The sequence below is a fragment of the Amblyomma mixtum genome, chromosome 8, assembly GCF_055824585.1.
Source record: "Amblyomma mixtum isolate Tamu chromosome 8, ASM5582458v1, whole genome shotgun sequence".
NCBI classification, from domain to species: Eukaryota; Metazoa; Arthropoda; class Arachnida; order Ixodida; family Ixodidae; genus Amblyomma; species Amblyomma mixtum.
This window is the reverse complement of record NC_143019.1, coordinates 127,311,179-127,455,357: the sequence shown is the minus strand read 5'-3', so window position 1 is coordinate 127,455,357 and position 144,179 is coordinate 127,311,179. Positions and strand designations below refer to the sequence as shown.

Below are 144,179 nucleotides of genomic sequence, written 5' to 3'. Positions count from 1 at the left end.
CGTTGGCTCTAGCAACCTGAGGTTTTCCCCTCCCTTGTTCATTTTGTGATCGCCAAGGACCATCTACCGCACCCTCTCTCTACCATGAAACGAGAAAGGGCAGTCAAAAATAGGGGAAACGGTAGCTTTGATATTACTGCCTTGTAATAGCTGTCCCTTAAGAAAAAGCTGCGAGGCACGGCTTGCAAATAAAAGAAGTGTAACGTCCAGCCCCGAGGAAAATTGAATGGTACTGCAAGGCTGCGCTGCGTACACACATGTGAACGTTTTCGGAAAAAATGAGCAAATACATACTTGCATACATGCGCACACCCGCTATCATGAGCTCCGTGTGCGACTCTATCGAACATATTTTTTATATGGCTAGAGCGCGCGTTGGGGGAGAGATTTATTCAGGAACTGTGTAATCCACACACTTAGAATAGGGATTGTGTGTGTCTGTTTATATATGCCTGGATAGTGGCTAATGACAGTAATTTTTGTTTTGTGGTTGCGGTGCACATGCCTAATATACACTGATGAATGAAACGCCAACAAGACAAAGAAAATGTGATCAGATACGAGAAGACCGCAGGTAATGAAGGCTTAGGACTGCAGCAGTTTATTTTCACTTTGATGGTGGGGTGGCCACTCTCTGCGAACAATATTGAAATATGCCGGAATCATCAGGGTACATTCCTTTCTTTATGAGCTCGAATGTCGGTTCTCCAGCTAATTTCACGTTCAAGGTGCGTGCCTATGGTTCGACGGGTCAGTCTATGATTTTCTCATCTGAATCATGCATCTCCAAAACAAAAATGGGAGGCCTGGCTTGTTCCGGCTGATAGGTGGAGCGTTTAATGTGTCATTACTTCCTTTGCGGCAAATCTGAACGCAGTCAGAAGTGAACACAGTGCTTCATTTAACTGTGTCCGCCCCTATTGGAATGTTGTATACATTTCAGTAACCCTCAAGAGAAAAGTATACAACAGCTGCATCTTACCCGTACTCTCTTATGGGGCAGAAACGTGGAGGCCAACGAAAAGGGTTCAGCTTAAGTTAAGGACAACGAAGCGAGCTACAGAAAAACAAATCATAGGTGTAACATTAAGAAACCAGAAATGGTCGCGAAAGCCATCTGATCGTCATTGTTAACATGCGATTAATATATTTACAGGCTACTGGTGGCAGCATTAGGCACATTATGTCAGACAGTGGCTAGTTACATAGAACCGTCGGCTCAGCTTCTATGCTCAGCAAGTTATCTCTATAGCAACATCTAGAGAGCGGAGCGCTGTCAGCGAGCCGGCGGGCGGCACGTCCTTGCGAGAAGCGCGTCACTACTGTGAGTACAATGCATTCTTGCTTCTAGGTTGCAGAGAAGCTTATCTATTGACCAATTTCATGTAGGGAATTTCTTATACGTCGAACTATTTCACTTTTCATTTCTAGTTCAATATTTCTGGGTTTGACAATACTTGCCTCTTAAATTTTTTCGGCTCCATCAGGCTTGAATACATCTTTTAGGCACGCAGTAATAACAGGGGCGAGATTCATCACCCTCGGTGACACCCTTCCTGATTATCATTTTAAAAAATTTTCCTGTACATATCTACTGATACAGAGAGCGATAAAAACTTTATTGCGGTGCAGGTATCCGGGCAGTCTAATTGAAATCAAGAAGAAGAAATTGGCAGGGGCAGGGCATGTAATGCGAAGGCGAGATAACTGGTAGTCATTAAGGGTAACGCACTAGATTCCAGGGGAAGGCAAGCGTAGGAGGGGCAGCAGAAAGTCCTATTGACGGATAAGATTAGGAAATTTACGGGGACAAGGTAGCCTCACCTAGCACAAGACCGGAATAGTTGGAGAGACATAGGAGACACTTTTGCCCTGCGGCGGGCGCAGTAACGTTCATGATCATGACGAGATTTTTTGGGGGAGCTTTACAAATATTACCTTCACGTGCGTAATGCGCAATGCTTGCCTTTTTTCTTGTTGAATCACACGCTTTTCCATTCTGACCTTAGGAAACTAATACTAACATCGTCAAGAAATCGTAACAAGCAAGAAACACGGCATGAAGAACTTCCGTGCATCATTCCGACACTTAACTTCCGAATAGTGTCTACGAAAAATTCTACCAAGTGTTTACGCTTCGCTAAGTGACACGGTAAACTCAGTGAAAGCTGTCGCTGCGATGCCGCCTGTACTGCTAAGGGGGAACACCTACACTAAGTCAAAAAACCCACGCACTTTGTTGGAGCCTAGACGACCACTGCAAATCGGAACGGGCGCATGGTGCCATGCCTGAACGCGGGTCACGCAGACGGCGCTGGTCATGTCGTGACCCATGATCTCAGCATGGCTACTTGATCGTCGATATTCATTCACACGGTCTCATGTTGACGGCGTATGCTGCGAGTCCTCTTTGAAAGGCTCTATATAAGAGCATCTCGGGCAAGAATTTACCATACTGTAGTCTTGAGCAGGATTCGAACAGAGCTTTCTTTACCCGATACCTAAGACAACTCGACGACATCAGCAGCCTCTCGCGCTACGTGTTCTAACTGGTGGCCTCACCCTCTGCGCATTGTAAATCTTCGTCTTCAATTTCATCCATTCGTTCTGCGACGCGAACTTTTGCCAAGGACGCTGAATTGCGGATAAACCCTATAGCAAGTCAAAATGCGAAAAGGAGTGCAAGAGGCTGAGCGCGCTGTGAAGGCCGAGTCACAACCCCTCCGACAAAACAGTGGTTTCGTTGGGTTGGCGATCCTGCCTCACCGCGTCAAAAAATGGCAAACGTGTCGCTGTCGCCCGCCATCTTGTGTTGGCTCTATGTGCACCACTTGTTCAGAAACTATCTGTCACACCAGAAAAACCACTTCCGTCGCGTTTCCCGGAACTTCTCTGCTCTAGCTCGCGCGCTCTCCTCTGAGCGCAATTACTTCGCGTGCACAGCCGCGGAAACTGGAGGCACCTTGTGCTGCCGTAGCTGCTGGCGGTTTCGCAGAATATCGTACGAACTATCACCGTGCGCGGCTGCTGAGGAGTAAGTAAGTAGCCTTTCTGCTATATTGCGCCTTCGATTCCGGCTCGGACGACGAGCCGCCACCGCAGAGGAACCGCGCTGAGTGATGAACTGGCTGCGAAGGGCGCCTGAGCAAGGCGTTTTCGAAGACTTGTAGCGAGAGAATTAAGCACTGGCTACACGTGTCTACTTTATGTACCCTGTGTCTACTTTTGGGCATTTTGTATTTTGCGCTGCTGTTCCAGAATACCTTATCAACTCTGCCGGTCACTACAAATCACGCCAAAATCTCGGCACATTCATCCAGTTTGTTCCACCCTGTCAGGGTACTAAGAATGTATAATTAAACTCATCTTTCTTACAATGAATTGGGAACCCCGTAAAGTTAGGTTACCCTGATTGTTATCTCAAAGAAAAAAATGCAGCACTTCTTTCTTGTTCATCTCAAGTTCAAAAAGAAAAGTACACGTAACTTGCGCTGACCTATATAAAATACAGTCCCAACAAGCGATCTCTCGAAACAAAGACTCCTTCACATCACGCCATTGATATTTTAGGTCTGTCATATTCCATAGAAAACGCCTCTCTTCAATCATCGCGATCAGGTCACTTTCGAGGCGGCACGAGAACGAGGGCGGCATGTTAGCGCGAGCAACTGGCACACTCGTATGCCGCCTCCTGCACGGGTGGTTCTCGCGCACAACCCCGTGAAGAAACTGCTGGAGCCAGCGGCCGAGGCAGTCCCTGACACAAGGCATTCCTTTTGACTCTCTTCCAAGCTGCGTTCGTCAGAAGTGTACGCTTGCTCACAAGAATGAGACGGGCATCGTATCAAAGCTTACTCCTACACAGCGGCCTCATCCGCCAGCTAAGGGTGGCCACTGCAGCCTTCCCGTCTCTATGCGCCCGCCTGCAAGAGGCCGTACCGCGACAGACAGCATTGCGACGCAAGGAAACGCTCTTTTTTTTGCACTTTGGAAACCACTTCTCCAAGCACGAAAGGCACAAAAGTGGTGGATCACCACAAAGTGCTTGCTTCGGTTGGTGCGGTGTCTTCAGAAAATTCGCCCGGCCGGCGAACAGGGCCAACGGGGTCCACGAACGCTGTTTGTTTATTGTTCTGGTTTCCGAAAGCTGTCACACCGAGGCAACACCCCAGCAACGTGTCTCGTTTCCCTGCCGTTCTTGCATTGCGACAAGAAGTTGCGGGACGAGTTAAGCCTGTTTCACATGCAAGCGAAAATGCTAGTGAATCCTGTAGCCGCAGCGGAAAAACCTGTTTTGAGTCGTCGCTGCGACGAGCGGCGAGGTTTCAACAAGTTGGAAATTTTCGCTGCGAAATTTTCGCTGCGGCGCGCCGCTCAATCGCTCAGTCGCTTGCATGTGAACCGGCCTTTAGGCGACTCGTAGACGGCTCGCTTGCGAACCGGTTTGGTTGATGTCATTGATGTGATTCCGCAGTGTGACACGGGCTTGAAGGAGTAAAGAAAATGAGTCGGCTGCCTGAGGCGGCTCGTAAATTGCAGCAAAAATGTCAAAGGAAGCTGAGAACGCTGTCCGGTTAATAAGAGATGTGGAGTCTCCTTCATGCGCGAAAGCAGCCAAGGTGACCATGCGCGCTGCTTAGCTTACAGAAGAGGACGCAGCTGATGTTCAGCAGCCCAGGGACCTGGATAATACAGGCGGGCAAATTCCGACACCTATAAGCCGTTCTATAGATGCGACTCTCTTCCTGAAAATGCGTTTCATACTTCCACCTGTTTCCAACGAGGATATAAGCTAAAATATCCGGGTTTTTTTCTAGTCCATGAAAGCTGTGTAGAGGAGAAAACGAATGTTCACAAAAATCCCAATAGCTGGATTAAATTTTGTAATAAGCAGGTAATTGCTTCTCGATATTAACCCAAGTGCAGCCATTTGGCTGCAATAGAAAGCAATACAGCTTTCACAGAAATTTCCTACATTACAAAAAATTCGTACGTGAGAGCATGTGAGCGCGCATTCGTACGTGAGCGCATGTCGCGATGCTACAAGTGGTCTTCCAGAAAGGTTTTCACGTTGTACTTCACAATATTACTATTTCCATGGTACTTGACGGAAGCCAACTGTCACTGATACCAAGAAGCACAGGAGATATCTTTTTTTTAGTTTGTAGTTTTCATCAATGGGAGGTTAATAAAACCAGATGAAAAAACAACCACGTGCTGCCTGTGGGATCTGAACCCGGAGGTCGAACGCGAAATTCGAAGGCCCTGGATTCGAATCCCACGGCTCCATCATGTATGTCATAACAAGCACCTCTTTCCATTCGCTTTTCTATTTCCCTGGGAGATCATTTTAACGGTTAAACAATTATTAAAGATGGGTTGCAAATGGCTTGCAGACGTTGCACAGCACGTCTTGTTGTGAACAGAAAGATTGGAAACAGGATCCAGGTCGAACGGACTTTGCTCCAAGGGTGCCTTCTTTCCCCGTTGGTGTTTTCTATCTACACTGAATAACTGTGCTTAAAGGTGCACTGGAGAGGAATCTGAACTCGTCTTTTTGCCGCGGGAACTCAATCTACACGTTCTGAGCATTCTTAGAAACCTCGATTTATTGACCTGCGTGGCCGATTTCCCTAATTAAATCGAATTAATGTCCGGCTCTCGCCTTTTTTTTTAATTCTCCCTCGTACGGTGGGTGGAGTCGACCAACGCGCGGAGTGCCTTTGAGCCAGTCCCGTGGCGGCTTGCCGCTCTGCCATCGGCGGAGTAATACGTAGTAATCAGCAGAAGCAAATAGGCCGCGCGTATTTTTATTTCTGCGGGCTTATTTTGCGGCTATATTATCTGCGAATGAAACTATTTATCCACGGAAACCTAAAAAACAACATAAAGCGAAAGCAAAGCCTCCACGGAGCTGGGTGAAAGGCACTCCACGCGTTGGTCGACTCCGCCCAGCGTAAGAGGGAGAATTCAAAAATAGAGGCGGGAGCCGGACGCTAATTCGATTTAATTAGAGAAATCGGCCACACAGGGCAATAAGTCGAAGTTCCTAAGAATGCTCGGAACGTGTAGATCGAGTTCCCGCGGCAAAGAGGCGAGTTGAGATTCCTCTTCAGTGCACCTTTAAGTACCCTTCAAACTAAGCGATTTGTGGGTATCAAGTGCATAGGAAATATGTTCGTGTCCTGGCATACACTGATGATGTCACTCTTTTCTTTCCCCACTAGTTATGAGAACATCTTGGAAATCGTACAAGATGTGTAATGAATTTGGGGGAGTGCTTGGAACTTTGGCACATTGAATGGCATCGGGCTGAGTATTTTCATCAATACCTCGTGGACCACAACCGCACCCAGGTACTTAGGTGTCCGTCTAGAATATTATACTGACTAGTACAACGCTGAGGCCTACTATTCGCTTATTAAAAAAACCATATCTCGCACTGTACTTTGGTGTTGCCGTCATCAATTGTGACCCGCTTCCAAACGCGATGTGCATAAATACACCCGTGGCTGTGGTGCTGTGTTCGGTATTTCGTCGCCTCCAACCCCTTTAACCCGCTTCGAAACGCAATACGCAAAAAAGGTGCAATCCAGCTCCAGCAGACGTGCATGGAACGGAACAGAGGTGGATTTGAACCGCCATAGCAGGGTCGTATCAACGAAGGAACGCTCAATCTACATATGGCATGTTGTAATATTCTGTTGCATTAGTTACATTGATTGTCCCTCAAATTTTTTTTCAGCAAAACTTAGCCGGCTTCAAGTGGAAGCTTTCCAGCGTGTGCATGTGCAGCAGTACAAGCTGCACTGCAGCTCGCGTCTATCGCGTTGTCTGCGGTTTCCGGGCGCACTCTGGCTGTAGTGGTCGGGCGTTCCGCTTCTTTTGCTGAGCCTGACCAGCAGTCTCCGACAGTAAAATCTTCCAGCTCACCCTTAATAACCTCTTGAAGCTGAAGGCTCTCTCGAGGAGAACTTTGACAACCACGAGGTGCGCATCCATTCGAAATACGTTTTTCCCGACTTAGTTTCGCTATCCCAACTCATGGGGATGATTTCGCGCTGCCTTTCTCTCTTCTCTGATCGCTGAGAATTCATTTATCGGCGCGTGCGATATCGCTTCGTCAACCACGTCTGTGGAATCTTTTCTGCAGTGCACTTCGAAAATTAAAGAGTTGCAGCGTCAGGGCCAATGCGCAAGCCTCCCAGTAGGCTCACAAAGGCAGTTTCGCAATGCCAAAGCGATGTCGACAGTTTCGTCAGTAAAACCTTGTTTCTTGCACGTACCCATATTTTTTGAAAGCGCTATCTTGAGAACAGAGACAGAACGGAAATGAGGATGCGAAACAAGTTGAACGAAGAGTTCCTTCGACAACTTTGACGTACATCTATCATTTCAGGACTGCGCAGATCACTGCGAAGCATTCTTTCACTCTCAGTGAATAGTTAAGGTCTGTTGGCATCAGCGCAAGGCTTGCACATGTCAGCGGTCGCAGTTATTTGCCCTGCATGTGTAGAAGCACTGGGAACGCTCCAATATCGCAGGCATTTCTCGGGATCAGAAATGACCTAGGTCCGGCAGTTCACTGTCGCCGGGTCGGCGATGGCCTCACGAGACGTGTCTGCTATTCCTTTACCCATTCCACGGGGCTACTTTTCTAAATATCTTTGTGATTGTGGATTGAGGCGTACGCAGATGGGAATGAACTGCCGGATTTCTAAGAAGCAGCTCTCGGCATTCACGTCCTTCGGCGCAGGAAATTCCAGGATTGTGCGAACTTTTGCCTTGTGCGGGTGCACTTGATCTTGGCAAGTGGAATAGCCGAGAAAGTTGACTTCTGCGTGTTTCTGAGAGGAGCGCCGACGCGACATGTGTCTTGGGTACGGACCTCCGGAGAATTGGACAACTTTAGGGACAGCCCATGCTGCGATCGCTTAGCGCTGAGCGGAAACCGCCATGCAAAACTGAGCGAGCTGAGGCAGCGCTGCTCCGTCGCCTAGTAAATACATAAAAGACCTAGCGGCCCCCTAAATTAACAGCCACGACGTTATAGCTACATCATTTGCAGTTATTTTTCGAACATCCCGTGAGCTTCATACAATCAAAGTCAACCAGTTTAAAATCTTAAAGATGTTTTTAAAGATGTTTTTTGTCTCCAGGTGGTGCTTTCCACACATGGCATGAAAGTCATCAGTCATAAATCATCTTTGAATTTAAAAGCTAGCTTTTAAGTGCATTTACCAGCATTCTTAGGAAGGAACGAGCTCAGGCTCTGAAGACATCCGGTATCCAACATCTTTTCAGACGTTTTTTTTGTAAGTCGAAGAAATTAAGCGGCGATTAGCATCATCAGCACCATCACTATTAAGGGCCGAACATCCTCGGAAATTATGGGCAAGCGAAATTTTGGAGCTGAAACTGTTCTCTAAAGAAATATTTTCATATATTGTAAGGTTTCGCTACAATAGTCAATATATCCGCACGTCTCCCCTCTCAAAGAAAGAATTTTCTTGGCATTAACGCTTTTGCTACCGCCAAAATCGTTTAATATTGGTCTTTTATGACACTATTAACTACTTGATGTGATCGATGGACAAACTATAAAAAATATATTTTGCTGCACATAGGAAGAATGGATACATAGGTTTATTATTTTTATAGCAGCACCTTACAGTGTTCTACAGTTCACAATCAGAAAAAATTGACTGTGGTTTAGCTCTGGTTAACCCTAGTTGAATTTCGAAAGCTATTGAGCGCGTTGTCTCTTCCTCGCTTCGTTCTTTCGTTGTTGTCTCTATGTATATCAGCGGCGACGGCAGCGACGTGGACGGCGGCGCCATCTGTCGGAGCGCGGCTGCGGTGTTGTAAGGCAACGACGGCCCAAGGTCGTTCGTGGGCCACGGCATACGGCTGAAGTCGGCCACGCGACGAGCCGAGCTGGCTGGCGTAGTGATGCTGTCGCAACAAAACATTACGAACAGGTGTTCTAAGGGTTTCCATACCAGCCTAAAGGCCGGGATACATGCGACGTTTTTTTCGACGACATTCGCGCGGCAGAAAACGTCGCGGTGGCGCGACGCCCGGCTGGAGATACATGGAGCGTTGAAGCGGCGGCGCGCCGCCGCGTATTCCTTGTCGCGGAAGCAAATGTGATCAACAAGTGGCAAACACTACAGAGCAAGGAGGTCTGTGAGAATAGCGACGCTGACCATTCTGTTAAAATCAGGAAAGTTTCACTTCGACACCACAGTACAAATTTTAGCACGCGCGCTTAAGTTTCTGTAAAGATTTGCGTGCTCGAATGCATGCCGTCGCGTACCTTTGGACGCCCGCTCGACACATTCGCTTCAGGGAGGTAGCGCAGGCATTCCGATCCAAGATTCGGTTGTGTTCTCCAAAAAAAGCGACATTTCAAGTCTGATGAAGCGTTTATTTTCACGACAATAACATTTCCGTGCCAAAAGCACCGCGTAACTCGACGGCCATGGCGGCTATGTTGGTGGCAGAAGGCAGAGGACCGGAAGAGCGGGCTTTCTGCGCTGCTATTGGCTCGCTGCAGCCGCCGCTTCCGGTCTCACCGGACGCCGCGCGTCAAAACCTAGCCCGTCCTGATCGGGGGCGGCGGGCGTTTTTCTCGACGCCGGGCGTCAAATCTACGCCGTCGGGCGAAAATGGACGACTCGCCGCGGTAAAAACGCTCCATGTATTCCTGCCTTAACACTTAACTTTCACTTGTTTTAAATCTATTGAACAAGTGAAAAATGCAGGATCAAAATAATTTGTCGGCTCACAGAGAAGAGCATTACGGCGCAATCAATTCTGAGGTACAATCCACGCTTTCGGCCAAACGCTAGGCAAACCAAACACAAAACCTCGTATTCCCGGCATTCCCGCGGTGCACGAATTGCTCTTCGAAACTCGCATAGACGTCGGCGCCAGCTTTTCCTCTAGGCCATCACCGTCAGCCGGAATACGCCCACTGCAGGAGAAATGCCTCTCCCATATCCCTTCAATTAACCCTGCCCTCTGTCAGCTGCGGCCACCTTATCTCTGCAAACTCCTTAATATAATCTCCCCACCTAACTTTGTGCCGCGCCCTACTACGCATGCTTTCTCTTGGAATCCATTTCGTTACCCTTAAAGACCAGCGGTTATTCTGCCTTCGCATTATACAAGCCCTGTCCAAGCCCATTTCTTCTTCTCGATTTCGACTGGGATGTCATTAACCAACGTTTGTTCCCTGGCCTGTTGTTATGATCGGAGTCACTGTTGTTATGATCGGAGGCCCGGCCAGCGGTGACAGACGGGCCAGGCAGCCATCGGGCTACCGGGCTACGACAAGAAACGCCGGCCGGGGGGGGGGGGGGGGGGGGAGGGGTGCTATTGGCGACGGCGTCGGCGTGAACAAAGGCGTCTAATGCCCTTCTCCGGTGATTCTGAATGCGGCGCTTGTGCCCAACTGCGCTCTCCTGTGGACTAGCGGAGGAGACAGCGAGCGGCGGCCACAGCGGCGCCAACCCACCGCCCGCTTGTACCTGAGCGGCCAGACAAAGCGGGTGTGGTCACGGCTGATTCATCCTTCCCTCCTGTGGAGTCCACCGGTGCGAGCCGTCAGATCTCGTGTTACCCCCGGAGGGGTTCGCCGCATAGCAGCCAACGGCCCTTTGCCCGTTGGCTGCCAAACCACGGTCAACGGCCGGCCCGCGACCCAACGGTCAACCCGCCAACGGTCGGCCCGCGAGAAACCACGCAGTCCGCGACTGCAAGGCGCCGGGATACCTCCTTGCCTGTGCGTGTTTCTGTGGTCTGTGCGCGGTCACGTGGCGAGGGCGGAGCTTATGTAGAGGCTCAAGGCCCATTGGGCACTTCACCAGCTACCGGATTCCCAGGCTAGGTACCTAGGGAATATTAAGTGTACTTAAGCCGCAATCTGTCATGCGTACAGAGCTTCTTTCCTGATATTTAGTCTCTCTGGTTATATTGTAAACAATGTAAGTAAACCTTCAAGTTTGCTAAATCTCCTGAAGGCTTCCCTTCGTAGTCTGCCCTCTTCATCCTCATGCAGTGAAGCCCACGGTCCCCATTCCCGATACATAACTGTCAACTCGGGACACCAAACGTTGCTATTTCAATAGATCTTCTTTAATAACTAACACTGTCCGCGTTAATCTCGGTTACCTATTAATTGCCTGTTTGGAAGAATTTCCAGGCAGTCTATTACCAAAATGGTTGTTGAATCCTTCAGAAATTTACATCCAACTGCGCTCGAATTCAATGTGACCCTACCTCAACCCTGTCGAAACTCACCTGCTTCCCTCATCGAAGTTCGTTGTTCAGATTAATCCACAGAATTTTCTGCTTCCTTTTTTCGATTACACTCCAAGTCCTTAATAACATATCCTTCATTTTTAATTCGAATAAAGCTGTGGGAATCAGTAACATCAGCGTTGGGGACCACCAGCATAATCACTGAAGTGCCGTCAGTACTCCTTTACATGTTGAATAATTTTGACTAAAGTTTTATTCCAAATAAAATAAAAGATGCTATGATTCCATCACTACATAAATTTGGTTCGCTGTACCAAATTATAATTTTAGTCTCTTTGAGTAGACCAGGGACCACTTCCAGAAAACAGAGAGCAGCAAGACAGAAGTTGCAGAAAAGAGAAGAAACGAATACCTGGCAGAACGTCTGAATTTTATGTTATAGATAGAAGTATCTGTTCTCGGGATCGTCTTTATTTTCGACAGCCACGCGAAGGAGCAATGGTAAAAAACAGCAACCACATATCTAAGAACACTATAAATGATCGAATGTGTGATTACCTTCCAAGCAGCATGAACATTGTATTGTATAATACACGTGAAGAACGAAGTATTTTGCATACAAAGATTAAATGGCTATTCAACGACATGTCGCTGTCGAACAATGCCTAAATATTCGACATTCTCGGAAAACAAAACAGGAACGCAGCAACAACTAGAGCCACGCGAATATCTAAATAACGGCTCCTTAAAAGAGGTTTTTGTGTGGATTATGAAAAGCTACAAATTTAAGAAAATGCTTAGGAAACTGTATGGTCAGCTTTCTCAGCACGGTTTGTTTAGAAATTGGCGACATAGTTTGTCAATAATTTTTTAATTTGAGATAAAAATTTTACTGAAGTAACAACCAACAAGTAACCACCCTCCTCCCAACGATAACCAGCATGGCGACGTCACCAGAGCGTGCAAGCTACTTAAGGACTGCACCACCGCCCGCGACGCTTAATGGGCTCGGCAGCACTGCAACGATGCCAACGTACACTCACCTACGTCGCCTCTTTGTCGTGCAGGTAAGGTATGATCAATCGCTATTTGCACGGCGTACGCGTTATGCGGCCTTGCTAGTGCTGCCGAGCCCACAGTGTTGTGTCGTAATTACCTTTGAATGTCTTGGCGTCATACGTGAACTGCTGATCTTGTCGGGTGAAGTTGAAGTAAACCCAGGTCCTAACACCCGCGGCGCTGCTCCGCAAGATAACTCTGACATAATGGAGGCTTTGCAAGAACTGCGATCTGGCCAAGCATCTTTGTTGTCAGAAATGAAAACAATTCGTTGCACGTTAACTGAAAACGGCAAAGCGCTGGGGGAAATAAAAACCAGACTAGCAAAGATTGAAGATGATTGCGCAACATTTGCCGCAATAAAAACCGATATCAGCGATGTTCGGGAACTTGCGGAGCACAATGACGGTGAAATATCGAACATTATGTCTAAGCTGGTGGATTACGAAGACAGGGCGCGCCGCTCGAATTTATTATTTTTTGGATTAAAAGACACTAACCCTGAAACATGGGCTGAATCTGAAAACTTCATCACGAAGGTTTGCAAAGAAAAACTAGATATAACAATCAGCCCCACAGACATTGAAAGATGTCACAGACTAGGAAAATTTGATGCCAACAAAAACAGACTTTGTTAACTTTGCTCATTACAAAACAAAAGAGAAAATGCTTTCCTCTGCTAGCAAACTAAAGAACAGTTCCTACAGTATTTCGGAAGATTACTCGAAAACTACCCTCTCTGCCAGGAAACAGCTACTTGCATTTGGTAAATCACAAAGTGAAAAATACAAACTCCGCTACAATAAGTTAATAATCGGCAGCACTACCTACATTTATGACTATATTTCAAACGAAGTTGTTCCCCGCACCCCATAGCTACTACGCAATCCTCCCGAAAAGCCTAAGCTCCGCGCTTTGTCCATTCTTTACACTAATATTCGCAGCCTTGTACCGAAGTTAGATTCCCTCGAAAGTCTTATACGCACTACGGAGATCAACATAATTGTACTAACCGAAACATGGCTAAATTCAACAGTAGCGGACTCCGAAGTAACTTCCATGTTTCCTGATTTCAATATCTTTAGACGCGACAGAATTAATAGGCGAGGAGGAGGTGTACTAATAGGTGTTCATCATTCTTATCCTTGTTCCGAGATTAAACTTGATTCCCCTCTCGAACTCCTTTTCATTAAGTGTCATGCCTCGTTCCCTCCTGTTATCATTGGTGTTTGCTATCGACCCCCTGATCTAACTGATTCCTTTGTTGCTCACTTACACGAAGCACTCCGCGTGATAACTACGTCCTATCAGCACATACCCATTCTTTTTTATGGTGACTTCAATTTTCCTGACCGCCGCGGTGGCTCAGCGGTTATGGTGCTCGGCTGCTGACCCAAAAGACGCGGGTTCGATCCCGGCCGCGGCGGCTAAAATTTCTTTGGAGGAGAAATTCTAGAGGCCCGTGTACTGTGCGATGTCAGTGCACGTTAAAGAACCCCAGGTGGTCGAAATTTCCGGAGCCCTTCACTACGGCGTCTCTCATAGCCTCAGTCGCTTTGGGACGTTAAACCCCATAAACCAAACCAAACCAATTTTCCTGACATTACCTGGTCCGATCTTCCTACCATTACATCAAAAAATAACATTGTAAGTGACTTTGTTAACACGTGCCTAACCTTTGGCTTGTCTCAAGTCGTGTCTGAACCTACTAGGCAAACTGATCATTCCTCCAACATTCTCGATCTCATTCTCACTTCCCACCCTGATAAAGTTTCTATTCCACTTCATTTACCCGGACTTAGTGACCACTCCATTATACTAAGCAGATTTTCATTCCAAGTCCCAAGCTTGAAGAAAATCAAAAAAACACTTACATTATACGACAAAGCTAACTACGCTCTCATGAACACAGAACTAGCCGATTATGGGGCGTGGTTCGCCCATGACTTTTCAAGCCGGTCAGTAGAAACTAACTGGTCCCTTTTCATACACAAAATGCATCAACTAATAGATAAGCACATCCCTACTATCACGATCACATAAAAATCATCGTCACCGTGGTTTAACAACGATCTGAAGCGCCTTAATAACAAGAAGAAACGGCTTTTCCGTCCAGCCAGACGTGTGAACACTGACTGCTCATGGAAAAAGTACCATTGTGCTGAAAAAACATTCCAATCTCTGGTAAACCGAACTAAACGTTCCTTTTTTTCATCAGCATTACCTTCTATGCTTCGCACTAATCCTAAGAAGTTTCGGAAATCCATTAATCCTTCACGCAACACACCTATTACTTTACATGATGAGGACCTTAATCTCATTCCGGAATATGATGTCTGTCGCGTTCTAAATTCTTTTTTCTGTTCAGTTTTTACTAACGAACCGGACGGCGAATTACCTCACTTCCCTGTCTTCGATCATCGAGCTATGCCAGACATTTTGTTCGATAGCAATGGTACTAGGAAACTAATTGAATCATTGAAAGTGTCATCGTCATCTGGCATTGATGGCTTGAACTCTAAAGTGCTAAAAAATACTAAAAACGTGGTTAGTGTCATTTTGTGCCATCTTTTTCAACAGTCATTATCATCGGGCGTGCTTCCGCAAGACTGGAAAATCGGTAAAATCGTTCCAGTCCCCAAGAAAGGTTCATCGTTTTCATGTAAAAACTACCGCCTTATTTCTCTTACGAGCATCTGTTCAAAACTAATGGAACATGTTATTTATTCTCAAATCGTTAAATTTTTAGTTTCGGTCAAGTTTTTTCATCCTAACCAACACGGCTTCTTAAAAGGACTTTCCTGTGACACCCAACTAGCCCTTTTTGTTAATGATCTTAGCTCTCATCTTGACTTAAACATTCCCGTTGACATGCTCTTCCTTGACTTTGAAAAAGCTTTTGGTAAGGTACCCCACAACAGATTACTACTAAAACTTTCACGTTTTAACCTTAGCCCCTTGGTATTAAAATGGCTACAAATTTCTTGACCAACAGAGAGCAATTTGTCTACGCTAACAAATCATCGTCACCTCTTTCCCCCGTTACTTCAGGTGTACCACAAGGCACAGTGCTTGGACCCTTGCTTTTTCTAATCTACATTAACGATCTTTCCTCTAACGTCAACTCGAACATCCAATTATTTGCCGACGATTGTGTAATCTACCGCCCTATTACCAGCAGAATTGACTCTGACACCCTCCAAACTGATCTAACCCAAATCGAAAACTTGGTGCAAGCATTGGCTAATGTCCCTTAATATTACTAAAACATGCATGATTTCTTTTCATCGCAGGCAATCCCATATTCCCTCAAAATATGTTCTTTTCGGTTCTGAAGTATCATCTGTTCTTTCCTGTAAGTATCTTGGCATCACCTTAACTCATATCCTAACATGGTCTTCGCATATCACGAACATCGCTAACGACGCTAACCGCACCCTTGGCTTCCTACGCCGAAATCTTCGTTTTACTAGCCCTTCTATCAAATTATTAGCCTATAAAACATTCGTCTGACCTACACTAGAATTCGCATCAGCAGTATGGGATCCTCATCAATCTAACCTTTCTATAATCCTTGAAAAAGTTCAAAACCGCGCTATCCGTTTTATTTATTGTGACTACTCTTAATATACTAGCGTGTCCTCTTTAAAATCCAGAGCATCCTTGCCTAACCTTGAAACTAGAAGAAAAATATCCCTACTATGCCTATTCCACAAGTTCTACCATTCACCTTTAGGATCATCTATCATATCAACAGCTCATCGTCCTTCTAGCCGCAACAGCCACATCAAGACCGTATACCCACCCGCTGCAAGAACAACATCTCATTTCCGTTCTTTTTTTTTTGCCATATCATCTCGGGACTGGAACGATCTGCAGCCAGAAGCCGTGCTCATCGTCAACTGCATCGACTTCAAGAAAAAGATTGAGGCCATCCTTACGCAATCAGTAATCTTTATGTATCCTGATCTTTATGTACTCTGTAATCTTTATATAATCTGCATGTAATCCGCCCATCCCTCATGTAATGCCCCACAACCGGGGCCTTTGAGGTAATAAATAAATAAATAAATAAATAAATAAATAAATAAATAAATAAATAAATAAATAAATAAATAAATAAATAAACTGATATTTACAGGGTGAGTTATTGTTTTTAGGTCAGCACGAAAGGTGCCTATGGTCTTGCATTATCTCGCATGCCTCGCGGCAGTGCAGGCTGCTTTTGCGAATGCTATTTTAACCGTGTCCGTACAGGCTACAGCTGGCGAATACGCAGTCTCCACGCTACTAGAGCACAAGAGATGAAACGCAAACAGAAAATCGCACCGTTGTTGCTGGTATTTGTACATTTGTGTGCAGCAAAGTGGCGAGTGTATGCAATTTTAACTTTTGCTTATTTTACGTAAGAATTATTTCAAGTTGTTTCACCAAGTGCATAGAAAGCGGTAGGTGATTCCAGTTTTCACTTTGCACTCTGTTTACAAAAGTTTAAAGGGACTTTGTTGATGAATTTATTTTTGTTTTTATCGGCAGACTGAAGTAAATGTACAACAGTCAATGACCAAGTCGAAGTGAAAAAATGAAGGTTCTTGGTGTTGTCTGTCGAATTACAAGCGGTAACTGCAACCGCGTCACCATCAGCGCACCAGGAAAACTCCACAGAAAAATAAAAGAGCACCGACGCGATGCCCAATACCACAAAGTGGCTTCCAATGCGACTGCTGAACACATGCACGAAAAACTGCATAATATTGACTTGGAGAACGCTGCAGTTTTACCCAAAAAGCGGAACATGGCGATAGGCCTTTTGCTTCAGTCGTCATTCAGGAAAACGACGCCTGATACCATGAATCGGAAGGAACGGACAATGACACCCATCTACGAGGAATTGTTACGTCATATTGTGCGCATTTAAGGTCCGACAGCTAGTCAAAGCCAAATTAAAAAATGACGTTTCGGGTTTTTTTTTTACTTTGACTTGGTCAGTGACTGTCATACATTTAGTTCAACTAATTCCCTCCCAGAAAACCTTTCGTCGAACCCTTAGGTATATCGCCACATTAGTACATTCTAGCCACTACGAATCTCCTTTCACTCAAAACAGAGCTCTTATAGGCCAGGAAATGAACACAGGTGTCGCAATCACCGAACGATTGAGAGGCAACTTCGGTGCGTCGACACCTTTCACAACCCAGATTCTAGAGGCTATGGGTCCTTTGTGGTGTAGCGGTCAGGAATTTGAACCAATGGCGAAAGAATATTTGACCCAATTTTTTGCCTAATAAATGCGTAGCGCTGTGACCCATCTTTCCAGCGCACATAAAACACATGGACAGAAGACGAGTAGACGACACGAACGCTGGACTTTAACTGGATTTTATTACACAAAACGTAAGCCGCTATATATATGGCGCGGCGCTTTTGACACATAGAGCAAACTACGTTTTGATAACAGGAAAATTATTGGTCTAAGAGCGAAAACAATCACAAGTTCACGTTTCCCACAACAGACGTTTATTCTTTTACATCTGCGTTTCTTAACTTGGCTGAATATCTTTGGAGGAGAAATTCGAGGCCCGTGTACTGTGTGATGTCAGTGCACGTTAAAGAACCCCAGGTGGTCGAAATTTCCGGAGCCCTCCACTACGGCGTCCCTCAAAGCAAGAGTCACTTTGGGACGTTAAACCCCATAAACCAACCAAACCAACCAACCTTTTACGTGGCTTACGGGACGGACGTGTTCAAAGGCGTACCTTTTAGGAATAGATTCCAGAAAAAGTCCACCGTCAGTGGTGTCCGCTCTCCCTCCGTCCGTATATTTTATGCGCCGTGGAAAGATGAGTCATAGCGCTACAAACCACCAAGCAGCCCAGTTCTCTGCGCTTACTAATCAATGGGTGCTTTCCTCCAGGGAAAAAAATATTACTATAGCATCAAAAAGCCATAGGATTGGTGTTCATTAAAACAAAAACTTCGACGCTGATCTCTTCAACGCCTATTTGTGTTTGGTGCACAAAGTTGGTTATGAAAGTGTTCTCTTCATCAGTCTTTCCTGTGTAATGCTTTGAATACTAGAACAATGGAGAAAGTACAAATAGAAGAGAAATATAGAAACATAGAGAATCCCCCTCCCCTGCCCTATAATTTTAGTCTCCTGCCAAACGGCTACTTTAACTGGTCTTAGTATTGTGTCTACTGGCCAACAAGTTTAATTTGTCAACGTTTCTCTCCCGAAATTGGGTTCAATTGTCCCTCGTTTGAAATGTTGTCGCAGCAGCAACGTGATAGCGAAGATAGTGTTCTGCACTGGTAATGGAATCGCAGGCATGTTGTAAATTTTTCTTTATATTAGTGCACATGTGACAACCTCTAAAGGGCCACAATCGAAAAATAAACAACGATAAACGTAAACAGAAAATTACCTGCATCCCGATCGCATTAACCAGCGTCATCAAGCGGTTAATTTGTACTAAAATATGGTTGCTTCACACGCTGGTTTATACTGGGAGCAATGGCGCTTGTGGGGGTGCACTTAAATTACCCTGGGAGAAAGCTGGTTGCTCTGAATCATGCTTGACAACATTGACATTGACTGGGCCACGCTATATACTCCCATAATTTCATCAGACTGCACTGCAGCTAGTGCACACACTGGGACCGCTGTGATTCCAATATCATGTTGGGAAAAGCTTGGCAGTCCAGAAAAGAAGATCCGAGGAATATTTCACACGAAAGGTTCCGTGCAAAAAAAAAGGAGCCTGTTTTCTTAGCTCATCTCGAGTATCGTGCCAAAAAAAAAATGGAATAATTTCTTGTTTACAGTTTTGAAGTAAGTAGATATGTCTAGTTTTTTAGACACTGCGGTCTATGAGTGACGCGCATACCTGTGGTTAACAAGCAAGTTCGAAAAAAAATTTTAACTGAAGAGTTTCCCGTCCCGAAGAGGCATACGCCTTACGACGCACACCGTAGAGAAGAACTGCGGATTTATTTACGCCATCTGGCGTTCATTAACGTGCACTGATATCGCGGAGCACAACAGCCATTTTGGTATTTCTCCTTCATCTCAATGCTGCGGAAACGAACCCGCAACCTTGAAATCAGCAGCTGACTTCCAAAGCCAAAGTGCAAAAGCAGTAAAGTGGATTTTCATCGGCAGAGTAGCAAATATGCATTGAGATAATGAAGCACAGCTGTGACCACCAAAATGCGCACGGCTCGCTTCATCGCTGGCTGTGAAATCCACACAGCAGCGAGCTTAGGCCTGTTATATTTCCGCAACTCCCATGTGAACACAGCTGCGCTTAAAGGGGTAGAGACACCAAATTTTTGTGTTGTATCTCTGGGTTGTAAATAATGCGTAGCGATTCAGTGAGCATGGAACACCATCTTAGAAGCATGAACTCGCATTATATAATTAATAATCGTATTATTTGTACCCAGCAGTTTCGGTTTCGGTTCGTAGTTGCCAGGTTTTGCCAGGCTCTTTCATGACGTCAAAAACCAGACAATGCGTTGTCACGTGGGCCCGGAAAGCCGTGACGTCGTGTAGGCATGTCGTCTGCTTGACACGCACGTGGTGCGCGTAAACACGGAGAGCCGGGAGGAGGGCAAGTCGAACAGCTCCGAGTCGGAAAGAAGAGTTTTATTTCGGCGAAGACACCGATTATGAGGAATCGCGGGATGACGCAGACGAGGAAGAAGACGCCGCGGTTCGAACCCCGACAACCACTTCATTTTTGATCCGCTGGCCAGCGATTCCGAAGAGGAGGCAGGCGTCAGGCCCGACGCAGCTCAGATTGTGCCAGCGAACACCGAGCGTGTAGGCAACGTCAAATGGTAAAGGCGCGTTCACACTACGCCGACGATCGGCCGATTTCAGTCTGGCGATGGTCGGCGGCAGCGATTTTCGTGCCGTCGGCGCGTCTGTCACACTGCGCAGACGCCGACCGAGCACCGGTCGTCGCCTGACGAGCGCATCGCCGTCGCGTCGCCGAGATAGCAGCCGTCGGCCGACCCGTGTGTCACACTCTGCCGACAACAGCGCCGACCTCACGCCGACGTTGTCCCATCCCGACAGCTAGACGCTGCTTCTTCGTGCGCGCTGCTCGTCTGCTAGCTCCGTTGATGAAGGCGTCGTGGAAATCGAACTTATCTTCTATTATGGGACGAGTTCGCACTAAAGCGATGTGAAGAGTAGGCCTTTTATTATAGCACAGTCGACTTCCAAAGCGCCGTCAACTGCGGAAGCGAGACCACCTAGGCCTAGCGACGACTAGGGCAGCCTGGGATCAGCGCGCAGTTCAGGCGCGTTCACACTAGGCCGACGGGACCCCGAGGTCGACGCGACAGCGACGCCGACGGTCGCGTCGGCCAACCTGGTCGTTCCCCGACTAGCCAGTCACACTGCACCGACGACGACGCCCCAACGACCAAGCGTCGTCCTAGTGTGACAACGCCGCCGACCAAAACGAGACCCGTTGGCCGACGTGCCTTGGGCATATCGGTGGCCGAGCGAAAACATTCACCGACCAAAAACAAGTAGCGAGCTCAGAGCGCGAAGTGCAATCATTATTTAGACAAATAATGCACGCGCAGCAACATTCATCAAGCCATATGGCCACTTGGCCGACGCGCCGCACTGATCGTCGCTTGCGAACTGCCGCCCCACTGCAAGCAGGAACACGGAGCGGTGAGCATCGCTGCGCCGCTCTACCCAAGCTCCGCCCGCAACCGGTGTCGCACTTCGCCGCCGTACAGCAGTCCCTCAGAAAGACTGCTCGAGCAGCGACAAAGCATGCCTGCTTATGTTTCGAGCTTTCGGCAACGGCATCGCTCGCGGGCGCTCCGAGCGACGAGCTCTTCTGCTGCCTGGTTGCCGTGGTCGTCGCTAGGCCTATAGCCTCTTCCGCATCGAAGTCGCAGCGGCCGGCGCTTCGGAAGTCGCCTGCGCTATAATAAAAGGCCTACTCTACACATCACTTTACTGTCAACAGCATCATCTCACAATAAAATAATAGTATGGTAAATCTCCACGACGTCTTCAGCAGCGAAGCGAGCGGGCGCCAGGCGAGCCGGACCGCAACGTCGGGCCAGCGGCAGCTGCGAGGCGGTTGTGGCAAAAAGTTTGCTCGTATCACAGTCGTTACCTTTGCCAGCAGCTCAGTATTCGTCAGCGATCCTCAAAAATTACACATTTTTCACATTTCTTATCCCAGTGCTTATTCTTTACGTCAAGAACACACTTTAGCTCCTTTTTATGACGCCGGCAGACGGGATCCAGGCTGGCCGGCCGGCCGGCATGCTCGGCGTACTTCACGTTCGCACAAGAAAATACATAACATCCATGATACTAGAGAATGCTTCCTACATTAGAGCACGGGCAATATGCCTCTGCAAAAGTGGATCTTTCGGCAACGACATCGCCTGGGGCAACGCCGGGCGTAAAGCACCATCGCACTCGCGAGCGTGCAGAAAAAAAAAAAAAAAAAGACTCGTGAGCACTCGTAACCAAGGTTGCTAGGCCGCGAAACCGCAAAACTTGGTCCCGTACGTCAGAAAACTGTGCAATGACGTAGGAAATACTTGCTTGTGTTTTCTTCTCTGTTCCTACGTCACATTGATGTACTAGCGATGGCTTCAGACTTCAAGAGTGAGCATTTTCACAAACTTTAAAATGAAATTAAAATATGTTCTAGACCTCCCTTAAATTTAATACTTCGCTCTTATGGTCCTCACATACAAAGGAAACGTATGGCAGTCTTTTGTACAACCTTGGAATTTGATGTCTCTACCCCTTTAAGGAAATAAACAACAAGAGGAAGTGACTAACAAGGTACGATCCAGTGTGTCAGAAAAATACAGAGCACAGGGCCTCTTTTGGCCTATTTTTGCAGCGTGTTCACTTTTGCGCTATATATTGCCATTTTATTGAGTTGAGCTCAGTTTTCAACCGTTCAGTTCTTTTAATCTGTTTACATTTATAAAATGATTACTTAGAAGCGTATCATACCCCTCGAAACCTCACTGGATGGTTGAAAAGCTAGTTGATGCATTATGGGAGGAATTTTTGTGCCACAGTTTCTTGCGTAGAAACAATAACGTGCGCTTTTTTTTTAATAAAGCACGACCAACGAGGTTGCGCACCTGAAATTATGGCCCTTTAAAGATAACTCCGCCATATTTATACTGTGCATCAAGATTCTGTACACAGGTGCCGTTTCTGAGGACCAGCAAGAAGCTTCAGTACTTTTTCAAGGGGAATGTTCTAGCTGGCACCGGAAGTTCTGCAGTTGTTATAAAGAACCGAAAAACTGTCCACGAAGGTGAGGTTTAAGAACAAAACATACCGCAGGTTTTCGAACTGGTGCCGTTCTGTAGAGGCTTAAAGTGGTTGGTTCTCATTGTAATGTAGCTTTGTTTTGCTCTTTATTTTTCACCGCAGTTTTTTCTCGCGTCTCGTTTATTTTGCTAAATTACATGTTTTCCAGCTTTTTACAGTTCTCATTATTTTTTATTCCACCTTTGTCATTTTCTCCCAGCAACCAATGACACCCAATACCAAGCGTCTGAATTCCATGCGGCACACTAGGCCGAATTTTAAGCATTGCACTGGAAGCCTGTGACTCAATGGGAGCTGGTTCGTCGATAGGGTTAAGGTCAAACTATGGAGTCCCTTAGGTTACCGCAGATAAAGCTTTCCGTACACCAAAGCCCCAAGATCTGAGGGACACTAGGCAGCTAAAACACCTAATAAGCTCGCTGCATTGTCCTCAGGTTAAGCTGAACAGTTTTTGTTAGCCTCCACGTTTCTGCCCGGAAGGGGAGCGCTGGTAGGATACAGCTGTTACTTTTCTCTTGAAGGACACTGGTAAACTGCCAGTCATGGTCTGAGAGAACCTGCCAAATGCGCTCCGCACCATTCTTGTTCTAGTTATTTCACTCTAGAGATCCCAATCTGGAGATTCGGACCAGCCCTAAGTAGACATATTTCTTTACTACTTCCAGCGCCTCACCTGATTTGTTTAATTAATTCAACGAATTTAACAGTTTTCGCCTCCCTGCAACACTACCTGTACCATGCAGTGCATTAACGATCCGACGCGATGGCTCAGTGGCTTTGGTGCCAGAGGGCAAAAAGACTTCGGGGTGAAGTCGGCCTTACGTAGGGACGCCAACCAAAATTGCACGGGCCGACCTTGCTGAAATACACTGCGCCGAGGTTGGGGATTGATATCGGCCTTCCAGAGGCCGACTTCGTCGCCCCGATGCGTTTTGCCGACTTCTCGACTTAGAGCCGAGCAGAAGCCTATACACAAGCGAACCGCAATTTTAATTGCTGTGTAGTGGCCCAAAATCGTGGGCGAAAGCCTGCTCAAGTAAAAACCGATAAATTTGAGACTTGTGTCCAACCATGTGCCGTCACTGCCAAGATAGCCGATAGCAAGCTACACTAATGCATCATTTCCTTGGTCACTCCGCTTTCTTAACGTTGTAAACTTGAGAGCTTCGCGGGGAATATTGTTACGTGGCGGCCAGCAGAAGAATGAGACGAGATGATTGCTGGCAATGAGATGATTTAATGGCCGCTGGCGTAGCGCGAGCGATCCATCCCGCGCCACTGCCAGCTTCGTCTTCGCCACATTGCCCGGGGCCACCGAGCAATCGTCCCGATCGTAAATAGAACAAGAAATCGACGAAGGGACGCACGATACGGTGATGGGCGTCCAGGGCAGAACGGAAATGGCAAGGTGGAAAGTGCTGGCCGCCACGATGAGAAATATGAGCAAATGAGTCCCGGTCCACGAAGCATCCGGGCCGCAGGTTGCCAGGAGGCGACGGCCGAGGCTCTTGGACGCGCAGAAAGGTATGGGCAGGGGGATAGTGTATTCAATTGTCAGCGGCGTCTCGGGTCGGTCGGGTCATAGGTTCTGGTCGCGGCAGCGTCGTCAGTTCGTCGTATCTTGTGGTCGGAGCGGGGCAGGGGGCTGGGAGGAGCGACGAGGTCTGTTCATGTCTGGCGAGCTGGGGCACATCCGGGCGGTGCGGACCAGGTACACATGGCCGATGACCGCGGCAGGCGCAGGACGCCGAAGCTCCGGGACCAGGATGGCGATGACACGCCAGCACATCTCATCAAATGTTACGCGGGGGCCAGCAGAAGAATGAGACGATATGACTAGCGTAATTAGGTCTAGGCAGATTACTCTTCGGGGATGCGAGAGCTAGTTGTGTGCTTTTATAATTTGGTGGCAGATGGCAATGAAGTGATTCAATGGCCACTGGTCTAGCCCGAGCGCTCCGTCCAGCGCCACTGCCAGCTTCGTATTCGTCACAATATTAAGCAGTCGCTACACACCCGCGCCCACTGGCCTGCAGCTGGCTCATGGCTTGCTCATAAACTCGCTCTCATCCCACACCTAAGGCATACCTTGCACGCTGATGATATTACAGCATGGACCACTCATGAATCTGATGGAAAAAATTGAGGAAACTCTTCAATTAGCAGCTGACACCAACCCCGCTCACGCGTCATGTATTGGGCTCGAACGCTCCCCCGCTAAATCCGCGCTTCTCCTCATAAGACCGAAATCTGCCGCTAACTCGCCCATTCAGATCGCGTTACAAGGGACCGCTATCCCCGTCACCCCCACTCTCCGTATTTTGCTTGCTTTTCCTTTACTTGCAGGATTCCGGACGCAACGATCGTACCCTTAAAACACTCAAGGCCTCCACGCAATCCGTGTTGCAACTTCTACCCCGCGTATCCTCTCTGCACAAAGGTTTAGACGAAGCGGACAGCATGAAAGTAGTTAATGCTTTTGTTCTTAGCCGCATGGACAAAGAGCGAGTGAACGCCATGATTCGTCTAGCAACCAAGGCAGCCTTAAACTTACCTCGCAGCACTAGCACAGCCAAACTCCTTGAACTAGGCATCGATAACACCTTTCAGGAACTAGTAGACGTGCACCTTCAGACACGGTATCCAAGACATGCCGCGAGCGCATCTAGCAGGCATATACTCGCTTCCCTTCGCATAACATTCCCGATAATCAGTCAACCCTCATAGCCATTCCTCGAAACATTCATACCCCCATCGTTGTTAAACCCCTTCCTCGGAATGTTCTTCCCCAGTACCACATCCCTGGCCACACTGCTCGCGCTAAGGCCCTTCAGAAGTATTACGGACAAGCCCAGGACGCCATTTCGGTAGCCGCCGCGTGCACAGCGCATGAAGCTGTATCAGTTGGTTACCATCCAGCCCTAGCACAGCCCCTCACACACCGCCTTCCCTCGGGCTCTACTCCTGAGGAGGCAGAGGAAACCGCCATCGCCCTAGCCCTTGTACATTCCAATGCAAACTACATCTTTAGCGACTCCAAAACGGCTCTGTTCAACTTCGTGAGAGGCAGGGTTCACGCCCCTGCTTGGGAGGTGTTGAACACCCCCACCAAAAACTTACCACGCAGGGTAGAGCTCCAGTGGCTACCGGCTCACACTGGGAATCCAGGAAACGAGGTTTGCCGAGGTTGGCCGAGGTTTGATTTGCCGGGCTGAGGACGACCTCGGTCCAGGCTTCTCGAGAGAACGGGCGCACACCTTTGCTGAGCTCACGCAAATGCCCCGCTTGGACCGTCGAACTTACCCTCCTCCACATCCCTCCCTTACCCACTCCCAACAGATCCTCTGGAAACGCCTTCAGACTCGCTATCTCTCATCCCCTCAGCTGCTATCTCACTACAGTGGCACCTCCCCTGCATGCTCCCTGTGCGGCGACCCTCCCGCCACACTCTCCCACATCCTTTTCGGCTGCCCTGCTGGTCCTTCCCCGCAGGGACAGCCCACGTTATCAAGTTGGGAGGACTAGGAGGTCGTGCTTTTGTCTCTAGGCCCGCCATCGCAGCTTGCTGCGGTGCTTCGGGGTGCCGACGTCATGAACAAACACCACACGAACGTTCAGACATAGAGTGGGACCGTGCGGTGGTCCAGGGACCCAAGGGGGGTCAACACACTTGCCATAATAAAGTTTCTTTCTCTCTCTCTCTCCATATTGATTGAATGAATGTTCATTTATTCACCCTCTCGAGGTTACTCGAACAAGAAGGTAATGACTTAATTCATTCAATATCGAGCAAACCACGAGCCAGCTTAAGGCAACTGAACGAGGGTGTCTAGCAAATGCTTAATTTTCCCTGCGAAGCTATGCCACTTAGTTCCGTGCATAATGGCTGCAAGAAAACAAGGAACTACCCAGGGCGAACGTCCATGTAAGGATAAAACGTTTAATCTTCATAAGAATAGATGATTCGTGTGCACTGCTTTTATTTAAGCGGACCATGAACTCATAACGGCAGTATTTTTCAACTCTACCTCTTTGTTTACTCTGTACATGTTTCAAGTGTGATTTGTCAAAGCGCGCAGTAAGAATTCGACTTCCTTTGCACATGGTCATGAAAAGCCAGACAGAGCAAGGTCAGGGTACAGGCACGCTCGTGGACGCGCCAACCTAGTGTATATCTTGTCTGCAGCTTAATAGTGAGAACAAATTTGTTGGAAGCATGCAACGAACCAGTAAAACCACCAAAACACCGCTGCAGAGATAATTCATAAATTGCATGCTGTTGTAGCAAGGTGGGAATGCTCTTCCGCCAATCGAAAAACATCAGGAAAGCTTAAGCAGGAGTGCACATAATGTAATCTTTAACGCTTCTAAAGGTGTTGTGTCAATTGAGCAGCAGCTCTGTGCAGTTTGTGAATCCTGGCCAGGGTGAAGACAATTCTCTTTTAGAGCGCAGCTCTTAGGCGCCCGCTTTGTGGGTTTCGCGGCGTCGCGGTGGCCGTTGCCATTGCCGTTGCCCGTTGTAACCAGCGGTGGACACGCTTTAAGCTGCGAAAGCAATGGCAGCGAAGTTTGGAAAGGAGAAAGTAAAAGCGCAACCTCCTCTCCTCCTTAGCAACCGGCGCTCCAGTGGGGGTAGAGGTGTACATAGCAAACGTGACGTCACAGAGTAGCGGTGGAACGAGCGCGCGCGCGTCGGCGGTGGCAGCTACACCAGCGCTCCTTCGCCAGACGTCTCGTTGAAGTCGAGTGTGTGAGATGCATGGCTCCGAAGCGGCCCAGTGATTCCGCGCCAAGTGGTTCGGGGAAGCGGCAGTGGGATGACCTCAAAGTTTTCGCCAAGCACACTTTAGAGTTTCCAAACTGTCTTCAGTATTTTTTTCAGGAAAGGAAATGCGCAGTATTTGTCTCCCACAGCTGCGAAACCAATAGAGCGGGGGCTTGGAAAGCAGAGGGTAAAATTTGTAAATTGGTTGTTGGGGAAAGAAAATGCGTAGTATCTGTCTCACACATCTCGGTGATACCTGAACCAGAAGGAAGGCGCATAACTGCCCTCTTGGAACAGTGGACACCTCAATCGTGCTTTAAGCTACGTGACGATGTGACAGATGTGCGCTGCATGCTTTGGCATTGAAAACGTTGTGCCAGAAACGCTGGCACCTGGCAGGGTGGGTGGGGACTTTGATGAAAATATAGAGACAAGCGGCGATTTCTTACCACTTATGCGGGAGAAGTTTGAGTTGAGCTGTGTGTGCTACACGTGGAATTAACCTTGCTTATTCTGCCGGCAATTGTTCCACCGTAGCGTCACTTATACGCTAATAATGTCCTAAAACCAGTCAGATCTGCCCTGTTATGCACATAGTAGCTTATAATAGAACATAGGCCACTCCCGCAGTCACCATCTATACACACGTCCACTCACAGCACAACATTATCCACTCAAGAAGTCACCATCAATACACATATTCAGTCACAGTAGAACATAGTCCATTGCAGAGTCACCATCCATGCACACACTCACTCATAGAACAACATAGACCACTCCAGAAGGCACCAACTACGCACACATAAAATTACAGACCACCATAGACTGTCCCTGCTGTCACCATTTAGAGGCAAGGTCAGTGTCCTGCAGGAATGTTAAAAGAAGGCGTGAAGCCTCTCTTCTGCATGTCTGGTTTCCACTCGGGTAGATAATGTCCTGAACTGTACTGTGATGCGCTCCTGTCCTCTTGAAGGAAGCGAACATCACCGACCTTTCCGCGTTGTACTTTGGGCAGTACATAACATAATGTTCTATATCCCCGCACACACTACATACAGAACAATGCGGAGACGATGCCATGCCCGTCTTATGCATCCAGGCAGGAGTACGAGCAGCGCCCGTTCGTAGTCGATGTAGTAGAGTGGCTTGGGATCTTCTCAGACCCTTGGTCACACATGGCTTGTGAGGCGCGCTCTGCTGAGTACTGAAATAATCGAGCACTTTTTTTCTGAAGAAACTTTTTGCATCTGGAGGGACTTGTTTTAAGGAATTTCGTGACAGAGCTTTATGGGCGAGGCGGTCTGCCACCTCACTGCCTCTGACTCCTATGTGAGAGCGCACCCATTTAAAATATAGAGGAAACCCTCTGTTGTGCAGATTCTCTACCAAGCCTAGGGAGCTTATAGACAAAGTGTCAGTAGGGAACCCGCGCTCCAACCTATGAAGGGCAGATTTTGAATCAGTTAGGATGGTAACAGGTTGAGCCGGACAAGATCCTAACTTCTGTAAAGCCGCCTCAATAACAACAGTTTAAGCCGTTGTGCAGGATACGACAGTAGAAATGCGTACAGACCACTTATAGGCCAAAGAAGGAATGTAAAAAGCCGCTGCGCTAGTTTGTTTGACCTTGTCCGCAGAACCATCCGTGATGATTTGAAGAAGCCGGTGATACTGTTTTTCTAAATGATCAAGTACTAGTGAATGCGTTGCTGCCAAAGGAGAGCTGCGCTTTGTGCTCACATGGGGAATTGTGACCTTACAGTCGAGGGTCGGAAAAGACCACGGTGGTTTCAACCGTTTCCTTTGCCTTCGAACATTAAGGCCTAAAGAGCTAAGAGTATTAAGTGCCAAGTAGGCCTTCGACTCATATCTCTTGCAGAGCCGCTGGAGAAGGGATGGCCAGCTACCGTCTGTCCTAGGCGGCCAAGATGCAGTAGTAGTCACTGTGTATTGACAAGGTTTAGAGGTTTCGATAATGACTCATGAAGTATTGCCTTGCTCGAAGCCGCCTGAGGAACTCCAATGGCTCTTCTGAGGCCCTTTATATGGAAAACTTCGAGGCGTTCTAGCTGTGAGGCCGAGGGAGATATTAAAGGTAACTGGTACGTTATGCCACTGATCACCAGCGCTTCATGAAGTTTGACTACTGAAGAAGGATGGTTTCCACATTGCTCACTAGCAATTCTACGGATCACATTGAGACGCGAAGGTAGAGAAGAGACAATCGCATCGACCGCTTTTCGCCACTGTAGACGGAAGTCAGTAATGACGCCCAGAAAACGGGTGTGATTTAATTGACGGATGCAAGAGTGACCAAGGTCTATCCGCCACCGTGCATGACGTCTTCCTGCATCTGGAAACAGAATAAAGCTGGGTTTTTCCACTGTTAGAGACAATCCCACACCTTGGAGGTAAGCAAACAAACTCCTTCCCCAACTTGTACATCTATAACAAGATGTCACCAACACAATACAGAGCAAACTGCCCCTGGTGCGGCGACACACCCACACTATACCACATCACATGGGAGTGCGAACGAAATAAAGCCTTCCACCAACACGAATTCCCGAGTGCGGAGCAATGGGAGAGCCGGCTCACCAGCAGCGAGCTCGCGGCCCAAAGGGCCTTAGTGCGGCACGCTACTGATGCAGCGCGACTCAGTGGAGCCCTGGACTAGGGGCCCAACCTTGCTGAAGAGAAGCCTCAAGTCGCCGGCGCCACGAAAGACGACGGAGGCTTCGAATCCGCGAATCTCTTAAAAGATCTCAATAAAAGTTTTCTACTACAACTACTTGCATCGAAAGTAGAGCCTGTCGAGCTATGAGGGCTAATCGCTTGTGTTGGTAGCCAGTAATCCAAACACAAATGTCGTCAGCATATACTGACATACGCACTTGCCTGCAAATTTTTTTCAACGAATCGGGAAGGCCAGCCATTAGGACGTTAAAGAGCGTAGGGGAAAGAACACTTCCTTGAGGCACACCTCGTGATAGAGCCCTTTCGGTGCTTATGGTGCTCCCTAACCATACACGAACCGCACCATCGCTTATAAACGAGTAAATGAATCTTAACATATAGCCCTGTATGCCCATGCCTTCAAACTATTCAGGATCGAGCTCTGAAGCACGCTGTCATAAGCTTTTGCAACGTAAAGAAATATGGCTAAGGTGGAAAGGCGGAAAGCTCTCCGGTGTTCAATATGACTCACCAAGTCTAAGACGCTATCTTGGGCACTAAGACCTCGGCGAAATCCTGCCATACATGATGGCAGTGTTTTACTGTCCTCAAGCCAGCACAATGAGCGTTCATTTGCCAGCTTCTCCATCAACTTGGGTACGCAGGAGGTCAATGACACAAGGCGATACGAGGCAAGGTCCGTCATGTTTTTTCCAGGATTCAGAACTGGAACTATATATGCCCCCTTCCATGACGGTGGAACATCGCCAGTCTCCCAGACTCGATGGATGAAGTTTAGGAGTTCCTTTCTGAGGTCCAGGGGCAGATTTTGTAGCAGTTGGTTGGTGATACTGTCGGGATCTGGCGCACACCGACCCCGCAGGTCACTGAGCGCAGTCTGAAGCTGCCTAAGCGTGAACGGGACGTCCATGATAGACCTGGAGGATGCAGGTGGTGTACATATATCCATTCCAGAGTTTCCACGTACAAGTGCGTCTGGATATTCCTCTGCTAAGCACACAATAGGTTTTTTCTTGCGCATTGCAATAGATTCAAAAGTCTTCCAAGGGCGAGGTTCCACAGCAGGGTTGCCAATAACTCGTCATATTCTCGTAATCGGTGAGAACACAGTCAAACTAGCGCAGAATGAGGCCCATTGCGACCTCTAGAGCTTGTTCGTGCGCCGTCTAATTACAGAATTCAGCCTTTTGAAGGTCGTCTTCAAGTCCCTGTCGTCTCTCTTCCACAAGAGTTGTCGCTCCGTCCTACTCGCTGCGCAAAGGTTCCTGAGTTTTAAATCCGGAGCCGGAAAATGATCAAGTAACTTGACCGCCGTAGTAGCTGCCATCTTACTCGAAACCATTTTGTTAATAACATCACTAGAAACACGTTCTAGGTGCTCTTTCTACTTGTCCGAGTTGACCACATGACTGATTTTAGGATCACGCATACGAAAGTCGCCAGCAAACACAAACATCAGATAATGATCACTTCCCATGCGGTCAGGCGCTGTTGACCACCTCACGCGGACGTCAGGTGAATGCAAAGTCAGGCCTATAGCTGCCGCTGAGGTTGGAGGCCAGAAAAATGTGGGCTTTCGTCAATGGCCAACACACTAGGTCCAAACTGTCAATGACGTCTACGAGTTTTCGTCCACGGGAATCCGTGCTTCTTTCACCCCAGACGGCATGATGGGCGTTGTAATCGCCTCAGATGATCCGAGGAGCTAGGGCAGCGGTCACAGAACTGCTGTAGAAATAAATCCAATGCAACCTTCTTCCGCGGGAACACGTACAGTTTCTGTCAAAAGTAACCAGGCTGCATGGTTTGCTTCTAGCTTGTATAGTGGAGCCCTTGTGGGTTTCCTAAAGACCAAAAGTTGTTGGAAGGTAAGAAGAGCCCCAGTACTTACCTTCAACGACCATTTCAGCCTCAGGGAAGCTGTAAGGGCTCCACTGTACGAGCTAGAAGCAAAACATGCACCCTGGTTACTTTTGACAAAGACTGTACATGTATGCAGTGGACAGGGTTCGAACGCCGAGTTGAATTCTCACAGCCGCTACCTCGATGTCATCCGTGCAAAGATCGGCAACGCTTAAAGAAACATGCGGACTTTCGCTTATAATGCAAAGCGCGGCACTTTCCTATCGCTCGTAACGGCTCCCACAGCTGTGACAACCTCGCGAAATACTTGCGCAGACCTCGTCTTGAGAACCAGGCATTGGTGGAGCAAGTCGAGCGTATATCCATCTGTTTCTCCGTTCACAAATCTTCCTTCATGACAATCAAAAACTGTTAGTGGAGTGTTTCTTGACGAAGGAGTATGTGTGAAAAATAACAAGCTGTCGGTAATTGTACATACATGTCTTGCTCGAATTCTTTGCCTCAGTCTATTGAAAAGCTCTAATAGCTAATGAGCTGCGCTCAAATTTCGCATTAGGAAGTAACGTAATCGTCGGCAATTTTTTTGTTTGCTCTATCACTGCAATTTTAATCTATACTTTTAATGCATACGTTTTGCCGGGCACGTGCCAGGCCACAAAATAACGAAACAGCAGAGATCTCAAGTCAAGAGATACAGAAAGGGATAAAGGCAGTGATGTTAACCAGAACGGTTTCTTGTTGGTTACCCTGCACTGGGGAAAGGAATGAGGGGATTAAAAAAGGAAGAGAGAAGGAACGAGAAACAGTCACAATCTGTCAACCGAAGCGGTCTCTCGTACAAAAAACAAAACAGTCTCTTGTAAGCCTTGACGATAGTCGGCTCTTGTGGTCACGGACCGAGGAACTTGGCTTCTGTGAAACGGCTAGGATCAAGGCGGTCCAGAGCACAACGCAGCTTAAGTCTTTCGATAACGAAAATAGGGCACTCACACAAGAGATGATTGATTGTCTCTTCACAGGCACAGTTTACACAAGAAGGGCTGTCGGACATGGCGATCCGGAAAGCATACTTATTCGTGAAAGCAACGCCGAGCCATAGACGGCGCAGTAATGTTGCTTCACGACGCGCTACATCACACTGAAGACGGAGGCGCAGACCAGAGTCCAATGCCCTGAGGCGACGGTTGCAGAAGTCTCCCGTGTTCCACGCTGAAAGTGCGAGCTCCAGCCTCAAGGAACGAAACCAACATGCTGCGTCGGCTCTCGTTACAGGAATATTAACAGGGATTCCGTCATTGTGGACAGAACAGGCAGCTTCGTCGTCCTGGTGATTTCCATGAATACCGCAGTGGCCTGGCAGCCACTACAAAATTGTCATGTCCTTTCAATGTGGCATCATGGTACAGCTTGCGGATTTCTGCAACGAGTTGTTTATATAACCGGCGGCGTAGTGCAGCTTGCAAGCCTTGAAGGGCTGTTTTAGAGCCAGAGATGTCAGAAAATTTGAAAACATGTTATGGTGCTGCTTGCCACAGAGGTTGCATGATGGTAACCCTCACTAGTCTACAGATTCTAGGCAAACCTTGTGGAGCGCATAATAGTGCTCTAATTATGGCCCCTTAGGACCCTTTCTTTTTCATATGCAGTGAGGTGGCGTCACCGTACGAGATTAATCGCTTGTTTTCTTCATGAATTTATTCGTGAAGGTATGCCCTTGATGGTTCACTGAGATTCCTGGCCAATTTCTCGTCTGCGAAAAAAGTAACAGTACGGATATGCCCAGCCTCTGGAGGAATCTGGTCATTTGCGCCGCCTCCTGTGAGTCAAATATAAATATAAATAGTTTAATGCCCAGTAGCTGCATGCGGGCTATTAGTCACGGAACAGAGGAGGGCTTCGGATTAGCTTGTACAAACTGTTTCTGCATGCCGCCTATGTGCAACGCCGCAGTGGAAGGCTCCAGGTTACTTTAAGCTACCTTTTGTTGTTTAACGCGCTAAATGATTTGCACAGTACACGAGTGGTTCTGTACTTCACATCCATCGAAATGGGGCTGCACCAGCCAGGATTTCATTTCGCGACATTGGGTTCAGTGGCCAAAGGCACTCAGCTGCTTCAACCGGTCAATGGGGGACGGGCCAGTGTTAAAGCAGCATTTTGCTCCCGAATTGGATTGCTAGCATATGCTGGCTAGCTATTGTTAAATAGGAAGATACAGACTTCTGTTAAGCAATAACACTGTCAGTTTCTTAGAAATTCTCACAGGGCTCTTCTGTTGTTCTTTTAATATGTGGCGTGCTGCATTTGGGCAAACAAATAGGCAAACAAAGCGTTCGTGTTTGTGGTGTCTTCCTCCTGCGGTCGACTTCTTTCTGGGCTACCTTTCTGTTGAAGTACGTGTGAGCAACCAGCCCAACAAGAAGTTTTATTGAAATTAAAAGGTGTTTATTACAAATTAAAGCTAGCACAGTGCCACATCCTTCACTTGCAGGCCGTCATTTCAGGATCTTCCGTATTAACACCAGTTTGAAAAAAACCTTAAAACATTCTGTGCACAGCTAGACAATAAACTTTAGAAATTTTTGAGAAATTGCACCAAAAAATCGGGCTACTTGTGTGCGAGAGGAAGTGTCCCACCTATTGGAATTATTGTGAAATCTCTGAACATACAAGATCATTTCGCTTTTCATGATGTGTCTTTCTCTTTGTAGACTTCGTTAGCAGTCACATATTCCTCATTTAAAAGACTTCAACACTCAGCTCATAGTGACTCAAAGAAGTCTGCTCTTGCAATTTTTTTTTCATAGAAAATTTTTGCACCACTGATGAATGTGGCGACATATCAACTGCACTAATGAACATCGCACTGACAAAAAAAGAACAGCCATTTCATTTGGAAAATGCTCAAGAGTGGCTGAGTGCAGAGATCGTCCCTAATGCCATCTTTAAGGCTTTCTGTCAAAAAGGCACGGCTGAACCATAATGCGGCTTCTTTGATTTTCTTGCGTGCAAGGTGCATGTCGCCATTGCCAACAAGCACCTCTGCTAAAATAAGAAACATGAAGTAACGGTTCAGGTCTCTCTGCTGTCAGCACTTCACACAAATCTCCACACATGCGGTCCACGAAGAGTTACCTCGCGATGGGACGGACAGAGAGCTTCGGCACATGGATGCATCTGCGTGTCTCTCTTTTTCTTGCAAGCGGCCATACTAAAAGCCTCTGTGCTGATCATCTGGTCGCACATCAGCAGCACGATTATTCGCGTCCGGACAGGCTGTTGAGAAGAGGCCACTGTTGTGTCAGAGGTCGTGGTGGCTCTGCAAGATGCTTTCCCGCAAGGCATCTGGCCACGGAGTCCCTGCAGCTTTCTAGAGGCTCAGGTATGTGTCGCTCTTCTCTGCACAGGCGCGGCCAGATCTTCTGCGGCATGCTGAGCAATGTTCGGTTCAATCACTAATCATAGCTATGGGATTAAAGTGAAAACGTAAGACAGTGGTCTGTCTGGTTGTGGGATGCAAATACGTGAGGAATGAACGCCAACCAACTTCCTGTAAGAACATGGCGTTTCGGAACCCTGCTCACTTTCTTCTTAAAGGTGTGACTGTGGGCAAGTTGCAGCTTGGCTTTTAAACGAACGTATAGCTGACCACCAGGTAACTGAATTTAAACTGTAGATCTAGGAAGACGGACGGGTTCCGAAGGAGCCAATAATATTTTCCGGAATATGTTGAACGTGTCATTAATGAAGCAGCATTGTGCAAGGATTTGGCTTGGTCTCCATTATTGAAATTTAGGAGACAAGTTGTGGCGTTTCAGGCGCATGGGCTTGATTTCGAAAAAGTTTTCAGGGGAAAGTGTTGGAACCTTCAGTATCACATTGGCATCTGCTCAGTTGGCTTCGAACAGGCGAAGCGAGTGGACGTGCTTGAGAGTGTACCCCTGTTTCGTCTCTGCGTTAGTGGAACAATGTAGCGAACAATGGAGCAGGGCTATTCGGGGAAGTTTTCTTTTACACTCAGGAAGTCACCTACCGAGATGTTTAACGATATCAAGACAGCATGCGGCAATGATGCAATGTGCAGGTAGCGAGTGTTCAAATGGCAGAAGCAATTCGCAGATGACCGTGAAGACATCCACTATAAGCAAGAGTGCGGGTGCCCGTCGAACGATTACGGCCGCTAATATTCATTGTGTGCGTCCCTTAGTGAAGACTGATCGGTGCTTAAGTTTTCGTATAAATGCAGAAAAGTGAGAGATCTCGAAAACGCAAGTTCATCAAATTGTCACAGATAATTTGCAAATACGCAAGGTGGGCGCAAGACTCACGCTGGAAATTTTGAGCCTTGTGAAATGGAGACGATGACTGCTTCTGCCAAATCGTTACAACGAGTCGAAGGTTCTAAAGGAAGTCATCAGTGGAGAACGCGTGTGTTTCAACATGACTCAGAAACAAAAACACACAGCTCAGAGTGGCACACTAATGAATCTCCCCGTCTGAGGCGCTAATGTCGAAATCCTAAGTGAAATTCATGTTAATCGCGTCCCATGACTACAAGGGAATCGTCCATAAGGAATCTGCTTCGTCCGAGACCCGGTTCTTTCTCGGTTTTACTGGTTCCCTTCCTCACTATTGCTTCACGGCTTCTTAGTCACAACCTGTGAACAGCTGTTTGTGTTAATGCCTCCCTCACCTACTTCTTTCTCTCGTTGTTTCTCATGGCAGCGATTCTTTCCTCCACTTTAGCAAGACTTTCGCTAGGTTTTTGATTTTCTTCCACTGTCTGCACGGTTTTTCAATGTTTTTAAGCTAACGCCAGCATAATGAAAAAAAAATGTCAGAAATATGCCAAAGAAACATTTTGAGTTCTGGTTTCGAACACGGCAAGATAGCGGACACAGGCATCAACAGCTTCTGATGCTCAGAGTCGGGACTGATCATGTTCGAAGTAGCGATTATGCAACTGTGAACTGTAAGCGCTGCGATTGCGTTCCATCACAGTAATGAATGTTTTTAGCCACTGCATTCATTTGTACTGAAATAGTTTCATCAGTATGTACCAAAGGTGCACCTAAAAATTAGACGTATTGTGCAAGGCGGTAAACAGTACTATGTGGAAAGGTTTGCATAGAAAGAAAAAACAAATGTGCTCACCAATCTTCTCAAGAAGTGTGGACGTTAGCTGATCATTTGTCTGACGGCTTACCTGCAGCTTTTGTGCCGATGGTTTTTGATTCTTCTGTCTTTTTTTCTGTGGGAATCTTTTAGTTCTGTAGTTGTGACTTGCTAAAGGTTGAAACAAGCCAAACATATTTACTGAAACAAAGTCTAGCCCCAAAAATATTTACATCAGTGGGTCAATGTGTGCACACGAATACATACAGAAGAAAGCACGAAACTTCAAATCTTCATCTCTCCCTTCATTTTCTCTAATTATTTCATCATGAAGAGCAAAGGCAGCTATTGCCATCATTTCTTTACCTCTTTTGCTTTTGGCTAGCACTGGAAATTTAGGAAAGGTAGCATTATTTATCAGTAATCAACTAGGCGTGATTCCTCAAAAGGACACTGAGCTAAAATATTTCAGCTGCAATTTTTTACGGATACCAGAGTAAAGATGCAAAAGCTACTGAATATCAGAAGTTCTTGTATAAAATAGGGCATAAGCACAAATTTTCGCGTTTTTTAAATACCGCCGGAACTCGCGGCTGCCTCCCGAAGCTGGAAAAATGATACAACACCTACATGAACCACTCACAATTCAAATCACTACATGCTTGTGGTTGCCTGAGTAAAAATGCTGTTAAAAAATGCTCTACTTTGTTATGGCCAACCTCCATCATAAAGATGCCTGAAGAAAATATATTCATGCTGCAAACCCATTACAGTTAATCTGGATGCCTTTAAAGGTGGCATTTTTTTTAAACAATTTTCCCCACAAATAATACGCAACTAATCTAGATTTGTCAAAAATCTTTGCCATGCTGTGTATTTTGTCCTCAAAAGATTACGCACAGTAGGGCACTCCTGGTATGTATTTGAGAAGGAATGAAGGGAAGTTGCTTTTGTTTTTGTGCTCGCAGAGTGCCATGGAACAGCAGGAAGTCTCAAAATTTTATGTGCTAAGTAGGCGAAATCATTGTTAAGAAATATTTTTCGTCCGTGTGTGCTATGTGCCACATAACAAAGTCTGCTAAGCGGAAAACATTAAGCTTAAAATTATGCGGACTGGGAGCTCATATCGAGACTGACGTATCATTAGGTTGGAAAAGTGGAATCTTTAGCTTTCTGCTATGTTTAATTTTGTACAATGCCGAGTTTTGTGTACTCGCGTTCGCCTAGTTGTATGCAGTACATAAGTGACTATAGACAACTAGCTTTAGTTCCGTACTTTTTTCTTACAAACAATGCGTTGGAATTGAAATACATGGGTGTGCCCATAGAATTTGCCTACGGCCGCTAAAGAATTTAATGGTCCATTTCTCATGCTGTTTCGGTTTCATCAACCGAATGAAGGCTCCGACGCCTTGTTGGCCGCTGCGCAATGTGAGACACAAAAAAACCTGCAATATAAAAACTCAGATACATAGCTTTAATGCACAACACTTAAGTTGGCCTGCATCGAAAGCTGGAATGACAACAAATGACGTATCAGCTGCTCTATTTCTGTTTTTTTTTTGGTGCCTCACATGACCTAAAAGTCAACTACACGTCACAGACGCCATTCGGTTGATGAAAGTAAACCAAAATAGCCCCAAGAATGCATTCAATGTGAAATAACTTAGCAATCGTTGGTGAATATCACGCGGTGATCCATGTATATTAACTCTTTGGCTACCGCTGAAAGATAGACAATTTGGACTATACTGAAAGAAATTTTTTTTTCACAGTAAGTAACGAAGCCAACATGTATTACAATGCATTGTAGCTTAATAGATACACCTTTGAAAAAAACAAACAGCAGAATTGTGTGAACAAAATTACATGGACATTTATTTGTGAAATATGCCAAAAACAAGAAAAAAGTTTACAGCAAAAAGACAAATTAGCGGCTGCACTAAGCCAGAACTTGATTAGAGGAAAACTGGAAGATCTAAACTGTTGCACATGTTTATAGCTGTTATTCTTCCCAGTTTCAGCTATCAGGAAAATTATTGCACTTTCCATAGCCGGTCAAATCAGGGGACATGACTGTGGTACCACTGTGAAACGCAATCAGGCGAAGATGTGAAGCACACGTAGCCTTTGCAGGCAGCTTCACATGACGTTTGATCTTTGTTCCTGTTTTGTTCTCTAATAGGAGAGCTTGCAGTTTCTTCTTTTTTCCATTTTCTTCGGTTGGTGACGAATGAATTCTATGAGAGGACTGGTGGGGTGAACTTTAGTTTACCTCATCATACACGAAGATTTGATGAACGAGCTCTCCCTGCAAGCCAGCTGATCAAATTTAGCATTTTCGGCAAGCTCTAGAACATCAGGATGGATGAAGTTTCATTGATATAGTTAAAAAGCCAGGACACTTTATAAGTGTTGCCAATAGGTGCTGCCGCCACTGAATCCTCCGGGTCCGCTACGTGCAAAAAACAAACAAACAAAGCGGAAAACCAATTTCGTGAAACAAGTTTTGATGGCAGAAGGCCAGAATAGATTATTCTTGTATTTCAATAGAGATATAGTCGTGGCAGGTCAACAATTCTCATGTATATGATGATTCCAATGAACTTCAGCATCTCCAATGGATTCACCTCTTTCCATGAGCCTTGACTCGGAGCGTATGTTTGCCTGTCCAAAATCTTCATTCATGCATACTTATTAATGTTTTCGCACATGGTTTTCATCACTTGCTCCGTGAAGAACGAGAAGAAAAAGTAGAGAGGTCGAGCAAATCTCCGAGCGCCGCTCTGCAGCGATGCGCTGGTGGACTGGCTGTCGCCCTTGTTGAAAAGCGCGGCGCGACCTTGAGCATTTGGCAAACTGTCTTCGCCATACGTTGTGAAGACCCTGAAGCAGTAAAATAAACCACTATCATCAATTAAAAGCCGCATGCACCGCAGAAAACACAGAGCGAACGAAAACGGAACTTGCATGCAAGTACGCGCTGACGTTTCAGGCCCCTGAGGCGAGGTCTCGCTGTCGAACGTGTGACACATAACCGCTGCGTTCGTCGCCAAAAAAAAAAGAATCTGAAGCCAGCCGAAGTTTGCTTTCGCTTTCGAGGAGCGTCCGGCGATGCAGGCCCCATTTTCGCCGGCTGACGCTGCGGCGGCCGTTTAAAATTTTATTTTTCGCGGTGCTCTACCATGTCGAAGTACTAAACACAAGACTGCAGTCAAGAGAACAGTTGTTGAGCACACAAACTAAATCGCGCAGCACGTCTGCAACACTCTGGAGTGAGCTTTTTGCGCGGGTGCTTTGAATCGTTCAAAGGTTAACGATGGCTTCCGGAGCGGTAGCGAAATAAACGATCCAGTCAGCATTGTCAGATTCGACAGCACGAAGGATGAACTTCGACGATAATTAATTTGGCGAGGGATTGTTTTTTTAGTTGTCAGCTTGGCAGTCTTTTTAAAACCAATCTCCGCAAATTTTGGCGATCAGTTTTGCCAAAGACAGTCTGCATCTCGTCGTTCACCGTCAATAATGAACCAATTATTGATCCGCTAAAAACACCTAACGGAATCAATGCTTCCATTCTGTGTTTTTATCTCACACCGACGAAATTCTTTTCCTTGATACTCCTGAGATGCCAACCTGAACTGGTGACACCACAATTAGTGAAGACGAAGTGCTCGACCTGATAGTGATATTGGACACACAAAAATTGACTGGGCATGATGGTGCACCCTACTCATTTTCTCGTTCGCTATTCATTATGAACTCCTCGATATCTAACCATCATCTTCCATCAGTCGCTAACCTCTGGTGCAGTACCATTGTCGTGGAAGAGAGCCAGGGGGCTTCGATTATTCAAATCCGGTAACAAACAGCTTCTATCGTAATTACAGACCAACTCATTAACATCGCATTCGGGTAAAATGTCGGAACCTCATTCCACTAAAAGCACATACCACCAACAGCTTTGGAACAAGGCAACCCAAAAGTCAAGTAAACTTCTATTGTCGTTAAATTAATTTGGGCTAACATGTGCCGCTGTATTCACTGCCATGACTGTAAACTGCACCTTTGTCCTTATGTTTGGCTCCGTGATGTGTTCAATAAAAACAGCGCCTTGCGCTATAGCGGTGCTAGTTTGGGGGAAGTCGTTTCGATTCACTCGCGTAAGTGAATAAACTGACGCCATAAGAAAGCCGTGTTTCTCTTTTCATGTGATGCAGCGGGAGTGGTTTTATGGAAGCTGAGCTCGCTGATATTTATAGAGGTCACATAAGCGGTTTCATGACGCCTCATCAGCTATAGTAAAATCCACCTTCAAGCCAGATTTCTCGGCAAGTAACAAAGCTAGTACCATAATATTCGCCAAAAGCCAGCCTTCAGGTTACCCCTTAAACCTTAAACAAATACGCCCAGAATTGGATGCCAAGAGCGTGACTAGAAACGGAAATATTTGACAAAGTCATGGTCACAGATGATACATTTCGCACTTTAGGGCGTGGATTTTCCAAATATATAAGAGTCCTTCCCCTTGCCCTTTAGCATCAATATTCAAGCACTTAGATCACTTCATTTGCCACGTCACCGTTTTGTTATAGCTGATTCGACTCCTCCTAGTGCACGCCACGCCATGCAGCCGTTTCAGGATGTCATCTTGAGCGGCTTTTGAAGGCGCTTGGCACCGTTCTGCTCCGATCGCGTGCCCCGTCTGGTAATGAAAAAGCTAGCGCGAAGTAGAGGAACTGTGCACAAAATTATAGCTTGGTCATGAGCACTTTGCTGTGAAGAAACCACAAACATTATTATGTTTCGTTTTTCCATCGAGTTTTTCTATCTCAATTTTCCATGCAATTTCTCACCAAACTTTGGTGCTATGTCATTGCGCATCCTCAATTACAGGCTTTAATTCATCCACGGAGCTCCTTAGAGCGACAACAGCGTCATTTAATCTAGGGTAGCATTGTCAGATCTTGCTCCTCTTTCTTCCATGTTTTAAGTTATTAATAGCTTTTGCGGACATACAGCGAATAATAATTGCGCCGTATCCTCTTATCCTGGCACATTTATAACACTTCGTTCCTTTATACAGGAGTGTGCTCCCTGATCAGAATTTGAATTTGTGCAGGGCGTTTCACAACAGTTGAACCTAGGATTAAAAAACGCGACATAGGGGAGCTGGATGAAACCAAAAGACATATTGTTCACCACCGCGTAACGCTCCTCAGACTATTTTTTTATGTTCACTTTAATTGCACAGCTAATATTAACATGTAGCATTTTTAATTGTTCACTTTGCGTGACGTAAGTTTAGTTATGTTGCATAGGAGGTTGAGAAACAAACAATCCAGCTATTTTATGGCAACGTATCTCCACAACGGGATGTTTTTTTCAAACATTTAAAAAAGTCCGGCAAATGTGAGGAACAGAAAATCGTGTGACTGCACTCATGCCGTATTCCAGCGCTCCCAACCGCCTTTTGAACGAAAGGAATATGCGCGCTGACTGTGCCGAAGTCAGCGGCCGTCGCTGATTTCGATGGGGTGCACCACAATACAAATAAAAAAACGGAGGCTACTTTCTAATACGCGACTTCACCACTTTTCTCCCCTTTTTTTTCTCTTATAGCTGAATCAAAGCTCCTTGTGAAGTGGCTGTTGATGGCCTGCCAATTACTTCTCACAGATCATGGCGCGCACTTTCCATGTTCTGGAAGAATGCGTTGACACACATTCAAGACTATGCTGAAAGCGGCGTCGGCCGCTCACTTCGATACGGTGAGCACACGCTTTGCTCATTCAGAACGCGTTTGGCAGCGCTGCAATACTATTTGGCAAGAGCGAAATTACGCGTTTTTTTTTTCATAATTGGCGCGTTTCCCTGCCGAAAAATTGCAATGAGCACCTATAAGTAATTGTGAATGTTATGAGCATTATCAGATTAATACAAGCGTTAATCAGTTTTTCACGAGTTTTCATTGATGCTGTACGAGTCATGAATCTCTCATTTATATATGAAGGAGTGAAAATTATACTGTAAATGAGAGCAATGAGAATATTATAGCTCGAGATGAAAACAAATAGGTATTCATATTTAACGTTCACAGTATCATGGTTACTGATTTACATTAGATACGAGGCATACCCTTTTTACATACTTCTCATTTAGCCTGTGCACCGCTTTCCTTCTCTCCTATTCCAGTCCCCTCATTCCTCCTCCCCACTGCAGGGTAGCCAACCGGAACACCATTCTTGTTAACATCCACGCCATCCATCTACCTCTATCTCATCACTTGCAGGCACGAAGTCTCGTCAGTGACAACTCCCCATGTTGTAGATGGGAACTTACCGCAGCTCTCCAAAAGATAAGGTCTTGAGTAAACTTTTTGAAGGTGGTGTAAACGCTCACACATCCTCCTCATCATCATCAGCCTGACTGCGCCCACTGCAGCTCAAAGGTCTCTCCCATGTCTCTCTAGAACCCTCTCCTTTGCCAGCTGTGCTCACCTTATCGCCCCAAACTTCTTAATCTCATCCGCCCACCTAACTTCCGGGCGACCCTGCTACGCTTGTCTTCTGCATGTTAATTTTAAGACCCACCGTTTGGCTCCACCTGTCTAACTCATTGATCATGCTTTGCAGTTTATCTCTTGAGTGAATTAGCAAGGCGATGCCAAGAGCAAATCGCAAATTACTTAGGTATTCTACCTAAGGAACTCACTTACTTACTTAGGAGAACTCCTAAATAACTTCTCGCTCAACTTATTTTTAGGCCGTCGCGGTGGCTCAGCGGTTATGGAGTTTGTCTGTTGTCCAACCGAAAAAACTCTGCAGAGGCGCAAGCAGTGGCGGTATCGTCAAGCGTTTTGGTGTGCAATAGGCGCCCACCACACAAGACTGAAGGAAATGAGAGGATATGAAAAACTCTTGTGGACGTGAATGCCGTGCTCTGTTCACCAGGAACAAACAGCGATTTCTACAAGGCGTTCTGACAATGGCGCAAGCTTTTGGTCTGACATAAAATCTCATTAAGAACCTGGAGTCCACGCGCAAAAAATCGACCAAATCGCAAGTTCTTGAGCAGGGCTGAGCGAAAGAACAGAAACTGTGACACTAAAAAAGAAGAAAGTTGTGACGAAGGCAGGAAATTCAAAACTGTCGCGTAACCACGCTACACGCAGAGCCCAACGGATGAATTGCGTAGGCCCTAGTGGGCCATGGAACAAAACAGCGCTCCGTTCAGCCATGGTGCATTGTGTGTCATTCGAATTTTCTCGCGAATACTTTCTGGATGTCCGCAGAGCTGACATGGTGTGCATTCGTTCCAAGGCTGAGTAATATGGCGATTTTAGAAGGACGTCTAAACTTGTCCCCGCACATGCGACACTTCGAGGTTTTAAATTTGATTAAATTTATTTGGTTTATTCGGGTTTAACGTACCAAAGCGACTCAGGCTATAAGGGACGCCGTAGGGAAGGGCTCCGGAAATTTCGACCACATGGGGTTCTTGAACATGCACTGACATCGCACAATACACAGGCCTCTAGAATTTCGCCTCCATCGAAATTCAGCCGCTGCGGCCGGGGTCGAACCCGCGCCTTTCGGGTCAGCAGCCGAGCGCCGTAACCACTGAGCCGCCGCGGCGAGGCTGATTAAATTTTACTGTGTACCTATTTAGCCGCACTTTTCATATGTGGCGAGCGTGACGTCTTGACGGTAGAGAATATTTTGACAGTATTTGTATTTTTATCACTTAGCGCAAAATATTTGCGGCGTTTAGCAAATTTTTCGCTGCATTCTGCAACACTTTTCCCTAAGCCAGTAAATATTTGGGTGCCTGTACGCCAACTAGCCTTTCATGGAATACGCAGTAACAAAATATTTCCTTCCTTGCGTTGATGCAACCATTACGTGGGTGTCATTAAAAAACGGAGACAGCCTTCAGACCGGCTTGAAGGCCAAACTGTACAATGAACTACCCTGCACCCGCAAACAAGCAACACGGCTGCGGCGATAGTAGCAAGCCAGCATGGCGGTCGTTAAAGATTGCAATCGCCGCCGTTCTGGGCCAGTTTAACTTAAAGATGGTGAAGCACTTTCGAGATATGGCATATACAACACCAATGATAATCTCGAGCATGATAGAAAAAGTTGGGCGTGTCTGCAATTATTCCAGAGAAATTGGCGCTCTGGTGGGGTGAATAAAATGGTAACGCACGTGCCCGAGTCTATGAACATGAACAAGAAAGAGAAAAAAGTAGTTTACGGCAGTATTTACGGCACGAATTGGGCTGCTCAAACCCCTCTGGGCAAAAAGGAATAAAAAATGTCCTCACCGGAGCATTGAAAACGGGCACGGCACATTAAAGATGCCGCTACTGTCATTACTTTTGTGGGTGTTGTCGGCGTTCACAGTTGGCATGCGCTCGAATGCTCTTTTGGAACCGTCCAAACCGAACCATATGTTTTGTTTTTCTTATCAGAGAATTTCACATAAGACTGTAGGAATTCCGCCATACAGGTTTGTTTCGGCCTGATGCAATACTCAATACGTGCGGCGACTCTTGCAAAAGTGGGCGAGTACTTCCAGTAATTTATTTCGAAGCGCGTGCGCCACGTCGCTGAGGCCCGCCGTGCCTAAACTACAGGCATCCGCATAGGCGCGCCTCTCCGATCCAGGCTTCGCCGTGTTATCAAGGCTCTTTCTTACGGGGCGCCGCGCCACTGCTTCGCAAGCAGCTCACGGTCGTTTTGAGATAAGCGGCCCATCAGTGGACTCCGCGCGACACACCTGGCGGCCGTGTACAAGGGAAGCACCGTGCCGGGCTTGTGTTACGCTGCATGCTTGTAGTGAGCAAAACTGTCCTCAGCACGGGCCACCGACTGTCGTCTTGGTTTCGGCTTTCCTCTTCAAATTTTACGAGGTAAGATCTGTTAGCGCTATTTTATTTGTTCGGCACGTTACATCAAAGTGGCGTGTCAGGTGTCTTATATTTGTAATGTTTAGGACTGCAGAAGTTACCCATGCACCTGAGCTGGCCTTAGGAGACACTACAGCCTTCGGCACCAATGTCGATTTCAATGAATGTAGGGTTGTAAAAAATTAGAAAATTGAACATTGTTTTTCGAGGAAAAAAAAATGACGCAGTAACTGTCTCACATCTCAGTGGACACCCCAGCCGCGCCGTAAGGAAATGGAGAAAGGCGGGAGTGAAAGAAAAAAGAGGCGCCGTTGTGGAGGGATCCGAGATAATTTTGAACGCCTGGGCGCCATTAACGTGCAATTTCATCGTACAACACCTGGGCGCCTTTGTGTTTCCTCTCCATCCAAAAGCGGCCGGGTCAAAATTGATTTTAAGGGTAGGAAACGGCGGACCAAGTATCTCACTTCTCAGTGGACACCACAAAAGCGCCGAGACAGAATGTTTCTAGGAGAGAAAAAAAGGAGTGAGAAATTAGTATCGTGGCGAAGGGCTCCACAGAAATCTCGTTAACTCGGGGTCGTTGACGTGCAGGAAGAGTGCATAGCACTGTGACGTACAGTGGTGAGCAGCCTTGTCTAGAGCGCTTGAGCAGTGCGCACTTGGTAACAAAAACCGAAATTAGAGAGCAGCCCCTCACTACAGGGCAAAGTTTTCGTGCCTGCTTTGTTTACGAGGCTATCTGGCGCTACTTCCGTGCAAGCGTTGCAGCTGGACCCTAGAGGCTGCCACAAAATCGGGATTTGTTTGCAAGGAAGTGCACCGCCCGAGCGCTCTAGACAAGGCTGCTCACCACTGTACGCCCCAACTCTCCCGTACCGTATGCTGATTAAGAACATCCACTCTTCACCTGCCCCTTTGCCATTTATTTCCCCTCGTTTTCCAAACCCCTCTCTCCCGACGTGGCGGTATGGGCTAGCCTCGGGCGTGCTGACGGACCAGTTGCCTTTGTTGACCCTGGCCCAAAGCATTCTCGATGCTCAATGCGTTGGTTCATAATTAAAAAATTTTAAGGCGCAAAAAACAGACAAGACACATTGGTAGGTTACAGGACGAAACGCTTCGTCCTATTCCCTGCCTATGTGTCTTGTCTGTTTTTTGCGCCTTAAAACTATTTAATTATGATCCAAAACCAACTAGCCCAGCAGCAAGTTCTTTTAGATTAATGAGTAGGAATAATTTTTTTCTCTCTCTCTTGCACACAGACGCTTTTTTCATTTTCGTCTGCTTGTAAACGCAGACGTCCACATTATTCTTGAAAACGGGTCCTCCATCTCAACCACAGTGATGGAAGCCTTACCCAGAGGTCTAGCTGACGTGGGGGAGAGGAGGAGAAAGGTCTCTCATGCACCACGCAGTGGAAGCCCGGACTTCGAGCTTGATCAGCGAGAAATGGCTCGACCGGCACAGAGGCATATTAACAGCCCGGCATATGTGTACCCGTAGTTTTTTTTTTGTCTTGCAGTGCTAGAGCCCAGTGCATGCAGTGTATTAACTAGACGAGACTCTAATTGATTGCGCCAGCTCGCAAGGGAGTTACAAGGATCTACAGGGCGCTGTGTACATGAGTTTTGCACACAAATTTGAAGGATGCATCGCGAAACAGGTTTGTTTTTGCCTGATGCTATACTGCATTCCTTCCGCGACGCTTGTACTACTCGTATACTCGGGGAGTGCTTCCCGCGAAACCTCATGAAGCGTGTGCGGCACTTCGCTGGGCCAAGCGCACCTCATGACTGCGGGTCGCCGCATTGGCGCGCCTGACAGCTTGGGCCTCAACATTATTATCTCGGCCCTTTCTTTGAGACCTTGGAGACTGAGAGCTTTTTTGGCCGGCGACACCTGAAGCAAACCTGTAAAGGTGATTGAACTGACGTTCAACTACTGCCACTGTATGACCTCTCAGGAGAAAAAACTTCAAGCTTCACGGCCGTATGGACCGAAGAACGTCTAACAAGACCGGGTCAACCTTTCCTCTTACCAGCCGATCGCCGCCGAGGCGTCCGTCGTCTACCGCGGTCTGAATTTCAATACTTATTGTGCTCTGAAAAAAAGGAAAGTAACCTGCTCAGTGGAACAAGCTGTGAACCGGTTGTCGTCCTCAGTCCGGATAGAAGCAGGCACCCGTGCCATTGACCTACTTTCAAAATGGCACCTGGCTCTTATTTATTGAAAAAGAAGCCATCTGAGGCGGCGCTGAGGCGGTAATATTGTTGTTCTACCTTGTAACGAGGGCAACGAAACTATGATGCTAACCAAAAAGAGTCTGGCGAAAAAAAGCGAGGCCTGCTGGAAGGCAAACATATATGCCCAGCAATTCTGGGAAAATGGTGGAAAGAGGCTGGTCATGTGATTCTTGGTAATCACAAAGTGAACAAGGGAGGGAAAACCTCGGGGTGCGTGCCAACGTTTCTAGAAGATTCCTTGCCATCGGGAGGGCAAAGCATTCATCATTGATCATTCATCATCATCAAAGCATTCATCATAGATACGACCTATCTCTTATTTCCAATTATATCAGCCAAAAATATGTTCAGCCATTACTAGCACTAAACAAGTGGCTTTCTCGGCTTTCCAAAAGCGACGCCGATAAGTGTTCTCGACCGCGCCTTCAGGAATTTTTGGCAGCTGTCCCGCTGACCTAACACAAAATGGGCGCTTTCTGGTCGTAGCATAACATGCAAAATACCGCCTACTGTAGGTCGCTGTGCGCATAACTACAGCACTGCACCATTTCCAGCCGGTAAAATTGCACAATCCATTCTCAACAACGCCGCATGATGCCGGAGGGCCCAAGATTCATTAAAATAGGCCACCTTCAATTAAAATATAAGGCGTTTTCAACTGTTTACAGCTGGCGATTATTGAAGGGCAAACATGAAACGTAGACTCTTGGTTTGCTCATTTTTCGCGCAAGCAATAAGCATTGAAGAGTAGCTGTAATCAGGTTGATGTCTCAAATATCTCCTAACGATCTCGCTTGCAGCGGACTTCCCGAAAGCTTGCCGCGCGACACGCTTTCATCAATATTTTGTTTCATCGCTATCCTTAACTTCTGCCACTGTGCCATGATACATGTCACTGGCCAAGTTGGCGCATTCGCTGGTTAGGTGGGATAAGCTGTGCGAGACGAAAACTGTAGACGAGCATTTCGTTTGCCGAAGCCAGTATCGCGTCGGCGGATAGGTGTCATATGTGACTTGTATGTTTGCCTTTCCAAAAAACAGAACAGCGATTCACTCATTTTTGGTGCAGTATTATTGAGAAAGTAGCTCAACCAGGCAACGATCCTGAAGCCCCTTAGCCACCCAATTATTTACTACTCCAACCTCTCGATCTATTATATTGTCTAAGTTATGCTTTGCTTTGCATTGGGCCTCAAGCTCGCGAGGAGGCGGGATCTTGTGGCATCCCGGACTAGGGACGCGGACCAAGAAGATGCCTGCGTTCACTATCTGCGCCGTATCATCCTCTATCTTTGTTTATCAAAGGTTTGCTGTCTCTCTTATGCTTTGCGTAGACTGATGCAGCACGGGCCGAGAAAAGCACACAAGTTCCAACTTCCAACTTCTGTTCGTCTTGTGTGCGTAGTTTCTCGCTGAACCAGTCTTGGCACAGCCCGCCTCACTAACTTCCCGAAATGTTTACACTGTTTGGTTTGGTTTATGAGGTTTAACGTCCCAAAGCGACTCAGGCTATGAGAGACGCCGTAGTGGAGGGCTCCGGTAATTTCGACCACCTGGGGTTCTTTAACGCGCACTGACACCGCACAGTACACGGGCCTCTAGAATTTCTCCTTCAAAGAAATTCCGCTGCCGCAGCCGGAATCGAACCCGCGTCTTTTGGGTCAGCAGCCGAGCACCATAACCACTGAGCCCCCGCGGCGGCTGTTTACACTTTTTCATCTCGGCGATTATTCTTTCATTATCCTTATTTCATTCAATATCCTTTCTCGAGCAGTTTTACTCGCATGCATTAAAAAAACTTGCATCCGATCTGCATTTGGTGTTTCGTCCAAGTTTTTATATAACAATCTGTCCAGCTGGATCCGCCCGTGATGTCGTCAGCAAGACTGCAGTAATGTTTGTTTGCTTGCGGCTCCCGTACGGTGGCGCCAAGTCCTCCTTGAAATTGTAGTCATTCAATCAAAAGCCAGATCTGATGAAAAAGCTAACTGCAAGCGCAAAGCCGCCTAATCTTCCTACACTGGTCATGCTGCGTGAAATAATGCAGCGCTTTTGAGTGGCCCTTGATTTGCGTTTTGTGTCCGCATAATTGTCGGCAGTTCCCCTGTCCCTGGAGATTTAAGAGTGTTAAATATGTTCCGAAGTTTACTGTGCTGTTACCATATTTTTCGGAATAAATTTCTTGCTTTTTTCTTAAATGAAAAGAAAATAAGTGATCAAATTCTTGAAGTTAATTAACTTTCAGTGATGTTTTGATTGGCTCTGAATTGCAGATGAAAATGCATAATGATTGAACAGGTGGCTATGGCACCTGCGCATTTGATGGCCACACCCGCAGCATCGTTATACAGGCGTTTTGTCCTTGTAACCAATGGCTACTCGGTGATTTTGCTTACAGTGGCTTGGTGCACGCATTGCACGTAAAGGTGCGGTAAGTGCGGCGGATTTCGCGCAGGTGTGATTGTGCACGAGCTCCTATTGGTGCGTAACCAAGGTTTAACGGTGAGGGCCCCATGGCGAGTAGATGAGGTTGCGCCTTTTGCTCGTTTGATGTTTGTTACTCCATCATCTAGTCTTTCGTCTGCGCTGGGTTGTGATTGCTCTATCACAGACGCCTGTGTGGGCGTCGTTGGGTCGGCGCGATGCCCGCCACGCGTCTCTAACAGAAGAGCTGCAAAATTTTTGCATACACTGAACAGCTCACCACTGCAAGGAGTGAAATACGTGGTTACCTCTGTTGGCAAAGTTTCTGCATGTATATTTCTTTTCTTCAGCTAAATGATGACGACGGGGCACATAATGTGTACCAGTGCTGACATATGAGCTAATTGGCATTACGTTTTTTTTTTAAAAAACCCACACAGACCAGGTACGAAAGGAGGAACAGACATATCAATAGCCACAAGCGTGTTTAATTATAAACCGCATAATTCACACATAAAGCTAGGGAAGGGAGGAAAAAGAAAGCGAAACAAAAGAAGTTACCCCAGGCATGTCCGAAAATGCTGTAGCCACTCATCGACCACCCTGCATAAGAAAGACGCCAAAATGACGAAGGTTCTTGGAATGCGATTTGTGTCCCCAAGTTTGTTTTCGTGAAAACTGAAAGACATATTTCACTCATACTGTGTTTGGTGCATTCTCCTTGCAGCTGTAATTGCTACGATGCCTATGCTGTGCATGGCGGACATCGAGCACCTGTTATCGCCCGGCTGTTGGGCTCAAGTGGCGATTGTCCTTGCCAGGGTCTTAGCAATCACGCTGACAAGTGTCGTGCTACTCATCGTAATCCTATTGTGGGCTGCCCGGAAGATCCACTCGAAGACTGTGAAACAGCTCAAAGACGTGCCGCAGATACGGCAGCACTTCCCTTTCCAACACCTGTGGATCATGACGAAGGCCTGCTATCAGCCGAACTTCCCGGTTGGATTTAGTACCCGTGAGTTGCCGCTCCGATAACGCTCCTTTATCGACGCCTGTTTCATTGTGCTGGAATGAGATATTTTTTGTGTTTTCTTTGGTGAACAAAACAGAGTGATGACTTGTTGGGCACACATATTTTAGCGAAAAAAAACTCGTTTTCGAGTAATTGAAACGAGCAGTAATTGTGTCGCTTCTTGGTGAACACCTCAACCGCGCCGTGAGAGGGGAGCAAGGTGGCAGAGAACAAAAAAGAATTCGGAGGGCACTTAACACAGCTTACGTGCTGTATAGGCTTAGCATCGAGTTTATTCATATTCACTAAAAGGAAAGCTGGCGGCCTTGCACTTCATCCATCATGTACACCCGAGGCATGCCGGGAAGACAGCGACTTCGAATTGACATCTGATCGCTTGTTTACTGTGCTATGGGTTGGTTTTTCACTTTCATTCTCACTGATGTTTGGGGCACTTTGTGGTGGTTTAAATATCCAGCTACGCAGGCAGTGCATTTGAGATGCGAAGTGCCCGAAGATGCTCGAAGCTGAGCTCAGTATCCGGACTTCAGGCCTAACGGACTTCAGGCATGCTAGGCCTGAAGTCCGTTAGCCCTATCACTTGGAGCCATTTGCCCAGCAAGCTGGTTTTATCCAACAGAGGGCTGTGCTACCTGGGCATTGAAAGGTGAAAGAAGGACGAAATTTTTTTTGCGTATTGAGAGCTTAGTGATTTGCTGCTGTGGCGATCCTGCACATTTATCGTATCAGTCTCGGAGACACTTACCTTTGAAAACCGCAAAGTACTTCGACAAGCGCAGCTTATACTAGCAATACTCATCGAGGATTTCATCTGCTTAATTTATAATCTGGCCGTGGTCGTGCTTTGCATGCAGGAACGACGTCCACTTCATGAACTAATTCATGCAAATACCGCATGTGTCACTTGTCAGCATGAACACGGTCGTCACGTGCGAGTAGGGGAGGTTTCAGCTTTCTAATTCATGCTTTTCTTGGCAAAATGCAAGCGCAGCGCCAGGACAAGGTGAGAGCCGGCACTGAGCACATGGAGACTAGTTTCTCATTATAAAGTGAGGGTTCGTGCAACTTTCCTATGTCAGGAGCCATAACCTATGCACGAACAGAGGGCGCGAACCCGCAATTACCAAGGACACCAATGAAACGTTTGTTTTTCGCAACGCGAAAACGGAAGCTTCTATAGTGTACTATTTTAAGCACTAACAATTTTTAAAAGAATATAATTGTTGCGATAAGTGTGTCCGTTCAAAACTCAAAATTATTTTTCATGGTTAGATCTATTTGGCAGCAGAAAGAAAAAGCAATCTCTTACCCTAGGCAAATTCGGTGCTGGTTTATGCCTATCTGCTTTTATGCTAATTTATTGCAATGTACAGTAAGCATAGTTTATTACAGGACATGTTGATTCTAAAACAACGCTTCCTTGCGATAGATGTATTGCGAAAATGTGTATTTCTGCCGTCGCAATTATTTATTAGGACTAACGCTAGCCAAGCCAATTACAATGCCGCTGTCTTCCTGGCATTCATTCGCACGGTGGATTAAGTGCCCATTATGAAACTCGCATAGACACTGGAGCTAGCTTTCTCTCTAGGTGGTGTTCAGAAACTCTATGAGCACTAGTGTGTCATCGTGAGCGTTCGACCTCAAAGAAGAGCTAGCGTTCGACCGTAGGTGTCGAGCGCTTTTCTTCAGAGTGCCCAGCATACAGACCTCGCTTCATGCTACGTCAAATGCGCGGCGCGCCAATTCAGGCAATCATTGTGCGTAACAACATAACGGTCGCATTGCATCGAAGCCGCAGGAGCGAGACAATCCTCTTTTCCGGCAAATGTGATAACGACCCACGCCTTAAGCGCAGCGGAGGGGACTTTGTCTGAACCCTCCAATTTATGTACTCGGGGAAACAAGGTGGGGCATAAAACTAAACTTAAATCCTTCGGCATAGGATTTACATACGCTTCCCTGTTCCTACCTTCCCTTGTGCAGAGGTTTTTGGGCCATGAGCAGCCTTGAGTTCGATCTTTTAATTTTGAAGCTGGCAACAGTATGGAGGCTTCCTGGGTGCAGAGTTACCAGGCATGAACCTCCTGCCCATCGCCAAGTGTGAAAATGAATGCAGTCTATTCTGAGGAGAGAACAGGGTGCCAGTGAGAAAATAAGGCACTTGTTCCAATGCCACAATGATATGATTATCATCTCTGTTCCCCTGTCCTTCGCAGCAACGCCATGCAATATGTTATTGCGGACCTGTGTTCAAGATTAAGACGATCATTAAACATTTCGAAATATTCTTGTATCAGCACTTCTCATTTTACCTTTATATATTAGGACCGCTTCCTCTAATCTTTTTTCTTCACATTTCACGCAAAAATAGCACAAACAGGCTTTGTAGAAAGTAACCAGGCTCCATTGTTTGCTTCTCATTCGTATAACAGAGCCCTCATACTTACCTAAAGGTCAACAAGTTCTTTGAAGGTGAGAACAGGGGTTCTTTTTATCATACATAAATTTAGAGCTTGAGGGCTGGCATAATAGCTTTAGTATAAGACTGAGAATAAAATGTGCAGCCTTGTTACTTTTGACAAAGACTGTACATGGGTTAAACTACGTATTCACTTTCGTGCTTTGGTGTGTCATTTCTGTGGGAGGCCGCAAAAGTTACCAAAATTTATTATTAGCCTTTTGCGCTGCTTCTTGGCTGGGAAATTGTGTCGCAACTGATGAACACGTCGAAAAAAAAAGAAAGATTGTTAAATTGCACTCTTTACGAGATGGAAAAATAAGCATCCGCAAAGAATGAAAGAAGGTGTTGACCGCTGTTCACGCTGCAGTTCTGCGCTGCATCTTTATTTACCTGCATGTGCCGGCTTTCCTGTGAACAGTCTTTCACCAAAGCTATTCACAAAATTTCCCGTCTAGAAATTCTACCGTTATAATCACCAATAGACTGACTCCATTTTCTGCCTCCTTTCTGTTTCAGTGGTCTTTGCTGCAACCTCGGGACTTCATGCTACTTTTCAAAACTACGGACGGTACCTTATCTACCTTGGCTTCAGGCCTTGGTTAGATGTCTTTAAGGCAGAGTACGTCGAGGTAAAATGTTCATTGAGTACGCATGTGCATGCTTAAGTCTCTCTCAGGTTTATCTTGCTTAGAGACGCTGTTCGCGGTGTATATTGCGCACTAAAGAGTGTGTTATTGTTTCGACATTGAGAAACAGACATTAACAAATTGCGGTAAACGGTTCACTTGATATGAGCTTAAACCTTCGTGACAAAATTATAGCCTCACTACCGCGCAGGTTCAAACAACACTTGCATTCCAAAAGCCTAACAAAGGTAAACCTCGTATTCTACTTTTCTAGTGTTGTATGACTTCCTCTACTCCTTAAAACCTCCTTCATGTACCCATGGACTCCACAACGCGTGTGACCTGATCAAGCCATAAAGCATAGTGCTGCCTTAGCCAACATCAACACAATAACCGTTCGCAAGAAAGGGCTTTGTGTGTTCCGTAAGGAACGCCAAAGGGGAACTATTCTTCGAGGCAAAAGCAGCACACCAAGCGAGCACTGCATAAAACACAACACAAGAGCTCACTACTGCCAACTGTATCAGTTTATTTCCAAAAGCGATATATACCAACTAAGAAATAAAAGAAACGGGATCGAAAAAACCTCATGGTCCGTCAGCTAGCATAAACTTGATAGTCCACACTCCTTTCGCGCTTCGTGGAAAGTCTACGAGCATAGACATCGAAGCTCTTTTCTTACTAGAATAGATGGCTTTCTGACATATTTGTTAGCATGCAGTCTATGCTGATGGCCTACTACGCGCAACTTTCGAACTCTTTCTCGAGCGAACTTGGGCTCGCAGTCACAAACAACACGGCGGCGCAAAAGGAGCAAATGTGTTCACGGGCTGTCGAATTAAATTAAAGAATTAAAGAGTCAAGGCACTGTGAAAAGGACGAAGAAAAAAGAAGGTAACAAAAACAACCATAGTAAACCTTCCCGTCAACATACCGCGAACGAAAAGCAAGAGCATTTAGGACACGTCTTAATGAATTGCATGGAGTGCGTGTTCACTTCAAATACTTTATAAATAATTAACAAATTAGTTTTTTCTCGAAATGAGCCGAATCCAGAAACCGAAATTAAGGCAACATTTGCTGTAATTGAAGGCTCATACATGACCCTTACTTTTACAACTCCGAGGACAGACGGGTGCTATTAACACCCAGAAAAACGTAGCGGCAATTTTATGTAAAATCAAAAAATGACCCATATCATAGATTCTACCAGGTGTACCTGTCCGCTGGCAAACTGCGAACCTGAGGAAATACCACTGTGATGTCAGTGCTAGCGACATAAGGTCGCTATTCGCATTTGCTTGCTTGGGTTGAAACACAGCAAACTACTCATTGCACACAATAAACGCTGTGATTGTTTTTGGTGTGATCACGACATAGTCTTTTTTAAGCACTATTTTGGCAACCAGACCTTGAAAACAACTGTGGAAATAATGTTTTCGGAACAGTACTAGGTCAAATCCAGAGTTTCACATTGAAAACAGTCGTATTAAATTTTTTGATGTTCATTCTAATTATGCGCATAATTTTCCTTTACACAGTGGTGTAGAGTTGGTGTAATCTGAAAACAACTAGCGCAAGAAACGGGACGAGAGAAGGACACGCCACGAGCGCTACTATCAAGCAAGACTTTATTGCAACGGGGCAATAAATAGGAACGTTGCACGCGCAAAAACAAACAGAAAACAGAATTACCAGCTATCTAAGAAGGCTATCTGTTTATCCAGCAAAGTAACACAGGGAGCACTAATACAATCTTCGCCGCCTTTGCTGATTGCGAGGGGCTCTGTAATTTATCGCGTGAGATTTACCCTGTGATTCTTCGAAAGCTTGCAGTGACGCAGGTCGCGCTAACACGCGCCTTCTTGGAAATTACGGCGATGCAGCGTGAGGGTGCTCTTGGGGGCCGAAGTTCTTGGCAGCTCCAACTCCGAACATTGCGCCAATATTCTTCAGCTTAAGCGCAAACGCATGGACCTAGACAACCGCCACCACAGTACCTTTTTCATTTTGTTTCATGGCCAGTTTACGACACAATTCGGCCAAAATATTTTCAGACAGGCTTCGAAGAAGGTGCTCGGGGAACCCTGCCGGCCTCAGCCGGATTACCGGGGCATCAAATCTGGCTTTCAGCTCATGGCGAGGGGACCTGCTGAGGGCATTTTTCATAGCAGTGATCGCTATAAGACGCTTAATCAGTTTGGAGTGAGCAGAGGGGTAAGGTAGGAAGCCTTTCTGGGAGCTGGGCGCATACCTCCATCAAATATTGCCGCGAGTCTGTGTAGTGTTTGTTTGTTCATTCTCCAAAGCTGCCAGCACGCTAATTTATCGCTTTGTTTGTGATGCAAGACCCCACCATATTTATCTCGATTGATCGCATCCAGGCGGCGCAGATTATACGTTGTTCCAAAACGTTGTAGTAACTTTGCAAAGTGTATCCAGAAAGTTCGCTATCAGCTTTAAATGGAGCACGGCCGAGAGGGGCGGACATTCTGTTCGGCGACCACCGAGCTCGCCTGTTGCTACCCCGCCGCCGAGTCATTCAGTTCTTTGCGGGCGCAAGTCACTCCAGATTAAGAGTTTCGTTTAGAAGCCATTATCGCTGTTTTCCTGCTCGTCGAAGTGCAGCCACCACTACGAGCCACCTGCTGGAGGTGCTGGCCTTCTATCCTGCTATGCCCCCGGCAATGGAACCTGGCACAGTCGACGCCCCTCATGCTTCGCCAGCCCCGCGAGCCACCGACTTTGCATGGAGAACCGCAAAAAGATATAGAAGACTGTCTGGGCGTGCACGAACGCGTGGGAGCGCTGAACGCCTGTGACGACAGCGGCAAGCTTCGTTACGCTTATTTCGCATTGGACGGCCCTCCCAGATATTGGTTTGAAAACCAGGAACCTTCCCTCACGACCTAGGCGACCTTGAAAAAGCGGCTACTTGGAATACTGGAATATTCGCTAGCGTCGTACGGTAAGGAACACTTACGCACTTACGAATTCAACACTCAAGCGAGACCGTGAGTGCGTATGTGTAAGAAATGAAACGCCCTTTCCGGTGCGCCAACTCTGACAAGACTGAAGAAAAGAAGCTCACCTTTCTTATGCGCGGCGTAAAGGAGCAACTCGTCGCCGGCCTGATTCGGAATCCAAAAACCATTGCAAAGTTCGTTGTCGAAGCTACTACCGTCGAAAAGACGCTTGACGCCCGTAGTCGTCAGAACAGCCGACCACATCAAGTGCTGAAGGCAAGCCCTTCAGATGATACTCCTGCAAGCGGGGATAATCTGCGAGATCTAATTCCCGAAACTGTTCGGAAAGAACTTCGCCGACAGCTGCCATCGCCAACGCAGCATACTAAAGTGGCGTCTGCAACAGAAATCATCCATGAAGAAGTACAGCATGCGCTGGTTCCCCGGCAACACAGATACCACCGGAGCCTGAAGCCATGACCTACGCCGCCGTACTACGCAGCCGCGCGCACCGACGAGACCCCTCAAACCCTCTTCGACGGGAACCAGCTCTGCAATAACGACGCCCCGTAGCTAACGCACTTCCACCTTACTTGCGACGCAACGGTAATAGAAAAGGCGACGAGTGGAGGATTCCCAACAACCGCCCACTGCGCTTCCATTGTGGCTATGTCGGGCATATACTTCGCCACTGCACGTACAGACGCATCGGGTTGCAGTGTTTCTCCATCAATGTCCCACGACCGCTCCTCTGCCAGCGACCACGACCTGCGCAGTGGGGAGTACGTACCGTGTGGGAATCCTGGCTTTGCGCCGTCGCCTTTGCGCGGCTGTGCCGGCCGCCCGCGTTGTTTCTCCTCTTTCCCTTGCTCCCGCCTCAGGCGGTGGAGAGGCGGCTGGGTGACTAATCACTGTCATTTAGCCACAGCTCCGCCCCGGCTCCCCAAGGGCCTTTGCCATTGGCGCCTTTTGGCGGGAATTCGGGACCCCGCTTTGGGCGGCCGCGCGCCGCGCGACCGTCCGAGCGGGGCCCAGAGAGAGAGATCCCTCCGAGACAGCGTAAGGTGCGTACGTTACTGTTTGTCCGTGCCGGCCTTTGCCGTTCGGACCAGTGCTCACTCGAGCTCGCCCGCACGTGTCCTCTGACCTGCAGCGGCTCGAGCCTGTCCAGCGGGGTCCAGCGACCTCAGACAGGCGTACCTTGCGTTGATTGCCCACTCTCTCTCGCAACCGGCCCAACGGTCGACACGAGAGAGAGATCACAGCACTGCCGCGGGGACATTCTCCTGCAGCGGCGTGTTAGCGGCGCGCATTACTCTGGTCGCGTCGTGCGCGCAGCGGAGCCTTGCTCCTCGCGCGCCCCCGGGACGGGGTGACTATTGAGTGTTTGTGTACCTGCTGAAGGACGACGTGAATAAACGTCTCCTTTGTGAACTTGGAGGCCTATTTCTTTGCGGCGAATCGCTCTCCTCCCAGCGGAGGTTGAGTGCGCTGCATCGGTGTCCCAGTGGTGTGTGGTGACGGCTGATCGGGGCCCTTGGCTCGCGCGAAGCTCGAACCCGCGGTGGGTGGTGGCCTGTGTCCACTTAGAAACCCACAACTGGCGCCCAACGTGCTAAGTCATTGGCGCTTACGCCTTTGATGGCACATCAGCCGAGCAGGTCGCCTTGCCGATCACGCTTGCGCACCATGTCTACCCCCAGCGGGGCACTCGGCAGCTACATGTCGGCTCCCTACGGAGTTGTAGCGTCGTTTGATCCGCTGGCTGCTGTTCCTTCGAATAGCTAGACACCGTGGTTGGCCGCGGCCCCCATTGGGGTTTACGGCGGCACAACCCAAAATGTCGACCACGCGGCTCCCATTGGAGCTGTATCGGGAGCACCCTGCGGTGCATCCGCTGGTCACATGCCTCAGCTGTGCATGCTTTGCGCCCAGTGCGAAAGCAGTTCGTGTCACGCTGCCGCAACCGGCAGTTTCGAACAGCAGCAGCCGTGCCCCGCGAGCAGTCAAGTCTGCTCTGGGAACGGCGAGGCGCTGGCCCGGTTCCCTGCGGAAACCGCGCCGCTCAACGAACTAGGAGCCTTGCCTCCCTCGTTCGTGCAGCCCGCCCAAGCCTCCACTGAGGCAGGGGTGCAGTGCGCTCAGTTGGCTGATGCGGCTCCGCGAGCCTGCGGGTCGGCTGGCGCGCTGGGCTCTCCTGATACAGCATTACGACTTTTCCGTGCAGTGTCGAAAGGGGAGCACAAACGTGGTAGCTGACGCGCTATCCCGTGCCCCACTCGCCAGCGGCGCCTTGACGCCTGTAGGCGGAGGGGGCGAAACAGCGGACGAGCCGCCGGGCGGCAAGGAGGGGGAGCCCGCAAACGGGTTAACCCATTCCGCTAACCAGACAAGCAGCGCTTCGCAAAGCGGACGAGAGGCAAAGCTCTTCGTGAGCGCCTCGGAGTTGCCGACGCGAACGGAAATTTTGGCTGCAAACCTGAGTGGGGACGAGACCATGCTCCCCTCTGGGATGACTGGAATCGTTTTCAGCCGTAAGAGCTACTGAAAGCCCAGCAAAATGACCCCTTTTGTCGCGAGGTGAGCGACGGTCTCAGGGAGACGGAGCGCCGTGACGCTACTTGTATTGTAGCGGGCGCAGGAGGGGCAGAAGCCAGCGTGTGTCGCGGCGAACCCCGGGGAGTCATATTTGCTGGACAATGACGGGCTCGTGCTGAAATACATAGCCACCGATGACGAGTCCATCGACCCGTTCAAGGTGGTTATCCCCAAAAGTCTGAGAGGCGCACTTTTGCGATTCTCTCATGACGAACCACTGGCCGGTCATCTGAGTGGCTCCAAAGTTTTTGCAAAACTGAGTCATTCGGTGACGTGGCCTGGCATGAAGCGTGACATTTTCCGCTATTGCCGTTCCTGCCATGTCTGTCAAGCGGTGAAGTCACGGGGCGGCAAGCCGCCTGGAATGATGAAACCGTTTGACAGTGTGCGTCCGTGGCAGATGGCCACCTGCGATTTGATGGGGCCTTTCCCCAGGAGCAAGCAGGGGTTCAATGACCTGAAGGCCTACGCGTCACGGTCTGACGAGCTTGTGCCGGTACCCATTGGTATCAAAGGCAAGCGCAAAGGCACAACTGGTGCTGCGGAACGCAAGCGTACGGAGCACCGGTACAATCTGAGGCGACGGTCACCGGTGTGATTGATGCCGGACGGCGGACTTTTCCGCAACCGAAGGCAGGCAGCCTCAGCTAGCTGGCGAGCTTTCTCGTCAGGCCCTACCTAGGCGAAGCACGGTGTGTTATTTTTTTTTTGTTTTTGCAGCATGCTCAGTTCCAGCCTTGTGTGTTTATCAGTTTATTTATTTGTTTTGTTTAGTCAGTTTTTAGCCACTTTCGTTTCCAGCTTGTTCGTCGGTTTTCGTTCTAACGTACCGAGATGTACATAGGTAACATGCGTCTGCGTTGTCGTTCAGTTTTTTTTTTAACCAGACTTGTACATATGTATACTTCAGCCGCTCTCTCTTGCGCTTATCTTTTGAAGCGCAGAGTTTGCCTGTCGTTTGTACGGCGCCTTTTCTCATTTCCGGCCCGACTGTGGGTGGTTGGCTCGTTAAGGAGCCGTGTGTCGCGGTGCGAGTTTTGTGCGGCCCGTATGGAGGGGAAGTTGGCGGGGCGTTTGGGGCGATGGGGGGGCGGAAAGTGCACCCTTTGACCCTCGCCGCGGCGCCTCTGGACGCTTCTGATGAGGGGATCGTTGTCGCCGACCAGCGTCCGCGTACGTGCCGGTGTATGCGTGGTTGTGGATGTGACTGTGTGCGCGCGTAACCATGAACCAAGGCGACGCCTGTGAGTTGTGCCGCTGTGCTTCTGCGTGAGCGCGAGGATGAGAAGGACCCCTCGCTGTGGACAAGGTTACACATCTGGACGCCGCCGAACGTCCTCGCCCGTTTCAGCCGGCGTGATGGGGGGGCACTAACTGTCTTGTGCCCGAACGTGATGTCGTGTCCAAGGGCGCGAGGTCAGTGCTCTGCCCCGGCCCCGTCGTCATCAACGCACCCTACATCAACGGAAAGAAGACCGCCATCAGTCGTCGGCCCTCCCAACCCGTTCAACTTGAAGCCTGCGAGCGGTGAGTCGCCGACCGGCCCACTGGGCCGCGCCATCGAACTTTGAGGCTGACATCTACCTGTAACATAGCTGTACAGTTCTATTCACATCTCCTTGTGAACCGTGTATATAATCTGCAAGCTGTTTTGATTTACTGAAGCGTATGCAAGTGTTGTTTGCCTTTGTTTTCCCTTTGTTTGTGTGTTTTTGTTTTGTTCTGGCTGGAACTGAAGTGTAGCTAGTTTTTTTGTGTATTCATTTCTTTATTCTGGAACTGAAGAGGAGCTAGTTTTTTTTGTATTCATTTCTTTATTTTGGAACTGAAGTGTAGCTAGTTTTTTTTGTGTATTCATTTCTTTATTTTGGAACTGAAGTGTAGCTAGTTTTTTTTGTGTGTATTCATTTCTTTATTTTTGGAACTGAAGTGTAGCTAGTTTTTTTTTTGTGTATTCATTTCTTTATTTTGGAACTGAAGTGTAGTTTTTTTTGTGTATTGATTTCTTTATTTTTGGCCGCGTGCTTTGCCGATGGGTAGGAGGGCATTTAAGGAGAGGGGGATGTGGGAATCCTGGCTTTGCGCCGTCGCCTTTGCGCGGCTGTGCCGGCCGCCCGCGTTGTTTCTCCTCTTTCCCTTGCTCCCGCCTCAGGCGGTGGAGAGGCGGCTGGGTGACTAATCACTGTCATTTAGCCACAGCTCCGCCCCGGCTCCCCAAGGGCCTTTGCCATTGGCGCCTTTTGGCGGGAATTCGGGACCCCGCTTTGGGCGGCCGCGCGCCGCGCGACCGTCCGAGCGGGGCCCAGAGAGAGAGATCCCTCCGAGACAGCGTAAGGTGCGTACGTTACTGTTTGTCCGTGCCGGCCTTTGCCGTTCGGACCAGTGCTCACTCGAGCTCGCCCGCACGTGTCCTCTGACCTGCAGCGGCTCGAGCCTGTCCAGCGGGGTCCAGCGACCTCAGACAGGCGTACCTTGCGTTGATTGCCCACTCTCTCTCGCAACCGGCCCAACGGTCGACACGAGAGAGAGATCACAGCACTGCCGCGGGGACATTCTCCTGCAGCGGCGTGTTAGCGGCGCGCATTACTCTGGTCGCGTCGTGCGCGCAGCGGAGCCTTGCTCCTCGCGCGCCCCCGGGACGGGGTGACTATTGAGTGTTTGTGTACCTGCTGAAGGACGACGTGAATAAACGTCTCCTTTGTGAACTTGGAGGCCTATTTCTTTGCGGCGAATCGCTCTCCTCCCAGCGGAGGTTGAGTGCGCTGCATCGGTGTCCCAGTGGTGTGTGGTGACGGCTGATCGGGGCCCTTGGCTCGCGCGAAGCTCGAACCCGCGGTGGGTGGTGGCCTGTGTCCACTTAGAAACCCACAACTGGCGCCCAACGTGCTAAGTCATTGGCGCTTACGCCTTTGATGGCACATCAGCCGAGCAGGTCGCCTTGCCGATCACGCTTGCGCACCATGTCTACCCCCAGCGGGGCACTCGGCAGCTACATGTCGGCTCCCTACGGAGTTGTAGCGTCGTTTGATCCGCTGGCTGCTGTTCCTTCGAATAGCTAGACACCGTGGTTGGCCGCGGCCCCCATTGGGGTTTACGGCGGCACAACCCAAAATGTCGACCACGCGGCTCCCATTGGAGCTGTATCGGGAGCACCCTGCGGTGCATCCGCTGGTCACATGCCTCAGCTGTGCATGCTTTGCGCCCAGTGCGAAAGCAGTTCGTGTCACGCTGCCGCAACCGGCAGTTTCGAACAGCAGCAGCCGTGCCCCGCGAGCAGTCAAGTCTGCTCTGGGAACGGCGAGGCGCTGGCCCGGTTCCCTGCGGAAACCGCGCCGCTCAACGAACTAGGAGCCTTGCCTCCCTCGTTCGTGCAGCCCGCCCAAGCCTCCACTGAGGCAGGGGTGCAGTGCGCTCAGTTGGCTGATGCGGCTCCGCGAGCCTGCGGGTCGGCTGGCGCGCTGGGCTCTCCTGATACAGCATTACGACTTTTCCGTGCAGTGTCGAAAGGGGAGCACAAACGTGGTAGCTGACGCGCTATCCCGTGCCCCACTCGCCAGCGGCGCCTTGACGCCTGTAGGCGGAGGGGGCGAAACAGCGGACGAGCCGCCGGGCGGCAAGGAGGGGGAGCCCGCAAACGGGTTAACCCATTCCGCTAACCAGACAAGCAGCGCTTCGCAAAGCGGACGAGAGGCAAAGCTCTTCGTGAGCGCCTCGGAGTTGCCGACGCGAACGGAAATTTTGGCTGCAAACCTGAGTGGGGACGAGACCATGCTCCCCTCTGGGATGACTGGAATCGTTTTCAGCCGTAAGAGCTACTGAAAGCCCAGCAAAATGACCCCTTTTGTCGCGAGGTGAGCGACGGTCTCAGGGAGACGGAGCGCCGTGACGCTACTTGTATTGTAGCGGGCGCAGGAGGGGCAGAAGCCAGCGTGTGTCGCGGCGAACCCCGGGGAGTCATATTTGCTGGACAATGACGGGCTCGTGCTGAAATACATAGCCACCGATGACGAGTCCATCGACCCGTTCAAGGTGGTTATCCCCAAAAGTCTGAGAGGCGCACTTTTGCGATTCTCTCATGACGAACCACTGGCCGGTCATCTGAGTGGCTCCAAAGTTTTTGCAAAACTGAGTCATTCGGTGACGTGGCCTGGCATGAAGCGTGACATTTTCCGCTATTGCCGTTCCTGCCATGTCTGTCAAGCGGTGAAGTCACGGGGCGGCAAGCCGCCTGGAATGATGAAACCGTTTGACAGTGTGCGTCCGTGGCAGATGGCCACCTGCGATTTGATGGGGCCTTTCCCCAGGAGCAAGCAGGGGTTCAATGACCTGAAGGCCTACGCGTCACGGTCTGACGAGCTTGTGCCGGTACCCATTGGTATCAAAGGCAAGCGCAAAGGCACAACTGGTGCTGCGGAACGCAAGCGTACGGAGCACCGGTACAATCTGAGGCGACGGTCACCGGTGTGATTGATGCCGGACGGCGGACTTTTCCGCAACCGAAGGCAGGCAGCCTCAGCTAGCTGGCGAGCTTTCTCGTCAGGCCCTACCTAGGCGAAGCACGGTGTGTTATTTTTTTTTGTTTTTGCAGCATGCTCAGTTCCAGCCTTGTGTGTTTATCAGTTTATTTATTTGTTTTGTTTAGTCAGTTTTTAGCCACTTTCGTTTCCAGCTTGTTCGTCGGTTTTCGTTCTAACGTACCGAGATGTACATAGGTAACATGCGTCTGCGTTGTCGTTCAGTTTTTTTTTTAACCAGACTTGTACATATGTATACTTCAGCCGCTCTCTCTTGCGCTTATCTTTTGAAGCGCAGAGTTTGCCTGTCGTTTGTACGGCGCCTTTTCTCATTTCCGGCCCGACTGTGGGTGGTTGGCTCGTTAAGGAGCCGTGTGTCGCGGTGCGAGTTTTGTGCGGCCCGTATGGAGGGGAAGTTGGCGGGGCGTTTGGGGCGATGGGGGGGCGGAAAGTGCACCCTTTGACCCTCGCCGCGGCGCCTCTGGACGCTTCTGATGAGGGGATCGTTGTCGCCGACCAGCGTCCGCGTACGTGCCGGTGTATGCGTGGTTGTGGATGTGACTGTGTGCGCGCGTAACCATGAACCAAGGCGACGCCTGTGAGTTGTGCCGCTGTGCTTCTGCGTGAGCGCGAGGATGAGAAGGACCCCTCGCTGTGGACAAGGTTACACATCTGGACGCCGCCGAACGTCCTCGCCCGTTTCAGCCGGCGTGATGGGGGGGCACTAACTGTCTTGTGCCCGAACGTGATGTCGTGTCCAAGGGCGCGAGGTCAGTGCTCTGCCCCGGCCCCGTCGTCATCAACGCACCCTACATCAACGGAAAGAAGACCGCCATCAGTCGTCGGCCCTCCCAACCCGTTCAACTTGAAGCCTGCGAGCGGTGAGTCGCCGACCGGCCCACTGGGCCGCGCCATCGAACTTTGAGGCTGACATCTACCTGTAACATAGCTGTACAGTTCTATTCACATCTCCTTGTGAACCGTGTATATAATCTGCAAGCTGTTTTGATTTACTGAAGCGTATGCAAGTGTTGTTTGCCTTTGTTTTCCCTTTGTTTGTGTGTTTTTGTTTTGTTCTGGCTGGAACTGAAGTGTAGCTAGTTTTTTTGTGTATTCATTTCTTTATTCTGGAACTGAAGAGGAGCTAGTTTTTTTGTATTCATTTCTTTATTTTGGAACTGAAGTGTAGCTAGTTTTTTTTGTGTATTCATTTCTTTATTTTGGAACTGAAGTGTAGTTTTTTTTGTGTATTGATTTCTTTATTTTTGGCCGCGTGCTTTGCCGATGGGTAGGAGGGCATTTAAGGAGAGGGGGATGTGGGAATCCTGGCTTTGCGCCGTCGCCTTTGCGCGGCTGTGCCGGCCGCCCGCGTTGTTTCTCCTCTTTCCCTTGCTCCCGCCTCAGGCGGTGGAGAGGCGGCTGGGTGACTAATCACTGTCATTTAGCCACAGCTCCGCCCCGGCTCCCCAAGGGCCTTTGCCATTGGCGCCTTTTGGCGGGAATTCGGGACCCCGCTTTGGGCGGCCGCGCGCCGCGCGACCGTCCGAGCGGGGCCCAGAGAGAGAGATCCCTCCGAGACAGCGTAAGGTGCGTACGTTACTGTTTGTCCGTGCCGGCCTTTGCCGTTCGGACCAGTGCTCACTCGAGCTCGCCCGCACGTGTCCTCTGACCTGCAGCGGCTCGAGCCTGTCCAGCGGGGTCCAGCGACCTCAGACAGGCGTACCTTGCGTTGATTGCCCACTCTCTCTCGCAACCGGCCCAACGGTCGACACGAGAGAGAGATCACAGCACTGCCGCGGGGACATTCTCCTGCAGCGGCGTGTTAGCGGCGCGCATTACTCTGGTCGCGTCGTGCGCGCAGCGGAGCCTTGCTCCTCGCGCGCCCCCGGGACGGGGTGACTATTGAGTGTTTGTGTACCTGCTGAAGGACGACGTGAATAAACGTCTCCTTTGTGAACTTGGAGGCCTATTTCTTTGCGGCGAATCGCTCTCCTCCCAGCGGAGGTTGAGTGCGCTGCATCGGTGTCCCAGTGGTGTGTGGTGACGGCTGATCGGGGCCCTTGGCTCGCGCGAAGCTCGAACCCGCGGTGGGTGGTGGCCTGTGTCCACTTAGAAACCCACAACCGTCAAGCCGTCTGTTCCCCTCCCCTTTGCCATTCAACACACATTTAACATAACCATGCCGCATCTGCGCCACGGCTGTCCAAAGAAGGTCCCCTAGGCCCCCTAGGGGAAAATAAAGAAAGCAACCTTTGGAAGTGAAGTTGCTCACGAGCGAAGCGCCGAAGATCCTGCAATGATAACGCCGCCTAAAGACGCCGCCCCCGATAAGCCGACGCCGCATACAATGACCTCGACCTCGAAGCGAAACTCGTTGAATGTTAAATTCTTCGATGTTTGTAGTGGGCCTCAATTTTTTCAATCAGCTTATCGAGGTCTTTCTTTTCTTCCTCATTTGCGAAATCTAAGGTATAGAACACCCGCCTTGCTTCTTCTCCAATTGTCACAAGAAGAGTTGCTGCCTGAAAGTCTTTAGGCTGCTTCCTTAGTCCGGTCACCGTAGAAAACAGAGTGAACTCACTTTTCCAGATGATCTAATTCTGGTAAGCGTCACCCGTACTTTCCAGTGGCTTTGGCGGTGGAAGAACCGTCGAGGCCATGCTTCTTTCTCTGGAGGGTATTAGGGGTGCAGCTGGACGAGGGGGCGGCGAAGAACAGCGGTGAACGCGGCTTGCGAAACGCGTCGCCACCCCACTTCTGACACCATGTGTACGGCCGGGAATCAGGGAACAAAGTCTGGTTATTATCAGACAAGGGGCTGCTTATATAAGGACAGGTACAAGCATCAGCATGCGCACTTGGTACCGTAAGGGCACGTGTTAACATGACAGTGCGCATACTTACAGCCGCCACCCACGAAAGCTTCGACGCGACACGCCCTAGTCACGATTCACATACCCAACAAAGCCGTGCGTGACCCGTCGCCGAGGACGACGTGCAACGCAAGAGCCAGGACATCCGACTTAAAAGTTATCGACGGCCAGAAAGATACCGCTCTAGGTAACACAGAAGCTGACTATTCGCTGATGAATGGAGTATTCGCTGCGGAGCTGAGGCAAGTCGCAACCGCTTGGGACGACCCACAAATTCGCAGCGCAGAAGACACCTCATTACCCCATTAGGACGATTCACAGTGCGGGTGACTGTCAAGGGGCATACCTGCAAGCTTCATTGTGCTACGGCAACTTCCTGCGAAGTGATCATGGGCATGGATTTCCTTAATGAACATCAGGCGATCAGCGACCTTCGAACCAAGCTCACCACGCTTTGAACGGACGAATCTATGTCTTCGATGACAATCATGGAGCAGCATGCTGCCCTGAGTACCCTGGATGAACAAGTGAGCGTTCCACCTCAATCAAGCGATCCGGAGGAACCACGGATGCCAAAACATGAAAGGTGTCATTAAAGAGAACACGAAGTTGCTTTTAGAGCCAGGAGTCGTCATCGCAAGGGGCAGTGCATATTTCCCTAATGGCTAAGCTGTATTGCTGCTGAAGAACTTCAGCTAATTATAGCGGATAATTAACAAAAGAGCCACGATTTCTCTCTTCGACGAACTATTCGACATTTCCGACGCCTTCGCGCTCTATAGATTGAGCCCCAGAAGATTCACCTAAGGGAGGTCACAAGCACGTCTTTGACATAAACGAAGCGCTGCCCCGGACCAAACAATACCCGATCCACTATCTGCTTCGAAGCTAGAGCGAGTGCTTCTTTTCATCGTCGAAGGTTCGACAAACGCCGTATGCCAAGCATCGCATTCTAACCGACGAGCGCACCCGACACCCCCGCCAAAGCCCTTACCGTGTGTCACTGCGAGAACACCAAGCTACGCGGGATCAAGTGGAAGAAATGCTTCCCGTTGTCATCCAGCTACCTAAGAGGTCCCGGGCGGCACCTGTTGTTCTCGTGAGTAAGAACGACGGCGTACTTCGATTCTGCATCGATTATCGCCGCTTGAACAACATAACGAAGAAAGAAGTCTTCCCCTCCCCCGCTTCGACGACACACCGAACCGGCTCTACAACGCCGAGTATTTCTCATCAATGTACCACAAAAGCGGCTACTGACAAATTGAGATCGATGAAAGAGATAACGAGAAGCCCGCATTCATCACTGCGAATGGCCTTTTCGAGTTAAAGGTGATACCATTTGGTCTCTGTTCCGCACCAGCCTCGTATCTACAGTGCTTGCGGGCTTGTTGTGGCACATTTGTCTGGTATATTAAGGCGGAAGCCTTTAATGTCTCATCGTTGTAAGCAGCAGTTGTCGACAGAGAATGTCACGCTTTTCAATTGGTCGAAATGGTCGTGACCTCAGAGTGCCCGAATTTCAAACGGGGCCAATTATACTTTGGCTAGTAACCATGAAACCAATTGAAGGGATCGTATAGTGAGCTCCAAGTGGGACTGAGCTTAGTTAATTGCTTAATTCCCCAATTAGCCTAATTAACCTTTCTAGTCAGGCCATATAAATAAATAAAACCGAGTAGGAAATTGGTCGAGCTCGGGAATCGAAGCCCGGTCTTAGGCGTGCGAGACGAGCATGCTATCCACTCCGCCATGCCAGCTCGATGGTTTGGAATGAACAAAGCCGCGTCTAGTGAATACGGTGTCTTCGCTCACTCCCATCCTCCTCCGTTCCTTCCGGCGAGGTTTAGGGGTTCACCGAGATATGAGAGACAGATACATTTCCTTTCCTCAAAAACCAATTTACCGATGAGCGAGGCGTAGAACCGAATGGGCGATTGCGTTCTATGGACGCCCTGGCAGCGTTGCAAGACGCTGTCGCGTTCCACACTTAGAGGCGAAGCTTAACATCTTAACCACACATCAGTGACCACACTTTAGGTCAAAAAAGTGCCCCCCTGAATTTTGACGGCTGTCCACCAAGATATGTGAGACAGGCACTGCGTAATTTCCTTTCCTCAAATACAATTTTCATTTTCTTCTTTACGGTCCCTCCTTGACTTCTTTCACTCCCACTTCCTCCCTTCCTCTACGGTGCGGTTCAGCTGTCCACCGAGATGACTGAGAATTACATTTCCTTTCCTCAAAAAGCATTGCGTTCAAAGGGCAAGGCATCGCGCCGAATGGGTGGTGGCGTTCCGTGGACTCCCTGGCAGCGCTACAGCACGCTGTCGCGTTCTACTCCTAAAGGCGAAGCTTAAGCGTCATTAATTAGCAGTTGATTAATATGTAGACATTAATCAGTAATTAACCAATAATTAATGGTTTGTCATCACTTAGTAATTAGTACTCACTTATATGTGACGCGACCAGTGCTACAGAAGCAGCGAAGTGGTGCGAGAAACGCTTTCGCCCCTGCGCACTTTAGACAGCCAAAGTACCCCCTGAATTTTGAGACGACGGTCTTGTTCTCCCCTCGAACTTTGAAGAGCACCTAAAAAGGCTCCGAACAGTACTAAGGTTACTCGACGTTCAAGTAAAAAACAGCGCAACGACGACAGACAAGACAGAAGAAGGACAAGCGCTTGTCCTTCTTCTTTCTTCTGTCTTGTCCGTCGTCGCTGCCCGGTTTTTTAGTTCTTCAATATGCACCAACTCGCTCAGTTTTCGGTTCTTCTGTAGTGGCACTCAAGTCATTCGGTCAAACTTTGAAAACAGAGAAGTGCCACTTTCCTTATGAAGAGCTGATATTTCCAGGCCACATCGTTAGCAAGGAGGGAGTATGCCTAGACCCACAGAAGGCAACTGCTATCACACTGTTTTCCCCGCCGACCGACAAGAGAGCTGTACGCAGATTCCTCGGAATGTGTGCATATTACCGTCGATTCGTCAAGAACTTTTCGCGCATAGCTGAGCCTCTGGCCCAGCGGGCAAACCCAGATCTGCCATTTAAGTGGGAAGCGCCGCAAGCAGAAACCTCCAAGGAGCTTCAGTGTCGTTTACATTCGCCACAGGTGTTCGCGCTCTTTGATAAAAACGGTGTTGGTGTGTTGGTGTATTGAGGTTTAACGTCCTGAAGCAACTGAAGCTATGAGAAACGCCGTAGTGAAGTTCTCTGGAAATTTCGACCACGAGGGGTTCTTTAACGTGTACTGACATCGCAGAGCACACGGGCCTCTAGAATGTCGCCTTCATCGATATTCGGCCGCCGCGGGCGGGATCGAACCAGCGTCTTTTGGGTCAGCAGCCGAGCACCGTAACCACTGAGCCACCGCGGCGGGGCCTTTGATAAAAACGCTGACACAGAAGTTCATAACGACGCAAGAAACGTGGGCTAAGGCGCCGTCCTCGTTCAGAAAACTGATGGTCTGCTGAAAGTAACTGCACAGGCAAGCCGTTTCCTGCCCACGGCCTAGGCTAACTATTCGACAACTCAGAAGGAGTGCCTTGTCCCCATCAGGGCTACTTCGAAATTCCGCCCTTACCTTTACGGACAACACTTCAAGGTTCTCAGCGATAACCACGCAATTTGCTGGCTTACCAGTTTTAACGACCCCTCTGGCCGCCTCCATACATAGAGCCGGAGCTTCCCGGAGTTTGACGTCACCGTTGTTTGCAAGTCCGGACGCAAGTATTCTAACGCCGATTGCCAGTCACGAGGCCCTGTAGTTGCGCCGCCGCCGGACGACGATGAGCATGCCTTAATAGCATCCATCAGCTCCAGATTTTTGCACAGCTGCAACGCTCGGACCTCGACCTAAAAAGCCTCATAGAGTACTTGGAAGGCAAAGTTACTTGACTCCCACCTCGATTAAGCGAGGATTGCCTTCGTTCTATGTACAGAATGGTGTCCTCGTGAAGAACCTTGCAGTGAACAATGCAGTCTACCTCCTTGATTTGTCTGCAAGTCTCCGCGAAGTAGTTCTGCAGGCTTCAAACTACGAGCCGACAGCTGGACATCTCGGGTTTTCTCGCACCCTCCGCTGCATTCAAGACAAGTATTACTGGCCTCGACTGTCTGCCGATGTCGCACAGTATGTTAAAACCCGACGAGTTTGTCAGTGACGAAAGGCTCCTCCCACCCGACCAGCAGGATTTCTGAGCCCTATTGAACTCCCCTCAAGGCCCTTCAAGCAGATCGGCGTGAAGAAGCTTGGCCCTTTCCCGAAGTTAAACGCCTGGAAATAAGTCTATCATCATAGCGACCCTTACCCGCTACGCTGAGGCAAAAGCCCTACCGAGCGGAACAGCAACAGAAGTCGCCAAATTTTTTCTAGGGTTCATTCTTCTGCGACACAGCGCCCCCAGTGTGCTCATTATGGGAGAGGAACAGCGTTCACAAAGGAAATGACGCAAGCTATCTGTGATGCAGCGAAACAAGCCATCGCAGGACAACTGCTGACCATCCGGAGACCCACATACTTACGGAGCGCCTGAACAAAGCCATCACTGACATTTTCGCCATGTATGTCGATGCCGAAGAGAAAACCTGGGTCGTCATACTGCCTTACGTCGTTATTGCCTACAATACCGCACTGTAGGAGACCACCCCGATGACGCCTTTTAGGCTCGTCCATGGCAGGGAGGCCACGACCACGCTAGATGCCATGCTACCCAACGTTACCCAGGAGGTAACGTCGACGTCGCTGCCTACCTTAAGGGCGCAGAAGAAGCGCAAAGACTTCCCGATTAAGGATCAAAGACGAGCAGCGGAGCGACGCCAGAGGCTGCAACCTACGAAGACGCAACGCGGAATACAAGCCACGAGACCGAGCACGGGTTTGGTTGGTTTGGTTTATGGGGTTTAACGTCCCAAAGCGACTAAGGCTATGAGAGACGCCGTAGTGGAGGGCTCTGGAAATTTCGACCACCTGGGGTTCTTTAACGTGCACTGAGATCGCACAGTACACGGGCCTCGAATTTCTCCTCCAAAGAAATTCAGCCGCCGCGGCCGGGATCGAACCCGCGTCTTTCGGGCCAGCAGCCGAGCACCATAGCCACTGAGCCACCGTGGCGGCCGAGCATGGGTTTGGACGCCCATTCGCCGCCGCGGATTGAATGAAAAGGTTTTGCGCCGCTATATCGGCCCGTACAAGTTTCTTCGTCAGCTATATGAACTGTTCTTAGAATTCGTCCCCGAGGAAATAGCTGCATCCCAGCGACGCTGCGTACGACGAGAGAGAAGTTGTGCATGACATCCTTCTAAAGCCCTATTAAGTGCCCTATAAGGAACTGTGTTTTCTCTCTCGGTGTTTACTGACCATAGTCCGTTTTATTTGCTTCTAGTCAACATATTTGTTTTAAAGCATCGGGCCGATGCTACTTTGAGAGGGGAGTGATGCCGCGAATCATTGTAGTGTTTGTTTGCTCATGCTTCAAAGCTGCCGGCACGTCGCTTTATCACTTTGTTTGTGCTGCAAGACGCGACCAGGTTTATCGTGATTAATCGCATCCAGGAGGAGTCCATTCTCTGCTGTTCCAGACTGTGGCAGGAATTTGGCATTCTTTATGTCGAAAGTTCGCTATAAGCTGTAAATTGAGCCCGGCTTAGAGCTGCGGGCACGCCTGTTGCTACGCCGCCGCCGAATCATACAGTTCTTTGGGGGCTCAAGTCAATCCAACTAAAGAGTTTCTTTTAGAACCCATTATCGCTGTTTTCCTGCTCGCTGGACGACAGTAATCACTATGTGACAATACGGCCGTTCTTGATCATCACTATTAAGTGGAGAAAGCGGAGCTAGTTGTTTTCAGGAAGATGATGGATTAGATAAAAGGCACGGAGTGTGCTCTAGAAAACGTCCAGCGTAGGTATGACATATGCTCCTGGATCACCCTTGCAAGGTTGGAGAATGACCACATAATCATCTACAGACCTAAACACTCTTGCTATGGGGAGTCCCTGGAGCTCAGTTGCAAGCTTTCGGTCGAAGTGGGCTGGGAGGAGGTCGTTCAGGATTGGACCCAGACACGATCCAATGCAAACAACCTCCTTCTGAACGCACACGTTCTCGTTGAAGCTGAAAATCATGGACTGCAGGTTGACGGACAACTGCTTGCAGTCATTCTACCTCCAGTCCACTTTGACCGGGTTCAATGAAGCCGATCATTGATGAAGGCGGAATGTGGCTGGGTTTTGTCACATCCCGCCTTCTTTCCTTCAAACGGAGGTGAAAGAAAGAAGGCGGAATGTGAAAAAAGCGCCAGACGCGTTTAATCCTTTCATGACATTACTAATCATATCAAACTTGAGCGGAGGATTTACCCACCCCCGGACAAGCAATTGGTGAAGGCGCAGGAATGCGTCTGGCGACGATTGCAGACTAGATGTTTCTTCAACCCATACGTGTTGAGCAAAATCTACCCGGACATTCAGCCGGAGTGCAAATGGTGTCACGAATTGGCAACCTATGACCACGTATTATGGAGCTGTAGCATAGCACCGCCACCGGCGGACATTATGCGTGATCCTTCCCTCGAGCAGTGGGAGGCCGTGCTGGCCAGCTCAGACCCGGTCGTCCAGACCAGGGCCGTGGAGTGGGCCACCCAGGTCGCCGTCAGCCATGGGTTGATGGCCATCTAACACGGAATCGTCCACACATGCTCTCTGACGAAAATAAAGTTTTTCCATCCATCCATAATACCGTGCGAGGAAGGTGTGGTGTATATTCCGTTGCCGGTCGTACATTGGCCAAGCCGGATGATGTGTTAATGACCGCATGAAAGAGCACTCCGCCTCGATGAAGTCGTTGGCGCCCAAGCGCAGTCCCGATCCCGAATGCGAATATTTCCAACAGAGAAATAGCAAGCAAAGCCATGACAAGTGCAACAAGTGTGGGCGGACGCAGAATGACTGTCTCAGAGAGCGTGCTGACCTGCTAAGGACTTGGGCCCTCAAGAGCAACCTCAATCTGCATTGCCGTTATCGACAGGAAGGCGCTTTTGAGCCACAGCTGTCTCGCTGCAAGGGCTTGGAGAATCATAGGGTACAAGTGACGCGAGAAATTATGGAAGCCTTCGCAATGAGCAAAAGTGGGGCAGATTGTGTTAGTTCTCCCTCAGTTAGATTTCTGCCTAAGAGATACGCTTCTCAGATAGCAAGTACGTTTTCACTGCCGTGGAGGCGGACCTTTGTTTTTTGTTTGTTTATGCGCATCCAACCTTCCTATTTATTTCCCCCGTTGCAATAAAGTCGTCGTTGTTAGTAGCGCTCGTGGTGCGTCACTCTCTCGACCCGTTTCTTAGGCTAGCTATTGTCATAGAAAGCCAAGGCCCAAATTCATGCCTTAACGAACTTTCTGTAACCTGTGAAGCAAACAATACAACAGCTTGGATAGGGAGACGGTTTCTAGGGGCAGTAATTATTTCGATTTTTACTCGTTTGCGTTTAGTGAATTCGGCTCATTTAGAAAAGAAAACTTGAAATACATATCGTAAGATTCGCGGCTATCGTAAGATAGCCAAGCCGGAAGACGACGAAATCCCGTTAGAAACGTATGGAGGTGCATTAGGTAGCGGTTGATGCGCGAGAAATTCGTTTGAATTTTCGTAAGCTTAAGCTCAATTTCCAGCAGTAGGCGAGGCGCGCAACCCAGTGCCAGGGTGGCTCCCAAGCTCGAAGTCTGATGTTCACGCCAGTTTTTTTAATATTTCGCATCATCCTTGCACTTATTTTATTGTCTCCTGTTACCCCCATACTGTTCGTTCCCAGTTTTGTGACTTTATTATTCGTAGGTGTGGGTAGGGAACCATTTTTCTTATTTATTTTTACAATGAGCTCTATCGAATGCAGACTGCATCAATAAAAAAATACTAAAAATTTGGAAAACGCTATGCTTCGCCTTAAGCATAGACGCGGCAGCGCCTTCTCCTTTTATTCCTTCGCTATGGAAACTTTCCACGCATGTTCCAACATAATGCTCCCACTGAGGGCGCCCCTTAGGGCTACTCACGCGCGATAATTGTGTAGGTTACATTTTACGGCATACTACACCACTATATTTTAATAAACACACACTGCCAAGTCATACACACGGTAACACGCTCACTACGTGCCCCTCTATCACACTCGAACCAAAGACCCTTCGTGGCCCATGCCGTTGCGTGCAGGCCTGCCACGCAGAGGGCATGGGTTCGACCCCCGATGGCGGCAATTAGCTTTTAATGAATTACTTCTTTATTGTGAAGTGCCCCCAAAAGAGGAAACTCCTCTCGGATTTCGTCTTCATTTGGGCACTCCCTCAGCTCAATTCGTTAGCTTTATTTGAACGTTCTGGGATTCTTTCCGACTGGCGCCGAAGGACGCCAAGCAACAGAATGAGCTACTTAATACTGTTTAAGATGCGAGCGACTGCGTCATTGAGCGGCGCGTAGCAGCGAAAATTTCCAAGTTGTTGAAACCTCAAAACAAGTTTTTCCGCCGCGGTGGCAGGATTCGCTAGCATTTTCACTTGCATGTTAAACAGGTTTTATGCTTTCACGTAGAGATAGTCCAGCGGTTAGAAACGTGAACAAGCATGCCTGCAGTTGCGCACCGCAGATGCATGCGTTACTACGTCCTGAGATCTGCGAATTTCTCGTGCAGCTTTTATTTTCGCTAGCTGTCGAAGGCTGTAGACGGAAGGACAAATATATATGGGTAAAAAATGGATGAGGTGCACATGTAAGAAACATTCTTGATATAAAAACATTCGGAATCACAAACCTGTTCGTCATATAAGAACCCAAAGGGTTTTCTTTAAACCTTGTAATGAGGCTTCCATAGTATAAGTGGAAGCCATACGATTCTGAAGAATGAGAAAGAGTTCTTCCAACGTTCAAGAAATGTGAAACCCATGGTGATGATGCATTGCGACCTCTACAACGTGGCTCAGATTGAAACCTCTTGAATTCTTTACTTTTAGCAAAGGCTGTACGCAAATGAAATAAAAGTGTACTACGCAGTTCTCGATCGTGTTTCCAAAGGTTGCATTCAAGAACGTACTCTATGAAATCACGCGTAGGTTTTTCGAAGAGGCGAGCGCTTTCATTCTGTATTGCACAAATGCTAGCAGTGGTTGTCGTGTTTCAGGAGGTTTTATCAAGTAACAAGATCGTTACAAAAGGACCAGAATACCAGTTGCTACACAGCTGGCTGGGAACGGGACTACTAACAAGGTAAGGCTGAAAGACCACGAATGATTGATACAGCATTTTGTTTCAAAGATTCCTGTATTAACTTTATACTAACGTTAACTTTATTTAGGATCCCTGACCTATATAGAATTTGTGTCTCTCAATAAGTAACATTATTCCGAAACTGATGAAGGGAAACGTCGAGATTCTGCAGGGGATCTGACTCCCAGCTTATGACACCAAGAAAAAGAGTAGGTTCTTCACCTTCACAACCCAGCCGGAACTTTTTAGACTTAACCACATTTAGATCCACAACACAGTCTACACAGAACTGCGCAGTTAAATACAAAACATATAGCACATATTTTTATCTCAAGAAAAGTGGGCGATGTCATCAGCGTACGTTAAAATCTTAATTTCCAACTGATCAAGTGAGAATCCTCGAATAGCTACTGATATGACGACACTAAGGAATAAGGGCGCGTGATTTAACGGGAATAACGGAGGCGACACTGGGCAACCCAGTCTAACAGACTACTTTAGTGCAATCGGTTCGGTAAGTTCGTGATTTGCAATTAGCTTTGTATAGGACCACTCGTTGCATATTCTTATGCACTCAAGGAATAAGTTCTTAATGTTTGCACGTTCCAAGAGTGTAAACCAAAAATAATGACGCATTTCATAAAAGGCTTTCGCAAGATCAATCTGAATTAGAGCTACCTGGGCGATCTCATAAATTACCGACTGCAACACCAAACGTGCCATATATATATATATATATATCCTGACCTCGAAGATGACGCGTCTCATTACCGCTGTCGCGTCATACCCTTACAGGCGAGGTATATGTTTTCCCCAAATTTTTTTTAGCCAGATAAGTTCGAAGTGCTCACAGTCACTTTCTCTGAGTCGATTTAGACTGCAATGATCTAGCTCAGCGCGTTCCTGCAAGAAATGGTGCCACTGCTCCGGGCTCTAAAATATTTGAAATATTCGGCCTCAAAACACTTGGAAGCAAACCTAATGGCCTTTTAATATGCGTTATCTACTGAAAATGATGTGTTGTTGGGCTAAAGTAAAGATCGCCATTCTATTTCTGTTATCTGTGCGCTATATAAACCGCCATTCGCGCTTGGACCACAAAGGTGGCCAACCGCGGATAGCGGTGTTGCTGAAAGGGGAGCTGTACGTCGTTGGAGTCCTGACGGCTGACACGCAGTGCTTTAGCAAAGCAGGCTGAGGACAAATTTATGAGCACATATATCAATAGATTACTGCATTCAAACGATGAACAGCCTACGTTCGCTGAAAGCGTGGCTTTTATAGGCTACAAAAGGACGAAAAATCGACTAAATGTATCGCCGCCACTGGCCGCTTCCAGCTAAAGCTACGGTTACGTCAAGGCAGAAAACCGAATCCCTTAGGTGGGGCAGCACGGCCATTCACTTCAAAACGGTAATTACTCAGCGCTTTTCGGTCTTCACGTCACCGCTATGAATTGAGGGGCGGGTAAAAGATGTTCAATTTTTAAGTTCATTTTTCTCTACAATAAACTCTTTTGCTGCCGGATAATCATCAACAGAGCCAGAGAGCCAAAAAAAAGGTAATTCGTAAGGACAGTAATTGGATAAAGTTCTTAGGCTCCATTTAAACCTCAGTAGTCAGTAGTACGTTAGGCGCCCTGTACTAGACCGTTGCGACATTGCAGGAGTCATCACGGAATGTGCCATGCTAAATCAAAACGTGGTGACGGTCCAGAAAAATAGCTACGCTCACAATAAGCCACAATAAATGTAAAAATTGTAATGTGGCTCGGTGGTCTTGAGTTGCGGGGTCGCGGTGTAAGGTTTCTAGGTAGGAAAACAGTGGCCTGTGCTCTGGCAAGATATGCCGTATGTACTGGAATGTAACGCCAGTTTTTTTCCCCTTAAAATAGATGTGAAAACTCACCTCTTGTGTTAATATTGGATATTACACGCAGACGAAGGCGCTCTATGCTATATTTACTCGCATATTGGTTCATGCATCGTGCAGGTTGGCGGCATTTTTGAGAAACAGAAAAAAAAAACTGTGCGAATGCTCCATTGGTCGGCCAAGGGAAGCTCTGAGGAAAAAATACCGATCATGGCACATCGGATCAGCGGCCTAGCAGTAAGAAAATCCTCGTCGGAGACGGTGAACTGTCGTACCAAGCGCGGATTCCACGCACCATCCCGAGGAAATCCGATGGAATGCACGCGATTTGAAGGCATCGCTTTGTTTCGTCCTCTAAATGTTCGACAGACTGCCTCAGTGCTGGCACCACCGCCGGTGCCGCACGGAAATGGCAGTATCCATATCGGTGCACGGAAAGCTTGGCGTTGCTATTGGACGTCATAAGGGGGGAAATCACTACTCCACTCGCTACCGCTATCTGACGCACATTTAGGCGACATCGAACACGCGCAATTTTCCCGTGGCTTCGCGCAAGACGACCACAATGGTCACCCATGTTCGGAAGGCGTGACTTTCCGCTCCGTTGTAGAACTGGGAGAAGTTTGACTTTTACGATGACTACGTCGCATACTTTGTCGGCGCTGCAGGACTCCATTCTTATCATGGTGTCGGCTAATCTTTAGGGATGCTCGCTTCAAACACATCGCTCCTCACGTTATATGCCCGTTCTTTACATTTTTTCCTTTTAGGGCCCATAGACTCAGCCCTCGCGTTATAACAGTCTGGGTGTTTTCTTTACGTATTTCGCTTTACTTTATCTGCTAGAACTACTTTATCTCGCCGCTGGTGTCCAATGCGTTCCGGCTGCAGCGTCCTCACTTACACAATATCTTACACGGTGGTTGCGGTATAGGCAGTCTGGGATGAAGTTTCTCATTCGCATCGCAGGAACCTGCAACACATAGCTTCGCCAGACGAAAAAGAATTAGGAGTGCCCGCAATGTTTTTCCATGCCACCTTCCTTGGAAAGGTCCATTGTGCCTAGATGAAGCCTTCTATATTATCCATGCCTGCTCATCCGCTCGAAATCGTCTATTCCGCTTTTCCTCTCTACACTTGTGCGGTGCGAACGCACCTTGCGGGGGATGTACGAAGACATCTGGAGAGGACGTTCCACTGCGCGCCTAAGGGCTCATGCTGCTGGTTCGCGTAGATTTCAAACGCTTTGTCCTTACCTACGGGACAGGATAATGGCGTTAATTATAAAAGGCAGAAATGAAGAAAAAAGAGAGAAAGAAAGAAAGAAAGAAAGAAAGAAAGAAAGGGGAAGGAAGAAGGAAAGAAAGAAGGAAAGAAAGGAAGAAAGCAAGAAAGAAAGAAAGAAAGAAAGGAAGAAATCAAGTAAGAAAGAAACAAAGAAAGAAGCAAAGAAAGAAAGAAATAAAGAAAGGAAGAAAGAAAGAAAGAGAGAAAGAAAGAAAGAAAGAAAGAAGGAAAGAAAGAAAGAAAGAAAGAAAGTAAAAGAAAGAAAGAAAGGAAGAAAGAAGGAAAGAAAGAAAGAAAGAAAGAAAGAAAGAAAGAAAGAAAGAAACAAATGACGGAATACGCTAGTGTGGTAAAGGAGCGTGTGCAGCGGTCGGCTAGCAATAAATGAAAACTGAAATCATAGAGGAGGCGATGGTTTGCAGGTAATGTCATCAGCATCATCCATCATCATAATTACCAGCCTCACTTCGTCCACGGCAGGACAAAGGTTCCCTCCCATACCGCTTGAATTATCTCTGCCCTGTGCCAGCTGCGTCCACCCTGTCTCCGCAAACTTCTTAATCTCATCCATCCACCTAACTTTCTGCTGCCCCCTGCTACGCTTGCCTTCTCTTGGCATCCATTCGTTTACTCTTAACCACCATCGGTTATCGTCCCTTCAAATTGCATGCCCTGCCCACGCCCCGTTCTTCACAATGATTGCAACTAGGATGTCGTCAACCGCGTTTTTTTTGTCTAGCACGCTCTGCCATCATCCTGTCCATTAATGTTACACCTATCATCCTCATTTCCATAGCTCGCTGCGTTCTGCCCAATTTAATTTGAACATTTTTCATATGGTTTCCACATTTTTGCGCTATAGCCGAGCAGCAGTGAAGTACTAATAAAAATTAGATATCACTACGACGGACAGGGAGAAGGCTTTGACACCTCTTCGGCACTCATCGCATCTCTTTGGCTCTATTTATCATATTCTTTTTGTTTGCTAATTAATTTATTTACTGAATTGTCGTAATTATCTTATGCTTTAATTAAAGATAGATTTATTTACTCTGAATACCTTCTTTTGTATCAAGCAACGATTTTGCTTTTCAGATTTGGTGCCGTGGTGGCTTTCCCGTGCACTTGCAGATCCCCTTCCAGCCTATTCAACCGTCCAATGGTTTTTGCGGATAAATTATTACCTGATTATTCTATGCCAATGAAACTTTTTGTTCGATTAAATATCACTCATCAAATACATTTCAATTCATTTCAAATATGATTTTCACTTCTTTGCTGGTCTGTCCACTATTTTGCCATCCACAGCTGTTTTCCCGTCCACTGAAAATCAACGTCAACGCTATTTCGATGTTTTTTCGACATTTTTGGCTCCAATCAATTAACTCCTAATTCTATTCACTCCTCATCAATTAACGCAGAATCCTCACACGGTCCTCTATTGATCACAACAATTCGTTTGATGCTACCTCTTCTGGAACCGATTATTCTTCCGGTTAACCTCCATGCCTTTCCTCTTATTCCTCCTCCTCCTTATGAGAACGTCACAACTCCTGTGGACACGTTTTGCGGATGGTGACGCGACCCCGCCGACATAGCCTAGAAATGCTTCCGCATTACTGTATTATTCTGCAGGGTGTTATTCCATCGCCGATAAAGATCGCGGAACCTAGAAATGCTGGGATCGCTCCCCGCAACCAAGCGCAACGCCTGCAGCAATAGACTCCGACGCGAACACCTCAGAGCGCATAGTTTCGGTTGATAGGGTCGACGTCTAGTTTCGGCGCTCACCGCGATGAGGCACTCGTATCAAAGGCTACAAGTGCGACGGTCGGCATCCTTTGATGTCGACTCTGATGAGAGGAGAAGGATAATATAAGTGGCCTCAGAACGAGCGTTATCTGCCACACAGAAACCTGGCATTGTTGAGAATATGCTTCAATAACATTCCAGCTTGCAGGTGATGGTATGAAATGACATCAAAAATATGATGTCGCGTTTGGCGCAGCCAACCAGCTGACGGCAGAAGTTTTAGGAGCTCAATGGGATCCTTGCAGTGCCTCCTACGAACTAAGTTGCCTCTCCTGTTCCTGCAGCTTCATGATTCTAATAAAACGAAGGCTCCGTGTTCATCGGAGAACCATTACTGTGACTGGCGGCCTTTTCATGCAATCAAGCTTTGCGTAACAAAGTTCTTTCAATCGGCGTAGTTTTGAGCGTGCCATTGAACACTTCGTCAGTAGCACGACGGCACAGCGCCAATATTTTTCTGGAGCCCAAGGCCCTCACGCCTATGTCGCAGCATCATGATTCCAGTCAGCGCCTCCTCTAGTTAGATCAATTCCTCCTGCTTGGGTCGGTTCGAAATGGGAGGACTATTACCAGCCTTCTTTCTTTACCTTCTTTACCTTCTTTCATTACCTTCTTTCAGTTGCCGCGAAGCAGCGATGGTTATGTGAAGCGGCTAAAGCCCGCAGCAACTCTAGGAGTGGCTGCCTGCATCGATCTCTAAGGCCGCTTGCAGCCGCTTGTGGCTGCTTCAGCTCAATCGCCTTCTCTCGTAGTGCGCCACTACGGCAATTCTCTTTACCACATAGCCGCGAAGCTCGCGCGAGGGCTGGCCGACGTGGAAGATTCCGAAGCAGGATAGGACAGGGCCTTGATCGGTCGAAGGAGCCGTATCTGACTGGCATTGAATAAAGAGACAGGGCGGCGCGTCGCCTCAGAGGCGGTAAAGCGGACGACCCCCTTACCACCGCTGAGGCGGTGACGCGCCGTCGTACCGGTAACTCGTAGGCTTTGAGCAGAGCCAAATGACGCGGTCTTGAGAGCTTACCGTAAATTTCATTTGAACGGTCCTCAAAACCTGGACTCTGTGGAGCATGTGCGCTATTGTGTACGGTTTTAGTTTATCATTTTCTTGTGTTTTTCTTCTTTGTTCTTTTTTTTGCGTTTCTCTTCATTGTTTTCTTCCCGTGTTCGACGTTCTCGCTCCCGTCGAAGGAAACATTTCTTCTTTGGGTCTTCTCAGAGAAAACTCACCCCTCTCGGCCTCCGCTACATGTCTGTTACATCCATTTGTTTGTAACTTGCTTGTTCTACAATTATGCTCTTTCCCCCTTAATTTGCTCTTTTCCCCATAATGTGTGTGTGTGTTTTTCTCCGAAAAGAACAGAAAGAGAAAGCTCCTCAACTCCCTCTACATACAGTACTACGAATATGCGGGTCTCTGTGCTCACTAAAGCTAAACCTTCGGTAAGGACGGTCCACCGTCCGAAGCCGTTGGTAAATATCAATTGTGGCTGACAGCACACACACACACACACGCACACACACGCGCACGCACGCACACACACACGCACGCACGCACGCACGCACACACACACACGCACACACACACACAAACACAAACACACACACACACACAAACACAAACACACACACACACACAAACACAAACACACACACACACACACACACACACACACACACACGGCGATGTATACGCTTCATTAAGGGAAACTTATTTGACTCGTCGTTTCGATCGGAGGACCGGTGTTTGTCAAGAGTGATTTGTTTCCACTGGAATTTGCGCTATTATAGGGGCTGGAGACAGAACAGGTGAGCGGTACAGCGAAGTATAATGAAGCGTGTACTTCGCTATGTAGCCTTTTAAGCAGTCAAGCACTTCATGCTCTCGCAACCTATGTGTGTGTACATATATATGTGTATATATATATATATATATATATATATATATATATATATATATATATATATATATATACGCGCGCACACACACACACACACACTGCGAGCAACGTTCATGTTGTAGGATGGTGGTTGTGACTCAGCAGAACCTAGGTCGCTCCGCAACGTTCAGCAAAGGTTCAGCCAAACGTTCGGGCTGCGAGCGAGCTTCACACCTAAGGATCGTCTTCGTCTTTCACTACCACCGTTCATCACAGTGAGAGAGCGCGGCTGCTACACTACAATTACCTCCCGGCGAAAAAGGAGGCACCCTGCCGACTTAGGGTGCACACACGGTAGGCGGGTCGTAGTAAGGCTTGAGACGGTCAACGTGCACTGTTTCACGGCCACGACGGCGCGCATCTTGAGGCGGCGAAACCGGTTCAATAATGTAGTTGACTGGAGAGGACTGGCAGACGACACGGTAGGGGCCGTGGTGCTTTGAGATGAGTTTAGTGGAGAGACCGGGACTGGTTGAGGCAACCCAAAGCCACACGAGCGAGTCTGGGGTATAGGACGGAAGCGGACTAGTAGGGGCGCGAAGGTGCTTCTGGCGATTCTGATCTTGCGTGGTAAAAGAGCGGGCAAGATGGCGGCATTCTTCAGCGTAGGTCGCAGCTTGAGAAAGGGTAAGAGACTCGGAAACATCAGGACGATACGAAAGCACGGTATCCATGGTAGAGGTAGGCTCGCGGCCGTAAAGAAGAAAGAACGGAGAGAAGCCAGTTGTGCTCTGTGTGGCAGTGTTGTACGCATATGTCACAAATGGGAGAATGCGGTCCCAGTTTGAGTGGTCCGAGGCAACATACTTGGCGATCATGTCGGTCAATGTTCGATTGAAACGTTCAGTAATGCCGTTCGTTTGCGGGTGGTAGGCCGTTGTAGAGCGGTGAACAATGCGGCATTGGCGAAGTAGGGCTTCGACGGTGTCTGAGAGGAAGACACGGCCGCGGTCGCTCAGAAGCTCCTTAGGGGAACCATGGCGTAGAACGAGATGATGCAGGATGAAAGACGCAACGTTGGGCGCAGACGCGGATGGCAAGGATGACGTTTCGACGTAGCGGGTAAGGTGATCGACTGCCACTATGACCCAGCGGTGTCCAGCCGGAGTTATGGGAAGGGGCCCGTACAGATCGATGCCAACGCGGTCGAATGGGCTCATGGGGCAAGGCAAGGGCTGCATCGGAGCAATAGAACGGCGAGAAGGGGTTTTGTGGCGTTGGCATTCCGGGCAGGAGCGAACGTACTGTCGGATGAAGCGGTACATTCCCCGCCAGTAGAAGCGGAGACGAAGGCGCGTGTAGGTCTTCACCACACCGGCGTGAGCACACTGGGGGTCGGCGTGGAAAGAGGCGCATATGTCGGAACGTAGATAACGAGGAATGATAAGGAGCCGTTTGCGCCCGTAGGGAAGGTAGTTGCGGCAGTAAAGGAGGCCCTCCCGTATTGCGAAGTGGTGGTCTTGACGACGGAGAGTGCGGGTCGCAGGTAGCTGAGATGGTGTATGTCTACGCGAGTCGAGGGCGCGTGTATGTCTGTAGAGCGAGGAGGGAAGCGATCCAGGGGTCCCGTTGCTGTTCAACGCGGCACGCATCCCGCAGCCAATCCGAATTCAGTGGGTCCCACGAGACCTCCTGAGTTCGCAAAGCCGTGCAGATTCTGCGACCCACCTTGTGACCCCAACTTCTTCTTCGCCTCGAGTCCTAACACTGGATGACACCACCCTCCTTTTAACAAAAAAGGAACACCTCCGGCGCCGCACACGTGCTCTAATCCCTCCGTGTGCGGTAACCCTATATGTCGGAACGTAGGTGCCGAGGAATGACAAGGAGCCATTTGCGCCCGTCCGGAAGGTAGTTGCGGCGGTAAAGGAGGCCATCCCGTATTGCGAAGTGGCGGGCTTGACGACGGAGAGTGCGGGTCGCAAGTCGCTGAGATGGTGTAGACAGGAGAGCGAGGAGGGAAGCGATCCAGGGGTCCCGTTGTTGTTCAAACGGCATGTCGGCAATATCAAGGGAGGAGGCATCAGTGGTGGCGGAAGATGTGGAGTCTAAGTCACGAGGTAGAGGGGAACGCAATAGTGCGTCGGCATCAGAATGCTTACGGCCAGATCGATAGATTACTTCAATGTCGTATTCTTGTAAGCGCAACGCCCAACGGGCAAGACGGCCTGAGGGGTCTTTGAGGGACGACAGCCAGCAGAGAGCATGGTGATCGGTAACGACAGAGAATGGGCGACCATATAGGTAAGGTCGGAACTTTCCAATGGCCCAAATTATTGCCAAGCACTCCTTTTCTGTCACGGAATAATTGCGCTCGGCCTTTGTCAAAATGTGGCTGGCATACGCAACAACAACGTCGGCGCAACCGGGCTTCCGCTGAGCCAGCACGGCGCCGAGGCCCACGTCGCTGGCGTCAGTGTCAATTTCATTGTGCAGGCTGGGGTCGAAGTGGCGGAGGATCGGAGGGGACACAAGCAGGCGCCGAAGCGTGGTGAACGCCTCGTCACAGTCTGGTGTCCAAGACGAGAGGCTGGCGTCGCCGGCAAGCAGATCAGTCAGGGGAGACAGGATGGAAGCAAAATTGCGCACGAAGCGGCGAAAATATGAGCACAGCCCGATGAAGCTCCGCAGCTCTTTCAGGGAAGTGGGTCGGGGAAACTCGGCGACTGCGCGCAGTTTTGCAGGATCGGAAAGGACGCCTTGTTTGGAGACGACATGGCCCAAGATGGTAAGCCGCCGGGCTGCGAAGCAGCATTTCTTCAAATTGAGTTGCAGGCCGGCGTCAGTCAAACATTGCAGGACACGCTCAAGGCGGACCAGGTGGGACGAAAAGTCTCGAGAAAACACGACGATATCGTCCAGATAGCACAGACACGTGTGCCACTTGAGTCCGCTGAGAACTGTGTCCATCATGCGCTCGAATGTGGCCGGCGCATTGCACAAGCCGAACGGCATGACATTGAATTCGTAGAGGCCGTCGGGCGTAACAAAGGCCGTCTTTGGCCGATCAGCAGCAGCCATGGGCACCTGCCAGTAGCCGGAGCGGAGGTCCAATGAGGAAAAGAATTCCGCGCCTTGCAGGCAATCGAGGGCATCGTCAATACGGGGAAGTGGATACACATCCTTGCGCGTAATCTTGTTGAGGCGACGGTAATCAACGCAAAAGCGGATGGATCCGTCCTTCTTCCGCACGAGAACAACGGGAGAGGCCCAGGGGCTGTGAGAACGCTGGATGACGCCGCGCTGAAGCATGTCGTCCACTTCCTTGGTAATGCCGGTGCGTTCAGGGGCCGACACGAGATAAGGGCGCTGGCGTAAAGGCGCATGAGTTCCGGTGTCAATGCTCTGTGTGACGACGGATGTGCGGCCAAGAGAGCTGTGCGGGAAGTCGAAGGACGTACGGGAACGTTCAAGTAATGCGACGAGCTGATTACGTTGGTGCGGCGAAAAGCTGGCATCGATAGAGCGGGAAAAAATAGAAACGGTGTCTTGGTTTGGCGCAGCAGGAGGCGAACCAATGGCATCAATCTGGAGAGGGGCAGGTTCTTCAGAGACGGAGTATGGAAGAGCGTGATCGACTGATTCTACATGTTCCAGGCATTCGCCGCGGAGAAGCGTTGATGGACAAGAAAAAGGGTTCGTGACATAGATTGCGCTGTGGCCATCGCAGACAGTCAGAAGAGCGAACGGAAGGAGGAAACAGTGGCGACGGGCAGCGGCATCGGTCGGAGTAAAGAGAACAGTTGAATCAGGATCGCAGGCGCAAGTGAGGGGAACCAGGGCAGCAGAGAAGGCAGGGATCTCAGTATCTGCAGCGACCAGCATTTTACCGAGGCGGGGAGAGGTGTCGCACGGCAGAGTAGCGCAGAGCGGAGACAGTTCAATGCTGGCACGGGCACAGCCGATGATCGCATGATGAAGGGTTAGAAGGTCGCAGCCCAGAATGACGTCATGAGAACAGGACAGCACGAAAATCTCGGCGATATAAACAACATCCCGGATAACAAGGCGAGCTGTACATGATGCTAGAGGTTGAATGCGGTGCGAGCTTGTGTGCGGAGGCAAAAGTTCGAAACAGGCGTCGTCACTTTACGGAGTCTACGGCAAAGGGCTGCGCTAATAACGGATACAGCAGCGCCCGTGTCTACAAGGGCGAGAACGGCGACTCCATCAACAAATACTTCGATAACATTGGCAGGTGAAGACGGACGACTTGGGCAGCTCGATGGAATCGCAGTTCTTGCCTCCGGAACTGCGGCTGTTAGTTTTCCTCCGGACGAGAGGGTGATCGCCGGCGCATGGGAGAGATAGATCGGCGACGGGGAGAAGGCGACCGGCGTGAAGAATATGAAGAGCGGTCATGGTGGAAGGAGTCCGCAGTGGTGCTGGAGGGAACTGGTAGCGAAGGAGGCGCAGGGTCGTAGTGGAATGGGCTTGCCTCGTCCCGGAACCTCGGCGTGTGTTGGCGACAAAGCCGGGCGACGTGGCCCGGCAAGCCACAGGCGTAGCATGTGGGGCGGTTGTCGGGGGTACGCCATGGGTTTATGACGGCACGGCGAGGCGGCAGGCGACGACGGATAGGTGCCGGCGGAGGTGGTAGGGGCGCAACAGATGGTTGGGGCACATAGGCGTCGTGGCGCCGGGGTCTGGCGGCAACCTCAGCGTAGGTTAGGGGGGCAGCCACAGGCGGAAGCCGAGAGCTAGAGGGCAAAACGTCGGCGACCTGCTCTTGGATGGTGCGTCGCAGTGCGGGATCGAGGGCTGGCGCATGGTCGCCAGACACAGGCAGTAGAGACAGTTGGCGGGCCACCTCTTCCCGTATGAAGGCCTTGATCTCGGGAAGCAGGGAGGCCGAGTCAGAGACCAGACTGCAGACCGCCGGCGCAGGAAGGGTCTCGTCGAGCACGCCGGGTCGGCGAGTAGAATTCCTCTGCTTCCTGAGAACGTCATAGCTCTGACAAAGCTGAATGACATCCACCACCGTTTGTGGATTCCTGGCGAGCAACATTTGGAACGCGTCGTCTGAGATGCCCTTCAAGATGTTACTAATTTTCTCGGCCTCCGGCATGGATGGATTGATGCGTTTGCACAGGTCTAGAACATCTGCTATGTAACTGGTGAAAGTTTCAGTGGCGTGCTGAGCGCGAGCGCGGAGGCGTTGTTCGGCGCGCAGTTTGCGCACAGCTGGGCGGCCGAATACCTCCGAGAAGCTGGTCTTAAAGGACGACCAGGTAGGCAAGTCGGCCTCGTGGTTGCGGAACCACAAGTTGGCAACGTCGCTGAGATAGAATAGTACGTTACCAAGCTTGGTGGCATCGTCCCACTTGTTGTGGGCGCTGACGCGCTCGTAAGTCGCCAACCAGTCGTCAACATCGTGGTCGTCGGCACCGCTGAAGACGCTGGGATCTCGCTGCCGGAGCCCGCCAGAACAGAGGATGGTAGGCGACGGGATGGGGGCTGTCTGGCTGGTGACTTCAGGCATAACTGGCGGCGAAGGTAAGGTGCGGCTACGGAGCTCCAGGATGAGGAGGAGAGGGGGATCTTACAGCAGCCTCCACCAAATGTAGGATGGGGGTTGTGACTCAGCAGAACCTAGGTCGCTCCGCAACGTTCAGCAAAGGTTCAGCCAAACGTTCGGGTTGCGAGCGAGCTTCACACCTAAGGATCGTCTTCGTCTTTCACTACCACCGTTCATCACAGTGAGAGAGCGCGGCTGCTACACTACAATGTAAACATCCCCGCTTGCCTGGTTCAATAATCTTTCACTGTGACCTCACCCTAAAGACTTGGTTAAAAACAGTACCAAAGCATTAACGCTGATTGTGTTTACCATCTTTTCAGCACAGGAGAAAAATGGCGCTCGAGGAGACGCCTCTTCACACCGTCGTTCCACTTCAGAATCCTGGAGGACTTCATGCCCACCATAAATTCCCAGTCTATGGTACTCGCCATGAAACTGCACGAACTATCCCGTACGAAGAAAACATTTGACGTTGTGCCTTTGATCGCTCTGTGCACACTGGACATCATATGCGGTGAGTGGCTTTTTGTGCAGGTTGTTGTTTTCATAAGGCCGAAAATCGCGCTGCTCGAGTACAGCAACTATTTGTGCGTCATTTGTTTGTGATGTGCTACTGAAGTTTGAATCAGTCAAACTATCTACGAAACATTAAAAATTTATTTTTATCAGCTACATGGAGAAGGCTGTGGCCGGGCAAAAAGGAAAAAAAAACAGGGTTAGTAATTGTTACATGCCTTCGGATAAATCATTTTAAAGGCACGAACGGATTGTGTGATTAACGTGATCTGACTATAGGCCCCACATTAATTAGCATAAACTAATAATTGTATTTTTAAATTATAAGAACAATATCAAACGAAATTATACACTGCTGGTGTGCAACTTAAACAAACTGGGAAATAATAACATAATGAACTTTTTTAAAATACGTAAACACAAAAACGGTGACAAAGTAAAATCATGTTTTAGTAGCAAGAAAATCAACGACTTCTTTTTCGCAAAATGTTTGGTTTATGGAGTTTAACGTCCCAAAGCGACTGAGGCTATGAGAGACGCCGTAGTGAAGGGCTCCCGAAATTTCGACCACCTGGGGTTCTTTAACGTGCACTGACATCGCACAGTACACGGGCCTCTAAAATTTCTCCTCCAAAGAAATTCCAGCCGCCGCGGCCGGGATCGAACCCGGGTCTTTCGGGTCAGCAGCCGAGCACCATAACCGCTGAGCCACCGCGGCGGCTTTTCGCAAAATATATAAAAAGGAAAGGAACGATATAACGCATTTCAAAGCTGCGTGCAATGCTCATCTCAAGTAAGAAATTAGATTTTCCGGCTGAAGGGTCCAAAATGAGCCATATCAACTCGTGAAAGACGTCTTCTAAGCATAGCTCATTGCTCGAACTGTTTCAAAATTGGTTTCGTTTCTTCCGTTGCCTTGACTACTTTTTCAACCGCTGCGACCAATAAGAAAAGCTCAGGGAATCATTATTCAATTCTCTCAGCGGTACAATCCAGAACTTCCTATTAAGCATCGCAATCTTGGCGGCGAATAAGAAAGTTAATAAGAGCGGATCACAAAAACATTAAAAAAAGCCATTCTTTCCCCTTTTGTGACGCATAGCATTAGTACGGTTTCGAAGACGTCAGGCTGAAGCTGGAATCCCCTTGCGCGGAGAATTGTTCTCTCGTTTTTTTAGAGGAGGCGAGAGTGGGAGGGGGGGGGGGGGGAGGGCGAAAGCTAACAGCACGCAAATTTCACTTCTCTACTTCTCATGGATCTGCATGACCTACCAGGAGCATTCTGTGAAGCTCTTAAGCCAAAACTTCCATTTAAAAAGCTGGGAGACGAGCCGGGAAGCGAAACAGGAGTGGTCGTTGCTGTACCGTGATAGAACAGAAATACAGGTCGGCTTAAGATCAACACCGAGAAGAAGACAATGATAAAAAGACCATTAGCCTCATACTCGAAAAAGGAAAGTTGCTCTTCTGCTGCGTTTATCGATAAAGTGTTTATTAGAGCTAGTTGCCGCTTTTTTTTTTAATTTATCATTACCAGCCAAACGGCAAGCGCAAACAGAGGACTACAGGGCTGGTTGTTGTCACGTAGTTTTGCGTCGTTACTATAAATATATTATAATATATTTACCTAAATTATATTCCTCTTCCTGCCTATTCGAGCTAGTTCCATTTACCACTGTGAAAATGATCTGAAAATGTGAAAAGAATGCTCTCATATCGACGCTTGTGACAAAACGCTGCTGTCCTCATTTATTCGCTTGTGTGAGTGAAACAAAGCGATGCCCGTGACTACACAACCATATGGTCTGACAGCTGTTTTTCTTGATTCCGTCTAAAAAAATTTTTAGGCAGATTTGAATCATAGAGCTTGAATAATACTGTAAGAACACGTCATAGGAAAAAAATTCCGTGAATTCCACAATATCATAAACAACAAAGCGAACATGGAAAGTATACTGGATAATATTTAAAAAAATTGCTAAGGTTTAGCTTTGGTTAAACCTTGTAGGTTGCGTAAGCATCCATAGCGTTCCATTCGGGATCATCACCGGTTATAGACGATTCGGTTTCGATAGAGGCGCGGTGCGCCCGTCTAGCAGCGTCTTGAGCGCGCCGCTTAGCAAGGCGCTGTTCGCGTTCGTCATCAGTCTCCGAAGCCCGTTGTCATTTCCTGGCTTCGGCAAGCCGACGTAGCCTCGCTTTCTGTTTTTCAGGCGGCATAACAATGCAGCCGGCAAGCGAGCGAACGCATCTTAAACCCCGCCCCCCCCCCCCCTCGTTCTCCCGCCTCCTCTCCACACTCCTCAGCTGGCGAGAGCGCGGCGAGGGCAGCGCCTCGCGCCACCCTTCAAGGTCAAACGTGCCTCGCGGCCGCCCCGACGCGAAGGGCTGAAACCGGTCGTAATATTGCTTTCGCAATAAAAATATGTGCAAATGTTTTCGTTCCCTTCTGGTGAGAGTTGTTTTAGCGAGCGTTAAAACATATAGCATAAAATCTTAGACAGCGGTCCGGTTTGTGCGGACTACAAACTCGCACATTTTTCTCCGTTCCTGTTGAGAGAAATTTGGCCCATTTAAAGAATAAGACTTCACTTATTCATTGCACAGAAAAACGGTACAAAATAAATCATAACCGATTGCAACAGTACAAATACATGAACACATTCAAGCACTCTCATGTTTTAAACATATTTTTATTCACAAAACTTCGATAATGCATTAAATGTTGTGCGGATATAACGCAGAAACATATCTGCTATAATTAGGTTGTGCGTACAGAGATATAATTAAATCTTCACAGTGCTATGCGCTGTAATGAGCAATGTGCTATTGTCTCACGTTGCAGAGACTGTTATGGGAACGACAATATCTGCGCAGACCAACGAACACAGCCCTTATGTCGCAGCAGTGAACAGGTAAGTCGAACGCTCTAATCGCGCAACACTGGGTACAGGCGTACAACCCAGATTTTGTGGAGGAGGAGAAAACGTTCATTAGAACAACGTACTCAATTGTCAAAAAAAAAATGGGGATGGTAGTTGCGCTAGGTCGCAGTCCCTATTCCGGGACGCCATTGGCCGCCGCCGCTGCCCGTGCTCTCTGGACCAGTTCCCGCTGGGCCTCCAGGTCCGAGCTGGACAGGGCCGCCTCCCAGCCCTCCCTAGAGGGCTGAGTTATGAATTATATATTTGTATTGTACTGTCAGACCCACACCGTGTGGTATAGGTCGGTATACTGCCCGCAGAATTTGCACCTGCCGTGAATGTCGGGTCTACGTGTTTTAGTACGGCGGGATTTAAGAAAGACGCGGTTTAGAACCGTCTAAGGTGGCGCTCCTCGGTTCCGTCCAGACCCATGGCTGGTCCCGTGCGTACCCTCCTGCAGAGGCGTAATTAGTTATTAATATCCGCGTAAGAGATTAGCGGGATTAGTAAGACTGCCGCGGCAGCACCGGGGGATTGAGCGGACTGAGCCTCGTTCCTCTCAACCTCCTGGTGACTGTGCACTCATACTATCTGTTTTTTACTCATAGCCGAATACGAATTGCTCTCATATGCTAATGGTATTCTGCTGGCGAGTGGCGCTAACCTACCCCGCACGTAATTTCGGCAGGCCTGCTGCGAGTCCGACATTATGTACGCTGCGTCGGAGTGGGTGGCGGCCAGTGTAATCGCCACTTCCTCCAACTATAGCGCATCGCTATTTTTTACCGAGAGCCCGTTCACCTGCTTTCCCTCGTGCACCACCGCAATGGTGCAGATGCTCTCTTCGGTTGGACCCACTGCATCCACGTAGTATATGCCTGTCTTATTTCCGTAGTAATTTTGAATAAATTTTGCCCTGGCTTCACGCCTACCCTGATTATACTCCCAATTCATAATTTTGGGGGCGGCTTAACTGTCAAAGTATTTTTGCCATGCCTTCGGGATGTCGACTCTGCGTTCGGTGGTGGGGAGCAGCGTAAGATTGAGGTCGTGGAGGACTTGTCAGGCGGCGCTAGTTACCGACAGCCTGGAATTTAGCTTTTTCTGTGGGGCTCAGTCAGCTTCTCCACCGAGTTGTGGACACAAAGTTGGAGCAGGCGCTCAGTAGACGCTTTGGCAAGGAGTCCTAGCGCCTTTTTAATCGCCGCCCGAATCATCGCGCCGAGGTTCCCGTGGTCGCTCTTCCTCAGCTTGAGGTAGGGCGCCACATACAACACGCGACTGACGATGCACGCCTGAACCAGGTGAACGGCTTCTTTTTCGAGAAGTCCACCATGCTTCTCGGATATACTATCAATCATCCTAATAATTTGTTCGGAGGTAGACTTTACTTTTTGCAAGGCCGTCGCAGAGTTACCCCGGATTTGTAATCCGAGTACCCGAAGCGTCTCCATCGCTGGTACCTGGGTGTCGTTAACGTAAATTTGCATGCTCTCGCCTAGGATTCTATCTTTTCTAGTGTGTAGGAGTTCTGATATGATCGAAGCGCATTCCAGACCTCCCTCCAGGACGTAATCTTGCACTACAGAAGCGTCCTCTTGGAGGGCCTCCTCCATCTGCCCCACGCTGCCCCGGGACGACCAGATAGTAACGTTGTCTGCGTGGATGTAGCGGCGCACGTCATCCAGGGCGTTGAGCCTCTTGGGTAGGCCCAGGAGGGCAACGTTAACAAGCAGCGGAGAGATAACTTCTCCATGAGGCGCACCTCGGGTTCCCATCTTGATGGGCCCGAATTTTTCACTGCCAAGTCTGATCTCAGCTTTACTATTTTCCACTGCGAAAGCAATACTACTCGCAATTTCAAGCCTTCGCGTGACCCGGCCGCAGTTACGTTTGACCTTTAGCGGAGTGAATATGGGCGACCAACTCGCTCCTTCAGATAGCCCGGCTGCAGTTACGGTGTGTGTTTGCCGCGCTGCGCACCTGTGGTGCTACTGCCGCTGTGACGTCATACCAGCTGTAGATTATGGGCGACCAACTCGCTCCTTTAGAGAGCCCGGCTGCAGTTACGGTGTGTGTTTGCCGCGTTGTGCACCTGTGGCGCTACTGCCGCTGTGACGTCATACCAGCTGTAGATTTTTTTTCTCTCAGTCGCAACAACATCAAAAACAAAATATAAAAAAAATTATAAGACGCTTTGAGTCGTCTCGCAGCGGCGGCCGGTAGCCACGCGTGACCTGTAGACGCGGCTTACTGCGTTCCTTCAGTTGGAGGCGCTGCGCTTTTGCTTTGGCAACCTACCAGGCTTAACCAAAGAGAAGCCCCCGCCATTTTTTTTATATCTTTGAACGCTTTCTTGCCGCAATTGGTGACGTTCAAATTCTCCAGAATTTTACTATGTTTAACATTGTCAAAAGACCCTTTCAGATCCAGGGCCAAAATAGCCCTGTCTGCCGGATTGCCGAAGAAGGGGTCGATGACTTCCCTATGGATTTGGAGCAGCACGTCCAGCGCCAATAAATATGAACGGAAACCTAACATGGAGAGGGGTAGTAGCTCGTGCTGTTTAAAACAATTGGAGAGCCTTTGCCTTAGTGCCGCCTCCATGAGCTTACCGGCGCAGGACGTGAGAGATATTGGTCTCAAATTTTCTATGTTTATGTTTTTTACCGGGCTTGGGGATAAACGTCACTACGGATGTTTTCCAGGCGTTCGGTAACTCTCCAAGTTTTCGGCATTTGTTGATGTAGTGCGTAAAATATTCTAGGGCTGGTTCATTGAGGTTGGCCAGAAGGCCGACCATTATCTTGTCATCTCCCGGTTCCGTCCCTAGCCTCATCTTCATCACACAGGAAAGAAAAATCAGATCAACGAAGAAACTTTGCCCTAGGGCAACCAATATTTCGTCATAGCAAATCCTTGCTCCCTTTGCTTGTTCCACTACGTGCAGCCTGCATCAATAGGGGGTAAAAATAGAGAGTGTTACATAAATTGGTTTTTGAGGAAAGGAAATGGCCCAGTATCTGTCTCACATTTCGGTTGACACCCGAACCGCGTCGTAAGGGAAGGAAGGAAAGTGGGAGTGAAAGAAGAAATAGAGAAAGAGGTGTCGTAGTGGAGGTCTCCGTAATAATTTCGACCACCTGGGGATAATTAACGCGCACTGACATCGCACAGCATGCGGGCGCCTTTTGGGCTCCGCCTCTATCGAAGCGTGGCCGCCGCGGTCGGGTTCAAACCCGGGGGTGTAACCGCCCGACGCTTTTTTGCGGACGGCGGCCAGATGTTATATCACAGTTGATTTTTTGCACAAATATGCCCCTGTAGAGCTTATCAGATAATAGACTTCTATTCTGGCCTAAAAATTAAACGACCCTTCCTAAGGGAACCCTGTAAACAGCCATAGTTCCACGTTAGCGGCCTACATTTTAGACCTTGCTCTTTAAAACACTTGTATAACAGTTAAACGAAAAAAAAACCGAGTAGAATATTAGTCCCGTTGTGCTCAAGAAATGGAATACTTAGAGTAGAGTTAAACATTTGGAAACACTGAGAGGAAAGTCTGTATTTTTATGATTGCCGAGTCCTGCTCCCAATGCGCACTCGACGCCATGAAGGGACCATTACCCGTTTCGAAGTGTGTCCATGAACGTGACATGCAATAAAAAATAGCACTTTCGTCTGCCTATCCAATTCTGGTCGCATGTACTGCCATCAATGCCAATATTCTCAAAACTTTAGGAACACTTCTGGTTTATTGGGGTTTAACGTCCCGAAGCAACTCAGGCTATGAGGAACGCCGTAGTGAAGGGCTCCGGAAATTTCGACCACCTGGGGTTCTTTAACGGGCTCTGACATCGCACAGCACACGGGCCTCTAGAATTTCGGCTCCATCGAAATTCCGCCGCCGCGGCAGGGATCGAACCCGCGTCATTCGGGTCAGCAGGCGAGCGCCGTAACCACTGAGCCACCGCGGCGGGGAGGAACACTTCTCTCTTCGCCATTATGACAGGATGTAAGAGGCCTAATAAACTCATTTCACCTTCTTCAAATGGCATTTGTTTTACAGCAGTGCATTTTCGAGGTAACCTCTCCTGCTGCCGTTTTCGCTTTGCATAGCAAAGGTACTGGTGCAAAACATACATACTGGTGCAAAGCATTAGTACTGCTGCAATTGTACATAGCAAAGCATCTGGTGGAGCTCTACAGGGCCCCACTTCTAACCCTATCCATGAATTTGTAACTCAGGGCGCTCTCCTCCTCTTTCAGGATTGGCGAGCTCTTCGTGGAACGTGCCTACAGGCCCATCCTCCAAAATGACTTCATATACAGGCTGACCCCCAAGGGCAGAGAGTACCGGAAGTTTCTCCGCACACTGCACTCATTCACGCGCAAGGTACACTGCGTCCACTTGCAAGAACAAAGGCTTTGCGAAGGCGTACTCATTAATGCAGTCCTGTGTTCTCTTTATTTTATGTGCGTGGTATGTGGTTGTCATTCTTGCCAAAAAGCGCATGTTCAGTCAGGTAGTTTACGTAGTCTTGTAGGGAACAGGAATACGCCTAAATATCCTCCAAGCGACATCGTTACGATGCTTTATGTAAGCGCCTCGATGAACGCTGGGATCACGCTTGAAGGTGATATTGCACCTGTACAGGTGCGTCTTCGAAGCACAGGTCGGAGGCCGTTGATCAAAGACTCGTCACGGAAGGCACACACCCAGGAGTCACACCGAAACCAGCACAGCACTTCGTTCTCCTCTTCGTCCCACCGCGTGAACGGCTGCCGGTCGTTCCCATTACAGTTACCTCCGCGGCGAAAAGGAGCCATCCTGGCGACTTACGGGGACGAAAGAATTGTCGGATCGTAGTAGGGCTTAAGACGCTCGACGTGTACAGTTTCACGCCCCCGGCGACGATGATCCGGGGAAGGGTCAAGGGGCCAACTATGTAATCCACGGGAGAAGTTTGTTGAAGAACACGGTAAGGGCCGTGATAGCAGGAAAAGCAGTTTCGTGGCGAGGCCGGGAGTGGAGGAAGGCACCCAGAGCCAAGCGAGTGCGCCGGAGGGATATGACGCGGGAGGGTCCAAGGGGTCCCGACGGTGCTTCTGGTGCTGCTGGAGGTGTGCGGTGAAAGAGCGCGCAAGTTGTCGACATTCTTCGGCATACATGTGGGCTTCGGAAAGAGAGGTTGTCTCGGAAGAATCAGGGCGATAGGGAAGGATGGTGACCATTGTGGAGGTAGGCTCGCGACCATATAAGAGGAAGAAAGGAGAGAATCCCGTCGTTGTCTGCGTAGCCGTATTATACGCGTAGGTTACGAAAGGAAGTACTTTATCCCAGTTGGAGTGGGCGTTATCAGCGTACATGGCGAGCATGTCACTGAGAGTGCGGTTGAACCGTTCAGTCATGCCGTTTGTTTGGGGGTGATAGGCGCTGGTACAGCGATGAACGATTTGGCATTCCTTGAGCAGTGCCGCGACGACTTCCGATAGAAAAACACGGCCACGGTCACTGAGCAATTCTTTCGGGGCGCCGTGACGAAGAACAAGACGGTGTAGGATGAAAGAAGCAACATCCTGTGCGGTCGCAGATTGGAGAGGCGACGTTTCTACGTAGCGTGTTAGGTGGTCAACGGCCACGATGACCCAGCGGTTGTTAGCCGAACTGGTGGGAAGCGGACCGTAAAGATCAATGCCGACGCGGTCAAAGGGGCGGGCAGGACAGGGTAACGGCTGCAATGGGGCGGGATTGTGGCGGGGAGGGTTCTTGCGACGTTGGCAGGCTGTACACGACCGAATGTACTGTCGTACGAAGCGGTACATACGGCGCCAATAATATCGCAGACGCAGGTGAGCATACGTCTTCAATACACCGGCATGGCCGTATTGTGGGTCTGCGTGGAAGGAGGCGCAGATCGCAGCACGGAGGTAGCGAGGAGTCACCAACAGCCACTTCCGCCCTTCGGACAGGTAGTTACGCCGGCATAAGAGGCCATCACGAACGGCAAAATGGGGGGCTTGGCGACGAAGAGTACGGGATGAAGAAGGTGACGAGGGATTAGAGAGGAAGGTGAGGAGTGAGTTGATGCAAGGATCCTGCAGTTGTTCGGAGAGCATATCAGGGACACCGCACGACGAGAAATCATAGACACAGACGAGGGCAGAGGCGGAATCGCAAGGGACTGGAGAACGGGAAAGTGCGTCGGCGTCGGAGTGCTTGCGTCCAGAGCGATAAATGACGTGAATATCAAATTCCTGCAGACGTAAAGCCCAGTGGGCAAGTCGGGCAGAGGGATCTTTGAGGGAGGACAGCCAGCAAAGAGCATGATGGTCGGTGACGACATAGAACGGCCGGCCGTAGACGTAAGGGCGGAACTTGGCAATCGCCCAAATGATGGCGAGACATTCTTTTTCTGTGACTGAATAGTTAGATTCCGCCTTGGTGAGGGTGCGGCTGGCGTAAGCGACAACATATTCTGGATACCCAGTCTTCCGTTGGGCAAGAACTGCGCCCAACCCCACACCGCTCGTGTCAGTGTGAATTTCGGTCGGACAGTCGGGATCGAAATGGCGCAGTATTGGGGGGAGACCAGGAGGCGACGTAAAGTGTCGAATGCGGCATCGCAGGTGGGTGACCAAGACGGGAGGGTCTGGCTGCCGGCAAGAAGCTGCGTTAAAGGGGCGATGATACAGGCGAAATTCCGGATGAAGCGGCGGAAGTAGGAACACAAGCCTATAAAACTGCGAAGTTCTTTCAGGGTGGTCGGTTTGGGAAAGTCAGCGACGGCGCGGAGTTTGGCAGGGTCAGGAAGAACACCATCTTTGGAGATGACATGACCTAATATCGTCAGCTTCGTGGCACCGAAGTTACATTTCTTTAGGTTTAGTTGTAGCCCGGCTGCAGTAAGGCACGTGAGAACACGCTGGAGGCGAAGTAAATGGGAAGAAAAATCTTTGGAAAAAACGACAATGTCATCCAGATAGCACAGACACGTTTCCCATTTGAGCCCGCTGAGAATATTATCCATCATTCTCTCGAATGTGGCTGGGCATTGCATAGGCCGAATGGCATGACATTGAATTAATACAGGCCGTCTAGTGTGACGAAGGCGGTTTTCGTCCGGTCAGCAGCAGCCATCGGGACTTGCCAGTATCCAGAGCGTAAGTCTAAGGACGAAAAATACTCCGCTCCCTGCAAGCAATCCAGTGCGTCGTCGATTCGGGGTAGAGGGTAAACGTCCTTGCGAGTAATCTGGTTGAGACGACGGTAGTCCACGCAGAACCGGATGGAGCCATCTTTTTTCGTCACCAAGACAACAGGAGAGGCCCAAGGGCTGTGAGAGGGCTGTATGATGCCGCGGTGTAGCATATCGTCGACATTGTCACGGATGACGCGGCGCTCTGTGGGCGAGACGCGGTACGGTCGCTGGCGCAAGGGGGCGTGCGTACCTGTGTCAATTTCATGAGAGACGGCGAACGCACGGCCCAAAGAAGGTTGGGAAAGGTCAAAAGACGTGCTGAAGCGTTGGAGAAGTTTCAGTAGCTGGTCACGTTGAGCGGGCGGAAGGTCGGTAGCGATGGCGCGATGAAAGACGTCGGCGGGAAGCGGATCGGGCGTGGTCGCACAAATGTCCAGGAGAGCAACCTCGGGACATGCACGGTGATCGGAGAACTCGTAGGCAAGTGCAGGGTCCAGTTCTTCGATACGACCAAGGCATTCGCCGCGAAGGACAGAGGACGGGCAAGCAAAAGGGTTGGAGACATAAATGGCACAGTGACCACCGGAAATCGTGAGAACGGTGAAAGGAATCAGAAGGTGGTGACGGCGGGTGGCAGCAGTAGTGGGTGTGAAGAGAACAGGGCTGCTGAAGGCAGAGTCAGGTAGGAGCGGGACGAGGACAGAAGAAAAGGGAGGTATGGTGGTGTCGGCGGCTAGGAGAAGTTTAGCGGAGGGCACAGGCAGGTCGCACAGGGAAACGTTACACACGGAAGATAGCGCAAGCTCAGCACGAGCACAATCAATCACTGCATGGTGGGTTGACAGAAAGTCGCATCCTAGGATGATATCGTGAGAGCACGCACTCAGCACAACAAACTCAATGAGATAGTCTACGTCGTTGATAGAAACTCGTACCATGCAGGCTGCGATGGGGTGGATGCGCTGCGAGCTGGCCGTACGGAGCGAAAAGTCAGGCAGGGGCGTCGTCACCTTGCGAATTTTGCGGCAAAAAGAGTCACTAATCACAGACACGGCAGCGCCCGTGTCAACGAGCGCGAGAACAGGGACACCTTCGACAAACGCCTGAACCACATTAGCGGGAGCAAACGAAGGACTTGGTGAGTTCGCAAAAGACGCAGTTCTTGCCTCCGGAACTGCGGCATTCAGTTTTCCTCTCGGAGAGGTTCCGGTCGCCGAAGCATTGGGGCAATTGAACGGCGGCGAGGCGAAGGCGAGCGGCGAGTCGAGTACTGGGGACGAGACATAGACGAGCCAGAAGAACCACTGGGCAAGGTCGGCTCGTGATCGTATCCGTGATCGTACGAGTTTACAGCATCCTCAGAGCGAGGCAAGCGCTGACGGCAGAGACGTGCGACATGCCCTGGAAGCCCACAAGCGTAGCAGATGAGCCGATTATCGGCGGTGCGCCAAGGGTTCGTAGGATGTCGTCGTGTGCGAGGAAACGAGGCTGGCGGAAGTGGCATGGACGGGGTTGGAGCATAATAGGCAGGGCTGCTGCGGTACGTAGGAGAGGCAAGCGAGCGCGGTGTCCGTCTGACGGCTTCCGCATAGGTGAGTGGTGCTGTGACAGGAGGAGGCGGGGGGCTGGACGGCAGGACTGCAGCGACCTGCTCCTGAACAACACGGCGGATAGTCGGCGCAAGGGAGGGCGCTGGGTCGGTAGTAGGGCAGACAGGGTCCGGAACGTGATGGAGAAGAGAAAGCTGGCGGGCGATTTCCTCGCGTATAAAATCTTTCACGTGCTCCATGAAGAGGGTTTGGTCCGAAGACGAGGGACCAAGGGCCAAGCCAGCAAGACTCTCGGGAGGCGCACCAGACTGCCGCGTAGAAGCGCGTTGCTTGCGCAACTCGTCGAAGCTTTGGCACAGCTCGATGACGGCACTGACACAGGTGGGGTTCTTCGCCAGGAGCATTTGGAAAGCGTCATCGGCTATGCCTTTAAGAATGTTATTAACTTTTTCAGCCTCGGACATCGAAGGGTTTACGCGCTTACATAAATCGAGAATGTCTTCAATGTAGCCGGTGAATGTTTCGGTCGGTAGCTGTGCTCGAGCACGGAGACGTTGCTCGGCGCGGAGTTTTCGCACGGCAGGGCGGCCGAAAACGTCGGCGAAGCTTGTCTTGAATGATGACCAGGTGGGAAGGTCGGCTTCATGGTTACGAAACCATAAGTTGGCAACGTCTGTGAGATAGAAGAGCACGTTGCTCAGCTTGATGGAATCGTCCCACCGATTGTAAGTGCTGACGCGCTCGTAGGACGCCAACCAGTCGTCGACGTCCTGGTCGTCCGTACCGCTAAATGGGGAAGGGTCGCGCTGTCGTTGGACCCCGGTACAGAGGACGGTGGCAGGGGTGGCCGGTGACGACTGCGTCGAAGTGTTTGGCATTGTTGGCGGTGCAAGTAGTGTTCCGCTCCTGAGTTCCAGGTTGAGCACCGGGACGGGGATCGAAGCACCTCCACCAAGTGTACAGGTGCGTCTTCGAAGCACAGGTCGGAGGCCGTTGATCAAAGACGCGTCACGGCAGGCACACACCCAGGAGTCACACCGAAACCAGCACAGCACTTCGTTCTCCTCTTCGTCCCAGCGCGTGAACGGCTGCCGGTCGTTCCCATTACACACCTTTCGTTTTGGGGCGGAGTAACCTACCCCGCACTCGCGAAGTCAGCATTAGAGATGAATCCAACTTCAGTGTGGTCTACATATTTCAAACAAAATCAAAGGCTTTATTTTCTAACAAGGGAAGAGAAAGGTGAAGCAACAGGCCTTGAACACCTGACAAGGCCTCAGCTTCCTTGTAAAGTGTGGATTACACTTCAGTGGCAAAAGGATATATAGACAAAAAAAAAAAAACGCTCGCGGATTGCTTGAGTAGTGGTCGCAGCAGAGGAACAGAGCATTGCATCAAAGCTGATTTTTTCTTTGCATAGAAAGAAATGGATCAAAAATACAAGACAGTCTTACGGTAGTCATACCAACCTCAGAAAAATCTACAGCACATGACAATTATGCTATGATGGTGTCAGACCATCACAGCAGAAAAGTTTGGGGATTTTACCGGTCATTTCTTTTTATCAGTTAGCCTTTCATTATTTCATCACTCACTAAAACGTTTTTAGGGCGGTAGGTGCTTGACAGTTCAATTTCTGGTTTCCCGTATTTGGTGTGACTAACAGGGAACAGTGTTCTCTCGTGTCCAGCATTCTTGGACAAAAATTGAACATTGAAAATTGTAGTGTACTTTTATTGAAATTTTAAATTAATAGCCCTTTCTACCGATCAGTAGCGCCATCTTTTAATTTTCTTCCATCGCTCGTATCGAGCAGTTAAGACTGGCAAAGAAATTCAATAGGGAACAATTTGGATAATTTCAGAAACGCTAATAGCAAAAAGTGAAGCATGTCGACGGGAGGCCTGAGGACACAGTCATTGTTATAATGGATTTTGAGGTGAAGAGGTGCCGTCCAGATTTTACTGTGAATACATTGGTAGACTTACCATTACACATTCAGCACTGTTAGCAACATGTAAAATGATTCACCCATCTCTTTCTCTTTAATTTGACATAAACATGAATTGATAAGTCATTTTTAATGCAGAACATTCATGCAGAGATATTTCTTAGTTGCTATTCTTCATTTGCTGTTGTGCTCCCGCAGGTGATCGCCGAACGCAAGCAAGCGCTGCGCAACGAAGTCGACAGTGGCCAGATCAGCCTCGAAGACGACAGCTCCGAAGTGGGGCGCAAGAAAGTCCGGCCCTTCATGGATCTGCTTCTGCTGGAACATTTCAAGAACAACATCACTGAGGAAGGCATCAGGGAAGAGGTCGACACCTTCATGTTCGAGGTGAGTTGGCACGGCACAAGCCAAGCATGTCTTGCAGCTCAGCGTCTGTTTAGCAAAGAGCATGTTTAGTATTGCCCCTTCTACGTCATTCTCTGGATGAACCTTATAATGGAAAAAAAAACGGCTGCTAGAAATGTTCACAGGAGCTATTACTTCTCATATGCACTAGTCTTCTACCTTCCCAACAGCGACGTATTTATATTCTTTTTTTGGTGAGTTTTTCCGTCTTTCTTGAGGGCATCGCTTACTTTTCCGTCATGACTGCCATGAAAGTTGAGATGTACCGACTGAACCGAGGATTCTTATTTTCGTCGCCCCACCACAACAGGAACCAAAACATGTTGCATCTGAAAGCATTAGTTTTATCGCGAACTGCGAATACATTTATATTGCGAACAAGAATGGAGTATTGCCAGACGCCTCACTCGGACAGTGGAAGAAACTGCAATCGCGAGATCAAAGCTAAAGGAAAGCTGGATGGTACATTTTAAAAGCATGGTATGAGTTCGGTACAGGCTATATTGCTGCCTGCAGGAAATGACGTTAGCGACGCAGAAGAGCAAGGCCGATGATGATCAATATTTACAGATGAGCATAAAGCTCCCTCACAGTGCTGATGATAAAAGCCAACTGACGATAAGGAATAACACTTTTTTCGTGTTTCTGTTCAACACATAGGGCTTATATTACCTTACGCGACCTGTTCAAGGTGAGCTTAGACGAAGGAGCAGCAGAACAAAAAGAAACGAATAGAAGAAGAAAGCAGCGCACTGTTAAACTAAGCAGCGATGATGACTCAGAGCAAGTAGCAGAGTGTCACTGGCACAGAAAATGAATGGACGTGAAAAAGCTGTCTAAGCTAGAGGAGATTAGGCTGGTACTGTGACAGCCATGGTATACTTTGATAAAGGAAGGTGTGAAAACGCTGTAATGAAAGAGGTCAGGAGGGCTGTATGAGCAATGGTCTAAACAATACAAACGGAGGAATCTGTCGCTGCGAAGTAGAATGCCAAGATCAAGCTATGCGAGAACAATAATGGCGGAAACTTGTTAAAAACAAAAACAAAAGGGCGCTGCGATTTTGGAACGAAAGCGAAACGCTCAAAGATATATAAGCATAAAGAACACACATGGGCGCTGTGTAGTGAACGCGAAGAAACAGTAGAGCGTATCTTGTTAGAACGTTGCAGCATCCATAGGCATATCAACGTAGCACATTCCACATCCCCGAAACTCCAGAGTTTGGAAACAACGAAGGTATTATGCATACATGGAATAACCATCAATACGAATCGACTGGAGGATTGGTGGCTTAAAATAACGCCGCCGAAAAGTTACGAGAACTGGATTCAAAATCTGTAGAGCGTAAAACTTACTCAATTTCGTGTTTAAAAAGGGCAAGCTTTGAGATACGACCGCTACACTTTTATTCTACAGTGACTCTGATTCCCGACATACCATTTGCATGCAATCTGTTCACTCCTATATGGAGTTTTTATGTGATGTTTGATGTCAGCAGACTGAGCAGCCAGCGCTTCTCGCTCGGATAATTTGGCTTCACTTTAGCAAGCTGAACGAAAAAATAAAATGCGGATGGCGATTTTCAGACAGTGTCGAACAAATCCTCGGCCCTAATATTCTAACAACTGCTGAATGAAGGGGACTAGCATGTTTTTAGGAGAAAGAATTCTTACTCTTCCTGGACGTTTCAGTTGACTCGAGGTCTTCTATAGACCGTTTACAGCGCGCAGTTCTTCTGTTTGAGACCAGATGGCGCCACAGGTGCGCTCAGAACACGGCGCCATTACTTTCCTCGTAAGTCGCCGGCGTGTATGCCTCGACGCAGCAGTGGAAATGTGGAAAGAGAAAATACGTGCTCTGTTGTGGATTGCGAGAATTGCGACAAACAGTTAAAGGGGCGGGATGCGATCGTTTGCGAGCTTTACGGAACCGAACTGCACTAGGACGTACTGCCCCTGTTCGCGCCCGTTGGACATCCACCCTTTCCGAACGGGCGAACGCAGCACACATGTTCGCCAGCGCTAGACAGCAAATATAGAAAGAAAGGTCTCGATCTTGGAAAATCTGCGAGGGTAAGTGCGCAACATAGCCGCATGAACAAGCTGTCCCGCCACCGAAACGTCACAAAAAAAAAAAGACGACTAACGCTACTGCATATTGTGCAGTGCATAGCCGTGCGAGCGGACAACGCTTACCGTCAGTTCGTGTATTACACACCGCCTTGGTGCTACTGTTGAACTTCGCTCCAAATAGCGTGGTTTTCGTGGACCACAATCGGAATAAAGCATTTGTGTTACGGCTGCTGTGCTCAGCGGTTGTCACTTCCTCGCGATCCATGCGAGACAGTCACTAGAAGTGACTACGGCTGATTGCTTACAACCAACGAGACCTCGAGCATTTTCATGTCCGCATATCGAGCATGGAGCGTACCACAATTTTATACTATGTGAGGCTGACATAATTGTGAACTTCTTGTAGTGAACGCTCTGCCATGCGCGCGTTATCACAAATATATCGCGGAATCCTTGTAAACGATTACATGCAGGCTTGTGAAGGCTTTTTGATGCATGGTACTGCTTACATGATTGGGTAACATTTGTTTGTTCATTTATTTTTGTCGCCTTCCTTTGTTTAGCAAACCAACAGAAAATATTTTTAGGCTTCCTAAGCACCTTTAACAGGATGTAAACAAATGAGTACGATGTGCATGTGAGCGTTTTAGAGCAGTCTCCGCATGCATGTACACAATACGACAATGACCTGCGCAGCCGCAGGGTCGTTAAACCTTGCTGTTTTAGATAATAACACTAAAAAAATATTAAGCAAAGCCTTGCGCGGCATTCAGGCTATCCACCCGTTGCCTCGAACAGGCGGAGAGCTCAGCAGCTCTTCGCGACATGAAGCCCGATCACGTATTCACGCCTAACGTCATCAAATTAGGGTTTTCACATGTCCTTCGAAGCTTCGGACCAAACACAGTGTCGTATTTTCACTCCTTTCCAAACTTTTTCAGCCGAAACACTGCCTGTCGGAACTGAAACATCAGACGCAGCAGCCGTCGCGACGAGGCGCGCGCCGAGCGGTCAGGAGGCGAGTAATGGCGGCGTGATCACGTGATCAAAGATGGCAGCCCCCATGATACGCCGCTGTAAAGCGTCTATTTGATCATTCGCACCGCTCGGACTAATCGCGCAAAATTTACCAGATGCTTATTGTTGCTATGTGCCGACATGCCGTTTTCAAGCATTTCACCGGCGCTAACATAATGCTGATACTGAAACTTTAATGTCGCTACAGTACATTAGCTAGCATAAGGCACAGAAGAGTGCGGTGAGGGGCTAGTTGGTACGACATTATGAAAACAAAAAGTAACTGCGCAAAAGGACGGGACAAGAGAAAGAGAACCACACGGGACAAACGCAGACTGACAACTGATTTATTCCACCAATTTATTGCTGCTGAAGGAAGGAGGAGTTGGTGGAATAAATCAGTTGTCAGTCTGCGTTTGTCCAGTGTGGTTCTCTTTCTCTTGTCCCGTCCTTTTGCTCAGTTACGGTTTGTTCTTATAATAAGGCACAGGTAGCATTTTGTTGCTTTCATGTCGTCATAATCTGGGAATTAATGTGTTAGGTGCGCGAGGCTGGTTTGGAGACATAGAAATAAAAAGAATACCTAGCACAGCGGGTCCGCCACCTCTTCATTTCCCAGGGGAGGCTCCGTAGGACGTGCGTGATGCGAAACCTGGAGAGTAGCCTGTAAAGGAAGCCCAACATAACTGCGCGAGTCGTGTGCACGTTCTTTTCCAGGGCCATGACACAACGGCAATGGGAATCAGCTGGGCGCTGTTTCTGATTGGACACCATCCGAAGGAGCAGCAACTCATTCACGACGAGCTGGACCTAATCTTCGGAGACGACAGAGAGCGCCACGTCACCTCCGAGGACCTGAAGCAGATGAAGTACCTCGAGTGCGCCCTCAAGGTGGGGCACTGAGTGTTACACGTGCTCACAGGCTATGACTTCAAACAGCAGTCACGAAAGATGTGTCATTTTTACGCTGCTCACAGGGAGTTATAGTTGCCGCGGCGGCTCAGTAGTTATGGTGCTCGGCTGATGATCCCGAAAGACGCGCGTTCGATTTGGCCGTTGCGGCCGCTTTCGATGGAGGCTAGAGAGACAAGGTTTATTGAGGAGAAAGGCAGAGTGGTAGGCCGGAAAAATGCATATCTGGCCTGCTACTGTGCACTGGGGAACGGGAAGAGGAGAAAAAACAGGGTCACCAGGGGGTTGATGATGATGGGAGGAAGCATATGCAAAAAGACAAGGCACACTTGCTAACATTACAAACGCGTTGAAGACCCGTATCGCTTAAAAAGCGTGAGAGATCTCGCGTTGCCTCTAGTTTTCGAACTATCTGGCTAAGCGCCGATGATCAAATCCTCCGAGAGCGGCCTGGTGTCCAAATACTGTGTGATGTCAGTGCACGGTGAAAACTCCAGGAGTTCGAAATTATCCGGGGCACTCCTCTACAACTTTCCTCGTCGTCCTGATCGCTTTGGGACGTAAAGCCCCGTGAATGAACCAAACTGTACAATTTATTTTGGCCAATGTTGCCGCAAAGCTTTCTAATGTTTGTTTTTTCCTGATCAAAGCGTCCTGCCCGTGGCTTTGTCATTTTTTTCTGAGGAAGAACGTGAACAGATTTAAATCTATTGTGTAGCCATGCGTGACTTGTTTTACTCTGTCTATGACTGCAGTAGGTGCTTCCCGTACCTTCGCTCGAAGTTTCTTCGTCAGCTTTAAATTGAGCACAGCCTAGGAGCGGCCACCTGGCCTTGTGCGCCGAGTGTACTTGCTACCACCGCGTCGCCGAGTTATTCTGTTCTCGGGGCGCAAAACTAACATGGCCAGGCGATAATAAATAGTGGTGTATCGTAAGTAGTGCTCCTTCCAAACCGAACGATGGAAATGATGAAAATGGCCGTAGTTGTTCTTGGCATGTCCGCCCCTTTGCCTTTTCTTCTGTGTTTCGAGGAGCTAAAGCTGCCAAAATTCTCTACTTCCACGACGCGCAGCTCCGCTTCGACTTCTCAAAGAAAGTTATTTCCCTCGCCTTCAATTCTGCTGAACTTCTTTCGCGCAGTTCGTACCGTTTCCTTGGCTGTCTAGTTACTTTCGCCACCTGAACGACACGACAGTGCTCTTCACAGGCATAGAAAAATGAAGGCATTAATTCATTTTGTCTGAGGAGGATCTAACACAGTAATGTGTGTGTGCAAGGTGCGGTCGAAAGTAAACGGTGAAAAAAGTGATTTATAGACGATTCGGTGGCATAAGCTGTTTAGCTTTAGCATTCTATTTGTATAAAGCGTAGAAAAAGAAGAAAAAATCACTAACCTTGTTCGCCCGGCCGTTCTTACACGCCTGGTCTACTGAAACGTGAGTTTTATGAGACTGAAGCATCTGCAATCTGAAAAAAGAAAATGGGATTTTCATTTTTGGTCAATATAGAGAAAATTCCTGCTGACAAGGACGAGAACGAGCAACGTTTGACTTTTAAAGACACGGTGGTTGTCATACTCCACTACATGCCCGTCACAGCGAACAGATTTCCCGAACCGGTGGCCTAGCGGTTCCAGCACCGGCTTCACATGCGGGAGCTGCGGGGTCGGCCACAGCGGGTACCAGTCGCTGAAACAATGGGTACAAGCTTTTCCTCTGGTCTGGTGGTGTGAACTATTCGCCAATCGGCATTTTTCCCCGCCTGATGCTCTGCTCATGTGGGGTGAAATTCTTGGAAAATGGCTTTTGGTCAACTTCACCCGCTTCGAAGGAGAAGCGATTCCATACAGAGTGAAATAAGCCTTGTGAAGTAAGGACCATGTTTTTTTTTAGATAATATGGAGTCCGAGACTTTTTTGAAGTGATTCGCCTAAGAGACTCTTAACACCAGGAGACATTGTATCACAGCTGGGCTCTCGTTGGCACTGGCGATTGAACCGTGCACCTTTCCGCTTGCGAAGAAAAGCTAAAAACACCTTTACATACCCAGAAATTCTAGACATGCATAATTTCAACGGGAAGTTGTTTATGAACGCAATTTTTCATCTATCGTAAGGTACCATTATAACAATATATGTATCTGCACATCTTCCCTCGGCAGGCTTGTTTTTTTGCTGTTTTGTTGTCGTCAGAAACGTTCGCTATTGGTTTTCTATGGCTGTCTTAACTGCTAGGTAGGAGCGATGGACGAACTTAAAAAGAGAAGTTTTGTTTTTCATGTATGAGAAGAATGGACTATTACCTTCAACAGTTAGATAACACTAGTTTATAATATTCCACAGTTGCCCCACAGTTGAAGCTGATGTCCGCGAAACCTTGAATTGGGTGATCTTAAAAGCTTGAAGCGAAGATTACGACGCCATTTGAATATACGCGACAAATGCCGCACTTGAGATCTGCCAGTCCTGTGTACGCCACACGCTCAATCGATGCCCAGGCAGAACGAAGTCGAAATAGGACCGCCTAGAACTAGTAGAAGCCGTCAGCGTGATGAAGACGGTCTCCTCACGGTCCCTGTCATTGACTTCTGTTTGCTAGTACCCGCTCTTCAGATCAATATCGGATGAGTACCGTCGAGAGTAAAAATGAATAGCAGAATGACGGCACCCCAGCCGTGAAAATCGCACCGTAGGGCTAGTGTGGCGCCGTGCTTTGCGAACACACCTGGCCCCTGACACTGCTGTTATCGGCGTGTTATAACCGCGGCGCCCAGCGTTGCTACCGGCCGCTTCTGTGGCACGTCACTGGGGCTAACCTTTTTTACTAGCGACTGTACTTGGCATTGTAAAGGCGCTTTAGAATATTGTTGATTCGAGGTAAAAGGTACACGTCTTTCTTGTTTACCTCTTTCAATCGTGCTGTTCCCTGCACCGTTTACGTTAATTGGTTGAAGACGGCAGCACGCCAGTTAGACCAAAAGCAAATGGTGTTCGCCTTTAAGCCTTTTGTCGTTCTGCTTTCAGGAAAGCCAGCGTATATACCCGTCCGTGCCTCTCATCAGCAGAACCTGCATGGAACCTTTCACCGTGGGTGAGAAACATACCTCATTGTTCCTGTTTTTTGCTTTGTTAGTAGACCCTGCGAAAACAGTATTTTCGCTTCCTGGAACCATGGCCAGAGATAGTGGTTGGGTATCTGAATAGGAGAATTTACTATAGCGCTTAAGTATTGGCAGGAAAATATTTTATCTGCGCAATCAGTGTGCGTAAAAGAAGTTGAGAAAAATCAATAATCTGCCGAGAAGGCGCACACCTCCAGCAAAGAATGCAGGCAAGTGCCTTATAGAACAGTGTTTGCTGCGATATGCACGCGTTGCCGCTTATCTTGCCTTCTCAATACGCCACGTTCAAACCACATGCGCTACGCACGGATCGTCCATACGGATCGTAAGCGGCAACGCAAAAAACGCATAGAGTTCGTTCCGACTATAGTTCTATTGAGCGGAAAGTGCGCAACGTTTGCTGCCAGCGTGGGCGTAAATGGTCTTGGCCCCACGACTTTTACGACAAGCACAGATGCGACTGTAAGTTCGTGGCCAGAGCGCACAGCAATTTCGGTTTTCACTCTCCGGTCACGGGGATTCCGGCCTCCCCAGATTCCTCGCCTCCAAAACTGGCGCGCCGACGACTCGGCGGCGCCATTCAACGCGATCCGACGCTGCAAGCTGCGCCGTAGTTCTCTGTCGTCGCGTGTGTGTTGTGCCAGTGTTGTTTAGTTGTGTCCCGTAGCTTGGTGATGCGCAGTGCGGAAGCGGCTTCGCTGTGCAATGATCAGCTGCTCATTGAAGAAGTGCAATACAGGCAGGTACTCCATGACCTGCGCTTGAAAATTTATCGGAAAAACAACTTATTTTGAGCTCGAAGAGCCTCACCGACCGTGAACAGCCGTTTGCTAACCAGCGCAGTGTTGAAAAATGCGAAACACAATTGTCCCAGAGCGGTGATTGCTCGGTCGTTAAAAACGTATCTCACCGAAGAGGCTCAGTGTCAACATGGGCGGTTTAGAACTACTTAAACGGAAGCTTTAGCAGCTACACGAAATGCGATAAATGCGACACTTAGGGTAGATGCAGCTCTAGTCTGAACGCGGCTTTACTTCCCCTGCCTAGCAAGATATGGGCATGGCCAGGGCATGTAGCTCGAAAGCAAGATAACCAATTATCGTTAGCAGTAACGGACAGGAATGCAAAGAAAGCAAGCGTGCAGAGAACACAGAAAGCTAAGTGAGCTAGGTGAACACTAGGTGAGCGGTTGAGTTTGTAAGTTTGTGGAGATAAGGCGGCCGCAGCAACTACAGACCCGGGTTAAATGGAGATATACGGGAGAGGCCTTCGTCTTGCAGTGGGCGTAGGCAGGCTGCTGCTGATGAGGATAAAATGCGCCATTCTTAATCTGGTAAAAACGAGGAAGAAAGTATCTTTATATGAATATATTTCTAAACTTTAAACCGGCCTCTTGTGAGAAACGCTCTAGCGAGGGCACAACACTTATTCCCGCCAAAAGTCGCATTAGTTTTGTAGTGAACAGGAATCTCTGAACCCACAAGTTGTAACGTTTTGCTTCCATTGAATTGGGGTCACCGCCAGAAGCGACGAACTGTTGGCCATGTTTTAATCAAGCAAAGACCGCAGCCGCTGATCCACTGCAACGACTTCCTTATAAATATAGGAAGCGGCAGTAGCAAATATTATTCGGACTGAAAATTTGCGTCCTGCGCTCCATTTAGGGAAGTTGTCTTTGATTATGGAGTCCTGCGAGCGTAAAAATGCAATTTGTCGTGGTACAACGTCCAGAAGTGTTAGGTGCGCTATGAAGGACGTTGGAGTGGAAGGTGGTGGAATAAGTTAGACCACCTGAGGCTCTTCAACGTGAGCTGACACTGCACAGACTACGATGTTGTTTCTGCATTGCGCTCTCATGAAACAGCTCTTCCGCTGTTGGTTCTACCAGACGTACTTTAATGATTGAGCCAGCTTCTTTGTCTCGTCCGAGGCGTAAATGCTTTAGGACTTCTACAAAGCCGTCCGTGCTGTAAATGAACTCACCAAAATGGAACAGAAATAGGCACATGCATTTTTTTGTTGCGAAAGCAACATTACGCTAGTCGCCGAGCCATTTCGTGGAGCTCTGGAAAAGCCAAGCTGCGCATGCGCGAGGAGCGGGTGACGTCACACGGCGCACAGCTTGCACACCGGGGCCTCCGCCGCGCGCTTTCTATCGCCTCGCCGACAGCCTCCCCCCCTCTCTCCCTCTCTGATGCGCAGTAGCGATTGCGCATTGCCATCTGCGCGGTTAATCAAAAATTGGTAAATTAGTTTTTGAGGAAAGGAAATGGCGCAGTATCTGTCTCTAATATCGCGGCGGACACCTGAACCGCGCCGTAAGGGAAGGGAGGAAGGTAGGAGTGAAAGAAGGCTTTATAGAAGTCCTAAAGCATTTACGCCACGGACGGGACAAAGAAGCTGGCTCAATCACTAAAGTACGTCTGGAAGAAGCAACCGCGCAAGAGTTGTTTCATGAGTGGGAAATACAGAAACAACATCGTTGTGCTCTGCAGTGTCAGCTCACGTTGGAGAACCCTAGTTGGTCTAACTTATTCCACCATCCTCCACTGCGGTGTCTTTCACAGCGTATCTAACACCTCTGGACGTTGTACCGCGATATATTGCAATTTTTACGCTCGCAGGGCTCCATATTCAAAAGACAGCTTCCCTATAGGGAGCACAGGATACAAATTTTTAGTCCGAATAATATTTGCTATTGCCGCTTCCTGTACTTAAAACGAAGTCGTTGCAGTGGATCAGTGGCTGCTGTCTTTACTTGATTACAACATGTTCAACAGCTCGTCGCCTTTGGCGGTGACCCCAATTCAATGGTGTATGCAAAATTGGGAGTGGCTTAGCTCTGCTATGCCAGGCTATACGTAGCGTGAGGTGAGGGCGAGGTAACCACATCTCGGTGGACACCTGAACCAGGGGCACGGCGCATAACTGCCCTCTTGGAATAGTGGACACCTCAAACATGCTTTAAGATAAGTGGCGGTAGTGACAGGTGTGCGCTGCATTCGTTGGCATTGACAACGTTGTGCCAGAAACGCCCCGCTGAAGCCATAGGCCGTCGGCGTTCATTGTGTTCATTGGCGTTGGCGTTGACCAAGTTATAAAGCCCGATCATTTTAAGGCAAGGAAGTGCGCATAACGGCTCCCTCGGTCAGTGGACGCCTGAACCGTGCTTATAGGTACATGGGGTGAGGAGAGAGAGAGATATGAGCTGCAGGCAAGGTTGTTCCAGAAACGGGGCGTTGAAGCCATACGCCATCGGCGTTCAGTGTGTTCATCGGCGTTGGCATTGTCAACGTTTTACACTCCCATCGTTTTAAAGAAAGGAATGCGAGCGCGCGCGGCGAGGCACGCCAGCTCTGCGTAGTGACGTCACTTGCTCCTCACGCATGCGCAGTATGGTCGTGCAAGAGCAAGCGAAACGGCGAGACTGTGGGCAATGTAGCTCACGCAGCAATATATGGCTACGCGCAGATGACGCTTTCGCAATCATCCAGGTTTAACCAGAGCTAAACCACAGCCATTTTTTTAATATAGACTGGCCTCGTGATACTATGTTTTGATATATTACCCCCAAAATGGCTGTTTTCGTGTTTCCAGGTGGAGATACGCTTCCCAAGGGCTCCATCATCCAGATATCCCCTTACTTCCTACACCGAGACCCGGTGGTGTTCCCGAAGCCCGAGGAGTTCCACCCGGAGCGCTTCTTCCCAGAGAACGCCAAGGGACGCCACCCATACGCCTACATCCCTTTCTCGGCGGGACCGAGGAACTGCATCGGTAGGTGGCGCACTCCAACCCTCAGCTCTCTCACTCTCATGTCACTGTGTCAGTTAATGCTATTCCATATTGACTAGCACACCAGCTTGGATACATGAAGCCCCAATAAGGGTATCACATGATTCTCACGGCTCACCGTCCATTTCTTCCATGTTGTCTTCTGGTGCTCTGAGCCCAGAGCTTATTAGTCTTTTTATCCAATGGCATCACCTTACCCAATTTTCACGCGATAGTGTTAAGAGCCCCGTTCTCTAGAAAACCGTGGGTGCCGTCGTGGGCGCTGTGACTGAAAAATCACGGGCATGGCTGTGGTAGGTGGTCCTCAGAAAGCAGCCTCGGAAGCGGGTGGGCCACCTAGGCCAAGCTATCCTGCGGTGTCATCACAACCTGCCCACTGGAAGTGCGCAAACTGTCCTCTGGCAGATGGCAGTTAAATTACGGATTGGTCGGCCGGGAAGAGCAACATCGGCAGCAGAACGCCCACCGCTGGGAGAACTTGCCACCGCAGGGCAGTGGCACACCCCTTAACCACTGCGCCACAGCGCCCGGAGGGGTATGAGTACTCCCAGGGGTCTGTGAATGTGAAGTAGACAATGACATTCTGCATATCTGGGAATCAACCATTACGCTATCACGTCATGCTCTTAAGGTGGAACTTAAGTGTGCCCACGAAATTTCAGTGCACATTAAAGATCCCCAGGTGGTTGAAATTATTCCGGAGACCTCCACTACGCCACCTCTTTGTCTCTTCCTTCATTCACTCCTATCCTCCTCCCTTCCCTTACGGTGCGGTTCAGGTGCCCGCCGGTATATGTGAGACAGATAGTGCGCCATTTCCTTTCCTTTAAAAAACAATTTATTTATTTATTTATTTATCATCAGCTTGTGTTTCTGGAATGCGATCCAAAACTCATGCCGTGTACTTCGAAACCGCCACTTTGAAAACCTGATCTCACGTCTTTCAGCCACAAGTTATTAGCCACAGTTGTTCTCGGCTTCGGTTGCTGCTCGTTCCCTCGCTTGATTTCCACTCTGGTTCGGCGTCATAATCAAAGCAGCCTACAAGAGGGACCTGGGCCTCCCTCTTGCGACATCGACGGACCGGCTCTTACGACTCGCTGTGCACACACGATAGATGAGCTGATAGAAGCACACCTCACGGCGCAGATGGTACGGCTCTCGACTACTCAGACTGCCCAACAATTCCTCGGTGATTTAAACACCAATTGCTCCCGACAGCTACACACCAAAACTGACATTCCAGCCTCATGGAGAAGACAATTCAAGGCAGCTCCACCAACCAGGAATATGCACCCCGATTTTTACCGGTCAAGACGACAAGCACGAGCCGAAGCCATGAAAAGGCACTACGGCGGGCGCGAGGGCGTGTTCTATGCCGATGCTGCGGGTCCCGAGCAGCGAATGACGGCCGTCGCGGTAGTACACCAAACTAAAACAATGGACGAACTAGTATTGGCTAGCCAGGACATACTGGCTGCGGAAGAAGTGGTGATTGCTCTAGCTGCAACACAGTAGCTCAGTATACATTCTTACAGATTCACAGACAGCGTATCGCAATAACCTCAGGGGCAGAGTCGCACCGCTAGCAGCTAAAATCCTGCAAGATAGCTACACCCGTGGCTACCAACCCACACAAAAACCCTTAATATGGGTACCAGGTCATCGCGGCATCCCAGGCAACGAGAGCGCACATGCCTCCACCCGAGCATTTCTCTCCTGGGCACCCAGTACGGATGCCGTGGAACCTCCTAACCCACTACTAACTTACACCGACATACTTCAGCGCTTAAGATTATCCCGTCGGGTCTGCTCTCCGCCGGCTAAGACACTAGACAAAGGGGAGGAACAACACCTCCGAAAGCTACAGACCAACACTTACAACAACCCACAAAGACTACATGCCATAGACCCGGAGTCATTCGACTCACAATGCAAATTCTGCGGGGAGAAGGCGGACCTGTACCTTATGGTATGGGCCTGCCAACGAAATCAGGCGACCACTGTTAATAACCAGCCAACGCAGGAGGGGTGGGAGGCAGCTCTGGTCAGCTCAGACGAAACGAGTCAAAAGCAACTCATCGAAAGAGCCCGGACAGCAGCCTACGCCAGTGGGGTTCCGGACTGAGAGCTCCAACCGCCGCTACAACCTCCTAAACTACTTCTTTAAATTATTTTCAGCACCATCGGCTCTGCTGCGCCAGGGAAGTCAACATCCACACGGTATTATTAAAAAAATAGGGCACCACTCCGAACGACAACGGGATCAGGCACGCAGTTCATGTTTGGAGCGGAGCTAATTCGACGACCTACATGAAAACTTATTTTTGATGCGCTGTTATTGCAGAACACCTCAAGGCAGTTTTGTCTGGCTTTTGTTGCTTACACGGACAGTGAGCACAACGTAATCCGGTTGTTGTGCTCAGTAAAAATTTATTCCCTGGTTCTTTCTGACTACATTCACGGTTCTCTGGCAGCAAAAGAGGAAAAAGACGAAGAAAGACGGGTTGCCTCCATTTTAAATTGATTGGCGCTGTAGCATTGACTTCCTGGACTCGCGCTCAAATATCGGTGTCGACGGATGGATTTTACTTTCGAAACCGGCCCGCGATAGCGACTAGTGCATTTAGTTTTCTGGTGTTTTCTTGCATAAAATGCTCCATTTATGGTGAGTGCAGCGTCTTTTTGATTAAAAAGCGATACTTTGTCGATACAGACCAAATTTTATTTGTCCCTGGTGCCTATTTAAGGGAGGTAATATGTGAAAGACAACCTATGAGGTACCGAAGAAGGACGCCGGCGCTGACACGCACTTCAGTGTAGCTACAGCTGCCACTGGCACGTTACCAGGTTCCGTGGTGTCGTACTATAGCAAGAGAACAGCAATTCATAATTGATGGTGCGATGCTGGAAGTAGTAGGAGAATATGTCTATTTAGAGCAGGTAGTGACAGCTAATCCGGATCATGAGAGGGAAATAACTAGAAGAATAAGAATTGGGTGCAGCTCATATGGCAGGTTCTCTCAGATCATGAATGGCTGTTTACCAATATCCCTCAAGAGAAAAGTATACAATAGCTGTATCTTACCGGTACTCACCTATGGGGCAGAAACGTGGATGCTAACAAAGCGGGTTCAGCTTAAGTTAAGGACAACGCAGCGAGCTATGGAAAGAAAAATGATAGGTGTAACGCTAAGAGATCGGAAGAGGGCGGAGTGGGTGAGGGAACAAACGCGGGTTTTTTCATTTTTTCGTTTTGATTTATACAACCCTCAAGGCCAAAGGCATTAAAGAGGGGAGTGGTTACAAAGCAAGAAATTACATAAACAGATGCAATGCATGATACAAAACAAAGTACTTTCATACTCCTGTTATACAATGTTAGTTAGTGCAGTACGAAAATGCTGGTTATCATTTATGTCGACGATATCTGCGGGACGGCGGTTCCATTCGCGTGATGTAAGAGGGAAGAAAGATTGAAATGCAGTTACAGTGTTACACGTTTCAATGTCAACTTTGTGACGATGATAAATGCGGTTTGACACATATCTGGGGGGCGAAATCCTAGTTGAAATCAAGAGGAAGAAGTGGATTTTTGCAGGGCATGTATTGCGAAGGCAAGATAACTGCTGGTCCTTGAGGGTAACGGAGGGGATTCCAAGAAAAGGCAAGCGTAGCAGGAGGCGGCAGAAAGTTAGGTGGGCGGATGAGATTAGGAAATTTCCGGGAATACGGTGGCCGCAACAGGCGAAGGACAGGTTTAATTGGAGAGACACGGGAGAGGCCTTTGCCCTGCAGTAGGCGTAGTCAGGCTGATGATGGTGTGGTGTCGTTGGCGTAGGGTGGTCCGTTTAATCTACCTCGATGCACATTTGCTTCACGCAGCACTGACTTCTATCGCGGTAATTTATTCGTTTCACAGCATGCAGCGACAGGACACGCTAGAGAAATAGTATGACGGGAAAAGAGCAGGCATAGCGAAATTGGTTACGAGCGAAGGGAAGACACAGAAACTGCCTCACTCTTCATGGACACCACAACTGCACTGTGACAGGAGAGATGAGAGAGGGAGTTATCGAAGGAAGAGGAAAAGAGGGGCAGTAGTGGAGGGTAGCGGAATAATTTCAGCAATCTGGGGATATTTAGCGCGATTTAACACGCGAAGGAACATGGCCGCTTTTTGGGCAGGGAAATGCGAGGTGAAAAAAAAAATGCCATTTCAGGAAAATTGGTTTTCTGGGGAAAACAAATGCCGCAGTAGCTGTTTGACTTCTGGGTGGACACCTCAGTTAGATTATGAGAGATGGAATCAAGGAGCGAATGAAAGAAAGAACACAGAAAGAGGTGTCGACCACTCGATTTCGACAGGAGATTTAGACCACTCGGGTGTTTTAACGTTCGCCGACATCACATAGAACTTGGGCACCCTTTGCTTCTCGCCTGCATCGCAACACTCCGCTACGAGGCCTGCTGTAGCTATTTCAGCGCGGTCAAAGTTAGAAAGAGGAGGACTCTGAGTATACGTAGCAGCGTTTGCGCGTGACGTGACCGCATCGCAGCACGCGGGAAGCGACCACGTGCTCCAAATTGAATGGCTGATCAGCGCCGGACAGCCATGCAAGCGGCATAGAGGGAGCGCCGTTTCGGGACGCAGCACGTACAGCCACGGTCAGAGCCCGCAAACACGCAGCGGGTGGAAGAAAAACGGAGACGCTGTTAACTCTGGCCTCAAACGCAGTGCTCGGCGAGACTCCTGAAATCTCAAGGCACGAAACATACAATCGAGCGCATAAGTGGAGATACCAAGAGAATGGCGGTAATTGCGAATTTTCAGTCTAAAAAAAAGACATGCCCGGCAAAATTGTGTGGGCCGATAGTCTAACATATTCGATAGTATAACACATCTTTTATTCCAGACCATGTATTAGTGCGGAAGCACTAATCCGACGGGTACGACCCCGAGAAAAATCGTCCGTGGTCTGCTTGCCTAGCACGAGCGCTCCATCCCGTGGCACTGCCCGCTCTTCATCTTCTACGAAGCGAAATTCGGTGCTATCGCACTTATTCGAATATAGCGAACATTCTTAGTAGTTTAACGCGAAGATTAGAGATCAGTGTCATTGTTAAGTTGCATTTCTTCCTTCGGTCTGTTTCAGGTCAGAGGTTCGCGCTGGCCGAGGAGAAGATCGTGGTGGCCAACATCCTCCGTCGCTTTCGCGTCCAGTCGCTTGACCAGCGGGACCAGGTGGCGCTCTCGTTGGAAATGGTGCTGCGGCCTGGAACGGGTCTCAGGATCAAGTTCACGCCACGATGACGCCAAGGTCGAAGAGCGCCTTCTGAAGGCGTGTGCAGTTGCTGCTGACTCAGTTAATGACTTTCTTTGAGAAAATGTAAGGAGAACACAGAAACACAGATGTCAATCACCAAGCTGACACTAACGGCGCCTTCTCCGGTCCTCATTCTGTGTACGCGAAACATGACAAAATACGTTTTACCAGATTTGTCGTTGCGTTTTTGACAGTACCTGTCTTGTAGCTGTATTACCTACTCTCGAGCCCCTTACTTATACTCTTAATACCCATGTGCCAGAGGCACGAGGAGGCTTTAAAATTTTCGTGTTTAGATGGCGTGTATTTGCTAGTAAAATGACTGTGGCGCAAGTGTAACTTGCGCTCAAGCAGTGCAAGGCACGAACCGGTGCGCTGACAGCTGCTGTTTCCTTTTTGCAAAACATGCGTGGGTACACTCTTGCCAACAAACGACGCCCACATGCAAGAAGGGTCGGCAGTTCTAGGAATCACTTGCGTTTATCTCGCGCTACGCTAAGAACTCGAATAAACGCATCTTCCCTTTGTAAACAAACAGTGAAGTACTATGATATCTGCGCATTTAAGACTTACATGATATACATTTAAAACTTACATGTTATGCATCGAAAATTTCATCGTTCGAGCAGCGCTCTTTTTCTTATATGCAGCAGCTAGAACGTGGCATACGTTAGAGAGATATCGAGGGGGAGGGAAAACAACGAGAAAGAGTGAACTCGCTGACCAGCGCAAAGAAAACAAACATCTCAATGCAGTACATGAAAACCAAAAAGCTCAGAGTGAAGCCGGGCGGGCTGTCCAGTAGCGAAAACTGACTGAAGAAGCAGGCTTCTTAAAGCCATGAAGCTGCCATCGACACCATCTCCTCTCTCTCTGCCCACTTTTTCTCTTCATATCTAATCTACATATTGCGCACCTATCATCCAGTTCGCAAAGTATTGAGCAAAAATTATCATCATCATCAAGAAAACTGGTGAATGCGGGGACGCGTCGAGCAACCAAACGCCCTACCACAAAATACGTGCGGCTCTCAGCGTCGTAACGCCGTAATAGACGCCACTACCTTCATAAGGCCGTATTTTCTAAAGGTGCATTTTATTTTCCCATATTTTTTTTTTATTTTCTCATTCGTACTCGGTTTCGAGGTTGCCTATGAAACGACCGCGGCCGCATTTATTAGAGGGCTTGCCGATGAGAGCTACAGCGGCAGAGTCCGTCCGATGCCAAGGTCGCCGGGCGTTCACCCAGCGCCTGCTGGCCAAACTTCCTCATCTTCGGCACTTGGCCGGCGCTAGGCGCGCGGGTCGCTACATACGCGAGAGATCTGGGGCGCAATTACGACAGAACCAGGAAGCGGTTATTTTTCTTGTGCTGTTGTAGCTGACCCGCCGCTATCTTCTAGATTATGGAAAAAAAATGGCCCCAGCCTTGCATTTCATTCTTGCAACGACTCTTGATGGAATGATAGGGCACAGTGCTCTTTATTTATTGGGTGCCTTTTCTTGTAGTCGGAAACAATAAAGAAAAACCGTAAAGTTTACCTTTGCGGCTGAGAAAAGGCGGCACTACACGAAAGGTGCACACGTTGTAACACTTCTGTGAGGCACTGTGTGAACATAAACAGCGTAAGAAAGGCGTCCCGAAGAAAAAGAACAGGAAAACAACCTGCCGGTGATTCGTTTCTTGAGACACTTTAATAGGCGGTGTAATGTATTTTAATTAGGAGCTGCTATTTGTGGATTCTCGTCCCCAGTTTTCCAACTTAAATTTTGAACCTCCCTCGATGGAAGCCCTCGTAATGAATAAAAGCATCTAAAAACGGCGCACAGAAAAACACGCAAAACACAGGAAGAACGGACAGGAAAAGAGCGTTCTCCCTGTGTTTTGCGTGTTTTTCTGTGCGCCGTTTTTAGATGGATCGTTACCAACTAGCCCAACTTACTGCTTTACTGAATAAAAGAAATGCACCTTTCGTCAAAACTAACATCACCGCAATGTGCAGTAATAATGCCGATAATTTTATAGACGGTAATTGTATTTACAAGAAATTTGGCCCGCTAATTGCGAAAAAATCTTATTCTAAGCATTCGGGCTGAAACTATTAAAGCAGTAACCAATTTTTATCCTCACAAAATGCAAATGCACATATATGCGAAAACTAATCTCCTTTACGTCTAATCTCATCGTTATCTAAACATAGAGTATGTAAGCGACGTGTTCTATATGGATAACTTGCTTGTCTGACTTGCTGATATTAACGAAAATATCGTGTAAGAAAATTAATCGTTCATTACAATCGCCTAATTAAAAAAAAATTGGAGAGGACACTGAAGCCCCGCCTTAAGGGTACGATGCGATAACGTAGACGGGTTGATTCCCGTATATAGCAGAAGGTCAGCCTCGAGTTTACATTCACAGATCCACGTGATTGATCATACCTCTCCTGGTTCAGTGGTACAGCGATTAAGAGATGCGCCACTGCCCTGCGATGGCAGATGCCTCCAGCGGTTTGGTTTGTGCGTCCCAGGTTGCTCTTGCCGAGCGACCAATCAATAATATAACTACCACCTCGCACTGTAGGCAGTTTTCTCACTATGGAGGGAGCAAGTTATGATGATGCTGTTAGGTACGGTGATCAAGCTCTTCCATCTGCTGCTTTGGCTTGTAAAGATCGTAGTACACGGGCCTGGAAAGAATTACTATCAGACGTGGGTCGTCGTTAAGCAAGGTACGGCGAAGGCTATGCAGCGGCGAAGCAGCCAGCACACATATGTCTCCTGGGTGGCTAAGAGTACCTGCTTTCTACTCGGCGACCGTTGCCCCAAGCCTGCCGTCATGGACCACACAGGGGACCCAGGTGACAGCTGATTCCATTTACCGAGCCCTTCCTGGTCGGAGTACAGAACCATAAAGAAGGGGTTGAAGTTTTAGCAAAAACAGACCGCCTTTCCGAAGTCTCTTCAAGTGTCGCCGCCGCCGCCGTCGCGGGGAGACCGACGTTATCTTCCCCAATTTCTGTGAGCGTGCCGGGGGAACAAAGGGCTTCGTTTGCTGTGGCTCTTAGGCGTGCCAAGCACCGCGACGAGCTGGCGGGCATCGTTCGACAAGGGACAAGGAACCACTTTCGGCCTTTTCGTGACCTCGCGTCCGGCCTCGAGCGGCGGGTGTCTTTGATTATCAGCAGATGTCGATGACCCGCAGAAACCTTCGACTGGCCGGACGCCATCACCTACCGCAGGCAACGCTACCTCGACGACAACCTTCTTTCCCTCAGACTCCACATGTGACGGGGGCGTGGCCCTAAGTGCAGTGGTGTGTTTGTGCGCACAAGTTTGTGTTGTTTGTGATCTGGGCCCCTCCCACCCCGGCGTGGGCGTCCTCAACCTAGGGAATTTAGGGAAGGAGAACAGTATAAAAGTCGACGACGAGTGCGGCAGGACAGCCTCTCTTCAAGCCTCCCATAGAGCCTCACTTAGCCTCCCATAGAGCCTCATTTGGAACCTCACTTCTAACCATGATGTAAAAAGATGTAAATAAACCCTCTTGTAATCTTCCTCCCATCACTTAACTCTTCGACTTGGCGGCACTCCTGTCCTGGTGGTGGTGAGAACGGGTTCGAAGCTTGACCGCGGTTTCGTCAAGCGAGCAGCAGCAGCAGCAGCGAGCTAGCAACGACGCCGAACCGCCCCATCTTCGCCAACAACTGGTGGCAGCGCCAACAACTGGTTGGCAGCGGTGTGATGAACCGGTAGACATGGTGCTGCATCGGCGGGTGAGTGTTTGGTTTTTGCTTTGGATCCTCCAGGCTTCAAATTCTGGGTTAATAATTTGAACTGCTGGTTGATCGGGTGTTTGTATGTCTGTAGCACAGGGGTAGTTGCACAGAATCACCGTGAGCGAGCAAAACCAATATTTAAAAGCAGCGACCGTGGACCTGACGAGGTTGTCGAGGACAGAACTGTTGTAATTGTGCGACGAGTTAGGAGTGGATGTGGAGGAAAGAGCGGAAGATTCGGATATTGTCCAAGCAATCCAAAATTTGGAAACGGAGGAAGAGGATGATTTTCAAATTGCTTGGGATAATATGCAAAAGTGGGTAAAAGAACAGCAGCGTAAAAGAGCTGAGGAAGCACAGCTACAGGAGCGTAAAAGAGCTGAGGAAGCGGAAAGAGAGGAACTCGACGCACAGCTACAGGAGAGAAAAAAAGCTCGGGAAGAGGCTATGGAGAAACTAGCAGCGGAGCTAAAAGAGCTTAAACTCGAGGCTGAGAAAAGGCGGCTCGCAAAGCTCAACGGGCTTAATGGGGACGAAGTAGCAATGAGTGACGCTATCTCCGTCCAGACAGGGCCTTCAATGTTCCAGTCCATCGCCGAGTTGGAGAGACATGACGCCATAATACAGGATTGCGAAATGGCGCAAAACCGGCATGGATGGTACACGACAGAGCGCGGCCAAACTAGAGAGGCTACAGAGACAGTCTCAGAGTTAGCTAGGTGTAACCCCGCTAGAGCTCGTTCAGAAAACGAGTGGAGAGGGCACGGATGGCGTCGGACAAAGCCGAGCCAAGAGAGACTTCCCAAGCGAGCTAAACAGCCCGTCGCCCAGTCAGATAGTCGCAAACCTGCGAATAAGGGCCGAGAAATAGAGTCTAACTGGCACGGACGGTTTAGAAAAGAGAGAGCTCCGAATAGAGGCTGTGCAGTGAAAGTAGGAACCGTGGCCGATTTAGTTAAGCGCGAGGACGCTATAAAGGGGCCTGTAAAGGCGACTAACCGGCACGGGTGTGAAAGGAATAATTTCCCCAAAGGCAGAGGTTTCAAAAGGGAAACAAAGGGGAGCCCTTTAGGAACTGTGAATCGTGGCAACTCAGATTTGAGGCCTCACTGCGGTGCCAGTGACCAAGCCAGGGTTATGGCTACCTCGGCGAAGATGGCGTATCAAGAGTGTGAAGCTGCTGTTGGGTTAGAACGCAGTATTGAACGCCATGCTGAGATAAAGGACGAGAGCCCGATTATAGATGAGCAGTGGGTTTAAGAGGAAAGCACTGAGAGCGATAAGCCAGCTGCGGAGGACTACCTTCAGGGGAGCGAACTGCTCATTTCCGGGGCAGCTGAAGGTTCGTCTGTCAGCTCTGTAGAGATGACCATCTGTTGCGAAGGCAAAGAGGTCAATTTGCCGCCTAAGGAAGGATCAGGCAAGTCATGTCAAGGGCTGGAGGAGACAGTCTTGGTTCAGGCGACGCACGCGGAAAGTTCTAAGCGAAAAAGGAAAAGGGCAAGAACCAACAAGAAACGGAGGAAAGGTCAAGCCCTAAATTCGCGTGCGCGTACAGGTGCTAGTGTTAGCACAGATGAAAATGCGGCATAAGGGAAAGAGAAGCCTTCCCGCATTAGACCTCGCAAGCTTGCGGCTAAAGTTACTGGTCAGGCGACACGCGTGGATTGTTGTAAACCTGACCGCAGTAACAGAAAGGGAAGACCGCATCTTCCAAGCAGAGCAGGAGGGGGGTTTTTCAAAGGGCACCGACCTGCGGGAAAGCCCAGACAACCCGTACCTGACAAGAAGGCGGAAAGGGAAAAGGCAAAGCGGCCCGAGACACCGGGAGGCGCTAGTTTGCGCGACCGTCAGCGCATGTGAGCACAGGGATGGAGAAACAGAGACCCCGCTCGCAGGCATGTTCACCGCGCGCAAGAAGGATGCGTCCTTCACTTTCGGCACTGGATTCCGGGAAGCGCGCAGGGCGAAAGGGTAGCCGAGCTCAGTGCTGGGGGCGAGAACAAAGAACAGCTTCTCGCGCTGGTCGCTGTGCGTCGCCAAGAGCCGGTTCTCGACTGTGCATGCCCTACCAAGGCTTTCTGAGCGTGTCGAGGGGGCGCGGAGACGACAGAAGGAGTCGTAGATGGCTTTTTTCAGTGGCCTTTTGTAGCGAAATGACAGCAGTGTCATCAGTCAAAGCGCGACCCCAAAGGGCGCGTCTGAAGGGCTAATCACTTCGACACGGCGGAGGTGAGTCAGCTTTCACCCCCGCGTAGCCATTCGAAGTAGCTGTTTTTTTTTGTACTTTTTTGATGTGCGAAATCAAAAAGGGAAGGCCTACTTTGTTTTGAGCTAAAGATTTGGAGTTGACCGGACTTTACTGTGTTTTCTCTTAAAATTGAGAAAGATTAAAGTCTGAGTTAGAAATGAGAGTTCAATTTGCCATGCTACCGAGAAATAAGGGCACTTAAAGGAGTGTAGCGAAGATTCCCGAGTAGACGATGTGCTGTTTGCTTAGGTGGAGCCGTTTAGAGAAAGCAAGCTTCTTGGTGTTGGAATCTTGGCGCACGATTCTTTTGTATCTTTAGTAGATTCAGACGTGCCAGACTTGGTTGAGGTACCTGGCGGTTGTTGCTACATTAACGGTAGTGTAGCTAATGCCTTGCGAAGGCAAAGAAAGTGCGCATAATTATGCATATCTGCGTATTCGTGTTTACTGGCGCGTGGTTAGTCAGCCGATTGTGGTATTCGGAGATTAACCAAATGAAGTGGCTGCAAAATTTTGCAGAGAGAGCAGCTGTAGCAGCTTGTGTACAGGCTTGGTGCCTGACACAATGAGTTTAAGAGAAGTTTTGCGCCAGTACTGGAAGGAGTACCGATTTTGATGAGCAGTCGCATTTTTGTGAGTTTAACTAGAGCAGTTGATTCTCAGTCTCGAGCGATCAAGGTTCTTTGAAAATAACCAGAGGATTAAACTGAGCGTGGGCCAAATTTTAAGCAGACTTTCGATATTCGGGTGGTATAGGGGATCAGAGCTTGATTGATAAGGAATGGAGTTTCTATTCAAAATTTGTAGGCTTTGACACACCACCGCTTATCGTACAACGTGGCAGTCTGTCTATGGCAACCTCAGATGTGACGCGGACGCTCGCTTTGACCCTAAATTCGGGCAAAATTGAGGGGTCAGTATTCTGGAGAAGGGTTTTGTTTGGTACTAAAAGGAAGCCTGGTGGGTCTTCAGTGAATTCCGAACGCTTGCGCGTGGAGCGGTGCTTTGTTGTTTGGAACGTCCCATCTGTGCTTTCCTTTGTTGGTGATTTGGTGTTTTGGATTTGCCTTGGAAGTTGATGTTGCAAGCCAAGATATCAACGTGGACGCGATCCCATCTCTTCCTGCCCTGCGGTGGGGAACGCTGGCCATTCGAGATTTTCCGGGCCGCGGAGGAGCTGTAAAGATCGTAGTACACGGGCCTGGAAAGAATTACTATCAGACGTGGGTCGTCGTTAAGCACGGTACGGCGAAGGCTATGCAGCGGCGGAAGCAGCCAGCACACATATGTCTCCTGGGTGGCTGAGAGTACCTGCTTTCTACTCGGCGACCGTTGCCCCAAGCCTGCCGTCATGGACCACACAGGGGACCCAGGTGACAGCTGATTCCATTTACCGAGCCCTTCCTGGTCGGAGTACAGAACCATAAAGAAGGGGTTGAAGTTTTAGCAAAAACAGACCGCCTTTCCGAAGTCTCTTCAAGTGTCGCCGCCGCCGCCGTCGCGGGGAGACCGACGTTACCTTCCCCAATTGCTGTGAGCGTGCCGGGGGAACAAAGGGCTTCGTTTGCTGTGGCTCTTAGGCGTGCCAAGCACCGCGACGAGCTGGCGGGCATCGTTCGACAAGGGACAAGGAACCACTTTCGGCCTTTTCGTGACCTCGCGTCCGGCCTCGAGCGGCGGGTGTCTTTGATTATCAGCAGATGTCGATGACCCGCAGAAACCTTCGACTGGCCGGAGGCCATCACCTACCGTGTCAACGCTACCTCGACGACAACCTTCTTTCCCTCAGACTCCACATGTGACGGGGGCGTGGCCCTAAGTGCAGTGGTGTGTTTGTGCGCACAAGTTTGTATTGTTTGTGATCTGGGCCCCTCCCACCCCGGCGTGGGCGTCCTCAACCTAGGGAATTTAGGGAAGGAGAACAGTATAAAAGTCGACGACGAGTGCGGCAGGACAGCCTCTCTTCAAGCCTCCCATAGAGCCTCACTTAGCCTCCCATAGAGCCTCCCATAGAGCCTCATTTGGAACCTCACTTCTAACCATGATGTAAAAAGATGTAAATAAACCCTCTTGTAATCTTCCTCCCATCACTTAACTATTCGACTTGGCGGCACTCCTGTCCTGGTGGTGGTGGGAACGGGTTCGAAGCTTGACCGCGGTTTCGTCAAGCGAGCAGCAGCAGCAGCAGCGAGCTAGCAACGACGCCGAACCGCCCCATCTTCGCCAACAACTGGTGGCAGCGCCAACAGGCTGCTCTCAGCGGGCTACCTGCCAGAACCATGCTGGTGATTTTTGGCTCTCAACGCAGGCAACGGCGACACCGGTTTTACTGTGGAACGGGGCCTTTAACCTCATCGCATTAAAATCTTGATTCTTTGAGCTGCTGGTTACCTGAACAAGATGCATTCTGCTGCTGACTTGTTCACCTTGACAAACTGCTGAGTCGAGAATCAGCAAAAGACGCTCCGATATTGCTGACCTGTTTTAAATGCCAATTCCAGCATGAGTCGTGCACCACGAAGACTGCGTGTTTATGTATTCGCTTGGTTTCAGGTAATATTAGTCACTACGTTACCGATTGTGTGCTAGCTGCTCTTCCTGGTGAAGGAAGCTTGAACTGATTTCAAGCTTAAAAGACCTTCAACTTCCCAATCTTGGTACACTCGGGCGAACATTAATGGGAACTGTGTTGAACCTAAGGAGGTGAACGAAGTCGAACACGAAACCTAACATGAATGGATTATGAAAAATGCATTATTATGAAAATGCATAATGCGTAATTCATTATGCATTATGTTTATCAACCAGCTCAGCTTTTCGCCCTGTTGTAAGATGAATGCGTTTCTAAAGTACACAACACTTCGTTCTCCGGAAAGTATGGAGCTGAAAAAAAGCTTCCTTACTATTGATGTCGGTGGGATTCGAATCAGGACCTTAAACACTACCAAACAAAGCAGCCTTCTTTCCCACATCCTTGGAACGTAAGTGCACTGGCAGATCTTTTCTCTTTATTCAAAGAGCGCTTAAAGAAACGTAAAAAATTCGCGCTTCACATAACTGAGTCGCATAATACGATCCAGCTGTAACAGCACTCTCCACAGTGAACATTCGCGTCGAAATTCTGAGAGGCGCACACAGGCGTAGAGAATACTCAGTCAGTCGGCAGTGTTATGAAATGGACCTCATGCCTGAATGCAATCGTCTCCACGAAAAAATCTACGGGACCCTTAAGGGTATCCCTCTTAAGGGTATCCCCCTTAAGGACACTGAAGGGTATCCCCCTTATGAGCCCTTAAGGGCGTTAAGGGTATCAAGCGACAGCATAATGGGTGACTGCTCAACTACTATGGTAAAGTCAGCAATGAAAAACTGCTCAACTACTATGGTAAAGTCAGCAATGAAATTCCAGTTAGGATGGGTGTCAGGCAAGGAGGCAAGATCTCGCCAGTGCTATTCCCGTGGTCTGGATTAGGAACAGTTGAAGACAGTTATGGGGAATGCCTAAGTAATTTGCGATTCGCTGATGACATTGCCTTGATATGTCACTGAGGAGAGAAGATTCAAGGTATGAATTACACAGGCAGATCAGTACGGTAGGTCTCAAAATTAACATGCAGAAAACCAAAATGTTCAACTGTCTCGCAAGGCAACAGTAGTTCACAGTTGGTAGCAACGTGCTGGAAGTAATAAGAGAATAGCCGCTTATGCAGGTCATCTGAGGGACATAACTTGAAGAATAAGAGTAGGGTGGAGCGCATATGGCAGGTTCTCTAAGATCATGAATGGCAGTTTACCAATATTCCTCAAGACAATATAATACAACAGCTGCATCTTACCAGTCTCGCCGTGAAGGCAGAAACGTGTGGAGGCTAACGAAAAGGGTTCATCTTAGCTTAAGGACAACGCAGTGAGCTATAGAAAGAAAAATGATAGGTGTAGCGTTAAGAGACCGGAAGCGGGCAGTGAGGGTGAGGGAAGAAACGAGTGTTAATGAGATCCTAGTCGAAATCAAGGGAAAAAAATGGGCTTGAGCAGGGTATGTAAGCGGAAGGCAAGATAACCGCTTCTCCTTAAGGGTAACAGAGTGGATTCCAAGGGAAAGCAACAGTAGCAGACAGCGGGAGAAATGTAGGCTGATGGGAACATGAAGTTTGCCGGGATGCGGTGGCTGCAGCTGGCAAAGGACAGGGTATATTCCAGAGACATGGGAGAGGCCTTTGCCTTGCAGTGCGCGTAGTCAAGCTGATGATGATGATTCATGCCCATACACATATTAGGTTGGGGCAACCTAAAAAAGATTGAAAAATAATAAGCCCCTTCCTACACCATACGTACAACATGATTATTCCAATTTGAAATTTAAAAAAAGGCTCATAGGCAATGATAATTCTATTACTTGTAGGTGAGGAAAAAGGAAGAAAAATGGAGGAGGGGGGGCGGGGAAGCTACTATAGTGACCCACAGCCGGGAGAACGGGACCGGGGAGACTCCCCTGATCTCCCCTGGGAAGTAGCGGAAAGGATGGGCAAAATGGATGGGAAAAATGGTTGTCAGGAAATAGGTTATGGGATTTAGGGTGGCAATGCGGACAGCGAGTTGTTTGATCTAATCCGTAAACTAGCTCGACTCCACTGCTGGCCTGCCTGGCGAAGGCAGGCAAATCGTAAAGATTGCCGAATGGTGCGGCCCCTAGAAGCGGAATTGGTCATTCTCGAGTGTGCATCCATAGATACCTTGGAGTCATCATACCACTTCTGACTCAGTTGTGCATCGGTAAAGCAATCTGTCACAGCCCTGAGATGCAGTTGGAGCCACAGATGGCTCCAGTGTGCGGCGCGTATTTGGCTTCCCGAGCGACCAATCATTATTTTAACTACCACCCACCACTGCGGTAAGTTTCCTCTCAATCCGCTGTGCAGGTTCTGATTACGCCACACGGTCGCGTGATCTATGCGGCCTTCCTAGTTGCTTGTCCGGGTTTTTTTCTCTTGCAATGCCCACGGCGCCGACGACACTGAATTTTTTGCACAACTGGAGCTTTCACGCTGTCGTGTTAAAGGGCATCGACGTGGCGCGGAATCCCGCCCTCACGGACACGGCCTGTTTTCTCTTCGGTGGCGGGAAAAATATTTCCCGAGAAGCAGTTGTCGGAATTGTGGACGGCGGTTTCAAGAGCACGTGGTTATGCTATAGCTGGGGGTTGGACTTTTCGGTTTTTATTTCAGAAAAATATTTCCCTTTTTTTTCGACGAATATTATTTTCGATGTACGAAACACTGACTTTTTTAGGTGAATAATAGTTATTGCAGTTAAGTGTGGTCAAGCGTCACTTAAAGACTCCCTTGGTGTTTTCTCATTCTGAAAAATTTATTTGCCAGCAATTAAATCGTAAATGATAATACTTGAAGCTTTGCTTGCAGAAGAAATTGCTATAGCCTCTAAAATTGTAACGCAAGCTAAATGGGATTGCCGAGAAGTAGAAACAGTTGTGGAAGTTTACTTCTAAGCACTAGGTTTGCATGTTATCGTTAGGTTTTGCTGTGTTCAGCCCTAACCAGAACATACTTTTTTGTGACGCCCATGCGCGGATTCGTAGCAGTGTGTCCAACCCGCAGCTGATTAACTTGCTTAACTAACTAACTGCTGTAAGCACGTGATGAGAGTGGACTAGGAGTTCTGAGCTAGAAGGCGGCGAGGAGGTGATGCTCTCCGGTCTGCACAGGCGTGTAAGCTATAGCAGGACACTACTTAAAACCGTACAACTGCGCTGTTTATGCAACAATACCATCGTCGCATCGCGCTCTTGGCTTTCATAGTTAATTTTAATCTCTGACGAAGTGTAACACGCATGGCAAAAGCCAGCTAGCTATGCCCTGTATGCCAGTGATACTGGCCTTTTTCGGATAAAACCGAATTTTGAAAAGTGGACTAGGAGTACTTTATTGTTTTTTTTTTTTTGCGGTTTGAACCTAAACCTCCAACCCCTAGCTGCCGCTTGGCGGCGGAACTGGGAAGCAAGGACTCCCCTCTCTTTTGAGGACTGCGGCAGAAATCGATGGGCGCCGTTATTCCCCCTCTCCACTGGTACCAGAAGACGTCGTGATGCTTCCATACAGTCGGCGTTGGTCAATAAACCGACCAGGTCAGGTGAGGCTTGCCTTCAACGTGGCATAGCACTGCCGCTACGCTTGGAGCGAAATCATTATCGGTCCCAGGAAGGTGGTCCTTGCCACCGGGACAGGTGCGAGAGGATGCCGGTGACGCCTCCCGCGGTGGGCGGCTCCACAAGACGTCACGAATGACGACATCATTGGACGGAAATCAAATAATGTTCACCAGCGTGGAATCTAAGGATACCGAGCACTTTCAGTGCACATCTCTAATGTCATTAACCACATATTTCTGAGGTGTTTGTTTGTCTAAACTCACGTGCACTCTTTGTGACTTTGTGGTCACAGGTAGAGCCGCTTGGGCCTCACAAGATCCACCAATGGCAGCACCTGCCATCTAAGGGTAGTAGCGCGTCGCTCAGCTTCTGCACTACTGCGCCACCTAGGTGCCTCCGCTGGGTGACAGGTGAGCCACCTGGGTAACATGACATTGTGACGTCAGCACAACCTACCGATCAGATTGTTAGAGAACTGCCCACCGTAGCAGATGAATTAATGATTGGTCACGGGAGGTGCCTCGTGGAAAGCAAGATGGGCCTCACAACCCTCACAGAAATTTCTACCAAGTTTTAATTATACGCTTATTGTCAATCAGCAATCGATCTCTTTCTGAGATTTATTTCAGTGCCTACTGATTTTATGGCGATAGCGTTAAAGGTCCCGTTCCCTATCAAATATGCCGTAGGTGTTGTGAGGGATAAACCACGGCCGTGACTCTGGAAGGTGGATCCAGAGAGTAACCAATTGGGCAGGTGGGGTACGTAGGCCATGTGACCTTCCGGTGTCATCAGAACCTCCCCATCGCCTGTTGAGCAAACAGCCCACCATGGCACTGACAGTTAAAATATTTAATGGACGCCCGGTAAAAGCAATCTGTGCAGCAGAAGGCCCACCGCTAGGAGCAACTGTCATCGCACGGCAGTCGCACATCGATTGACCGCTGCACCATTGCGCAGGAAGGGAGGACTCCGAGGAATCTACGAATGCAAGCTAGAGAATTATCTACAGCATATAAAGGAATTAACTCCTTATGCTATCGCATCAGCTTATGTGTCCCCTGCAATATTGTATTGAGTTGCAATTTAAAATTCGCCACCGCGTTCCAGTTGGCTGTTTATAAACAGAACTTGACATATCCAAATAAAGATTTTTGATTCTGGCAGTTCTTTTAATTGGCTTTTTATAAACTTGCAGCTCGCATTTATTCGCATGTTTATAAATTCATAATTATATTTAATTACCTGGAAAATAACATTTATTTCTTGTTTTGTGCTCATTTTATTTAAATTATAAGCAGTTCACACTTAACTGTCTGTTTACTGAGAGATTTAGATACTTCCAGTCGAGAGTGTATTGGGAATCTATTAACTTGCCGCAGTGCTCCGAGCTATGTAGTGCATCCGCAATGTTCGCAGGCTGTTCTCAGATTTACAATGCCTTTGTAGTTTTGGACGAAAGGAAAGTGGAAAAATATTTCTTTTTCATACATGGTACATCTCTTCTCAGGATTTCTTGCTTTGTAAATTTCACTAAATCTTGAGCAGAAATGTTTTTTTTTTTTCATGTGACTGCACACTAAATACAAACACCACTGCGTGTCTAGTGTTTACACCGCAAAAAGTTTAAGAGGCACGGGTACTGGTGTGATCCTGCGTAGTATTTCCTGGTATAACCTTGTACAGTGTTCCCAAGGCTGGGTTTCAGACACGAGTTGTGATGTGACACGCGGTGAGTGTTGCGATCTGGTGTTCTCTGGTGTGGTTGTGCCGGCTGATACCAGTTTTGTCGAGCTTTGGTTTCATTTTTTGGACGTGGTCGGTGCAGACGAAGGGAATATTCATCATAACACGAAAGTGGTATCCATAAAGAAATTTTTTACCTAATATGTCTACATAGTGATGCTGTATGTTAGGACAAAGTCATGAGCAAAATTTAGATAGCGTTGCGAGCGCTTTCCGAAGCGTGCCAAACTACGTGTGGGCGCCGCCTGACAAAGCACTCGTGTTGTCCAGACAGGCGCATGGGCGTGCATCGATCTCCAACACAGTGACGAAGCGCGCACTGCGCATGTCTCGACCACAGGAGTACTTCATCATGTGGCGCCCGCATGCAGTTTGGCACAGTTCGACACACGCTCGCATTGCCTCTTAACTTTTCTTGCGATAATACAGAGAAGAATGCACATAGTCACATAACTGCGTTCTTGCGGAACGCGAACAGCAAGCGTTTATTGAAAGAAAAAAGCAGAAAAACTTGACATTTGCCCAAAAGCATCTGTAGCTTTATTGGCAGAGAGAAGTAGCAGTAGAATCATGCTGCAGTCCCCTTGCGTCATAGCGTGCAGCTTTTGTGAAAAAGTCAAGTATCTTTTGTGGCGTCGATGGCAGTCTTATTCCTGCTGTGTAGACTTGCAATAACCAAAAAACAGGAGAAGAAAATTGTTTATTTTAAAGTACACCGCTATACTGATTACAGAGCTAAGGCAACTAGCAAACGCTGCCATTAAATATAGCTCAAGGGTGCAAATGTGTACTTCACACTTAATATGACTCGCAATGCGTCTGGACTGAATCGACTGAGCCTTCTGCTTTAAAGTAAATCAAGACTCCTGAGTTAAAGGGAGACTGAAGCACTTTTTTTGAAAATCAGGCTGGCAGCGGCGTCCTATAGTTTTTCATGCTGTATGCTCGAATATCGCATCCAAATAAGGCAAAAACAAGCGCGAATTGCCTTTTTTAGCAGAAATATGCGGCCTCTGCCGCGGGGCACGCCGCGCGGCGCGCCGCCGTCCGTGATTGGTCAAGCGAGGTCGTGACGTCACTTTGAGGACTGGAGAAGCTGCCGATGCGGATCCGGCGCTGCTCTGAGTGCAGATCGCAGCTTTCCTTGGCGTTGTAAAAGCGAATATGGCGACTATTTTTTTACTGACCTCTAAAGAAAAGGATACTGCAGTTTGTTCATTCCACGTGTCACCTGTAAGCAAAAAAGACGCGAGCAAAAAATTCTACGCCTAGCACAAGCATACGCTAGCGTGAAAGACGTACGCAGATCATGCGTAAAAGGTGCCAGCACAACCTCGGCTGGTATTCTCGGAAAGGAAGGGGTGCGAACAATACTCAAGTCAATTACCACCACCGGACGCCTCCTGGCTCGCCCGAAAGAGCGTCATCCTAAAGAAAAGGCCCAAAGCGCTGTGTACAAAAAATCCTATTCTCACTACCCGGCGTAGGTTGGGGCAAGAAAGTATTTCAAGGAAACGATGAAGCAGCACAAAGCTGATGTCAAAATTAGCGAAGCGCAGTGACCAAGCACTGCGAGGCATGTGACCACAGTATATTTAAGGAATCATTGTGCGCTGGAAACCAAGCTAAATACGCGCACAAGGCTGATGCTTCACTCGTGGCGCGTTCCGCAGATGCCAGAAAATATTAATCGCTGGCTCGGAAACGTTCGCCCTTCCTAGATTTGCAGTTTATGTTCAGTGAAGTAGTGGCCAACTATATGTGTGTTTAAAAGCCAAGCTAGCTGCAACTCGTTCGCTGCCACAACTTGAAGACGAAACCGACTAAGGTTGCGAGACATGATGTTTTTTTGCAAAAACTTGGTTGGCATTCATTTCTCTGTTAAATTTGCATCCGAAATCAGAACGTCGAACGCTTTCATTTTAATCGCTTAGATACGATTAAACGAGATGTCGCATATGAAGAGCTTCAATGCTTGCTTGCTTTGCTTTATTGTGTTTTGCTTTGCTTGCTTGCTTGGACACGTCGAACCGAGTATAAAATCACTAACCGAGCCTTGCTGAGCACGCCTCAGGTGGTCTGGCCGCACCTATAAGCTGAGAAGAGCAACACATGCTTGAGCCTCTATTAGGTTTCTGCAGGGGCGTCTTTCTAGTGAGCATGTTACTGCTTTTAGAAGAGGCGCTTCTTCGAAATGGTGACACGCCTCTCATGCGCGAGGAAATGAAAGGAACTGCGTCATGGTTCAGCCGCGACCGAAATCTCCAAATATCACATTAGGGACAAGCTCTGCATGTAGCCGGTGTCACGAAAGTGCTTCGAGCAGACTACGCTTGCTTTGGTCGGCTTGAATTCTTCGTCAAAGCAGCGAGCGCTTGCGCTGCGAGCGTATGATCTTGCGGAAAACAGTGGAAGACGACACAGTCGCGGGCGTAGTTGTTCGTGGACACGAAAGCAGAGTAGTACCTCGTGTTGAATCTGATTCTCAAGGTCGGCTGACACGCTTTGTACGTCACAACGCACGCTGTACGAGGAACAACGCATGCAGCACGAGAAACAACGCGCGCTGAAAGCTCTCTCGGGTGCGCCGAAGTATCCCCGGCTCCTCAACGTGACGTCACGTTGGCCGACATGGACGAGGTTTCCCTCTCCGCTGTTCTCCTCTCCTGCGGTCGCGCGCGGCGCGGGAGATTTAAACATCGCGTTTTTAATTGGTGATTGCGCCACTGTTTTGGCCAAAATCGAAAAAATAATTTCACAGACGTGATCAGCAATGACACTACTTCAAAACCCTAAAAAATTAGCTGATTCGAAAACCGCCTCAGTCTCCCTTTAACGCACCCAACATGCATTCAGTGTGCTTTTTCTTTGCATTCACAACAGACGTATATATACAGCATAGCTAGGTTCTGACTGCTTCGGGAACTTAGCTTCTCCCTTAGTTTTGATGTTGCAGCTTCGGTTGAGCTTGACAGGCCTTCCAAAGGAATATAATCAAACTTTCGGAGACAATGAAAAGCATTCTATCATCCTAGCCCCTCCCACGGTGCAGGCAGGAGGTATATCGAGCGCTTCCAGCTGAGTCTCTACAGCGGCTCAATGGGACTTCCTTGCTAAGTGTGACAAAAAGTGGCCAAGATATGCTTGTTCATATTTAACGGCATAAGCTATTTTTACGAAGCATGCAGCGTAACCTCCTTGCAAAAAATTGCTCTTGCGCACTTATGCTTGAGTAAAGAGTAGCCAAAAATCTCTTGACATGTAAAATGAGGTAGCCAAAAGTAATTTAATTAAAACTATAATCTGGCCGAGTTGGTTCATAGCTTGAAAGGGGTAAGTCAAAAGAGCTACTACAGGGGCTAGTTGGAAATACATGCTTGAAGAAATTGTGAGCGCTATAAAACACGGAAAAGGGACGAACACACAGGACGAAGCGCTTTCTAACAACTGTTTAATCTCAGCAGAAACATGACTATATACACACATTTAACGTCATATCAAAAACATAAGAGGGAGGAACGCACGCGCTGACAAGAATGAAGGAAAAAAAAACAGGTAAAAACAACGCGCGCTTACAACAGCCGAAGATTACTGTTCTTGAGGTAGGTTAATTCAGTTCCCCCTAACATCACCGAAGGGGAGCTGACGCACGAAAGCTGACTTGCGCGAAAGACGGGACCAAAACAAGGAAACATGCAGTTTGTGTTTCCTTGTTTTCGTCCCGTCTTTCGCGCAAGTACTTACCCCTTTGAAAAAAAAGTAATTTAGAACATTATTCTCAACAGTGCATCCGTAACAGCTAGACAATACGTCAGCTAGCTTTCATATCAAGCTTATTTTCTTGCAGAATGCTGTCATTGATAGCTACATGCTGCATGGTTTATTCATTTGCGTCATGCATTAAGTGGAGACAACTGGAGCATTGAAGAACGATGGAAAATGTGGCAATACCCGTGTATGCCCACGCTGAATCAGAATCCTTAATATGTGAATAATTACAATCTGAGCATCACAGCGTATGACTGCTAAGTTCCGTCAGCATTCTGTTCGATAGTATGATTTGTATATTTTATTTATTTCATAAGTGTGATATCTAAGCTATGATATCATATAATATGATAGCTAAGATATGATGGCTAAGCATTCATGAAAACTGCTTCAATCCTGGATAATTCTACTGATAATGCACTGCTGTACGATTCTTCGAGCCCAGCCATTTAAGCTGCTTTTATGGTCCTTCACAAGAGCTAATAATTTTGACGATGAATTTACCACGAATGCGCAAACCTTCAAATAAATGCAACAATGAATTTGCCAAGCATTATTGACCAGGTCTCGTGTCGAATGTCATTCTTCTTCGCTTTGTGCTGCCTTAGAACACACTAATGTACCTGAGTTGCACTTCTCACATACACTGCCGGTGTAATTAATTATTTCCTCGCGACTACCAGCTAAATTGATCTATCACAGATCAGGGCATCCATTTCACTCCAGTGAGTGCCTTCTGCGGAGCCTTTTCCTTGCGTTCCACTGTCATCCGCCTGAGCACTTGCCACTGAAGTTGCGCTGTGCAACTACATGTCTTGACCAGACGGTAGTGACGGCCCTGTTGCGACATTGTGCATCCTTTGCGATTCGCCCCAGTGTGTTGTACAAAGCTTTTCTAATCTCAAAACAAAACGAATGCACCTGCAGGACGAAAAACGCATGCATAAAAATTATGTGCAATATTCACAGCCGGGAACGACCGCTTTATTGCATTTCTTTACTGTACACGGTCATGAGGCACGATGCTTTAATGACTTTTGAAGCATGAAAATAAGAAAATATTTAGTCGTTTATTATGAACACAAAACTTGCAGCTTGAAATTGGTTGTGTCATGGAATAGTAGTGTGTTCTGGTAGCAGACAGAACCAAAAAAGAAGGTAATTGCGTGCTTTGCCTTTTCAAGATTTCAACTTCAGCTGCACAAATCATAAGGGGAAAATGACTTCATCCTTCTGACAATCACTGATTGTTATGTGCAGTACTGAACAACCAAATATGTGTGAACAAACCCTGTCTATGTGTCACTCAGAAGACTGGGGCTGCTAAGATCAATTCTCTCATTCCAGCTCTTCCACATGTCATTATCAAGGGAGGCACTGATGCTGGTTAGCCTGCAGTAAATGTTATATGACCATAACGTGGTACCTACTTGTGCGTATTTCTTGCAGTCTGAGGTGAATGCAACTTTATATGAGAGTATTCTTTGAGCTACCACTGGCAGTCTCCGGTCATCCATATGGAGTGCGGCAAAGAACTTAGTGTCTCCTTAAGCGAAAGCAAAAAGACGTGTGAAGATTTAAGCCGATTTAAAGCTAATTCTACGTGGGCGCATATTGCAGGGTCGCTTACATTTATGCCTCCCGTTAATTGTACGTGGCACAAAACCTTTTCTGCCGACAAGTCAACTTTAAAGGTAAGGCGGTTTGCTGATCTGACATAACAGCAGCATAAAACAATAGTCCCCAACGAAGAGCACACAAGCAGAATGGATGGACTTACAACTGCTTCCTCGCCCGCAACGCGACGGGAATGCGTAGCCTGTGGTATTCATGGACAGAAATACAAAAATAAAATAGAAAAATAGACAAGTACCACCATTAGCACCTTCTGTGATACAAGGCAGTACATGTTATAATGAACTAATCAAAATAGCCATTTTGCTATTATAAGCTATGACTGAATGGCCAAATGGTCAATTTTGCAGTTCTGCACAGCGATTAAGTTTTCGCTTGCGTATTCAACGCACCTTTTGTTTAAAAAACTCTTCCAGCAGCTCTGGTGACTTTAGTTTCCCATTCCGCACAACACATTTACATGTCTGAAATTTGTTAACAAGTCCGCCATCCGAAACAGTAAGACGTGTTGTGGGAAACCTGTTTCGCCCCCTTCGTGGTCGACGCGGCCGATAATCATGCGGGGCAAGAGCTATCGTCAGGCGTTTCGCCTTTTGCTCTTGCTCCTCTTTCTGTATCAGAAAGGAAACAAATAAATCAAATCAAATCAAATCAAATCGTGCGCCAGGACTGCGCCAGCTGGGCGAGGAGGAAAGTTTCCCTCTTGGAGTAATCGGAGGCAGCGACGGAAGCGCCACCTCGAAGGTTAAGGCCGATTCACACGACGGTCCCTTTGCCCGCGGCCCACGCATCACGTGTTCATGCGTCAGCACATCGAGAGGCGCGCTGACCAGGCCGTGGGCCGACAACGCGCCTCTCAATGCGGTGACGCACGAACACGTGATGCGCGGGCCGCGGGAAAACGGACCGTCGTGTGAATCGGCCTTTACGCGGAGTTCCGCGCAGCCGAAGAGAGCCCCTTCAGGATCCGGCCAGCGTCACGAGCCGTTGCAGCCGCACGCTCTCGTCACCTTCTGCGGCAGGTGCACGGAGATCTGTTGTGCTTTGCCACTAGACTTCTGGTTCCAGGCAATGAAGCGAGCGCAGCAACCGCGCGCTCTCCTCACCTCCCCCCAGCAAATGCTTGGAGATGGCTTTTCCCCAAAGAATGCGGCGCGCACGGCAGAACCCGGCTGCCATTGTCGGCGCGCTCAAACGTTCGCCGCCCATACCTCCGAAGTAGCGCCCCTGCCCCAGCCGGTAAGTCGGCAACCCTTGTTACGTTAGCCTTTTATTTCCTAGGAATGCCTCGTTGATGTTTTGTAGCTAGCTGGCCGGCTCTATGTATTCATTGCAAGTGTAATAAATCGCATATGAGTGTTCACGCTTTGTCGTCCCTCCTTTTGTTCCCTTGAGCCCGAACCCATCCTCGGTTAGCAGCGGTAACGCTGCAGCCGCGGTGAGGGAGTGCGGGGGACGGAAGGCTTGACCTCCGATATTTCCACAGTGTGCGCATTTGCATTATTTGCGCGCTTCATTATTTCATAACAGAGTCTACCTTATAACCCTCTTGATTGCTGCAAACGAACAATTTCCTTGACCGCTGTTCACATATTGTGAAGGTGCTGGCATGCCTTTTCCTTATTTTCGCACTGAGGGTGCAGTTCAGCGATTTTTTTACTGGGGGCGAAAACACGAATTGGGCTCAATAGTATAACAAAACTTTTAAGTGGCGCCTAACGTTGGATATGTAAAAAGACCACTTCAGGTGTCCGTTCTCGTAAAAGTTGCCTTCAAATCTGAGCTTTGAGATGCTCACTAAGTAAGCGTTGCGTGTTCAGTCTTAACCACAAGTTGGTATGACAGACACATTGTGCTACTCTACTTCAATGGTGAAAGTTGTGGCTGAGACTCTCCCCCAAAATGTGGCATCTGGCACGACTGATGGAAATCAAAAGCAAATGATGGAGCACTGAGACCTGAAATAGTTCTTTTCCTGCAGATGTTTTACCGGGTGCTCGCTCATCCGAGCCCCCGTATCTTAACTGAAACAACGAAAGAGACCTGACTGCTAAGAAAGCGCTATAAACTCTCCATGAAACAGTCATCAGCAGTTTGACAGGAAATGTGATTTCACTGAAATAATACAAGTGAAACAAGAAAGCAGTTGGTCCGTCACCAATAAATATGCGTGCCCAGTTTGTAAAGAAACCACAAATACGCACTTAAGAGAGCATAGCATGTCCTGCAGATGTGAACCAAATTTATGTGAAGGTAAGCTGGTTAGAATTAGTAGTCATAGGCATTCATGGTGTCTGTTAAAAAGAAGGGAGCGGCTCAAAGCTGATGCTGTACAATTTAAAATTCTACCTTCAGTGTAGTTTATTATCGCGAAAGCACTGTTCCCATAGTTCATTGTTTGGATCACTGCGGTTGAACGTCCCAAAACGACTCATGCTATGAGGGACGCCGTAGAGAAGGGCTCCATAAATTTTGGCGACCTGGGTTCCTTTAATGTGCATTGATGTCGCACAGTACTCGGGAAGCTAGAATTTCACTTTCATCCAAATTCGACCGCCGTGGCCTGGATCGAACCCGCGCCTCTCTAGTCAGCAGCCCAGGACACTAACCACTGAGCCAACACAGTGGTATGTAAACCCCGAGCAAGGTCTCGCGATGTTTGTATGCTTACGCTGTTTGTGTGTTCGTGCTTAATGAAGTAAAAATAAAAATTAATCAAATGTCTGCGACTGTGAGACTAACGCACGGCGGCGTGAACGCATCAGCTTTGCTGCAAACTGCGCGAGGGCACACGACGTCGCCGCAGCCGAGCACGCCTCGTGTTAAACTGGAACACACGCTCACTCAGTGCATTGAATATAGTCTTTTCTGTCTTCTAATAGTAATCTGAAACTAATATTCGCGCTTTGCGATATGGTGTGGTAGCGACTGAGAGATGTGCGCTGCATGCATTGACGTGGAGAGCGTTCTGGCAAAAACAGGGCACGTTGGCGTCGACAGTATTGCTGCAGAAGCGCGGCACTGGAGCACAGACCACCTGCGTGCATGGGGTAAACTGGTACTGACGATGAAAAAGTTGAAGACGTGCATAACTGGCTCCCTGGATCTATGGACACCTCAATCGCGCTTTCACGTACATGGTAGGTTGTCTAGCTGCAAAAAGCCGCCCTTTAGGGCCATATTTTGTGCTAGCACTCTAACCCGCCAGCCATTTCTTTTTCTAGCATCATGGACACAGATAGAGGAGAAAGCAAGAAGAGCGAGACTTTGGCACCTGTCATCGGGTCCGTTACAGAAAAAAAAAAGAGGCCGGAGAAAGTACGCAGAAACGGGAAAGTATAATGATGCACTACAAGACACGGCAGTACAAAGAAACACATGAAACAGGGCAAAAACATTGAATTAAAAGCGAACAACATAAAGACAACTAGCAGCACTAACCACTGGTATTTTTGAAGTTTATAACAATGAAATGATAAAATGACAAAGCAGGAAATGTAACCCAAACTAACGATACAGTAATAGAGTGGGAAAGTAGAAACAGTAGTCTAATAACCAGCACTATCATGCATTGATTAGCTTTCAGGAAAAACCGTGGTGCGCTTAGCCACATCATGATGCAGAACCATGGAAGAGAAGGAACTTTTGTAGTGTTCTACTAACACTTACACTTTCAAGTACTTCTAAAATGGGTGCGCACGGTGCAAGTCAAGTTTAACGCCTCTATATGGCTGTGCCATTTTTCACTACGACTATTGCCTCTACGTGCATGAGAAAAAGGGGTAACAGTTATGCATGCATTTTTCGGTTCGCCTGTTTTGTGCTTGCTCTTTCCCATTTCTCAGTGCGCGCAATACGTCCATGATTTTAGAAAACTGGTTTTGGAAAAAGCTGTGAGAGCAGCATATATTTATGTCTCATATGATGTTCTTTTTTAGTTTTGTATAACCACTCCAACAGGTAGCAAGCCAAAAGGTTCAGTCAATCAGGCCACTACATGTTTCCAATTTTGTACATGTGCCGCCGCGGTGGCTCAGTGGCTATGGTGCTCGGCTGCTGGCCCGAAAGACGCGGGTTCGATCCCGGCCGCGGCGGTTGAATTTCTTTGGAGGAGAAATTCGAGGCCCGTGTACTGTGCGATGTCAGTGCACGTTAAAGAACCCCAGGTGGTCGAAATTTCCGGAGCCCTCCACTACGGCGTCTCTCATAGCCTTAGTCGCTTCGGGACGTTAAACCCCATAAACCAACCAACCAACCAATTTTGTACATGTGTATTAGAGCAAATATATTCACTGAACTCGCGCAGTATTATGATTTGGCAATCCAAAATGAAAAAAACTCACCAGAACTCACGGAGTTAGTGTTTTGCGGCGAATTTTCCAAGTGATGCAAATATGGCCCCTTCGCATGCACAGTTTTCCAGTCACTACCTTCCTCTTTTTGTAAACAGGCTGTGTTGAAAGCACAGAGTACTAACTTCAAATCAAATCTTTATTTTCCTTGGAATAAGGATGGGGCAGTCGCAAAAAGCTGCTCCAAATGGCAGCTTGACGAGGCGGCTGCCCCTACATCTTGGCAGCAGTTGGCAT

The 144,179-nt window shown here is 48.6% G+C and overlaps 2 protein-coding genes across 2 annotated transcripts; one reads left to right on the top strand and one right to left on the bottom strand.

Annotated features, from left to right (window-relative positions):
• The first annotated feature begins 51,432 nt into the window (after nucleotides 1-51,432).
• LOC149334265 (cytochrome P450 4c3-like) lies at nucleotides 51,433-120,475 on the top strand. The gene is made up of 11 exons (XM_089555102.1): nucleotides 51,433-51,711; nucleotides 54,710-54,822; nucleotides 76,937-77,022; nucleotides 89,775-89,968; nucleotides 92,816-92,885; nucleotides 97,164-97,290; nucleotides 103,796-103,984; nucleotides 107,812-107,985; nucleotides 111,030-111,096; nucleotides 114,725-114,904; nucleotides 120,079-120,475. Exons 1-11 carry the CDS (start codon nucleotides 51,438-51,440, stop codon nucleotides 120,234-120,236), a joined length of 1,632 nt encoding a protein of 543 aa, XP_089411228.1. The 5' UTR covers nucleotides 51,433-51,437; the 3' UTR covers nucleotides 120,237-120,475.
• Nucleotides 88,602-89,524, bottom strand: LOC149334266 (uncharacterized). The gene is made up of 2 exons (XM_089555840.1): nucleotides 88,810-89,524; nucleotides 88,602-88,694 (listed from the first exon to the last, which is right to left on the bottom strand). Exons 1-2 carry the CDS (start codon nucleotides 89,413-89,415, stop codon nucleotides 88,602-88,604), a joined length of 699 nt encoding a protein of 232 aa, XP_089411966.1. The 5' UTR covers nucleotides 89,416-89,524.
• Nucleotides 120,476-144,179: the final 23,704 nt, after the last annotated feature.

What these genes read in the sequence shown, in the direction of transcription:
- LOC149334265 (XM_089555102.1), top strand. Translation starts at nt 51,438, where the DNA reads ATGCCTATGCTGTGCATGGCGGACATCGAGCACCTGTTATCGCCCGGC. An exon ending in CCCGGTTGGATTTAGTACCC is followed by an intron (nt 51,712 to 54,709) that starts GTGAGTTGCCGC and finishes TTTCTGTTTCAG; the next exon opens with TGGTCTTTGCTGCAACCTCG. An exon ending in TATGTCGCAGCAGTGAACAG is followed by an intron (nt 92,886 to 97,163) that starts GTAAGTCGAACG and finishes CTCCTCTTTCAG; the next exon opens with GATTGGCGAGCTCTTCGTGG.
- LOC149334266 (XM_089555840.1), bottom strand. Translation starts at nt 89,415, where the DNA reads ATGCCTGAAGTCACCAGCCAGACAGCCCCCATCCCGTCGCCTACCATC. An exon ending in AGACCCTTCCTGCGCCGGCG is followed by an intron (nt 88,695 to 88,809) that starts GTCTGCAGTCTG and finishes ACCATGCGCCAG; the next exon opens with CCCTCGATCCCGCACTGCGA.